Below are 144,179 nucleotides of genomic sequence, written 5' to 3'. Positions count from 1 at the left end.
GGCAAGACCGTCGAGCGTGCAGAAATATCGAGAGACGGTGGCTGTCTATAAACGCTAAAACCGAGCCCGACGCTGATAAACGCTCCGAAGGACCGCCGAGCTCGACGCAATATCGAGACGCAGCCGGCGTCTATAAACGCGGCGAAGGAAGACCGCCGAGACTAATATCGAGACAGGCACGCCGCCTATACGCGTTGAGCCCGAAGCTCGAGCCGTCCGAGGACGGCGCCGACGACCGGACGTTAAGCGTCGGACGAGACAGGCCTTATAAATGTCCAGCGGATAGCCATTCACATGATACGATCAACGATAGCTCGGTCGTTAAGACCAACATACGGATGGCTGCGCTATCCAATGTGTCTGGAAACCCTTTGGGGGTAAGGCCTGAGCAAAAGTTGGTCAGAGAAGTTAAGATATTAGCGTGTAAACGCCGAGCGGCTTCGTTAGAACGCCGAGCTCTCACCGCATGATAAAGAGACATTAAAACAATCGACTTGTCGGTAGAGCGTGGTGCCGAGCGGAAGAGTTTTAAAGAACACTTCATTCGTGATGAGAGAAAAATTTCTTGCCAAACAGAAGTGGAAGGAACAGAAAAGATTATCTATTATACCTCGGGTGGACCAAAAAGTTGGGCGAGCTACCGGAATACAAAAAGTTCATAGAAAAACGCTATCACGTCCAAAGTCAAAGAGAGTGTCGGGATGGCGTCCATCACTGCCGCGAGGTCCCTGGGAGGATGGCCGACTGCCGTGGCCCGGTCTTGTAATCCACCGCCGCCTTTGATCGCTTCTTGAAAGTGAGGGATATCTTGTCGGTAAACTTCTCCCGAAATCTTCCGAGCGGAGATACGCCTTCCTCACTTCGCAATCGCCGACTCCATCTTGATATTCTTTGAGCGTGCGAGGCGGCGTCATGGCGGCTTGAGATCCCGCAAGTCTCCATCAAATCTTGAGATCGGCCGAGCGCTCCTCCTTCTAGCCGCCAGAGCATCCAGTCCTTGATGCGTTGCTCCGGACCACTCCCTTCATCCGTCCATATCCTCGATGGCTGGAGCTTAGTGGTCGCCTCTTGATCTCCTTGTCTCGTTGCTTGATCATCGCCTGCCGAACGACCTGGGATCGGAAGCCCTTTCCGCCTGCCCTGATTTTTTGGCCTTCCGGCCCGTCTCGATTGGTGGTTGTCCCTTTTAAGTTTTCTCATTCGTCCTCCGCATTCGACATTGCTAATGGCAATCTGCTCCACCCAGTTCTACGAGCAAAGGGGAAAAGGTTAACAACTTAATTCAATTACACGAATAAAGAAGAAGAACATATCCCGGTGGCCTGTTGGAGGTTGCTGTCGCCGAGCTGCTCAGGAGCCATCGCTTTTATGCGGCGCCGAGCGTCCTCCCAAGCTTTTGCAAGAGGGCCCGTCAAGGTGATCTGCTGCTCGGGGACCACTGGCCGATCAGCAACAGCCATGTATGCCTCTGAGGGGAGGCGCAGAACGGTCTTAATTAAATTTGAGCCGCTCGGCTCGCTCTGAGAGGCATCGTCTTTACCGGTGGACGAGGAGGGAAGGTCGCCCAAACGCCTGATACGGCGCAGAGTTCTAGAAGGGTTGGATGGCGGCACCTCAGAGCTGGCCCTCGGAGAGCCATGTGGGGTCGGAGTACTCTCGAGGGAAACCGTCCCGGACAACATCGGAGCATCCGTGCCCCGCTCGGGCGGTGGCTCATCAAGTGGAGTGGAGGCAGACACAGCGGCGCTTCGAGTGACTAGCGGAACATCGCCGGCCGAACGGCCTCCACCGGCTTGGGTAGGAGGTTCAGTCACCCGCCTCCTCGAGGGAGGCGAGGCACGGCAACCTGTGGGCATTCGAGTCCCTCACTTGCTTCTGCGGTCGGATCGCTAGACCAAGGCCTCGCCTACGAGCTCTTTGTTCGTCACCGCCTCAACTGAGCGACTTTCAACTGAGCTTCTCACGCCTTCGCGCCACATGACTTCACGTACCAAAAAATAAATCAGTTAGAACAAAACAAACGGGAAGATAAGGGAACTTACTCATACTGCAGGGCAGATCGGCTGTGGTAGAGGACAAGCCAAATATGTGCATTACTCCCGAAAGGAGCAGCTTGTCAATATGATAACGCTGACCAACCAGCCGTTCGGCTGCATGAAGGTAGGTCGCGTCGCCTCTAAATTTGCCAAGCTCCGGCTGCGCTGGCATCGCCGTCTGCCACTTGGTACGAAAAGTTGGCCGCTCGGAAAAACATATATAGAAAAAGTGCTCCTTCCAATGTTTGTTGGAGCTCGGCATGCCATCGAAGAGGACGAAACCTATCCTAGATTGAAAAACAAAAGTTCCCCACTCGGCCTGCTTGGGATAGTAAAAGTAGTGGAAGATTTTTGGGTCTAAGGGGATGCCGTTCAGTTTGAACAAAACTATTACTCCGCTCAGCAGCCTGATAAAGTTGGGAACTACCTGGCCGAGCGGAATGCGGAAGTAATTGCAGACTTGCAGAAAAAATTCATGGGGTGGGAAGCGTAGTCCGGCCAGAAATTGGTCTCGGAAAAAAAGAACTGTGTCGATCGGTGGCTCATGAGGCCGATCGGCCGGTGTGGCTAATACTATTTGGTGGTCGGACGGAATGTCGTAAGTCCGAGTGAGACGCAACGCGTCCTCCTCGTCAAAACGGCTTTCCATAGTCGAGTACCATAGACCCGGCGCACCGTCGGTTGACTGCTAAGTACTAGTCATGATCGAAAGACAGGAATGCGGGACAAAAGGGGAAGGTTCAAGCAAAGAATGGAGGAAAACTGACTGAAGGAAACGATTAACAACAAGAAGGAAACGTTGGGAACGAGAAAGAGGGTCTTACGAGCAAGAAAGATGATCGACGGGGGCCTGGGGTTGCCGAAGAGTTGAGGGGCGAGGTCGCCGGAGAAAAAAACGGGCAGAGGAGCGCTGGAGGAGGAGGAAGCAACAATGCGGCGGAAACGGAGTCGTGCGCTTTATATCGCCGCCCAGGAGCAACCTCCACCGTCCGATCCAGGTCGTTGATAACGAGGTCATCATCCAGCCGTTCATTTCAAACGGCGGCTGTCCCATCGGAAGTGACGCCACTGCCATACGCTGACAAACGCACGATCGCCACGTGTCAGCAGGATATTGGTCGCATTTAATGAGCTCCCCTTACTGTGCGCAGCGCACGTGATGGGTAGTAGGGGAGAGCATCGGACATGGATTCCAAGAAAACACAAGGCATGGGCAAGATACCGCCGAACGGATGAGCATCCTTATGCCTGGCCGAGCGGCCCAATGCTCAGTCAGATCGGCAGTCCAGTCAGTCGGACTTCGCCTCCTTCGACTAGACTCGAGGGGAAGGCAAGTGATCCGGTGGTAAGAGCCCGGGACCTGGTAAGAGCCCGGGACCCCCTAACAAGGGGTCAACGCCACGTGGAGGTCAAAAGGCCAGGTGGTCCGTCGAAAAAGGGTGAGCCGACCGGACACATGAAAAAAGGAAAGGTCGAGCAGCCTGCCCGTAAACGTTTGATAGTGAAAGACGCCCTGACAGGGGTCGGGGTTCCGACGCTCAATGAAATAGTAAATAATGACCGAGCGGAAGGCCTAAGAGAAGGCAGGACATAATGGGCGCTCCGGCCGGCCGGCGCAGGGAATTAAAGCCGTCCGGACGGACATCCCGGCCGGGCGGTGGATGAAGGATAGGAACATCTTCTGACAGCCGTCAAGTCCTACGGCTAGGCCATACTCTAAGTCTGACAACAAGGTGTTCTGTTGTCCCATCGAAGACGTGATTGGACTGTAGCAGTATGGTGTCAGGTAAGCTCTCTGACAGGTACATACCGAGGTATGGGCTGCGGACACGTATGCGCCTCGGTGGACGTGCACTAGTTCTTTCACCGCTCTATATAAAGAGCCTCTTACTTCGCCGGAGGTACGCACTCTACAAGCTTTGGAGCCACCTTTTGCTGTCTGCTTACCTGACTTGAGCGTCGGAGGGTCGCCGCCGGAAACCCCTTCCCGGCCCGACTTCTGTGCAGGTTCGCCGGAGATTCGTGCGACCAGACGGAGGCCTACACCCTCGACTAGGAGTGCGCCACGTGCCCAGCGTCCTTTAGTTCGGCGATTCGGACAGGATCAGTTATTTTGATGTGATCAACCAAGTTAGTTAGGTTCTGTTTGTTTTTGATCCATGTGTCTAAGTGTGCAGGAGCTTAAGAGCACAGGAAGTCAAGTGGAAGACGCAGCTAGCGAGAAGGACGGTACGGGAAGAGAGCCGACGGTCTCGGTGCGTCCGAAGGACGAAAGAGCTACGAAAGAGTACACCGATGGGCGAGAAAAACATGCACGACGTTCGAGGGATATAAAGCCGGGATGGAAAACTGCTCGAGGAGAATGTCGAAAATTGGGTTCGGGTGAGCCCTATTTCGGTTGGCCGAAATCACCCAAGAAAACAGAGCTTCGGAAGCCAAAGCAAAGGAGAAAGCGAGCTGGAAATGCAGCTCAAGGCGCCTCCATCAAGATTGGAGGTGCCTCCACCTTTGAGGCACCTCAATCAAGCATTGGAGGCGCCTCAAACCTTTGAGACACCTTCAAGCTTGTTTGAGGCGCCTCAGCCCGGGTCAACTCGACCGTTTGTGCGCGGATAGAACTTTATCTGTTTGACTTGGCTCGAGGCACCTTGAACCTTGTTGGAGGCACCTTGGACCCTCGGGATAGACTTTCCAGGAGCTATATAAAGGCCCCTGGAGCTAGGAAATATTCATTCATTCAAGCAATCAACTCTGTAATCATTTCTAGCAACCTCTGAGCGTTCTAAGTGTGTAAAAAGGCTTCTCCGCCTACAGTGAAAGAGATACTCTAGTAGAGTTGTTCAACCATCTTGGATTAACAACCGTCTTGGTTGTAACCAAGTTAATTGCTGGTCTCCTTTTTATTTCTGCTAATTTTACTTTTTATTAGTGTTGTATTTTTGAGTTGAAACCCTTGAGGAGGGTATACTCTTATTTTGTAGGCAATTCACCCCCTCTTGCCGGGTCCGCTGCACCAACACTCTGTGCCCTAACTCGAACTCTAGCTGAACCCCCTCTGCTTCCGCTGTCGACGGTAGCCATCAATGCCATCTCCGTCCCCTCCCAATATATATTTAAATATAATTAAATATATATATATATATTTATTTATATAAATATCCAGGAGGGAAATCTTAAACTGGTTAAAATTTGATCTAATAGAATTTCTATATGAAAATACGAATAAAATAATTGGTAATAAATAAAGAAATAAATATAAAAGAGTTTCTATAAATTTTAGAATTTTTTTGATATTTTTATGGATTTTATATGAATCATTTTATATTTTATAGGGATAAACGGGTAGAATATAAAGTATGTTTATAATATTCAATTAAGTTAGGAGTTGTTTGAAGATATAAACCTAAGTTTATTAATCAAAACTTAAGTCCTTTATTCATCTCTGTTGCATGCCTCCCCTACCCACGCGCGGTGTTGTTCCGCGACAAGAAGGACCGACGCCACGCAGCCACCTGTTCTACTCTGTCGTCCTCACGAGCAGCCAGTGTCGGCCACCTTTTCTTTTCCCCCTCTTCCATCCGTGTGCTTCCCCTGCTCGAAACGCAGTCGATGCCACCAGGCACCAGTACCTCTCTCGCCATGAGCAAGGATCCGTCAGCCTCCAACCGATGATCGTCGTCTCCTCTCCTTGTGTTGTCATCTCGTTAGTGCAGCACCCTTTGTTGTGCCTTACCAGCGACGACACCGTCGACCACCCTCACTTCACTGTGCCTGTCACGCCTGCAGGTCGTAAGCTACTGCTACTACCGCTGCTGCGAACCCCGTCGCCGGCAAACTGAGGCCATTGCCGACCGACGGAACACTGTCGCCGCCTTTATTAGCCATGTCGTCTCAGCCCCGATGACTATTGCCCGAAGCATGACCGCCATAGAGAGTCTCTACCTCCACTCGTGCCACCCCCAACCGAGCTACCGTCGAAGAAGAAGAATTGGTAATGTTTTGAGTATAATAAAATCTAATTAAATTCTACTTTTAATGCTTGATTAATGGGTTTAATTAATCGTTTAGTTAATTAATAGGTAAGGTTAATGACTAATGGAATTAATGGAGGTCCTTGAAACATTGACTCATTAATTAGTTATTACATGATTAATATGATTAATCGATGGAGTGGATAGTTATTGATTAATTGAAGTAATGGAACAATTAATCATATGATGTAATTATAGATAAATTAGTTTTACTAAACATTGTATTAATTGAATTATTAATTAATTAATTAGTTGATTTGTTAATTAAGGGATGAATAAATTAAGAAGTTGATTAATTAATCAATAAGGTTTGATTATTGATTAATAAACTCTCTGATTCTCTTAATCCTATATTTGTAGGATTTGAGCTCGATGCGATTTCACGGACTTGAAGACGATTTAGACACGCTACATTGAGGTGGGTAGATCTTGCTTATCTTTTTAATAGCTTTGATTGCATGATTGATTTCTGCCATGTTTTAATTAGGTCGTAGTTACTCGCTTACCTTAAATCTTGCCCCTAAGCTTGATACGTTATTATTTGTTCTTATATTTTAAGCTATTATTGATAGCTTTGCAATCTTGTTTATTATCCATGATTATGTTTATATATATACATGATATTACCAGACCTTAGTGTAGGATGAGCATACCGTAGTATAAGATATTGAACATCTGGCTAAACTTTTATTTGTTATTTCATACTATGGTGTAGGATATTGAGTATCCTAATGAACCTTTATTGTTATTTAGGCCTACAACTTATGTTCGTGAATTTGTATTATTGTATGTTTATATACTTAGCCTCGTGCTTGCAGGGCATTGATATTATATGTAGTATAGTTGTATATATATATATATATAGATGGTGCTAACCTATAATTGATGAAAATCACTCCCTAGCAGAGGCGTAACATATTCCATTAGGCTTTTCCCTTCAGATCAACCTCTAGGATTACTTGATCTTGACCCCGTTATTTATTATATGTGATGATACCATGGAATTAGTTGAGATATTAGTACTAAATGACTAGTATTCTCTTGATGAGATTAGTTAACTAGTATTTTGGGGACCTGATTGTCTATTTTCTGCCTATATATTAGTAGGATTATATTATAGTATATGCTATCGAGTATCCTAGTAGATCCTTACTTGTTATATAGGCTCACACCTATACATTAGTAGAATTATACCATAGTGTAAGATTTCGAAGATCCTATTAGACCCTTGGTTGTTATACCTTATCGACCATTGTCTCCCATTCGTGGTTGAGAGAGTTGTCAACAACTGTTGGTATATCCTGTCGATCATTGTCTTCTATTCGTGGTTGAGAGAGTCGTCAACAACTGTTGGTATATCCTGTCGATCATTGTCTTCTATTCGTGGTTGAGAGAGTCATCAGCGACTGTTAGTATATCCTGTCTCTCATGCGTAGGTGACAAAGTCGTTAGTGACCATTGATATATACACTACAATAAAAACATTAAAAGACAACGGTTAAAAACTGTTGTCGTAGCCCTTTAAAATTGTTGTAATTGACAGTGTTGTTAAAAGTGGGGGGCTACGACAACGGTTTTAAAACGTTGTCTTTGAATGAAAAGACAACAGTTTTGCAACGATTTTAAACCGTTGTCTTTGAATGAAAAGACAATGGTTTAAAACCGTTGTTATTTAGAGCATTTTTAAAACAGTACTGCTAGCTACAACCATTTTTGGGGCTACGACAACGGTTTTTAACCGTTGTCTTTGAGGGTGATAGACAACAATAACGGTTTTAAACCGTTGTCTTTTAAATTATTATCTTTTAATACCAATATATCTTATTTCAATTTAAATATATAATAAAGAATCATAATCAAGAAAGAATATTCCCCACATCAATATCATTCAAAATGTTAGTTATACAAGAATTACAATCACAAAAGAAGAAACATATCTCATGTTCAAATAAAATTTATCCCAATTACAAATAAACAAATAAACTCTATTTACAAGTAATGAGCAATAACCAAAAGACTAGAAACTTGTGATGGTGGTTCATGCCATGTAGGATTGCACTTAATTATTGTCAACCCAAGTCCCATCACAATCTTCAACTTGTAGGATTTCATTGGACTCCTCTTTCTCACTTGCTGATTCTTTCATGCCAACCATTTCTAATATTGTTGATCATCAGTTCCATAATAAATCCAGTCTTCCTCATACTAGCTCCATCAAAAAGTCCAATCTTCACCATACCATGCTGTATAGTGACAAAACAGTGAGGATTTACCTGTAATTGAACTAGGGCAAACTTAAATGTAATGAAATCACACAGAGGCCAGTACAAAAATCTGGATTTAATAGTGGGAATTGAATCAAATCTCTGTTTAACCTAGAGAATATCTCATTGCCAGATTCTACTTTGCTTTGCTCAGAAGACCCCTGGAACGACGTTCTGCGAGTTTCATTTCCTTCTGCCTCATGTCGAACTACAGTGACCCAATCTAATGCTTTCTCTTATGCAACTTTGTGGGCTTCCCCTTGTCCGAAGCAGTAGGCTGCATTTCATGTTTAGATAGAAGCACATTAGACAGGATGTTATTGTAGTTTATTCAAAATATGCAAAAATGCTCAAAAGTGCTGATAATATTGTGCTTATCATTGAGTTGATCAAAGACGATTCAAAGTCTAGATTTTAGCTAAAACCTCTGTTTATTTAAGAACAATGCCGGTATGTACCTGCTAGCAAAACAACTCCATCTATGTAAGGTAGGTAGTTATAGATGCGTCAATAAAACCAAACTTGATTGGCTCACATTACACTCTAAACAGCAGGCAATTATTTTTTAATATAGGGTTTAGCAATTAATTGAACCATATCATCAAAGATTAGACAAAGTGTACCACCCCATAGCAATACTAGTGCATATGAATTTTGTCTCGATGGAAATGTCTGTTGCAATACATGACAACCTGATAGTCTCAGTATGACCTAGAGCCGCCAAGATCAGCTCCAATGAGGGCCTTTAATGGTCATTTTAGGTTAGAGTTGACCATTTGACACTTTTTTTTTCTATTCCTCTTTATGTCATCTTTATAAAAAAAAATGAAATCAACACTCAAACCTGCTAAATTACAATTAAACATCTTGAAGGTTACTTTCCTTTAGGATGAAAAGAAGAAAAAAAAATATTAATATGATGTGCTAGATTTCTAAAGAAGAAAGAGGGGTCATTTCTTACTTCCTAATAAGTTGAGACTTAGCTAATATCTATGATCATGATAGAGGTTTGAATACTTAAGTTTAGTTCCTCAAGTTTCATTTGAATCAATGAAACCTTTGGTATTTGGTTAAGTACTCACTATGGTCCTTCTCTAGACCGAACTTGGATCCGGAAGCTTGACCCATTATTTCATTGAACTACATGAGTTAAAAAAACAAAAAACACAACAGAAGCTAAAATGAGGCAACTAAACTTAGTTAAATCAAAACCTACAATACAAACTTCAGAGGTTAAATTGGAAAGAACTTTAACTAGAAATCACACTGAAATGTAGTCATGAGATAACTAAACAAAGATTAAATGAGATGAATGAAACTTCGAGTGTCACATTAAAAGCCCCATGCAAATACGAGGGGCCAATTGGGATCAGAATTTTTCCCAACAAATTACAACGAAATGTTGTAATACAATTGCCATGTGTTGTTGAATAACTTAGTGTATAAAATGTTAAACTAGCTATTGTTTATCTATTAGGGCACTAAATAATCCTAGTACCTGAGTTTCTTCAATTGCACTGGATGTGGAAATATAAATGTTCAGGTCAGTCAAATCTTACTTGATTTGTATAACCTTCTTTCTTGTCATGTATCCAGCCGCCGCTTTGTAGATAATGGTAAGAATTAGCCATGAGACTAAGAATAAGTACATGCCTCCTTGGATCACCATTGACACAGGATTAACCTGACGCTTTCTCGTAGATTCATCAGGCACGCTGTAGGAAAGCATGCAATGTGCATGTCCATTCTTCTGGGAGGGCCCGTGCATGACATTTTATGATATGGTTGAACTATAGATGCGAATAAACCCAGAGGTTACATGGATTGGATTGGTTGTGTGGGCAGCAGCAACCTTTCCAGACATAGGATGAAACTTAGCAAATGTTGCGGGTGCTGAGATTGCACCGAACATGTTTAATAGATACTTCTTTGTAGCATTTTCCTTGTTAGAATCTTTCATGGTGGCATCTGTAGCAAAATAGTGTAAGAAAACTAAGAACCTGAAATCGTCAAATCATCTAATATTCACAGATAGCGGTTTGAAGTTTATCTAACCCAACCAACCATTTGCAAAGTTTTGTAGGCATAATTAGTATACTCATTTTGCAAATCATTACCACTAATAAAGACTATGACCACCATTCCTGGTTTATCACCAACATCCTCACATTTGTCTTCGGATTGATCCATGAAGATTTTACTCCAAGACAATATTTAAAGTGGATGGTACCTTTGGGGCTACAAGACATTGATACAAAATTCTTTGAACCAACAAATTAATTTCAGATGAATCATCCTTCAAAATAGTTGACTTGCAAGTTAGCATCAGATTGAATAATGCCACCATCAATATTTGATACAGTTCTATCTTTATCATCCAGTATGCAGCAAATAATTTAGACCCAACCTTGTAAGGACTTTGACATATGCTTCCTTAATGTATATAATCATTGTCTTTGTTCCCTTGAAGGCCATCACACTTTAGCTGCTTGATAGCCACCTCCTTCTCATGCAAAAGATCTTTTTCCCTGTCAACAATGATCTGCTTTGACCGATGCAAAAGTAAAGAAAAAAAGTAGGAAGAAAGAGGGTGTTCGATTGAATTAGCAATCATGCGTTGCTATTGATTACTTACTTCTTCCGTCAAAGATTTCCACTTGTCTCCTCCAGCTTTAGTAACCTGTTCAGATCAAATTGATGCACTTATTATGGTGGTAAAAAATCGAAGAGAAAAAAAAATCAATTATGGAGTAGAAAGATATGTAGGGGAAAGGAAGAGGAAATCTAATCATTGCGACTGACTTGTTATTAGGGTTCTTTTCCTTGAACGTCGTCCAAAATTCTTCCCTGCCGAGATGATCGAGTGAGCAACGACGTACAAAGAAGGGTAAAGTAAATCGATGAGCCGATAAGAGAGGATCTCACATGAATTCGAAGAAGGCACTCTAAGGCCTCTTGTGCGTGTTGGGATCCTTGCTAGCTTTGGACTTCCTTGGCTTCTTTGCTGCACGTTCCAGTCCCTTCTTCACCAAAAGCCTTTAGAGAGAAGAAAACAAGCATCAAATCCCCCCCCCCCCCTCCCAAAATCACACTTTTTCAACACCGATCGATCTGCTAAGAACATTAAAAGGAGAAATGGAATCTCACTTCGTATTAGCCTTCTTGGGAGTGTCAGTCTTTGATTTCCCCCTCTTCATGGCGAGATCTGCAGCAAAGACAATCAGATCCGCCCAAAAAAGTAAAAAAACACACAAAAATCATAGAAATCATGAGAAATCGTAAACTTTACCTTAAGATTAGGGTTCTACGCCATAGGAGAGGAGTGATCGATGGGATGTAGAGGCAAAAGCAAAGAGGATAAGAAGAGGAGGTGAGGAGGAGCCTGGAAGAAGAGGCAAAAAATTGAAATCGACGGCTCGAGATCAGGTCGGGTAAACTAGGGTGAAACATCAAGGGTTTGCAGTGTGAAGAGAATGTATAAGGAGAGGGAAAGAAAATGTTCGAGAAGACTAAGGGGGAAAACACGGCGCCAAAAGTTTTTGGCAAATAGGGAAAACAAAACACGGTCGAAGAGAAAAATGGCGAGAGAATAAAGTTAAAGACAATGGTTTTAGATAACTGTTGTAAAATGCGTTGTTGATTTAAAATAAAATCGCTCATTGACAACAGTTTTCACAAAACTGTTGTCTTTTGTATTTTATGGGAGCTCAAAGACAACGGTTTTATAAAAAATCGTTGTCTTTTATTAAATTTACAATAGTTTTTTATAAAATCATTGTCGTTGTGGTGTTGTCTTTTAACATTTTTGTTGTAGTACCTATCCGCCCACGGGATCATCCGTGGTAGAGCGTTCTCCCACGGACAGTGACTAGTCATTTACCCTGACTGCCCATGGGACCATCCGTGGTAGAGTGTTCTCCTGCTGTGAGTGTTTGATATATATTTGCTATATATCGATAATGTATTTGTTCGTGCAGGTTTGGATGTATTGTATGTGCTCCTGATTTACTGGTTATACTTGGTTAAGCAAATTAGTGAAGTGCTATGTTATTGATTATACTTGTGCTTAGATGGTGATTATGTTGGGACACCTGTATTGGTTAGTAAGTATTTTACTTGAGATTGTTTCTTGTGATCTCCTATCAGTATATTATTCATGCACTATCTTCTTTTACCCACTGAGTGATTGTGCTCACTACCCTCTATTTTTTCCTTGACTTTCAGGTTAGCAGATAGAGGAGGTGTTATGTCGCTCAGAGGTCCTGGCTGCCAGCCCCACTAGAGTTGGATTTATGTTGAGCTGCTTAGTTTCATTGTTTCCCTTCCTTATATTTATTGTTCCTTTTGTTCTGGATTTTTGAGTGTTTCACATATACATGCATACATACACGTATTGTCATTTGTGACCTGGTATCGTTATATTACATCGATATTTTTATGTTGGCTTGAATTGGTTTAATATCATATTTCCTATATTATCACTAAAGGGTACCGTCCAATTTGGTAGATAAGTATACCCTCGGGGCATGACACGAAGTCGACGACAGCCATCTCCGTCTCCTCACGAAGTCGACAATAACCATCTCCGTCCCCTCCTGAAGTCAACGGTCGCTAGCAGCTTCATCTTCTTCCAGCTTGGTACTTTTCTTTCTCCCTCTCTACCATTCTTCCTCCCCCTCTCACCCCTTCTCCTGCCAATATATATATGTTTCTATAGTTTGATTTGGGCGAAAATAAAACATAAGAAAATGGAACCTGCAACCCCCAAATTTTGATATATATATTTGTGGTAGGGTTTATCATACTTCTATTTAGATAGTTTGTTGTGGGAAATTTAAATATACTGCTGTTGAATTGCTATTGCATTCCTTTTTTTATCCTTTGTTAATAAAAAACTATATAAAATAAATATTTGTAGAGCATTCCTTTAGTAGTTTGCTTGTCATCTGATATTTAGTTTTATAAAAGAAGCACATTGTGTGCTCGTTGGTCATTAATAATTTGGATGTGGATGGTACCTCCTTCATCGAATGACATTAGAGTTTTCTCCTTGTTGTAGGACATCTAAGTTTGTAGTGCTAATTTTTTCTACACTTAAAACATACAATTTGATTTTTTTTTTATCTCATTCTAAATACTGTTATCTAATTTGGGACTCTGATGGGATTCTCTTAATTAGCTTTAGTATAGGATATTGTTACACATTTTATGAATAGATGGTAAATCAAGTTTTTGACATACAATATTATACATTATTTATCTTTTTTTGTTTGAAAAATATGATGTGCCATAAAATTTAGGTATTTAATGTAAGTTGTAGCTACTTTGAGTGAAGTTTGTCAAATTATTCATAAAATTGTATGATTTCCCATTACTTATGTAAACTGCTATTGTTTAGCTTAATTTTGTCGAATTTTACTTTTTAGGTTGCTATTGAATGACATCATCAAGTAATAGTAATATCGACCATACCAAATTTGAAACTGTATGATGCAGGGACTGCGAACTAAGAGCATTGATGCTAGTCTCTAGATCAATCAAGAACCCAGGAAGACTATATTATGGATGTAAGCAGCATGTATGGTTAAAGTGGGTGAAGTCTGATACTGGACTAAATGAAGACACCAGTAATATACATTTTAGGATGTTGCCAAGAGTGTAGTCAAGGGTAGAAAGTGAACACATTGCTTATCCTGGACATAATATGAAAAATTAGAATGTACCGCCTATGATCTCGATATTAGTGATAGTGAACTTAATTCTTTTGGTTGTATACTTGTTTTGTTTGTTAGTTGGTTTGGTTAAGTAGTGCTAGTGTTGTAATGTCATAAAGAAATGTAATTATAGATGATGTCGACATTTGATTTTTTTATTTATTTATGGATGGATATTAGTCTTGTATCATTAGTATTTTTATCTCATATATACTTTGTCGTTAAATTTTATATTCAATTTTAGATAGATGTATTCATGTCTCATTGGTGCATCATATACAAACTTACAAACCTTTTAAATTATGAAAAGTTAATCATGTTTATGGATTATGAACTTTATGGCAATGTTTCATGTAACAAAATATCATAACCTTGCAAGTTTTTGGATCCAAACTACCTTTGTTTGCAATTAAATCAATAACTCCAAAGTATCCACCCTTTGCTTTTCGTGTCCACCTTTTCAATATATACTCACTTGGGATCTTCATGATATTTTTCATCATAAATATTTTCAAAATATGAGAACACAAAATCCTAGTAAAATCATATTTTCTATAGCTACACTCAATTTTTTGACTCGATGAATCAAATGTAACTATATGATGATAACTCTTTTTGTGAGAAGTAATTTTGTATTTTGTATGTGATTCAATATCCTCACAAAATTCTACACTAGAATCATGAGATTTGTACCACTCTTGTTTAAAACACTTGCATGCCTCAGGAGTATAAATACAACTTACACGCTTTAAAATTTTAATTGGATACACTAAACATGGAACACTTGTATTTGATCTAAAATCTGCTTTTAACTCCTCATATCTCATCAAGCAATCTTTGAAAGTGATTGAAAAAGTCTAAAAACTTGTGTTAATACGTAACATACCTTTTCACAATACTATTCATGCTCTCACTTATTTGGGTTGTAGTAATATCCACACAAAACATTTGTCGTTCATATACTAAAGCTCATTTTTCCTTTATGCAAAACAAAAGTCTCAACCAATCGTTGTCTTCAAGTGCATACTTGGTCAACATTATTTTCCAAGTTGAACTAAAATCTTTCTCTTCATCAAAATCATATATACATGAGAAAAAATCTTTAGTAAACTCTTTGAAATTAAAAAAAAAACTCCACTCAAATGTATTGCGACATTTTGATAAATGTGTCAAATACACAAATGATGATGTGTTTCAGACCATTTGGAAGCTAAAGCCTTTGCTATTGTTGTATCTTGATCTGTAAGAATAGTTGTTGATTTTTTCTCACACATAGCTTTCGTAAATGTATCAAACAACCACTCAAACAACAAAGAGGTTTCATTATATAATAAAATTGCACAAAAAATTATGGATTGCTTATGATGATTAACACCTACAAACAACGCAATTGGACGACCTTCATTGTTTTTCCTGTAGGTTGTATCAAAGCAAACAACATCTCCAAAATTATCATAATCAGTTCTCATTTAGCATCATACCAAAAAATATTAGTTATTAAATCATCTTCATCAACTTGAATAATATAAAAAAAAAATTAGGATCATCAAACTGTATTTTTTGCAAATAATCTAATACACCTCCTATATCACCAACTCTCATATATGTTGTTCTTTTGGATCGCAAGTAATTTTTGTAATCAGGAATAAAACCTAAATTCTCCCTCCCATATACTTGTTCTTTTGGGGGGATTCCCACATCACTTACCATCTCAATCTATATCGTTGTAAAAGAAAATATATTCCTATGACATCTATAGAAGTGAGTTTTGTTTGAACTTGAAAGATAATGATTATGCTCTTTGACAAATTGTTCCACCTTAAAGTTATCATTTTTTCGACAACTAACCTTCATTTTAGCCTCATAATCAAACCTTGTTTCAGAACGACTTGATTTCACATAAATATCTCATTTGTCCTTCCCCTTTTACCTTGCGCACTACAATAAAAAAATCCTATCAACTAATTTACCCGATTTATCATTGTGGCTTTTATTCTTTTTGCCAAATCCAACTTGTTTAGCATATTTCAAATAAAAATATTCATAGGCATCCTCTTCTATCTTAAATTCTATACCCATTTTTGGCATCAATTCTTTTGTGATAGATGAGTCAGAACTTATCAATAATATGGTAGAGTCGATACCCTCATCAATAACATCAAACTCATTTGTTCTACATGTTGGAACCCAAGATTGTTTTGGTGTGATCAACAAGTTAAGTTAGGTCCTATGTGTTTCTAACCTTGTGTCTAAGTGTGCAGAAGCTTAGGAGCACAGGTAGTCAAGTGGAAGACGTAGCTAGCGAGAAGGACAGCACGCGGTGCGTCCGAGGGACGAGGAGCTGCGGAAGAGTACACCGGCAGATGAGAAGGAAGCGTGCGGTGGTTCCGAGGGACGAAAACTGGATCGGAAGACTGCTCGAGGAGCAAAAGACACAGCTAGCGAGAAGGACGGCACGCGGTGCGTCCGAGGGACGAAGACTGCGGATGAGTATGCTGGCAGACGAGAAGGAAACACGCGGCGATTCTGAGGGACGAGAAGCCGGAGGGAAGTCCGCTCAAGAAAACCGGAAGTTGGGTTCGGGTGAACCCTTTTCCGAATGACAAAGATCACCCAAACAAGTGGATCCGGAGTAGAAGAACCGGACCGAGGCGGGACTGAACCGGAGAAGAGGTTCCGGATGAAAAAGTCAACTTCTGTTGACTTTGGGCTCCGGGGCGCCCGGAATGCTTCCGAGCGCCCGGACCTTGAATGTTGACCAGATCGAGATTTATCTCGATCTGAACATTGGGGGATAAAATTTATCCCCCCAGGACGCCCGGAACCCTTCCAGGCGCCCCGACCAAGGCTATAAATATAGTCTTGGTCCAGAAGCTTTTCAATCAGTTCAGAAATTATAACAACGCTTGTGTGCTTCCACTGTTTAGATTAGCTTCTTTCTTTCTGTGCCTACATTGCTGTAAAAGAGGCTTCTCCTCTTGAAGGAGATAGTAGTGCGATCATTTTTCTTGGATTAATAACCTCCCCGGTTGTAACCAAGTAAACATCTGGTGCCTCGTCTTTTTCTGTTTTTGATTTATTGCTTTTCTATTTTATCTGTAAGTGTTAGTTTAAAATTCGAGAAGGGTGTTTTTTGTTTTTATTTTTACAGGGCTATTCAACCCCCCTTTCTAGCCGGCTGCACCGGTCCTACAAGTGGTATCAAAGCCGAGGTGCTTCAGGAGGACTAACCACCGAACGAAGCAACAAGATGGTTGGACCAAGCATCCACCCACCGAAATACGAAGGGGACTTTGCCACCTGAAAAAAATTGATGCAGGTATTTTTTTACAATAGATTTTGAATTAGTTTTAACAATGGAATCTGGCTTTGTAGCTCTGGAAGGTAAGGAAAAATGTCAATGGACAAAAAAGGAGCAGGCTGAATACGTGGCGAATGGCAAAGTAGAATACCATCCGCTAAGCATTCTTCCACCTCAAGAAGTCAACAGGATCGGGCACTACGACTCGGCAAAGGAACTTTGGGAGAAGTTCCTCGAGTTACACAAAGGGACGTCCGAAGCCAAGCTCGCCAGAAGAGATCTACTTCGCAATCAGCTCACCAGCCTGCGACTTGGGGAAGACGAGACAGTCGCGCATCTACACTCGAGAATAAAAGAAATTATTACCAGACTTTCAAATCTCAGAGAAAAGGTAAGTAACCGAGATTCGCTCAGGTACGCACTGAATTCCTTTCCTAGAAATACCAAATGGGCATCATTAGTAGATACCTTTTACATTTCTAAAGATTTAGAAAAAATTTTGTTAGAAGAATTCTTTTCAACATTTGAAGTGCATGAGTCAAGATGTACAGGAATGAAGGAGCCCAAGAACAATGTCGCCCTCAAAACTTCGAGAGACGAACCAGAGTCGGAATCTTCTCTCGACGACGAGGAAATGGTAATGATGGTAAGAAGATTCAAGAAACTTTGTAAATTCAGATCTACTAACCATCCGCAGGGGAAGAAGAAAAGGACGATCCGCTACTACCACTGCGACGAAGAAGGGCACGTCAAGGACAACTGCCCCAAGCTGAAGAACAAGGACAAGGAGAAGGGTAAGAAGCCTATCCAAAAGTGAAATGCCCTAAAGATGACGTGAGACGATACGTCATCGGAGTCGGAAGTCGAGGCATTCTCTGGACTTGCTCTAATGGAAAGTCATCAAGACAACGACTGCGAGTCAAGCTCTTCTGAAATGAGCATCGAGGGCATTGATGAAGGGGGAGCCACGTCGGAAGCAAGCAGCAGTTCAGGGGGAGAAACAGACAACGAGCTCGACAAGGTAAGTCAGGTACGTTCTCTTCCTCCCGATAAACTTTTTAAGTTTGTTAAGTTATTAACTAAAGACCGCTGTAAATTAGAAAAGGAAATCAAAAATTTAAAAATAATTTTAGCTAAATCCTGTCCTTTAGAAGAATTAGATAAATCAAAATTGGGAAATGAAAAATTACAATTAGAAAATCAAAATTTGAAAATTCAAATAGACAACTTGAAAAAATATACATGTTCACCTAAAACCAATTTTAGAAGATTTAATAATTTAAATTAGTACTTTAAATATCACCAGGGACAAATTAGGAATATCTCTAGAAAATATGTCCCTAAGAAATTTTTAATCAATCTAGTAGGCTGGAACCTTTATTGGGTTCCTAAATCTTGCTTAGTTTAAATATTAATAAAAATTAGCACTTTCAGTGAGAAAATTAAATAATGAATTTCTCTATGAGGCTTTGACTAAGGAAGTGGTTGTTGCTCCAATAACCAAGAAGGCCTAGTGTCTCGCCATGACCTGGAAGCCAAAATATTGAAATAAATATTTAATTAACTTTCTGTCAAATCATTAAAATTAGAATTAATTAATGCTTTTAAAGTTTTTCAAACATTTTTTTCAAAAATATTTTTATGATTAAAAAAATACTTTTACGTAAAATTTTAACTTAGAAAATCTTACTTAGAAAAATCTTAAGTTAGAATTTTTTTATAATTTTTTCAAAGACTTAAATTTAAAAAAAATTACTTAGAAATATTTTTTTTAATTTTTTTTCTTCTTTGGAAAAATTCTTTACTATACTTAGAAAAATTTTCAGAAGATATTTTTTTTTTACCTAAGTTAAAAGCTGTTTGAAATTGAAAATTTCTGCTTAAGTTTTTTAGGATTTTTTTTTTCACTTAGAAAATTTTCTTAAAATTTTACTTAAAATTTTCAGAGACTATTTATTATTGCCATTTTTTTTAAAAAAGATCTCAAATTTTTTAAGTTTTAACCCTTAGATTTTTTCTTGAAATCCCATTTTTTTGTGATCAAAGGGGGAGAAGGAAAAGTATAAGTCTAGGGGGAGGTAGACCAAAATTTAACTTGTTTTATTTTTTGCACTTAAATTACAAATTTAGTTAAGTTTATTTTATGTCTATTTTTACCCTAGTTTAACTTGGGTTGCTTACAACAAAAAGGGAGAGATTGTTGGAACCCCAAGGTTGTTTTGATGTGATCAACAAGTTAAGTTAGGTCCTGTGTGTTTCTAACCTTGTGTCTAAGTGTGCAGGAGCTTAGGAGCACAGGTAATCGAGTGGAAGACGCAGCTAGCGAGAAGGACAGCACGCGGTGCGTCCGAGGGACGAGGAGCTGCGGAAGAGTACACCGGCAGACGAGAAGGAAGCGTGCGGTGGTTCCGAGGGACGAAAGCTGGAGCGGAAGACTGCTCGAGGAGCAAGAGACGCAGCTAGCGAGAAGGACGGCACGCGGTGCGTCCGAGCGACGAAGATTGCGGATGAGTGCGCCGGCAGACGAGAAAGAAACACGCGGCGATTCCGATGGACGAGAAGCCGGAGGGAAGCACGCTCGAGAAGACCGGAAGTTAGGTTCGGGTGTGCCCTTTTCCGAATGACAAAGATCACCCAAGCAAGCGGATCCGGAGTAGAAGAACCGGACCGAGGCGGGACTGAACCGGAGAAGAGGTTCCAGACAAAAAAGTCAACTTCTGTTGACTTTGGACTCCGGGGCGCCCGAAATCATTCGGGGCGCCTGGAGAAGTCCGGGGCGCCCGGAATGCTTCCGAGCGCCCAGACCTTGAATGTTGACCAGATCGAGATTTATCTCGATCTGAACGTTGGGGGATAAAATTTATCCCCCCAGGGCGCCCGGAACCCTTTCAGGCGCCCCGACCAAGGCTATAAATATAGCCTTGGTCCAGAAGCTTTTCAATCAGTTCAGAAATTGTAACAACGCTTGTGCGCTTCCACTGTTTAAATTAGCTTCTTTCTTTCTGTGCCTACATTATTGTAAAAGAGGCTTCTCCGCCTGAAGAAGATAGTAGTGCGATCATTTTCCTTGGATTAACAACCTTCCCGGTTGTAACCAAGTAAACATCTGGTGTCTCGTCTTTTTCTGTTTTTGATTTATTGCTTTTCTATTTTATCTACAAGTGTTAGTTTAAAGTTTGAGAAGGGTGTTTTTGTTTTTATTTTTATAGGGCTATTCAACCCCCCTTCTAGCCGGCCGCACCGGTCCTACACTACAGTCTTCGTTTGCATCAAAATTTAACCTACGATAACTCATAGATTCAACCAACGACGACTCCATGATAATTACCTTGATCTTGAAAAAAAACAATCAAGAAATGCAAATTTTAAAAATTGGGGAATGAGCTAGGGTATTGATATTATATCTTTTATTTTTTTTATTTTTGAAAAAAAAAACAACAAAACTATTACACCTCACATATATGATGTAATTATAACAATTATCACATGTTTCAGTATAGTTAGAAAAGAAGATATAATTTTTTATTAACAAAGGAATGAGTAGCAACCCAACAACAGTATATTCAAATTTCCCACAACAAACTATATAAACAAAAGTATGATAAACCATACAGGATTGTAGGTTCCATTTTCTTATGCTTTATTTTCACCCAAATCAAACTGTAGAAACATATAGATATTGGCTGGAGAAGGGGGGAGAGGGAGGAGGAAGAATGGTAGAGGGGGAGGAAGAAAAGTACCAAGTTGGACAAAGATGAAGCTACTGATGACCGTCGACTTCAGGAGGGGACGGAGATGACTGTCGTCAACTTCGGGAAGGGATGGAGATGGCGTTGACGGCGACCGTTGACAGCGGAAGCAAAGGGGTTCGGCTGGAGTTCAGGTTAGGGCACAAAGAAAGCTTTCGGGAGAAGAAGGATTCAGCGAGTGGGTTTTGGCATAGAAAGCACGTGTTTTGCACGCAAAACATTGTTCATGTCTTTGTCGTTTTCTGATTGGGACACGAGAACAAATATAATTTCAAGACAGAGGATCCGAATTGGATTATGACCTTAGCATTTGTTTGACCTTTCTTTTGCACCATCAACACTCTAATGTCCTTTCCTCCTCATTCATAAGAATCATGAAACTCTTTTTGACCGCGGACCATATTTCTATATCCATCATTAAATAACACTCCATTTTATTCCATCAATACGAAAAGTTTGAACCATCAAAAAGTGAATGTCGAGTTGTGCTATAACCCTCTTGCATATAGCCATCGAGCAAATTGCTTTATCAATTGTTAGACCTCTAAAGTGACTTGTCTTGATACTACTTATAGAATCAATTTTGATGTTAGAGAAGGGTGAATACCACAAAAATTTGGTATGATTAATTAGACGCAATATTGAAAATACACACACATATACAAACTGTACTCCACTAAACAAGAACATAACAGAAGAACATAACACAATCACAAAACACTAGTTTTTAATGTGATTCATAGCCCCAAGGCTGATGCCTGATAGTAACAGTCCTAAAGTTCTCACCAAATATTCATTAGTTTTCTCCTTTCAGACCTTACCTAAAGTTGGAGATCAAACCTCTTATAGCATAATTTCTAATAGTCTTTATAAGAATACATATATAAAGCACAAAGACCGATAATAATACAAATCACCACGATAATAATAAGCAATGCTTTACAGTGATTTAAATGGCAACACGATCTTGATCCCTTGTTTCGGATCTTACTTTTCCTAGCATCTAGCCTTCCTTATCGGATGTAACTTCATCGTCAAGATCCTTCTTGGATTTTACCAGCCTAACATCCAATATTCATTTCCTATAAAGACTTTTATTTACTTGTAAGTAATTGCATATTAAAAAGTTAAACAAACAACTGTATGGGAAGGTATTTCGTAAAAAATCGACTTTTGGTGGATTTGATAATTTTATGACGTTGTGAATCACCTTTTGCAAAAGGGCGAGGGTGGAAAGCAGTAGAGAGATGATGAACCATCGAGAAACACTTTCAATCTCGAATCGATTTACACGTGGCCGACTAAATCCCATAGGTCCTCTATCTCTCCCGTCATCCTCACTCACGGAGGCGAATCCCAGCCATCCGCTTCGTCTCTCTCCCTCACTCCGATGGCCGCCTCCGCTAGCCTCCGCCTTCTCAACCTTCTCCCCGGCCCCAAACCATCCTCTGAACGTAAGCAATCCCCCAAGCTATCTCTTCACGATCGAGGCCGACTTTCTACCACTGCCCCTGCCCCCTTGCTGCTCTCCTTCGTCCAGTCTGTTCCCCTCCCCACCACCATTGCTGCCGGCGCGTTCGCCTTCTCCTTGCCATTCTTCCTCGACCCTCAGGTACTGACCAAAACCCTACTCCCTCTCTCTCTCTCTCTCTCTCTCTCTCTCTCTCTCTCTCTCTCTTCTTCCCTTTGAGGTAGCTCACGCTCACGCTCATGCTCACGCTCACGCCTACCGCCTACCCTCAACTTTGACTGTGATCCTGCAAGGATGCTTTGGCCGTGGAAGGGCAGTTCGGGATCCTTGAAGGGAGAAGCTTCGCTGTGATCCACCCCATCGCCATGGGCGGCCTCTTCTTCTACACTCTCTGGGCGGGCTACCTGGGCTGGCAATGGCGCCGCGTCCGGACCATCCAGGACGAGATCAACGAGCTGAAGAAGCAGGTTGCGCCCGCTGCCGCTCCCACACCCGTCCCCGCTGGAGCCGACAGCGGAGCTCCACGGCCGCCGCCATTGGCAGCTCCTGCTCCCTCGCCTGTTGAATCAAAGATTCAACAACTTACTGAGGTTGGAGGATTTCGATTAATTCCTTGTTAGATTCAGATTTCAGATGGATGAATCCAGTTATGATTCACTGGGACATGGATTGATTGAATTAGGAAAGGAAAGCGTTGTTGAAGGGTTCGTATAGGGATCGGCACTTCAATGCGGGCTCCATACTGTTGGGTTTCGGGGTGTTGGAGGCCGTGGCAGGTTGCCTTAACACCTGGTTCCGGACTGGCAAGCTCTTCCCAGGACCTCATTTGTTTTCTGGTGCAGGTAATTCTCACCTGGTTACTTGTCGAATCTTAGTTAAATTGCACTCACCTACGCATTTTAATTTCCTACTGCAATTTCTCACTTCATTTTTTGCTTCCAAATTCTATGTCTCACTTTGGTAAATCATCTCCTTTAGTAATAATTTAACTGAACATTGTATTTATTGGTTAAGTTCTATGATTCATCTGCTTATGTTGAATAACTTGACAATGCCAGGACATTTTTTAGTTCCCTTGCTACTGTTGTTTTTAGGATAAAAGTAGAGAGAGAAAGAATCTTTGAGGAATGGAAATAAACTAGAGAAACGGTTATCATTCATAATCAAACCTCACATATTTGTAGGAGTTTAGAGATACAAAATACATGGCCACATTCAGAGCATAAATTCGTATCATTTTCTCTACTTCATGACCCTTAGTGATAGGAATGTCACATTGTTTTCTCTACTTCGTGACTCTTGAGTGGTAGAGCATTTTAGTAGGAATTGACTAGCTAGGTAGAGAAAAGGAAAAAATCAAATTTATGTTTACTCAACAACACCTCTTAAACTTATTTATTGGCCATCCTTCATTCAAGAGTTGTCTAGAGCTTAATTAGGAGATTGTATCTGAGTAGTTTGGTGAATATATCAACTATTTTATCTTGTGTTTATTGGATTGAGAATGTGATTAGGGGGTTGAATAGTCCGTCACTTTTTTTTTTCATTTGTTTGTCTGCAATTGAGTTAGTGCACAGTGGAAAACATAAATAAAAAACTCCAAAAATACAAACACAAGCGAGAAAACAATTTGTGTGGTTTAGCAACCCTTGTCTCTTTCTTCACGACATATGATCTATCAGTGGATAACTCTTGAAAAGCCTCTATATTTTCTTCTTCTCGGATACCATCCAGAGGTGATGAAATCTGTTACAAATCTAATCTTACAACAACAAAAGCATACAAATTAAAACAAATCACTTTGATTGCTCAAATGGGCTTAGGGATGTGACAACACTCAAGAACTAGGTACCAAAATTTCCAATTAAAGCTTTTTTATAGAGCTCTTGTTGGTTGATAGAATTTGCCAGACCAGCTGATTGGTAACTTACCCTAATAGATCCTTTGTTTGTTGACTGAACGAGCATATAGTTGATTGCCTTAACCCACAATGATTACTTGACTAATCCTCTATCTAGTCGACTGTTGTAGCATTTGTGTTTATTAAATCGAGTGATCTTTAGTTGATTAGTGTTCCCTTAATTGATTACCTAATCAACTTACCCTCGAACATACCCTTGAAAAGAAATATTCTATTTGTTTGTCGGCATTCTAAGCTTCGACTTAGTCATCAATTGATTGAATTCAGTCATCATTAAATTAAAACTTTGACTCCAGCCATTCTAAGGCTAAGTCATCATCGTGACAAGAGATTCATGTCTCTGGAACTTCCTCATTTACCTATTATAAGTCAACCTTAACTTTCTAGGACTTCCAATGCCTAGAGATTGCATATTTTGGACTTCGTCCTTTGCCTAGCTTTAGGTCAACCTTTATCCACTAGAAGTTCCACTTGCCCAACCTCAAGATCATCCTTGGACATAAGGACTTCCACTTACCAACGTCAAGTCAAGCTTGACCTGCCAAGATTTTTCATGTGCCTAGAGGCCACTCCTTTAGGACTTCCACTTGCTTGGGATTCTAACAATCAGGACTTCATCTGTTTGACATTCAATCAACCTTAACCTATCAGGACTCCACTGTCAAATATCCAATCACTCTTAACGAGTTCATAATTTGTCAAACATCCAATTCAGCTTGGCCTTGACTTCCATCACACACCAAACATTAGTTCAACCTTGATTTGCTTGAACTTTTATTACTTGCCAAACATTTAGTCCACCTTAACATTTTTCGATTTTTATCACTTGTCAAACATATGGTCAATTATTGTTATTATTTTTATACAAATAAAAAATATTTTACATAGAATTTAGGATCATTTTCGCAAAAAGATGGAAGGGATTGAGGAATTTAGATAGATATAATTAATAGTTGAATGAGTATTTAATGTTCTTTGTGAATCTGGGTACTAAAATTTAAAGGGAAATTGATGGAAACAAGTGACAAACTCCATTTAAAGTTTATAAACGCATAAATAAAGATTTTAAAGCTTAACTATTAATTTGGCATGTCTTGGAAGATAGATAAATCTACTTGGGAAATGATATAGAGTTCTTTAATTCCAAAGGGTTTGAAGTCAAAAGTCAAAAGACATCATTATCAATGATTCCAATATGCTTTAACTTCCCATGCTTGGAAATTTGTAGCATCTTTATGAGTTTTTTATGTTTCTTATGTGTCTTTGATGAGTCCTTTGTGTTTTCGATGAGAACATTAGAGAAAAAAATTAGAGTTACGTCTTTTGAGGAATAACTCAAAGAGACCTTTAAATGCTCCAAGAGGAATACTAGAGAAAAGACTTGATTAGCAACTATAAAACGAGAAAAAATTATTTAAATATAAATGATAATATAGTAGAGGAGAAAGCTCACTAGAGTAGGAGAATCCATATAGTTGAGTTCACTTGGTGGGATAGAGTTTGATTGTTGTTATTGTTGAAAGTCTTTATCTTCAAGCTTCATAATTTTACAAATTTGTTTTATTGCACTTATTTTATATACATTATAAAAGTTTTTGTGAAAAGTTTTTCCTTGAGAAGAAAAAGTTGTCGTGGGTGGGGAGGAATAAGAGATTTTGAACCATGTAAACATTGGAGTTCCTTTATTGCTTTATTTAATTATTGTATTTTATATTTTTGCTATGTTTATTATTTTTTTATCGAGATATTCACCCCTCTCTATTGCAATACTCAATCTTACAATTTTATAGTCCATAGTTGTTCCATGCTATCAATTTCTGATCTCTAATAATAGACCATGAGCCAACCATTTTGGTCATGCCAAGTCAAGCTTCATGAACTTTGTATGCACTCCACGAAGTTCCTGCATGACTTTATACACACTTAGATACATAGATAAAACTAACTTAAACCCTTTGTCTAATATATTAAAACATTCTGATTGAACACAATCACTTAGTGTTTGATTGCACTAACACTAGTGTTAACATTGCGGGCGGGAATTGAAATGCCTCGCTGTGCTTGTTGGATTCGCATGGCAATTTCTTCTCATTATTTTTTGATTTAGTGAGTTTCTCACAAGCAAAATAGCATATCACTTCAAATTTAGCAAATCAAAGTGTAGTCAAACAAGATCTTGTAGTCTATAAAATTACAATAAAAATATGATAAAAATAAAATGATTAAAAATGCATAATCTACATAAAATGTTAAAGCACGTTGACTTCAGCAAGTTATTGCTTAAGGCCCTTGTGGGAGTGCGTCGTTGGCTTACATGGGCACCCATAGTCACGTCTTGGCACTTGTGGTGGTTCTAAATGGCATGTAAGGTGTGTAAGGTGCCAGAGATAATGAAGTAGAATAGGCTATGGGTTTCAAGATGGTGCGCTTTGAACAACTGTGATCATGGGTGTGCATAGATCTTGCTCACCTTATTTGTGTTCTGATCGACAAATGCAGTGGTGATACAGTCATGCCATGCTGTGAGTTGGAATGGATGGCAAAGCACAAATTCAGGGTGTCGGTGGAATAGGTGGGGTTGCTCGGCTGAATACAGCTAGTATCAGTTTAAAGGAAAGCACATTGTTGGAGTCATCCGAGGTAGCAGCCAGTGTTCTCCAACCCACAATCAATCCATCACCATGCACGTCGGAGGGGGCTGGGTTGAGTGCCAGATTCAAGAGGGAGGCTGAAGAGCCAGATGAGGATAATTTGGGAACTGTCGTCCTGATAAAAAAATAAATAAATAAACAAAAAAAAATTGAAAGGAGAGCCTTATGATTTTGATTATGAAATATTCTGTACATGAGAATCTAATCACTTTTAGATCTTTTCTCACCCTTGCAGGCATCACAGTCCTGTGGGCATTAGCGGCGGCACTTGTGCCAGCGATGCAGAAAGGAAGTGAGACGGCTAAGAACTTGCATATCGCTTTGAACACAGTGAATGTTCTTTTGTTCATATGGCAAATCCCGACTGGTATAGAGATTGTCTACAAGGTGTTCGAGTTCACCAAATGGCCATGAATTGACAACAAATTAATTCTTAAGATTATTCGGGCTCCATCGGCCTGTTTTTATTCAACTGTAAAGATCAGCACTAAGGTTTATTGCAATACTCACATCTTTGTGATTTGCTCCGAATGTGTTCTGGTTATATACTCTTGAGGAAACTAGTACATAAATAAGTTTTCATGCCTTAATATGTATTTACTTCTCTCTTGTTAATGTAGGGATTGTGAAATTTGCTTTAGGATTTAAGAATATCTTCAAAACTTTAAGGGTGTGTTTGGTTCAAGTTATGGTATATAATCTTAATTATAGAGAATGAAACATAACCATTGGTTGTTTGGTTCAATTTAGATAATCTAGTAAAATCTTGTTTGTTTGGAGGTTTTAGTACATAACCTAATGTGATATTTTACTATATTATTTTTGATTTAATAATGATAATATTATATTATTAATAGTGATATATATATATTATGTATTTTAAGAAAATATTATTATGTGATGTAAATTGACTATCCAACTAATATATTTATATTTACAGATTAAAATAAAAATAAAATATTTACAGAAACGGAAGTCGCCGGAAGAGGAGGTACTCGGAGTCCGATGGCAGCACAAGCTCGTCATTTGAGGAGTTTGATTCTAGCCCGAGACCTAAGAAGAAAGCAAGAAAGAACAAGAAAAGGTCTAATAACTTTCATGAATCTGTTTCAGAAATAGTTACCTGAGGCACTCAAGTTCAAGGAATTAGTTGAATCTCAGAAGAAGCCAGCCTTAGACAATGAGCCTATTGGTTGGGCCTGCACCTCTCCCACACGCTGAGGATCATATAAGCTATGGTGGCGCACTGAGGCCTGGTGAAGATGATGCTATTGCCCAGTATGAGCAGCAAGGGAAGTGTATTCCAAGAAGACGAGAAGTCGGCTTGTCAGCTGAGGAGATTCAGAATTTCGAGGACTTTGGTTATGTCATGAGTGGTAGCAGGCACCAGAGGATAAATGTCATCCGCATCAGAAAAGAAAACAAGTTTACAGTGCTGGAGATAAGAGGGCACTTGCAAAGTTCAACTATGAAGAGAAAGCAAAAAAGAGCGTAAGGTGAATAGGTGATGGCTGATTTGCAGAGGCTGGTCGATCATCACATTGGGGTGGACATGGGACCTGCTCATGAGTCATGACACTTTTGGTGCAAAGGCTTCAGATGCAGCCGATGATTGACTTTAAGGCTACTCTATTTGCTCAGTCAAATCTGTCATGGGTATGTTCCATTCCAGTTCCAAGACCCTCTTTGGGTTTCTAATGTGTCATATCAGTTTGTATTTTATACATAACTTCTGTATTGACGTAATCATATTGTGCATGCATCCCTTTTGTTAATCAATACGTTATTGGCATGGTAGATTCTAATAAAAAAATTATATTTATGTGATTGAAATGTTCACAGAAGTTTGAATTCAATGGTTTTGCATCAACAGAATTAACCAGCAAGACAACCTCATCCGAACAGCAAAGATCTGTTTCCTGATTGAATAAAACTGCATACTAGATGATCTTGTCCGGACGTTAAATCGATGGACGTTGGGGACGTGGTGTTCTCCGAGTCGCTAACGTGGATCTCAGACCGGTCAGACGACGTTCCGGCGAACCTGCAAAGAAGTCGGGCCGGGGAGGGGTCCCCGGCGACGGCCCTCCGACGCTCAAGTCAGGCAAGCAGATGGTGGAAAAAATAGCTCCAAAGGCCCGTGTTCGCGTACCTCCGGCGAAGTATGGGGCTCATTATATAGGATGGTGAAAAGGTTCCTATTCGTCCACCGAGGCACATACATGTCCGTAGCCCATACTTCGGTATATGTCTGTCAGAACGCTTACCTGACGCCATACTGCTACAGTCCAATCACGTCTTCGATGGGACAGCAGAACATCTCGTTGTCAGACTTGGAGTATGGCCTAGCCATAGGACTTAACGGCTGTCAGAAGATGTTCCTGTTCTCCTTTACCCTCCGCCGGTCGGGACGTCTGTCCGTCCGGCTGAACGGGGAGTTCACGCGCCGTCCGGACGGATCTCATCTCATGCGCAGTCCGGGCGGCACTCTACTCACGTCCGGACTGCCGTTTGCAGCGATATGCTGGGGAGAACTTCGGTAGGGTGCTATGTAAGAACTGTTAGCAGTACATCACCTTCTCTTAGGCCTTCCGCTCGGCTCTTTGCTACTGTTCCATTGAGCGTCGGAACCCCGATCCCTGTCAGGGCGCCTTTTACTATCAGATGTCTACTGGCAGACCGATCGGCTTGCCCCTTTTCTCATGAGTCCGGTCGGCTCACCCTTCTTCGACGGACCACCTGGCCTTTTGACCTCCACGTGGCGTTGACCCCTCATAATGGGGGTCCCCTGTTCTAACCGCCGGATCACTTGCCTCCCCTTCAAGTCTAGTCGAAGGAGGCGAAGTCCAACTGACTGAACTGTCGTTCTGACTGAGCAATGATCACTGCATTAGGCCGCTCGGCCAGCATAGGGATACTCATCGGTTCGGCGGTATCTTGCCCGTGCCTTGTATTCCCTTCTAAGTACATTTGATAAATGAGCCGCTCGGCCACACGCTCTCTTTATTCTTGCCTCATCAGCACGCCCGATCTAAGGTCGGCCTTTACAACCGAGTAGGACCATGCAGAGAGCTACCCGTCCTGCGGCTTTATAGGCTCCGGTTGCCCGCCTTTTAACGTCGATTTTTACCGTCGGGGCTCGACGGTCTTCCGCTCGGCGGGTTTATAGACGCCAGCTCGTCTCTCGATATTTAACGTCGGAGCTCGACGGTCTTCCGCTCGGAAGTTTATAGACGTCGACTCGTCTCTCGATATTTAACGTCGGAGCTCGACGGTCTTCCGCTCGGGAGTTTATAGACGTCGGCTCGTCTCTCGATATTTAACGTCGGAGCTCGACGGTCTTCCGCTCGGATGTTTATAGACGCCGGCTCGTCTCTCGATATTTAACGTCGGAGCTCGACGGTCTTCCGCTCGGATGTTTATAGACGCCGGCTCGTCTCTCGATATTTAACGTCGGAGCTCGACGGTATTCCGCTCGGACGTTTATAGACGCCGGCTCGTCTCTCGATATTTAACGTCGGAGCTCGACGGTCTCTCGATATTTAACGTCGGAGCTCGACGGTCTTCCGCGCGGACGTTTATAGACGCCAGCTCGTCTCTCGATATTTAACGTCGGAGCTCGACGGTCTTCCGCTCGGACGTTTATAGACGCCGGCTCGTCTCTCGATATTTAACGTCGGAGCTCGACGGCCCTGAGGGCTAATTCAAACCCGGCCGATCGGCTCGGGTGTCTTTGACATCGAGCCCGTGGCAGCCACGGGCTCGTATATAATCCTCCCGGCCGATCGGCTCGGGGGTCTTCACCATCGAGCCCGTGGCAGCCACGGCCTCGTATATAATCCTCCCGACCGAACGGCTCGGGGGTCTTCACCATCGAGCCCCTGGCTCGTATATAATCCTCCCGGCCGAACGGCTCGGGGGTCTTCACCATCGAGCCCCTGGCTCGTATATAATCCTCCCGGCCGAACGGCTCGGGGGTCTTCACCATCGAGCCCGTGGCAGCCACGGGCTCGTATATAATCCTCCCGGGCGAACGGCTCGGGGGTCTTCACCATTGAGCCCGTGGCAGCCACGGGCTCGTATATAATCCTCCCGGCCGAACGGCTCGGGGGTCTTTACCATCGAGCCCCTGGCTTGTATATAATCCTCCCGGCCGAACGGCTCGGGGGTCTTCACCATTGAGCCCCTGGCTCGTATATTATACCTCCGACCGAATGGCTCAGGGCCTTCATCGACGAGCCTTTGGCTCGGATACTATACCGCCGGTCAAATGGCTCGGGGCCTTCGTTCGTCGAGCGCTTGGCTCGGTTATTATACCTCCGGCCGAATGGTCCGGGGCCTTCGTTCGTCGAGCGCTTGGCTCGGTTATTATACCTCCGGTCGAATGGCTCGGGGCCTTCATCCTCGAGCCTCTGGCTCGGCTACTTAACCTCCGGCCGAACGGCGCGGGGCCTTCGTTCGTCGAGCGCTTGGCTCGGATAATTAACCTCCGGCCGAATGGCTCGGGGCCTTCGTCCTCGAGCCTCTGGCTCGGCTACTTAACCTCCGGCCGAACGGCGCGGGGCCTTCGTCCTCGAGCGCTTGGCTCGGCTAATTAACCTCCGGCCGAACAACGCGGGGGCCTTCGTCCTCGAGCCTCTGGCTCGGCTACTTAACCTCCGGTCGAACGGCGCGGGGCCTTCGTCCGTCGAGCACTTGGCTCGGTTATTATACCTCCGGCCGAACGGCGCGGGGCCTTCGTTCGTCGAGCGCTTGGCTCGGTTATTATACCTCCGGCCAAACGACGCGGGGGCCTTCGTTCGAGGAACTGAAATTCTATGATCGAAATAATATACAGCTGGAAAACTAACCTGCCGACCAGCAGAGGATCTGATTCAGTTTCTCGACTCCCTAATACCCGTGGAGTGAGGATACGATGTACTCATCGAAACCCATCAAGGCCATGAGGATGGCAGAATTTTCCGGGTCGCCCGTCTTTGTGTTCCAAATAATGGGAACCCGAGCGGAGCTTCTCGATGACTTTGGAGGGGCCCGCTCAAGGAGTCTTCAACTTGCCTATCTCTTCCAACCGGCTTTGCCTTTTTCCATACTAGGTTGCCGACCTGTAATGCCCTTGGGCAAGTGGTGCTTCCCCTTGGCTGCCGACCGGACCTTTATCTCGGCCCCATGTTGAGATATTTTCCGATCGGAGATGTACTTCCGCTCGGCCTAATGATGCTGCCGTCGCCTGTTGCTCGAGGCGTTCGGCTTGCGCTTTTTGTTTCTGCTGCTCCACGGGCTTAGCTGCTCTTGCCTTGATTAGAGCGTCCAATCCCTCTTGAGAGAGTGCCACGGTGTGTGGTCGTCCAACTTCGTCCATCTCTTCCACTCGGATGCAGGCGCGTTCCCACAGACGGCGCCAAATTGATCCTGTCCGGACGCTGAATCGACGGACGCTAGGGACGTGGCGCTCTCCGAGTCGCTGACGTGGATCTCAGGCCGGTCGGATGACGCTCCGGCGAACCTGCAAAGAAGCCGGGCCGGGGAGGGGTCCCAGGCGACGGCCCTCCGACGCTCAAGTCAAGCAAGCAGATGGTGGAAAAAATAGCTCCAAAGGCCCGTGTCTGCGTACCTCCGGCGAAGTATGGGGCTCATTATATAGGATGGTGAAAAGGTTCCTGTGCGTCCACCGAGGCACATACATGTCCGTAGCCCATACTTCGGTATATGTCTGTCAGAACGCTTACCTGACGTCATACTGCTACAGTCCAATCACGTCTTCGATGGGACAGCAGAACATCTCGTTGTCAGACTTGGAGTATGGCCTAGCCATAGGACTTGACGGCTGTTAGAAGATGTTCCTGTTCTCCTTTACCCTCCGCCGGTCGGGACGTCTGTCCGTCCGGCTGAACGGGGAGTTCACGCACCGTCCGGACGGATCTCATCTCATGCGCAGTCCGGGCGGCACTCTCCTCACGTCCGGACTGCCGTTTGCAGCGATATGCTGGGGAGAACTTCGGTAGGGTGCTATGTAAGAACTGTTAGCAGTACATCACCTTCTCTTAGGCCTTCCGTTCGGCTCTTTGCTACTGTTCCATTGAGCGTCGGAACCCCGATCCCTGTCAGGGCGCCTTTTACTATCAGATGTTTACTGGCAGACCGATCGGCTTGCCCCTTTTCTCATGAGTCCGGTCGGCTCACCCTTCTTCGACGGACCACCTGGCCTTTTGACCTCCACGTGACGTTGACCCCTCATAATGGGGGTCCCCTGTTCTAACCGCCGGATCACTAGACAACGTTACCAAATCCCGTTCTCAACGCAGATGACACATAATAAGAAGAAAAAGTTGTTCAACTGCTGGAATTAAGAACACTGCAAAGATGTATTACAGAAAATCATTAAATTAAATTAACCAAAATTTTAAGAATACACCAAATTTGATTTGCCTGTCTTTCTAATTATGCATTTATCAGACTCTACACAAACTTGCAATATCACACACGTGTAGCAAGTGATTACATATGGTTTATAAATTAAATTGTTGAAGCACCAATATGAATGTTGCTCAAGCGAAACGAGTTGTAAAATCTTCAGGAAGGAATCGATTGCAGGAACTGTGAGGCAAGAATCGAGGGAAATACAAGCAAAATAATCTGACATTTAGTCCATCAGTTCCTTGTTTCTCGAGTAGTAATCTACTGCACTGAGAAAGACATGCTTTTCTAACTCCAACTCAACTGGTAGCTGATTCTCAAAACAATCTACCTTAATCTGCAAGGAAGTTGTAAATTCAACAACTTTCAAACCACAATTTATATGCACCCAATACCGATGAACATTAAATTAGGATGGATACCTTCCCATTTCCTCTTTGAAACTCTAATTTCAAATTCGAAAGATCTCTTGACAACAAATATGTCTGTAAACTTTCAACAAGCTTCTTATCACCTGAGGAATAAAATGCAGATGATCAAATCTCAAGATTTGACATGTTGTATAACAAAATCATAACTCCAGTGTAAAACCTAAATATAATGCATCAATAGCTCCGGTATCAAACATCAGAGCAGGCTTTGCTATGCTAACAACGAATGAGACACTAGGTAGTTGTTCCTCGCGTGATAGCAAGACCTGCAACAAATTATAGAACATAAGTAGAGAAAATTGTCAAGTTAACCTATATTGTAATATGGAGTCCATTGCTAAAACTGAGGGACTTTAACAACAAGGAGCATAAAAGCTATCAACTATTAGAAATATAATGGCACATACCTGAAACTCCTCCAGACAGAAAATCACCTACAAGTAATAGGATCATGAGGGCAAAGTACAACAACCAATCAGAAAGGGAAAATAACATGAGCAAAGGGGAAATATAGCAATAGGCACTGAAGCCCTTATAAGGAATGTGAAAGAACATGATAGATAGACTCAGTAGCAACTGGGATCCTGTTTGGTTGGACCATTTTCCATCAATTTCAACTTTTAAGGAATGTGAAAGTCAGCAATAACATAGAAGAAGGATTTGTCACATGGATGCACAAAGTTGGCAATAGCCAAGGTAGACCCAACACATTAAGCTGATTAAAGTTCAATCCAATAACATCCAAGTTCAATACAAAAAAAGATTCATCCAAGTTCAATCCAAACAAAAAGATACATTCAAGTTCAATCCAAAGTATATCAAAACATAAGTACCAAGAACCTAATTCAAATATTTAATTCATTTTGAATGGATCTCATTGAGCTGCTTTATCACATAATTTCTCCTAAATGCCTTTGGCAATGCTAAGAAATTGTCAATCTTGTGTTCATCCTTGAGAATATGCTCTTCGACATCCATAATTTCTTGCTCAGCGAATTCAAAAAGTTCTATTAGCTCATCATATATCTTCATTTTTCTATCACCACTCTCGGTTTGTTTCTTGAAGTATGTGGAAATTCCTTTCATCTCCTCATTAGCCTCAGTAACAGCAATAACATACTCGTGAATCTCTCCCACCAAGTCATCTAAAGCATCATCAGCCTTTCCTTTTCTCTTTCTAGTGGTTAGCTTCTTGTTTGATGGACAAATTGATGAATCAAGAGTCTCAGATTTCCTAATTGCTTGGTTGACATCATTAGATTCTTCACCTTTGTAACATTCAGCAAATATTTCTGCATTAGATTTATCTCTTCTACTGCATCAGCAGGGGTTTCTGCATTAGCTCTTGTGGCATGATCTTTCCCCCACACAAACATCAAGTCATCAATGTGGGGGAACTCTTTGTTCCTTAACCCAATAGCAGCTGGATGACTCTAAATTAAAAACATATCATTAGCCAAAAAAAAAAAAACCCAAAGTTATCAAAGAAATGGAAATACACAAAGTAGAAAAAGTTACCTTAACCCAATCATCAAAGACATCTTTTGTTGTAATAATACACTTCTCAACATCGTTCCACCCAAATCCACTACTATGATTCAACATCTCGGTGATAGCATGAAACTGTCTCTTTAATAGTTTGTATCTTGACTCAATATGAGGAGTAGCCTTCAAACTACTTGATGGCAATTTAGCAGCCATGAGTTTCTCCAAATGCACCAAGTACCCAGTTCGAAAACCATTCTCGCTCTTCCAAGCTGAATCTTTACTCAACTCAACAAGGCAATCAACCAATGCAGCATCCTCTTGTTTTATCCATAAGCGTTTGGTACTTTGAGTTTTTCTTTTGATCTTCGGTAGCATTGAACTTTCTACGTTTTCAACTACATTTGGCATCTTTTGGTTCTTTCCTTCCATTGAAAACTGAAATTAAACCATTCTGTCACGCCCCGGAGGAGTCTCTGTCAGAAGAAATTTCGGCAGCATCTCCCCTGTACGGCGGACAATCTGAAACTTTTCTACAAGCACTATACACCTCAGCCACATGCGGCTGGAATAATAACACAAATTAAAACAAACACCACGCAGTTTATAAAGATATTCAGCCTCTGGCTGTCACAACCACGCAGTTAATAATAGTAATCAATAACAATAGGACTCTGACTCGAAATCCACCCTATTCCACTACACTCGTAAAGCTCAAATCCAACGAACTCACCTCTTCTGCCGTCCAGGCAGGCACGTAGTAGAATGAAATCCAATATCATATCAAAAATCCATCAAAAGGTATCACTCCATACAATATCCATAGGAAAAATCTAAAGATAATACTAAAACAAAGTCTGATATAGAAAAAGGCCAAATAAAAACAAATAACGAACTAGTAGAGAACTGGCTCTACGTGCAGTCTCTCCTGACAGCATCAACCTGAAAATATCAACAATGGAGGCGAGGTGAGTCCAACACCACAACTAATATGCATAATAAAACAAATAACAGATAACACTAATCATGCATACCCAATACGAGAAGAATAAATGAATCAAACGAATCGAAATAATCCTTAACCGGATCAAAGTAAGGTAACAAGGTCGTCGAAGTCATAACTCAGCAATCACATCCACATAAACGCAGCGTAAGTAAATGCAAGAATCACAAACAATAAATGCAATAAATGCATCACTTCTCCTGCAGAGCGACCGAGTGGACGGAATGCTGTTGGAGTACTCCTCTCCTTCCCCAAATCATAAACGGGGAGCTCAATGCTCTCATCTCCGGTACACAATAACGGGGCGCTACCCATGAGCCGACCAACGGAGCCAAACAGAGTCCACCATCTGCCGGCTACCACACTAAATGCCAACGGAGCCAAATAAAGCTGCCGGCTACCACGCTAAGTCCTCGGACCAACGGAGCCAAACAGCCCTGATATACCACTAATCCATGGGTGGTGGTGGTGTGTGTAGTACAGGGCTCAACCATAGTGGAGCCGACAATCGCACAACATGCAAACATGATGCATGATACCAAGCATGGCAATCTCATGAATAGCATAGCAAGATCCATACACAAATAAAAGGTGTACCACAAGTCAATGTATCGGATGGAAGGTACACAAACAGATAGGGTATCATATAAACCCTAGGTCCTGAACATGATGTATCATATGGTTGGGTCACTACCGAAAGCATGTATGGTCAGGTCAATAATAACATGCAGTGCATAATAAATAAACAAACAACATGTAACAGATCATGTAGTGACCAACCGAATCAAATGGAAAACATAATTCTTGCTATATGTTAGACACTTTATCATGCATATCAAAAGACATAAGTCAAAGTACCCGCCTCCGATAAAATGGTCCAAATCTGACTCCGAGATACTCGTCTCGCGTCAAAGTCCTGTGCCATCAATGTAATATATTTTATTTAGTTACATTTCTCATAAACAGCTAAATAAAACTCTCTAACCCTAAATTAGGGAAAACCCCAAATCATATGACCATCATCTTGTCTAAACAAATTTGACGATCAATTAGGATTAGTTACCTAATCCTCAATCCACCCTTTGATTAAAAATCCAAAACCTACGTCCAATTACCCATGCATCTAAAACATGATGAATCACACATTCCATTTTAAATTTAATTCAAACATAACCCTAATTCAAATCTTCACATGATCAACCATCTAAAATAATCGAATTAAAATCATGATCAATAACATGTATCAAATGCCCTACTCCTTACCTTATTCCTCAGCCTTGATTGTTAATCCACAGCAGAGACAAATTTGCTGCCGAGAACAGATCCCACAATTTCATATGATCCCCTGTTGCTGCACTGTAGGTGGCTGAAAGAAAAACCAAGCAATTGAACTAGGGCACGGAAGGGAACACTCCAAAGCTTGAGTTGCTGCTTCTAACCGAAGACTTACTTAATCTTCTGAATTCCGGCGATCTAGGGCAGACAGCACGGAGGGGAAAGAGCTCGGCAATATGACTCGGGCTCGAGGGCAGAGGAAGGGTGGCCGACACTCTTCGTTCGACGGCGGCGGATGGCGAAGAAGTTAGGGCTTCGGCAGCAGTGGGAAGAAGACCGTCGGCACTTCTCCAAGCGGCGTCGACTGTGGCTAGGGCACCAGTACAGAAGAGGGGCCGGCGATGACTCGTCGGACTAGAGGAGGGGAGAGGAATCAGGAGGCGGCGTCGGCGGAGATGCGAGGGCACAAAGGGACGGCGGTCGGCGCTAGGGCTCAGGTGCCGGCACAGAGGAGTCGGGATCACGATGTGCAGCGGGGAGGAGCGGTTGTCTCTGCACTGCTTTGTGCGGGAAGAAGGAACTCGGCCGGCGGCAGCGTCGGGTAGAGAAGGTGCCGAGAGGAGAGGAGAACGAAGAAAGGGCATCGGCGCCGAGTGAGAAGAGAGGAAGAAGGGGAACCGCTCGGGGTCGGGGAAATAGGGCACGCACGGCTCGCGGGAAAAGAATAAGAGAAGAAGAAAAGAGAAAGGAAAAGAAAATAAATCTTTTCCTCATTAAAACAGGGTAGCCTAAACAGGCTTTCCCGGGCCCCGTTTTTATCCCCGTGAACTCGTCCATACGAGCTCCGAAAATTTCCCGAAAATTTTCCAAAAAATTCCGAAAAATTCCCTTAATATCCGCCTATTTTCCGATATTTTACATTCTCCCCCACTAATAAAAATTTGGTCCCCAAATTTTGTTATCTACCATTAGCAAATACTAACAACAGATATAGAGTATAAATGCTGAACGGTAAATAAATCACATACCTCAAGTAAAAAGATGGGGATATCGAGCTCGGGTCGTATCCTCAAGCTCTCAAGTAGCCTCCTCGTCTGAATGATGCTGTCATCCGACTTTAACCAGTCGGATAGTCTTGTTCACGCTCCCAGAATCCGTACCGAACCTCCTCATAAGTAATGTCGATGAACTAGAAATGGAATATCCGCGTGACCTGCACGTATCTGATGGTCGTGGAATACATCGAGATGTTTGGTATCCGATCCAAGATCTCGAAAGGGCCAATATACCACGGAGCTAGCTTACATCTGAGGCTAAATCTCTTCACCCTTTTCAAGGGTGAAACTCGCAGAAATACATGGTCGCCAATGGAAAACTCAAAGGTCTGCGTCTCCGATCTGCATAACTCTTCTGATGGTCCTCACTAACTCTGCATCCTGCTGAGCTCTATGAGGTCCCAACAACTGGGCCTCTCGGATCCTTGTCCTGATCGACGACTGAGCAATTATGGTAACAAGACTACCCTGCTCGGTCTGTCCCTGCTCCTCAAGGTCTAACTCGGAGAAACCCTGAATCAAGTCTGTGACCATAATTCGGTGACAACCTAAGTGATAGCTAATGGTATAATCATAATCCTTCAGGAACTCCATCCATCTCCTCTGTCGAACATTAAGTTCCTTCTGAATGAACGGATATTTGAGACTCTGATGGTCAGTGCGAATCTCAATGTAATATTATACAGGTATTACCGCCAAATCTTCATGGCAAAAATAATAACGACCAACTCCAGATCATGAGCTGGGTATTTCTTCTCATTCTCCTTCCATTATCGAGAAGCATATGAGAATACTCTACCGTGTTGCATCAGAACAACACCCATACCCTGTAGAAACGCGTCAATGTAGAGGACAAATCCGTCCTCTCCAGAAGATGAAAACTAAAAATCGAAGCCGACACTAATCTCTGCTTCAACTCCTAGAAGCTGATCTTGAAATCCTCAATCCATGTAAACTTCATGCATTTCATGGTCAGGCGTGTAGGTAGCATAGCAATCCGTGAGAAACCCTCAACGCATCTCAGGAAATATCGGCCAAACAAAGGAGGTTGCAAGCCTTTTCTATTGACTCCATCTACTCCCGACGGTAACAACCTCGATCTCATGTGGAACCACAGTATACTTCTATTGGTGACCGTGTGGCTCAAACATCTCACATAAGACAAACCCAAAACTCACTACTGAACTTCGCATATAGATGTTCCCATCGAAACATCTCTAGACTAGGCAAAGATAATGTGCGCGACTCACCGCGGATCCGAAATAGATCACAATATCGTCCACAAAGACAATGGAAACCTATCCAAACATCCTGGAAATACCAAAATCATCAAGTCCTTGAGAACATCTAAGGCACTGTAAGCCCATATGGCAAAAACAAAGACACATAATGTTCGTATCACAGACATTCCTATCCATAAGGTCTCAGACAATAAATCGAAAATCTGATCATCAACAACATAAATCACCAGAATAAATCGTCCAGTATGAGAGCAACGCTCCATCACAGGAAATACCACATATGTGGGAGCAACACTCCACCACAAATAATCTGAAATATGTATCTGCAATAAATATAGGAGCAATGCTCCATCACAAGCCAACAATAATATGTGGGAGCTCCGCTCCACCACAAACGATCCATAAATGTCCAAGGCACTTAACTATCCAACTAGAGGTTGCACTAGATCACTCAACCACATATCGGCAGCCAAAGGTATAACAATCCAGCAATCAAATCAAACTCATCGTCAAATATATCAACATCGTAGTGAGTCACCCACTGATAAGAAAATGGGTTGACAGGGTAATCCAACAAATGACATAATGCAAACACTCTACATCCTGCATTCAACATAAGTAGAATCATGCTACTACCAACAATACACCTGGCACACTTGCTCACACAACATATGAATGATCAACATAATCCTCCAATAATTATACACCAAACTCACACACACAGGTATAAATCAGTGTGATACCTCCAACAATACCTACCGAACCCGTGTGCATATATCAACATAGGTATAATCGACAATACACCTCAAACAACCTCACATGGCATATATACACCTATGTCAAGAGTATAATCAACGTAATACTTCCAACAAAGCCTAATCGACAAGTGCATCCACAAATCAAATATAATCAATAAGATACCTCAGATACCACACCAAACACATGTTGTACATATCACGACTCAGATTAAATCGACAAAATACCTCCATCAAAACACCACAGATGTACTTATACCACAACTCGGATTTAATCGACAAGATATCTTCAATAATACATTTAGATACATACATCGAACTACATAACCATGATCCACAAAGAACCTACAAACCATATCAGAACATGGATACATATACTACTCGCAAATGGGCAGTTTACCATAGGACTTCTACAACACATAACAATCATAATATACATGCAATATAGACATGCAAAATCAGCATACTAGCTCAATCAAAGAGACCAACCTTATGCTACCAACACTCATGGTTTACGGGTATATCTAAACAAAATTCATGCATATGTATCAAGCATGAATACATCAATCAAAAGCAACCCAAAATAAAGCAGCCTAATCATCCAGTAACAACCCTGCTCTAGGTTCAAAGGAACTAATATCGGACAAGAAAGATATACACACCATGGTATAACATTGCAAGTCAATGTCGTACACTCCAAGACTATATCTAATGGGGAAAATTTTATCATTTTAAATCCAAATGTACTCTCCCAGTATACACTAGTAACGATTGTATCCCATAAGTATTAAGCAATTAACTCTACACTTCCTTACATCAGCGGGGTCACATATCCCAATGCACTTTCTGAGTCATCCAACCGGGTATATACAGTCTATGGTCAACGTCTTCATGGAATAGGACACATTGATACTCTATAAACTATCCAAGCCGACAATGGTATATGACTAAATCAGTCCTTTCCACGTCAGTACAAAACATGTACTCAAATGTGCTCCAGACACATAACTAAGCACAAATAACCTAAAGGTTCGAACCTCTAAAAAAATAAAGTATGGAATTCCTCTACTGATCAACCAACAAAACTAAATCATTCATCTACTAACTAATCAAGAATATCTTAATCCTCCACAAGCAACTAAGGTATATCAAACCACGACTACCCAACTCGACAAATGTAAATCAGTCTTCTACTGACCGATCTAATAAGAGTAAATCAATATTTACTTATAAAAATTAACTAAGATAAAATGGTATACTACATTGTTAATAACTAAATCAGTTTATGGGTCAATTCAACACTAATTACATCAACTCAAACTAGAGAATGTCAACCCACATAATACCATATGTATAAATGTGTGCAACCCAAAATAAAAAGTCAGAATTCAAAATCATCAATCCATTCTCATTTTTTTTTTATCCTCCAAAAATATCAGCCCATATAATATCAGATGAATAATTCTCTACTTCCCATGAGAGCAAGTTAACCTTCAAAATATCAACTCATTATTTATCCACATAGTCCCATATCAGAGGAAGCAAATATCAATTTTATTATCCTGTTAACTAACCACAACTAACCAGATTTATTAAAATTCATAGGCACACTCAACCGTAAACTCTCTAGCACCCGATCTATATCTGATCACCAATTATAATCATCAAACCTGTGCATATCATAGATGACACTCACTATGTCACCATCAACGACAACCCAAATAATAGATCATCAAAAATAGTTATCCACTAATAGATCGTCAACACAAATATCTAGTAATAGATCATCAAACAACCACATAACATTTACTCTCATAAATCATTAGAAATCAACACATCACAATATCTGATCTCACAATATCCCTCAACCTCAAATCATTCTCAAAATGATCAAACATGATAACTCCCCAATGAACAATTTTCATCGTATCGGATACCCTAATATCCAAAAGATATGAGTATAAAAACTCTACTGGCTAAGTCAACAGGAATATGTAGGTATCATCCATTAGCCTGCTAACAATAGCAGAGGCTGATATGTGCCTCCATCTCCTAATAGTAGTAACAGAAGCTAAAACTACTGATGGTATGATATGAAAATCACCAGAAACTATAATCCTTGATCTCTATTAGGGTCGACCAAGATCAGTGGCTAACCCATCACATGTAATATGGCTACAACAACCAGACAGGTAATAAAGATAAAGTGCTAATAGATGTCTTAACTATCATAAAATAAACATCATACCTATTTGCCGTCTGGAGATGTTCCATCGCTGTCCAGTCCCCAACTTCTGACCTCAAAATTCCGAACGAGAAAATCGCCGGAAATCCATATAAATCCGAAACGAAAGTCCGAAACGTAACCATAACGGAAATCCGTACAAACCAAAATAGACATCCAAAAATCCAAAACACCAAAAGCAGGTATCCATAACCTGCTCTGATACCAATAAATTGGTATCAGATAAATCTCAAAAATACAAAATACAAAAATCCAACAAGTATCGCCAAACTTGGCGCTCTGATACCAAGTAAATAAATTGGTATCAGGTTATCCCAAACATCAAAAATACGAAAACAAAATATCGTATACCTGTGCTCTGATACCACTAAATTGTCACGCCCCGGAGGAGTCTCTGTCCAAAGAAATTTCTGCAGCATCTCCCTTGTACGGCGGACAATCTGAAACTTTTCTACAAGCACTATACACCTCAGCCACATGCGGCTGGAATAATAACACAAATTAAAACAAACACCACGTAGTTTATAAAGATATTCAGCCTCTAGCTGTCACAACCACGCAGTTAATAATAGTAATCAATAGCAATAGGACTCTGACTCGAAATCCACCCTATTCCACTACACTCGTAAAGCTCAAATCCAACGAACTCACCTCTTCTGCCGTCCAGGCAGGCACGTAGTAGAATGAAATCCAATATCATATCAAAAATCCATCAAAAGGTATCACTCCATACAATATCCATAGGAAAAATCTAAAGATAATACTAAAACAAAGTCTGATATAGAAAAAGGCCAAATAAAAACAAATAACGAACTAGTAGAGAACTTGCTCTACGTGCAGATGGGGGGCCAGCGACTGGAACAAACTGAAAATATCAACAATGGAGGCGGGTGAGTCCAACACTCAGTGATATGCATAATAAAACAAATAATAGACAACACTAATCATACAGTCTCGAATACGAGAAGGATAAATGCAATTGAAACGAATCGGAGATAACTGTATTAACCGGATCAGGTACAAGGACAAACCTGGATGCATGTCAATCATATGCATCCACATAAATGCAGCAAGTAAATGCAATCACAAACAATAAATGCAATAAATGCATATGGTAACCGTGCACTCGACATCACTGCTCCTGCAGAGCGACCGAGTGGACGGGATGCTGTCGTACTGTCCTCTGTCCCCAAATCATAAATGGGGAGCTCAATGCTCTCATCTCCCAAAGACCGGACTACCGGCTACCATGCTAAGTCTCCCGACCAACGGAGCCAAACAGAGTCCACCATCTCGGCCACTGCCGCTACACTAAATGCCAACGAGCCAAACAGAATCGGATCACGGCTACCACGCTGAGTCCTCAGACCAACGGAGCCAAATAGCAGAACCGCCACACACCTGCCTGATATACCACTAATCCATGGGTGGTGGTGGTGTGTGCAGTACATGTAACTGGCGATGGGCTCAACCATAGTGGAGCCGACAATCGCACAACATGCAAACATGATGCATGATACCAAGCATGGCAATCTCATGAATAGCATAGCAAGATCCATACACAAATAAAAGGTGTACCACAAGTCAATGTATCGGATGGAAGGTACACAAACAGATAGGGTATCATATAAACCCTAGGTCCTGAACATGATGTATCATATGGTTGGGTCACTACCGAAAGCATGTATGGTCAGGTCAATAATAACATGCAGTGCATAATAAATAAACAAACAACATGTAACAGATAATGTAGTGACCAACCGAATCAAATGGAAAACATAATTCTTGCTATATGTTAGACACTTTATCATGCATATCAAAAGACATAAGTCAAAGTACCCGCCTCCGATAAAATGGTCCAAATCTGACTCCGAGATACTCGTCTCGCGTCAAAGTCCTGTGCCATCAATGTAATATATTTTATTTAGTTACATTTCTCATAAACAGCTAAATAAAACTCTCTAACCCTAAATTAGGGAAAACCCCAAATCATATGACCATCATCTTGTCTAAACAAATTTGACGATCAATTAGGATTAGTTACCTAATCCTCAATCCACCCTTTGATTAAAAATCCAAAACCTACGTCCAATTACCCATGCATCTAAAACATGATGAATCACACATTCCATTTTAAATTTAATTCAAACATAACCCTAATTCAAATCTTCACATGATCAACCATCTAAAACAATCGAATTAAAATCATGATCAATAACATGTATCAAATGCCCTACTCCTTACCTTATTCCTCAGCCTTGATTGTTAATCCACAGCAGAGACAAATTTGCTGCCGAGAACATATCCCACAATTTCATATGATCCCCTGTTGCTGCACTGTAGGTGGCTGAAAGAAAAACCAAGCAATTGAACTAGGGCACGGAAGGGAACACTCCAAAGCTTGAGTTGCTGCTTCTAACCGAAGACTTACTTAATCTTCTGAATTCCGGCGATCTAGGGCAGACAACACGGAGGGAAAAGAGCTCGGCAATATGACTCGGGCTCGAGGGCAGAGGAAGGGTGGCCGGCACTCTCCGTTCGACGGCGGCGGATGGCGAAGAAGTTAGGGCTTCGGCAGCAGTGGGAAGAAGACCGTCGGCACTTCTCCAAGCGGCGTCGACTGTGGCTAGGGCACCAGTACAGAAGAGGGGCCGGCGATGACTCGTCGGACTAGAGGAGGGGAGAGGAATCAGGAGGCGGCGTCGGCGGAGATGCGAGGGCACAAAGGGACGGCGGTCGGCGCTAGGGCTCAGGTGCCGGCACAGAGGAGTCGGGATCACGATGTGCAGCAGGGAGGAGCGGTTGTCTCTGCACTGCTTTGTGCGGGAAGAAGGAACTCGGCCGGCGGCAGCGTCGGGTAGAGAAGGTGTCGAGAGGAGAGGAGAACGAAGAAAGGGGATCGGCGCCGAGTGAGAAGAGAGGAAGAAGGGGAACCGCTCGGGGTCAGGGAAATAGGGCACGCACGGCTCGCGGGAAAAGAATAAGAGAAGAAGAAAAGAGAAAGGAAAAGAAAATAAATCTTTTCCTCATTAAAACAGGGTAGCCTAAACAGGCTTTCCCGGGCCCCGTTTTTATCCCCGTGAACTCATCCATACGAGCTCCGAAAATTTCCCGAAAATTTTCCAAAAAATTCCCTTAATATCCGCCTATTTTCCGGTATTTTACACATTCAAATAACACATTGTTCTTGCACAAATCATAATCAAATTGTTCAAATGAATAATACACAAAATGCAAAAATAATCATATTGTTCAAATGATTCAAATGGATAATAAACCAAATACAACATAATTAAAAAGTTCAGTTCATGGAAATGAAACCTAAATTTCAAGAAAGAATATTAAATTTAATTAATTGATGACTGCCAGCTCGTGAACATATCATCTGCAAGCTTGTCTCTCCATTCAGTCCAAGCAGAGCTGGTCTCACAATGCCTAATCAGATCATCATCATCATCATCATCATCACCACCACCACCACCACCACTACTTTCATTTGAATCAAGGACATCAAGCTCAGTCTCTATCGGATCAATTGTCATTTCATACCTTATGAAATTATGGAGAATACAACAAGCAGAAATAATCCTACATTGAGTCTTAACAGAATAAAATGACTTGTCTCTCAATATAGCTAATCTAGCTTTCAAAATGCCAAAACACCTCTCAATGCAATTTCTTGCTTGAGAATGCTTCATGTTAAAGTATTCTTTGGTTGTCGCTAGTTGGTAACCTTGCCTCCATTCAGTCAAGTGGTACCTTTGACTTCTATATGGTGCCAAAAATCCTTCCCCATTTGTGTATCCAACATCACACAAATAATAACAACCTATATATATATCACGAGTGAACAAGTATTAATATATATATATATATATCAGATATATAAACCAAATATTTGTTAAATATATTACAAGTGACTATTATTTTACAATAATTACAACTTAATTACCTTGAGGAATCTTCAAGCCATTCCTCCTACTAATAGCATCCCTTAAGACTCTACCATTTGCCGCAGATCCTTCCTAATCCGGTAGGACATAGCTAAATTGCATGTTCGGTGTGCATATACCCAAGACATTGGTTGCAATTTCACCTTTTCTGGTTCGATACCTAGGTTTATCATTTGCTGGCACATTGACATTAATATAAGTCCCATCTAATGCTCCCAAACAACCCTACACTCAAAGAAGTATTATAAAATCAATTTATTTTATTATGTACATTAAATTGATTAATAAAAAAAATGTATAGAAATCATATACTTGTACCTTGAACCATTTCCACCTGTCATCCGTGCAATTTTCTGGGATTGGTTCTGACTTCTTAAGCAAAATGTTGTGTAACCGCAGAATAGAGTTCAAAACTAAATTAAATTGCCTACTAATTGTCTCGCTGGATCTAGATGTTTGTCGTTTTAGGACCCTATTCTTCACATTCTGTGCAATAATGTGAAGAAAAGATATTACAAGTTCATTAATTGACATATTTTTGTTTCCTTTCAATTTCCCACGTGTCGTTAGCAAATAACAAAGTTTGCTTAAAGACCTTCTATCCATCCTACAGTTATCAACACATTGTCAATCACTATGAAAAGTCATCTCATTTATGTTTATAGACATAATATTATATCTAGACAATGCATGATAAGCATATGATATGCTCCTCCTCAATCTAGCACTCCTCCTCTTAATAGCTAAGACTATTGCCAACGATAAGAGCATAAATAACTTGCTTTCCATCATCTTCATGCGCATAATTAGTATAGAAATCATTTTCATCTCCTGTCTGCTAACTGAGTCATATCAACCTATCATGTAAATAGGGCAATGAACCAAATAATAAATTAGCATGGTAGAAAATTTCAAATTGTAAACAACAAGTTACAACAAAAACTAAATAGTTGAAAGAGAATTTGTAGGTTCAACTTACAAGTTGCAAGAACCAAACAAAAACTAAACAAGAACTAAACAGCACAAAATAAGTACTAAACAACAACTAAATAGCAACAACTAAACAACAAGACCTAACCTACAAGATCTAAACAAGAGCTAAATAAAAACTAAACAGCAACTAAATATCAAGAACAAAACAAAAACTAAACAGAACCTAAAACAAAAGGGCAACCCATAGATGACAAACTATGGGATGACAAATTGACCAAATCAAAGTTGATCAGTTCTAGCAGTATATAAGATCAGTTCAAATTGACCAAATCATGATGCAACAATCGCTAACACTGTATAAGATCATACCTTTTCCAAGAAGCCGAGTGGGGATGTTCACGAATGGGACGGTTTGAAAGGGGGAAGCCGCTAGATCGTCGCGAGAGCGAGAACGCTACGTGTGCATGAGAGGGAGGATCGTCGCAGAGAAACGCCGCTAGAATGCCTGAGCTTCGTGTGCGCGAGAGGGAGGATCGTCGCGGAGAACCAGCGCTAGGTCGCCGCAAGAGGGAAAAGTTCGTGCGTGTTCGCAAGAGGAGGAGCGGCAAAAGGCTAGGGTTTTCGTGCTGTTCACGAGAGGAGGAGCGGCGAAAGGCTAGGGTTTCCGTGTGTGTTCGCGAGAGGAGGAGCGACGGGTTTCCGTGCGTGTTCGCGAGAGGAGAATCGGGAGGTTTTGATTATATTCGAGGGGTAGATTGAAATTTGATAAATCTATAAGGTTTTTTTTGCCTCAAAGGGTAAATAACAAAGGGTAATATTGTCTTAAATTTTTGGTTAACCAGGGGATCAAGGAAAACCCCAGTTTTATGGGGTTTTCTGATTCCGGGCTATATGCCCAAATTGCTGATGTGTCAGACATGTATCATAACTTAGGAATCATCAATTACCAAAACCAAACAAGGTTTTAGTTGATAACCTTGGATGAATAACCAAAATTATCAAAGATAATCCCGAACCAAACGCACCCTAAAGTTCTTGAGTATGCAAACCCTCAAGAACGGGGAAGGAGAGAGTAATTATAAAATATTATTATTTTTATATGAATTATTTGGCACTGACCATAGTAACTTAGAAATCAAGAGGTATTTGAAAGGAAGATGTATCTGTGGTTGAAAGTGTCTTCTGGAAAATTAAAAATAAAAATACATTTCGAACTGCATGTCCTTGATATGCCACAATAATATGCTGCGTTGCTCAAATTCCATGGTTATCTTAAACAGAAATTCACCTTTCTACTATCTCATCTTCTTCCTCAAATTCTTTATAGCATTTTGTCAATTTTAAAGGTCTATAAGTTCATATAGGCTATATGTCAATTTTTGCTACGTTTGTATTGTTGTTGTTAAGGCTTGAATGTATTATTAGCTCTTTTTAAAGGTAAAATGAAACCATTCATTTTGGTCTTATTCTTGGTGCAAATGGGGGTCCTAATTGCTTGTAGCATCTGTGTGAGAATTGGTTATTTTCTACTGCACATAGGCATCAGCATGCCCAACATTGTTTATTGGACCTACATTGCTCTATAATGTCTCATTATGGATATCTTGAGAATATGAGAATCCAAATTTACTTTTTTGTTGAAAATAAACCATTAAATACTTATTTAATTGGACATACACATAAATATCTAGATGGAGAAGTTGATATGAAGCATCAACTATTGACCAGAAAATGGGTTCAACTGAAAAAGGATAAGTAACAAAGATTAAGCACGAATAAACTATTGTTTAGGCGACTGAATGAGAGGGATTTGGTTGATCGAAAAGGACAATAAGAAGGCTTGACAAGGACATCTCAAAATTTTGAATTCATTCAAAATCACATCAACATATATCAAACAGCTTAGTATCATTGTTTGCTTTATCAGTCCTTTGAGCTGTTAGTTTCTTTATTTATTAATTTACTAATTTATAAGGATTTCTCCACCTCTAAGAGGTTTTTAGAAAGGAGAAAAATAATGATATATATTTGAGGGTGATTCACAAATGAATCGATAGATCATTGAGTAAGAACTTAGGAGTTCTAAATCACATTAAGTCATGTTATATTATTTATTTCCGCTACATTTTATCTTAACTTTAATTCCTTCTACTACATATTATTACTTGAAAACTAAGGAGATTAGCCTTTCTAAATGACAAATATACTTGAATATTTATAGATACAAGTTTAGAGAAACCTCTAGAATCGTGACCATGATCTCTAGGAAATTAAAGAAAGTTCAGCCATTTTAGTTATTAATTTCGACTCAATGAATGCTAATTCTAGCTGCCTCCATTAATGTCAATCGTTTAGCCCTTACTAACCATTAATTATAGAAATGATAATCATGAAGAGACCATATAATAATCATGGGTCATGTCCACTTGTGGTCAATAATCGAGTAAGCAATAATAATGGTGTTGAGTATTGAGAGAATGTGAGCTTTGGAAATTGAGTTAAGAGCAGAGAGCTAGGGGAACTAAGTTTCGATTAGAGGGCTTGGGGAATTAAGTTCAGAGTAGAGGGTTCAGAGAACTGAGTTTGGAGTAGAGAGCTCGAGTAACTGTGCTTGTGTAGAGAGCTCGGGAATTAGGCATGTACTTAACCTAGCCGATGATGTTTTCTTAGAGAATCCTAAAGCTGTCGTCATACCAACCTAGCTTGGAAGGTCACCTTTTAGTCTGAGATCTTTGAATACATGTGATATGCCAACTTAGAATAGGGACCAATTTCACATCCTGAGTATTAGGTTGCTCGAGGAAGGTGTAAATTTACCTAGTTAATTATGCAAATGATGATACACCCAACTCAGTTTGCTATTATGAACTCAAGATTCCTTTTATAGCTTGGATAAAAGAACGTATCATAACACTTTCTTCATCAATTTTTGGAATGTGTAAATTGACACACACCTCATAGTTCTTCTGCTTTTCGAACAGAACTTAGGTGAATCCGTGAATGGAACTCTTCGTGCAAATTTGTGTAAATAAACCTACAAGTAAATGGTAAGTATTCAAATCTGTCAAAACCTACATCTAACGTGTGTGAAGGTCCATTTAGCTGTAAATCTTGAATCAGTTTGCAACGGTTACAATATGAATATGGATGAATATAATAAACTTGAATTGTAGTAATTATGATTTTATAATTATTATAACATAAATATTAGATAAGCAGATCAAATTTAAATCTATATTTATGGTAGTTAATATGATAACTACTAGAATATGAATATTTTTAAATAGATTAAATATAAATTTAAATTTCGTTATGAAAAAATTAAAACCAATCTCTTAAAAAATAATACCGATTGAATAATACACTCGAGGATGATCATCTAATTTTATAGGAGATGGACGAAAACCTTTTGATTAAAAAAAATTAAAATGAGTTTGTTTTCTTCAATTCTGATATTCGGTTTTTCAAACGGATTAATCTTAGAGATAATTGATTCAGTCTTACAGAAATTTTTTATAAGACATAAGATAAATCAGAAAGTATTCGGGCTCATTCAAATAACTAATTTTCTTAAGTTTGTTATCCCACTTGAAAAAATTACTATAGTGCAATTCGAATATCAGATGTCTAACTAATTAGTAGAAAGTCTAACTACTTTGATTATTCTATGACAAAGACTGATGAGAATACTTATCCAAAACGGTCTTAAATAAATCATGGGACTTAGCTGAATATTTATCAATGAAGCAATGCCAAATTTCTTGACGGTGTCCCGAGACTTTGTCCGCCACAAAAGGCCGCCGAGTTGTAGGCACGGATGCGAATTGGTAGGGCAAGCGGGTTTCCACAAGTGGCGTCGAGCTGTGGCTGCGTAGCCACCACAGGCAACTCATCGCTTCCTCAGCATTCTCTCTCTCTTTCTTTCTTCTGTCTTTATCCGCTTTCCTGTGCCCTGCCATCCGGTTCCCTTCCATCACATCCCGTTCCTCCATCTCACATCCTCCTTCTCCGACTACCACAATGGAATTGAGCTGGGCGACGCTCTCTCGAGCCACCTCCGCAATCGCCCCTTCCCTCCTACCCTTCCCTCACCCGCTTTTCCCCCCAGTGAGCATTTCTGTGGGCTCCTATTTGCTTGCTTTCCTTCTCTTTGTCCTTTCTCTTATTATTATTAAAAATGCCTCTGTGACTGCAGCAGCGCAATTTCAAAAAATGCAGAGTCTTTTGTCTTTCTACCAGCCATTCTGAATCAAAGGTTGTTTCCCTCCTTTTTCCTGCCCTTCTCATCTTATTTTGGGTTATACTTTGTCTCTTTGGAACTATTTACCACACATACTTCACACGAGTACATAATTCACACAAATTGTAGTTTTATATTTTTCTTTTTTTTTTCTTGTTTACTTTATGTCTCTGGGCTCCTCTAGTTGAAGTAAGCTGTTTCTAATTAGCTTGATCCTCTTTGGGAATTGGAAGGACGTGCAATGTCAATCTACCAATTTCTAAACTTGGGCCTCCTGTAGATTTGGCTTCTAATCATAGATTACTCTTCTTTGACTTAATTAAATTTTGATTTGTTCTCATGTTTTTCATCTGTTTAATTTCACAGGACAACGGGATGAGAGTGTCAATTACGGGAGCTACTGGCTTTATTGGTCGAAGATTGGTCCAAAAGTTACTTTCAGGTTTTGACCTCTGGCTTAGTATACTTAAAGTGTTAACATTTATGAATATGATTTTTCTACATTTATGTTGATATGAATGATAAGGTCATTGAGTCTTACTATTCACTGAAAAAACCACTTCACTAGAGATGTCGCCCTTTATTAGCAGATGGGAAGCAGTCACATACCCAATAGTCACTGCTAATATTAGCAGGCCTCTGCTCTAAAAGAAAAACCTACATCAGATGTAATGTTCAAGAAAAACTTTGAATATATTATTAGCGTGACATTTTAAGGGAATTTCCTAAATTACACTTGACAGATTTAGTTGCATATCTCAAGGGAATACCTGTTCGTCACTGCTATACTGGACTTGTATGTTTTTGATCAAAATGGAACAATCATTTTAAATTATTTACAGGAAAAACTATAAAATTTCTGTCGGAAAAAGTTTCTTTTCCATGTTGAAGAGAGCCCGGTGCAGCAATAGACGAGTCATATTGCAAACTACTATTATTTGAATTTGCATTGCAGTATTGTAGTTCAGAAAATCATTACATGAGTCTGTGTCAATCAAATATAGTAAAATTGATGAGTCACTTTTTTTTCCCTGCTGGCTCAGTTTGATATTTTTTTCTTGAGATTTTCTTTTTCTTTTTTGTTGTATATGGACTATTTTCTTAATGTTGTATTACGATGAAGTATTTTGTACAAGTTCAGTCTTTTCTCAGTCCAAGAAAATAACATTTTAGAAATATTGTGAATTGCAGTTAAAGGAGTTAACCTTCTGAATAACCCTGTTATGAAAATGTGATTTATTTTGTCTTGCATTAGGTTATTAGATTCCTTAAGTTTGAAGTGAATCATACACAAGAGGCTAAGATGCTAAACCAATGCTCTACAAACCACAATGCTCCAAAACATTTATTTCTAGCAATGGATATGTAAACAAATATAGGTATTATATGAAGAAACTTAAGTATAATTTGCGATCTTTATGCAGACAATCACAAAGTTTGTGTTCTGACACGATCCAGGGCAAAGGCACAATTAGTTTTTCCGGGTAAGAAGGTAATGTATATTTCCTTTGTCCAAGTTGAAATCTGAAGTAGAAACCTGAACTGACCCTGAAGTTTTTAATTTCTGGTTGACAAATGCTTGAGATAGTTTGTTGCACATTCCAGTTTGAGCTTCATTTAAAGGGAACCATATACAGTTGTTTGTTCAATTATCTATTAGTTTTCTTTTACTTCTCTTTTATCTCTTGGACTTCCGGGATGAATCTGCAGGTACTAGCACTTGAATAGATTAGATCTTGACTACATATTGTTGCTTAATGTGGCTTCTTCCTGCTTTACATTATTTTTTAGCTTTTTGAACATTGTAAGTCCTAAATATTCTTGATTGTTGCATTCTAAATTCACAAAGCTAAAACTAGTATTTGGTTTGTATTTGTATCCTAGTAAATCTCACATTCACAACTACATTGAAGTAATAATTCTTTGGACAATTTTTTCATCCTAATATTGTGTGTTTTAGTGCCATGCATGGTATACAATACCGAGTCGTGCCGATTAACCGTTCTACCTGTCGATTGGCATGACATGGGTTAGACCTGACCACTGTTTGGTCGAAATCGAACCTGGATTGGAATCGAAACCGGGTCAACAGGCCCGTTGACCTAGTTCAATGGGTTGCTTACCCATTGACATAGTTCAACTAGCTCGATTCGTAACCGACTCGTCTCTAAATGAGCCGGTTAAGGGTCGGACTGCAAGTGAACTCGTGAACCGGCGGTTTGAACCGTCGATTCAATTGCTGATTCACTGGTATTTATTTAAAAAACTCTTAATTTTTAAATTTTATTTTAAATTTTTTCAATGAAAGCTTTCCATTTAATAATATTTATAATATTTTAGTGATATTAATGGTGTAGTTCAATATAAATTAACTCATTTGTTTTAAATTTTTCAATATGAGATTATTCTACCTTTCTATTGAAGTCAAATTTTCAACTAGTTTGATTTGAATTTTCTAATCTGGGACTATTCTATCTTTAACTCATTAAATTTATTAATCTCATTTAACTCTTTTAATAGGTTAGTCATTGGTCATATTCTATCTTTTCATCCATTCACCATCGAATGTATAGAGACTATTATTGTATGATATATCCAATAATAAATTTGCCAAGGGATATAATTTGTTCAAAAATAAAATTATATATAGAGTGAAGACTATCATTAAATATAAAAAATTAATCAAAAGATATATATATATATATATATATATATATATTTTTTTTTTTTTTTGAATCACATTAAAATATAGTAATGTTAATGTTAGATAAAAAAAAAGCCATTGGTATTAAAAAATGAAGATGGTTCAGGGTTTAGTATAATATTCTTCTTGATCTACTTTGGTTCCCAACTTTTTGGAAGCTCAACTACTACTTGGAAATCGGACGAAAGTTAAAAAAAAATGCAACTTTCAGAAGACGAAGTAGAAGATTTTGATATTGAAGGAACTAACAAACTACGTTGCTTTAATTCCTCTATACCCTAAGTTGATTGATAGACAACTTAACTAAGTTCATGCCTTTGTTTTTAATTTTTCCACATTTATAAATATATTTTTTAAAATAAAATATAAATAATAATTTTGAACTGTTGTGAATTGAAACGTAACCGGTGGTTTCACACTATGAACCGTAACCATTTCTGAAGGTTAAGATTTTGGATCAAGATTTTTTGATTTGTTGAAGGCGATAACCTTTACGAGGTTGTGGAGTTTTTTTTTTTTAAAACAATAACTTCAATTCCTATTTGATTCCTTTCCCTTTTGGTAATTTTTCGCTCCTTTATCGTTATTTTTTTCCTCCTACATCATTAATTATTTTCTCTCCTTCATTGATCCAGAGGGTAAACAGAGAGAAAAAAATTTGTTAATTTTTTCCTCCTTCATCCGTCTACGAAATAAATAAGAAAAATAAAAAACTTTTAAGGGATGGTTAATTTTTTTCCCTTCATTTGTGAAAAAAATAACCTTATAAAGATGGAGGAAATAGATTCTTAGGAAAATTAAATATAATATAATTTCTAATCTTATAAAATATATTACTATAAATTAAATTAATTTTATCCTAAGACTTTTACTCAATAAGCATGAAGTATTTCATGAGATAATATCAAAACTTGAACTCAATATTCAACATATCTAATGTTACTCAATAGTAAGTATCTATAACAATCAAATATTAATAATTTTTTTAATTAATAGTGTTGGAACAGGTGGACCGGCTAGATGGGATGAATAACCCTCAAATAAAAGTTAGAACCTTCTCTTGCTTCTAGCTTAGCAAGGACACACAATTAATTAAACAAAAAAAAAATAACATGAAATAAAAAAGAGGCTAGAGTTTTTACTGGGTTTGAATCTGGGTGTTTGTTAATCCAAGGCAGTTGAAAAACTCACTAAAAGATCTCTTTCGTGAATGCATAATAACCTCTTACAAACTTTAAAGCTCAGAACCAAGTATTAAAAATGATTATAAGTTGTGCATTGAACTCCTAGCTCCAGAGAGTTATTTATAACCCTCTGGGCAAAAGTTACGGTTGCTGACGTGGTATTGGAGGTGCCTCCAAAGATATTCAGGGCGCCTCCATGTAGATAAAACATTATCCTCCAAAAAACATTTTTCAATAATGTTAACAATTAAAGTAAATTAATTTCTGACATGCAAATCAAAGAAAAATTAATAGGCTAAACATGATTTTGGAATTCAATATAGATTTTTGCCTATTGGATTTATCAAGAATTTTCTAGGTATGTCATTTTTTTGATATTTTTACAATTTGATCCCTATGATTTTTAACATACTAATTAAGTCCATCATTATATCTAACATTTGAAATTCTTAAAACATTTGAATTTGAGCATGCAAAATTCTTTTTGATCATTTCTACTTGATTTTTTAATTTTCCATTTTGAACTTTCAGTTTATCAAAATTTTCTAGTAGGCATGCATAATCTTTCTTTGCATTTATATATTTGGTTCTAGTTTTACATAATGACCTGTTTAGCATTTTAATGGATTCATACAATTGGTCGGAAGGTAAGAGATGTACCTCACTTATCGTGTTGGACTCATAGGTGGATGCTCCGCCTTTGTCGTTGTTTTCTTCCGAGGTGGTTTCGTCATCTTCTCGGTGACTAGCCATTAGTGCTAGTCCGGCGTGTTGTTCTGTCTTGGACTCAGATAACGACAACTTGCTCCACGTCGCTTGTAGATTCTTTTGTTTTGACCTTCTTGACCCTTTCCCTTTTTCTTTTTTTTTTGTTTTTTAGTTTTGGACAGTTGTCTTTGATGTGCCCTTCATCGCAGTTGTAGCACCTTATTTTTCTACTGCTCCATAGATGCTTCTTGGCATGTGTCTTATCAAAATTGTTAGATTTAAAAAACGTTTTAAATTTTCTTACTATGTAAGCCTCCTGATCCTTGTTAAGGGATGACTCTGAATCCGGTTCGACCCTTTTTGCTTTTAAGACGATGTTGTTGTTTGACTTTTCTATGTCTTTATGACTTGCATGTTGAGATTCGTGAAGTACGAAAGTCGAAAATAAATTTTCTAACGTACTTACCTCGAGGTCCTTGGAGATATAGTAGAAGTCTACTATAGATGTCCATTTCGGAGTTCTCATAAATACATTTAAAGCATACCTTAATGAATTCTGATTCGGTTATTGAGTTCGATGATCAGTTCCTTGATCTTTGCATGCAGTTGAGCCACCTTTTCTCCTTCTTCCATCTGGAGGTTGATTAGTCGATTTCGGAGCAGGTCCCGTCTTGTCAGTTTAGCCTCCAAGGTCCCATCGTGCAGCTTTATGAACTTCTCCCAAAATTCTTTGGCTGAATTGTAGACGTCTATTCGGTTGACTTCTTGAGACAGTAATATGGTTAGCAGATGGAATTCTACTTTGCAGTCGGCTTGCTATTTTTTGTTCCATTGGAGCTCTTCTTTTCCTTCTCCGTTTTCATCCCTAGGTGCTTCAAAATCATACTTAATTATTAGAAGAATTTTAAAGTTAGTTTTGAAGAATACCTCCATACAACGCTTCCAAAGTGCGAACTTCCCCTTGAACTTTGATGGGTGAATGCTTGATACGACTATCGTCTTGTTGCTTTAGTCGGCGATTAGTCCTTCTAAGGCTTTCGGGCTTTGATACCAATTGTTGGATCGAGTGGACCGGTTAGAGGACGATGAATAGCTCTCAAATAAAAGTTAGAACCTTCTCTTGCTTCTGGCTTAGTAAGGACACACAATTAATTAAACAAACAAAATAAATAGTATGAAAGAAATATGAGGCTTGAGTTTTTACTTGGTTACAACCTCGGTGGTTGTTAATCCAAGGTAGTTGAAAAACTTATTAAAAGATCTCCTTTGTGAAGGTGGAGTAGTTTCTTACAAAATTTGAAAGCTTAGAAACAAGTATTGAAAATGATTACAAGTTGTGTATTGAACTCCTAGCTCTAGGGAGTTATTTATAGCCCTCTAGACAAAAGTTACAATTGCTGACGTGGCATTAGAGGTGTCTTCAAAGATACTTAGGGCGCTTCCATGTTGATAAAATATTATCCTCGTCACAACGGCCGCCCAATGGCTGTCTAACCGCTACTGTTCATTGGAGGTGCCTCATATCAGCTAGAGGCGTCTCAGCTACTATTTATCCGAGGCGCCTCCAGTCCATCGGAGGCGCCTCTAGTCCTTTTTGCGGCAGAAGCTTAGCTGAACATCTGAGGCACCTCAAAACATTTGAGGTGCATCTAGCATTGCTCATCTGAATGGTCAATATCAGCATTGACCATTCTTTTCCTCGAGCTTGTTTGGGTGAAGTTTCGGTTGTCCAGAGTTGAGCTTACCCGAACCCAACTCCGGCCTTCTCCTTTATTACTCCCCGGTTTCTCGTTCCTCGGACACTCCACACGTGTCATTCTCGCTCTACCGGTGTACTCTTCCGCATCTCCTTGTCCCTCGGATGCATCGAGCTCGTTGACTCGTTTTCCGTGTCATTCTTCTCGCTTGTTGCATCTTCTATGCGACTTCTTGTGTTCCTAAGTTCTAGACACAAAGCATCAAGACCTAACTTAACTCGGTTGACCATATCAAAACTATTCCGAAATACTTATAAATAGTACCGAAATTGTATTGGCATGACATGATACAATATCAAAATCGTATTATTCCGGCCATAAATCGAAACTTTGGCATGATTCAAAATTTTAAACTTTGGTGCCGTGCATTGCAAAGTTTATATGCCATCAATTCTTAGTAGTCTTTAATCTTACAAATAAATAGTGACAATTTAAGAGGAGCATACTTAAACTTTCTCTCAAACATTCTATTTAATGTAACTCATGGGTGTTGAGGACTTAATATAATTATGAGGATCTATTTATAAATAACACACAATACAAGGGCCTAAATATAATATTATAAATTATATATATGGGTAGAAAGGACTACATATGGTCACTAGCCCTAGTCTTTCCCTATTTTATTTTGTTAGAGGGAGATTCAACCTAAGGCATTGGCCCTCCGCTCCTGAGTCCTTGACTCTAACTCACCCTTATCAGGCAACATCTTTGTGTGTTGACACATTCTCATCTTCCTATGCTGCTTTCTGACTCCCATTCGCCAAAGGAGGAAGGAGAGCAGATCCTCTGGTCCGCAAATTGCGGACCAAGGGATGATCCACCACATGAGGACTTTTGATTTGGATGGATCCCACTTACTTAAAGATGGGGTCCATCTAAATCAAGGGTCCTCATATAGTGGACCATCCCCTGGTCCGCAATTTGCGGACCAGAGAATCCCTACTGAGGAGGAAGTGCCTCTGTTCGAGCAGGTGGTGCAGATCTATCGAGATTGGAGATGGGTCAAGCTATACAGGAGACCAATGAGAATGTTGTGCCAGAGGAGACTATAGCAACTCTGATAGAGGAGCAGATAGGGTCAACTAAGGGAGGTGATATGCACACAAATACCACAAATGAGGTTTGTAACACACGAAAGCAAGATAGTGGACCTTTGACAAGGGTGCAGACAAGGTCTCGGTCAACAATGAAACAGATATTTGAAACAATTGGCACACACTACAAATCATAGATTTCAGACACTAGAAAGCAGAAATCAGTGGAATCGGATGTGCCAAAGATCCAAAGCATCCAAAAGATGATAGGAAGTGTTGCAAGCAGCAAAATAAACAAACATGAATCTATATGCACTCATGTAGGCCAGAGTAAATTTGGAGTAGACACACAAGTTGGCATGATGGTAGCAAACTAGTCTCATAAGCAAGAAGGGTTATGGAGGATTAAGGAGAGGAAGATTGGCTGTGGACGACACAGATCGTCATCTACACAATGAAGATAGGAGCATGGAAGATCCAGGACTTCAATAAAGCCCTGAAGTAGAAGAGGGTGGAGCATCTCCTTCAGAAGCATGGGTAGGGTGTTTTAGGATTGTTGTAAACCAAGTTAACTGATGATGCGTACCAAGGGCTGCATAGACACAAATTTCAACACCTACAATTTGAACACAACACTTTGGGGATGTCAAAAAGTAGGATACTGATCATTTGGGACTAGCAAAAGGTTAATTTGGAGGTCTTGTGACACATTTGGGACTAGCAAAAGGTTAATTTGGAGGTCTTGGAGTGTCACGGGTAGTTTGTGCATTTCAAAGTAACTTGAAAAATATCACACTTATCTATTTTGGTTACTTTGGTGTATGGAAGGTTCAACATAGTTGGTAGAAGACCCTTAAGGAGGCACTATAGAGGATAGTGATGGCACAAGTGAGTTGTGGTTGATCCTTGGAGATTATAACAACTTGTTATGTCTTACATAGAATACAAACAGGATGGTTGAAATGGAGGAGAACGTTGGATGTTTTATATGATCGTAAAGTACCTCTAAAACTTAAAGGGAAGTTTTATAAAATGACGGTTAGACCTGCTATGTTAGATTTGAGCACATGAGCATAAAGTGAAAGTTGCAGAGTTGAGGATATTAAGGTGGATGTGTGGACATACGAAGATGGACAGAATAAGAAATAAGAGCATTAGAGAGAAAGTTAGAGTTGTATCCATTGAGGAAAAACTATGAGAGACATGTTTAAGATCATATGAACATGTACTTAGACGACCAATAAATGCTTTAGCTAGGCGATGTGAAACTATAACAAATACACACATCAAATGAGGAAGAGGAAGACCAAAAAAGACTTGGTTAGTAACAATAAAACAAGATAAAATTTATTTAAGTATAGATGATATAGTATGGGATAGAGTCTAATAGCTTAAAAGAATCCATATAGCCGACCCACCTAGTGGGATAAAGTTCGGTTGTTGTTGTTGTCTCCTGCTGATAAACAAGGGGGTTGGGTTGCCTATTACTGGTTATGATACTATTGATTTCCAGAGACTTGTCACATATGTTACAATGGAAGATCTATCCGCAGTTGGTTGTTAGTATACACATAGACAATTGGGAGCATATGCTGCAAATTAGATAGAGCTCTGATCAATAAGAACTAATTGGAACATAATATCAAATTTTTTGTTGATTTCCAGCCACCAAGCTGCTTATCAGATCATTCACCTTCATAGTCTCAGTTCTGATGGATCCGCAACATATCAAGAAGTCGATTAAGTTTTACAATATGTGGGCAAGCCATAACAACTTTTTACAGCTTGTGGAGGAAAGCTAGAACATGGCAAGGTCAGAGTTGGCACAATCTGGCGTAGCACAGTTCTGCCTGAAACAAAATCTAAATTGCTTCAAGGCCAGATTGAAAGAGCTAATGACATTGCATTCACATCACATAACTGAGAGAGCTAATCAGGCTAAACAGAAGTTGGAAGAAGCACAACTTGAGGGGCTAACATGGGTGCATGGGAGCTGATTACAAGCAACTATATCACCAAGCCACAAACTAGCTGAAGTTGAGTTCTCCTTTTATTCACAGCGTGCCAAGTCACAATACTTGAAGGGGACTGACAGGAATACCTGGTTAAGTAAAACAACAAAAGAAATGTTTTGAGGAGGTGGTGACAGAATTTGTAGGACACTTTCAGGCTTTGCTTGGCACAGCTTCTCCCAAAGCAGATTTTAAATGCCATTTATTTTGACAAGTCAACTAACCAAAAATATTAGAAAAAGAAGAAGAATTTGCAAATGATCTCTATTGACTTGAAAAAGTTTTGACAGAATCCATACACAATAATTGTGGTGGATTTTAGAGCAAAACAAAATACCTAGATATTCTACTGATGTGATAATGGACAACTATATAAATATAAGAGTTAAGATCTACCAAGAGTAATAGATGTCTTTACATTAGAGAATAATATGGATTTTATTCAATGTTCCATTAAAACACTGAGAGGGTTAATATGATATATTGGTTCTAGAAGTAAGCCAACTTTTCAATTAGCACATAGGAGGTTTGCAAAACCGTAGTCCTCACTTCATGAGTACTAAGTTTGATACAAATTTATACTTTGGGAAATGTTGGTTTATTGCTAAGTTCTTGTCTTTTTTTTAAACATTAATGTTAGATGAATTTATGAGTCCAATTCAAGATAAACCACCTCAGTATCTATCATCTACATGTGATATTAAGCCAATTAATGATAGTGTAAACATAGTAAATTTGAAGTTTAGATTGTAGAGAGAAGCTTCACATACTAAAGGTATGAAGTATAACTAAAAATGAATATACAAAATGTAAGTTCAACAATAAAAAAAAACAAAAGTTAAGATAAATAAACAAAAATCTTATAAGAGTTATCTCGAAACTATTATTAACAAGAAGGAGATATTGATAAAAATATGGGATAAATGATTAATGATTTAATTTTGTGGAGCTTTTGGAACATCCCTCCCAGAATTGGGCTTGATGCACCTTTCATGCAAGTGATGCAACAGCTAGAGTTCCAAGACAACACAAAGCATAACACACTTAAAGACAATTACAACTACCAACACCATGCAAATTCAACTTCTAACACACCTTGCAAAAATACAACTACCGACACACACCATGCAAAAATACAACTACCAACACACCATACTTAAGACTCTTTTGACTACATGGTTAATTGAAACATTAAAGTAAATAGTGGGTTGGTCAAAAACTAAGTTTTGGGCTTTGAGTACTTTGTGAATCATTAACCCAAAATTTGATTCCATTGGGCTCTTGTTGGCTGAATTCTCATTAGGTTTGGACGACCCAAGTGCATCAACATCCAAATTCACAATTACTTTTCTCCATATAAAACAGATACATAGTTCTGTAATATAATGTCTTTTTACTGCATGCAGTGAATAATTTTCCTGAAATTGTAATTGCTGAAGAAGCGGAGTGGAAACAATGCATCCACAGTTCAAATGCTGTTGTTAACTTAGCTGGACTACCCATAAGTACAAGATGGTCGCCTGAGGTTGGTTTATTTTTGTATCTTGTACTTTTAATTTCCTATTCCATTATACAAGATGAATATCTCATCTCTTTCACATATCCCATTTTTCAAAGACAACATCTATATAAAATAACAAGTCAAAGTTAGTACATAAATTTGTATGGGATTATTCTTCATCATTTTTTTGACATTGTATCGCATAATGCTTTATTCTGTGAATGTTGCAAAGAATGCCATTTGTCTACTGAAAGTGGTTTGTTTGGGGGAAACAAAGAAGGTTTACAACGTAGTGGATTTTTAACTGATGCATCAATGAATTTTTTTAACATAATGCACAAAGCCTATTGATTGATACTCAAGGAAGATCTTTCATGTTGAAGACTAGTTTGTAATATTGTAAATATAGGTCTTATTTGTAAAATTGCAATTATAATTGATATAGGTAGATGGGGCTACATAGGAAAACAAACCCAAAACTTTCATTATACATAGTAACGAAGATATGTTGTTACTTGATTCTCTACGTCTCCTATGGTCAGCAGAATCTATGTGCAGATCTCTATGCTGGAATTTCTCTGTTTTCAAGTTCCTATATAGGTAATTTAAACTGCTCCCCCTTGTCTTGATTCCTATTCTTCAAATATATGAGCATGCCATGGGAGCCTTTTCCTGTAAACTAGGAGACCAACTCTGACATCAATTCTTTATGGCTGTGGGCTGTATTGTTCAGAATGGGTATCAATATTTAGATCAGATTTTTTCATGTTGGTGCCGTTTCCTATGAGCTAGGAAGAGAACTGCCACTTTAATTCTTTGTGGATGTGGGCTTCGTTGTTGTCAAAATGAGTATCAATATTAGGATCAGATTGTTAAAAAAGATATATAAGTATCAACTGCATTACATAGTAAATTGGTAGACCTAATGAAATTGAAATCATTAGGAAAAAGAAAAAAAGTGAAAATTAATTAATTTGGTATAGAAGTTAAAAAATGACATAAGGATAAATTGTCTCATGAAATAACATAGTAACATAATGTAAATAATGAATAACAGATTTAATTAATTAGAGATAGACATATTATTAGTGACGTTATATTATTGGTATTTTCAGGTTAACAATTTTATGTTATTGTTGTTATTATATAACAAAATAATTGTTAAGAACTAATTTATAAATAATTGTATTAAGGGTGTATTTGTAATATCTTCATTATATATATATATATATATATATATATATATGTTATTAACCAATGAAGATATTACAAACACACACCCTTATATCAAAGTTACCTAGGGTTGAATGATGGATTAATCCCTTTACATTCAAAGCCACTAATGCCACTCTATGTGGAACTTTCTCCCAATTGACCATTGACCTTTATGGTACTCTCCTCTATGTGACACTGTCACCACACGTCTTCTCCTTTAATCTTCTTTATGTGATGTCATTCCACTCAACCTATCTTGCCAGCCACATCTCCATGTCTAGATGACAAGCATTTTCTTCCGGTAGTCTATGTTGTTTTGGTGGCCCCCTCACCTGATTGTCGTTTCACTACTTACAACATTGGGATATCATCTATAATGCGTTGTTTCTCCTCTTTAGTTTTATCAATAGCATCACTATGGTGATAGCGAGTCTTTGTCGGTAGCTCACTTTGCTAGAGACCAGCCTTGCTACTAGAATCACTTTTTCAATTGTCATTCCTCTTTGCTTGCTTCTCATCAGATTCATCAGTAGTAGCTCTAGGCTCAGGCTTATATACAGTTGCCAATTAATCCCTGGCCTAGAAAGTGAGTCGAGTTCAGTAGGGCTATTATCCAATCAGATCTCAACCCTAGTTTGAGTTATTGTCCAGTCTTGATTCAGCCAAAAAAGGGGTAATGTCACACTCTTCCAGATTTCCAACACCACCTATTGTATCCTCCCCTAACCTTTATTGGTCTATGATGACAACCCCAAAAAGAACAGGAAGAACTATCCGTCATGGGCTGCGAGTGTTTGTGTATGATTCATAAGCCTTATAGGACTAGCTCACAATTCGAGCTGTCAATATTCCTGAGTCTGCCAGGGCCTTATAGGATCAGATTGATGCTCTTCTACTTGCTCTTCTTTGGTATCCATTGATCTTAGAATTATAAGTACCTTTTGTTGTTTATTCCCATGTTACAAGTCTTAGACACAAGTTAGGGATTTCTACAAGGGCAACATCTCTCGGTCCAATGACATAAAATAGTCTCTTCCAATTACATTAATGGAGATATCCACTCACACCAATCCTTTCCAACCAACCTCCAATCCAGACACGACAATCACCTGACCTACCAGCCGCTGCACCTCTTACAGATTTAAAGGTGAATTCATGTCCTAGACCACTTGGCTTCAATCCCTATTTCTATGACCATGTAGTTGAGGGACTTTCCACATCTGCCCTGAATGTACACTTATCCCTAAATGTACACTTGCTCGGGTTTAACTTTAAGCCGTATTTTCTGTCCATCTTGAAGGTCTCCTACAAGTTGTGTCACGCCCCAGAGGAGTATCTGTCCGAAGAAATTTCGGCAGCATCTCCCCTGTACGGCGGACAATCTGAAACTTTCCTACAAGCACTATATACCTCAGCCACATGCGGCTGGAATAATAACAATAAAAGAAAACAAACACCACGCAGTTAATATCAAATTCAGCCTCTGGCTGACACAACCAAAACACAAAACTGCTAGCCGGCTAGGCTTACACAACCAATAACAAATACAAAACACCACATAACAACATTAACCCTCCAAAAATAAAACCAGAGTACAGAGCTAAACAAACTGATACATAAAACAAACAAAACATACGTGAAACCGATAAGTCCTCTGATGTGACGTGGGGACCAGCAGACAGGATACTCCAAGCGATACCAAAACCAACCTGGTACCCGAAAAGATAGTATCAACGGGGTGAGTTCAACAACTCATGAATACCAATGGACATGAGTAGTAAGATATATCTAACAACATGGAATACGACTTCTAATCATATATAGGAATACTCGAAAGGTAACCGAGTACTCACCAGGAACTCTATCCGCACAAAAGTCGTAAACCGAAAGTGTCATAATCACGTATGCAGTCAAGTATGTATCCAACCAAATGCAGAAACACAATCATAAAATATAAATGCATCAATGCGTATGATGCTAATGATGCGTCTGGTCACCCCTCGCTAGTCAATCATCTCACACAAAATGGTGAGACCAGGTGGGTAGACAATGCACTGTCGTCACTACTCACGATGAGGTGACCGAGTGGACGGGATCTTGTCGAGTACTCTGACCCCAAATCATAAATGGGGGCTCGATGCTCTCAACTCCTGCGATGAGGTATCTCTGCCGCTACCACGTGAGTCACACCAACGGAGCAGTGAACCGCCACACACGCCGATATACCACTAAACCATGAGTGGGGGTGTGCGATACATATAATGGCGATGGGCTCAACCCATAGTGGAGCCGATCATGACGCAATCATGATCGTGTCACTATACATAACAAAATCGATCAACATAACCATATCCATATATACAAGATGGAGTCTATGGTCACATACCAAAATCTTGAATATACCGGTCAGATAGAATATCAAAAACCTATGGTCCCGAACATAATAAGTATGGAATATCCCGATCAGCATAGAAAAATCCATATATACATAATATGGGTACCATAGTATCAGTAGGTCAATCCACGGATCTAGGGCATACAGGCCCTCTATGGTATAGCAACCTAGATCCTAAACATATCTCCTTCCATAACATATGTACCAACAATATGCACATATCAAGAATCAAGGTCTAGGTACACGAATCATATATAAAACCTAAGTATCAGATAATCTCGATACACATGACTGAAACCAAAAGTCCAGAACCTAGTCCTAACCTCAGTAAAACATGGTATGTCACTTATTCTAGAAACTAAGATACTTATGGTAATACAGTACTCATGGCAATAAATCACATGATATAAGCACGGATACGTCACAGGCGATAAACCTAACATGCTATGGATATCAAACAGTGACATACCAAAGACAAACATGTTCATTGCTTGTAGTTATAAAATACTATGCATATCCAAAGACAATATCATAAAAGATAAGTCAAGAGGTACCCGCCTTCATACGCATGTCGTATCAACCGTCCTCAATAAGTCCAAGAGATCGCATCCAACTCAAATCCTTCACATCAATTTAATCCAAGAACACATAAACTAAGTCTATAATCCATTAGATTAGACTACACATTTATCAATGCTAACCACTCACCAGAATTGATGGCTCCACCAATGACGTATAGCTGGTATAACTCTCTGCCAGCGTAGATGAAATCACTGTCCCTCCCAAATCTGAGGACTCTACAGTTGCCTCGCGACCGAAACATCCTCCTGTCGATAACAGTGGTCAACACTAAGAGAAATTACTGCCCAACCAAAACTATAATCAAATAACCAATCTAGTATAGAAATGGAACAAACACTTAAATAATGATACACTGATCATATCTTACCCCCAAAATGATCTATCCCTGCGTGATGAAAGAATCTGGAAGCAGAAGGAAGAGATGGATGAGTAGTAACTCCGGATCCTTTTACCCCCACTTCAGATAGTGTGATTCGAAGAAACGAAATGTAACCCATCTGGGTGATCAGTGAAGCTTGAGATACGATGGCTCTCACCACGACTGCCTTAGTGTAGCGGCGACAATGATAGGGCACGTTTCTACAATCAGAGGAAGATGAGTAACACAATAAGCAACAATCAACACTAATCGCCGATCCATGATACCCAGATCAGAGCCAAACCTACTTCCACAGTGTCGACATCTAGGCCAAACCCTAAGGTAGATGAAGGACACACTGAGCCGATGGTGTGCCTCTGGTGATCGGCAATGGCAACGATGGTGTAGCGTCGCGAAGAGGAGATCCACGAGGGCGTCGACGCGTTACGACACAAGCACAGAGGAAGAAAGGCGCTGCGTAGTGATCGGCGCTAGGGCACCGGGGGTGCGGCGTTGCTCCGTGCGTCGCCGGCGGCTAGGACGCTGGAACGGCGTCGCTGCGGTGGCGCTGTCGCTCGGCGAAAACGGCGGAGCAATACGACTAGGGCAGAGGAGGGGCGCTGGCGTCGGGCACGGGGGAAAAAAAAAAGAAACGGTGATAAAAATAGGTAAAAGAAAAACAAAATATAAAAAGAAAAGGAAATATCAACATTTCCTCACTTAAAAGGGGTAGCCTAAACAGGCTTTCCCGGATCCCGTTTTTATCCCCGTTAACTCGTCCGTACGAGCTCTGAAAAATTCCCGGAAAATTTTCAAAAATTCCGAAAAATTCCCTTATTAATATTCGCCTATTTTCGGTATTTTACATTCTCCCCCACTAATAAAAATTTGGTCCCCAAATTTCGTTATCTACCATCAGCAAATATTAACAACAGGCAACGAGTATAAATGCTGAACGGTAAATAAAATTACATATCTCTAATGAAAAATGGGGTATCAAGCTCGGATAGTATCCTCGAGCTCCCAAGTAACCTCCTCGTCCAAATGATACTGTTATCCGACTTTAACTCGTCCGTACGAGCTCTGAAAAATTCCCGGAAAATTTCCAAAAATTCCGAAAAATTCCCTTATTAATATTCGCCTATTTTCGGTATTTTACAAGTTGAGGTTGGCAGCTTGAACTGTCATCCACGTACACTCCAATGTTCTATCGATCTGGTGGCCAAAGATCGTGTCCATAAACCTTTGGTAAGTTGCTATTGTATTCCTTGAATTCTTCAGTCCGTAGGACATGACGACTTGACAGAAGGTCTCATCCAAGGTGATGAAACTTGTTCTAATCAGCTTTTACCAAGGGAATTTGTGGTGATATCCCTAATATACATCCATCATACAAATGAGCTTGTGGCTGTCGTTGAATCTCCGAGCGGCTAGCAGTTCTTAATGAAGGCCTTGTTGAGGTTGTGAAAGTCCACACATATGCTTCACTTACTTGAGGCCTTAGGCACTAGCATGGCATTGGAAAGCTGGTCGTGAACTAGACTTCCTTAATGTGCCCAACTCCTAACTTTTCTACTCCAATACAAATTACCTTATACTTCTTGGGGTTGCATAATATTGAGGTAGTGTTGCATGACTCGAGGGAAAATCCTGCCAAGTTGCAAGGTGACCAAGAAAACACATTCTCATTTCTAGTGAGGCAAGTTGTTAATTCTTCTTCTGGTCAAGGCTCAGGTCCACAATGATTTTGGTGATCTTTTTTAGACATCCTAGAATGAACTAACTAGATCATGCTTCTGGTTCTTTGTTGGGGCCAATTCTTATAGGATGTGTACCTCTTGATCTCTGCGCTCCTCTTAGACCTTTCAGGCTCACCAGTGTATGGGCCTCTTTAGGGTGCCCACATTATCTCAATGTAGCACTTCTTGGTGGTTTGTTGATCTCCTCAGACTCGCCGACTCTTAACTCTTCTTGAAATTTGATCTTCTGGTGGTAGGGTGAGGCCACCACTTTGAACACGGTGAGCACAAGATGCCCCTGAATGTAGGCTGAGGAGACATCCACAATAGTAAAGGAATCCATCCTGGTTCTCTTCTTAGGCTCCTCCTCGAGTTAAAGTGGCAAGCTGACTTAAGGTTTAAAATTTCAAGCCGTGCTAAAGTTTCGATTTATGATCGGAATGATATGGTTTTGGTTCCATATGGTGCCTTATTGATACGATTTTGATACTTTTTTAAATATACAACATATTAATTAAAAATATTTTAATAATATTAAATTGTTATAGATGTTTACTATCGGATTATATTTGAGATGTTGAATGTTGAGCTTAAGTTTTGATATTATCTCATGAGATGTTTGATGTTTATTGAATCTTTTGCAACAATTGTTGAATGTATAAATTTAAAATCTATATTTTTATTACTCTTGCACATAATTAAATAGTCTCAATTACAATTTTATTTTAGAGATATAAGTCTAAGAACTTGCATTTACAATGATAACGAACATCGATCTTCAATTTCAAATTTTATTTTAAAGGTATCAAGTCTAAGAACTGCATTTTTAATGTTAATAAAGATTGATCTTCAATTTCAAGTTTTATTGTAGAGGTATTAAGTTTGACACCTTGCATTTATAATGGTCATGAAGATTGATCTTCGATTTCGACATCTTTAGATATATTGTGATGATTTTAAGAATTGAGTATGTTATATTTATTTGAAAACTTCAAATTATTCATGAATTAATGTTAATTTTATATTTTGAGAATATGTAAAAATATTAGCTAAATTATCTATTGATAAATGGATGATGACTTATATATATATATATATATATATAGTCTACGACTTTAATTCTCGATTTATATTGACCTCACAAAATTAGAATATACAAAATCTTTTAAATACTAAATTAATCTTATTTTAAAATTATATATATATAGATGTGGTGATCAAGATCAAGTAGGTTTAAGTTTAATTTAATTTAATATATTTTGATTAGTTTAAAATTAAACTAAATTTATATGTAAAATAATTTAGTTCAATAGTAATAACATTTAAGAATTATATTATATTTCATTTTCTTTGCTATCTTTCCTAGCAATCGGTAAAGAGGTATTTTTCCTTTATCCTTAAAGAGTTTTTTTTTTTCTTTTTAGTATGTGTTTATCCATGTAAATAGTTGAAGAGGGAAAGAAATTAATGTAGGAAAAGGAACTCCACCTTTTAAAAGGATATTTTTTTTCATATGTTTAAGGAGGAAAAGGAAAAGAAATTAATTGAGAGGGAAAGGAATTATTGGCTTAAAAAAATAAAAAAGGAAAAGGAATTAACAATTTTAAAAAATAAAGGAAAAAATCAAAATGGGAAAAAAAAGAAAGTGACCTATGCCTTATCACTGCAAGACCTTGCGACAGTCAGTGAGACCTTGTGGGGCCTTCGCGAGGTTGCGACGACTTCACGCAAAGCCTCGCTGCCTTGTGGAGGCCTCGTGCAGCTTCACACGAGGCCTCATTGTCTCATGGAGACCTCATGGCTAGGTGAGGTTCGTGTGAGCTTCTGTGAGGCAACGAGACCTCTTGGCGGCCTTGCACAGGCTTGGGGTCTCGTGTGGGTGCGGGGCCTCTTGCTGTCATAGGGCTTCTCACCGCCGCAGGCCTTGCATGATTGTTGGACTCATAGTGGCCTTGCATGAGGTAGCGAAGCCTCCCCGAGACGCCTTGCAACTCCGCCTAGTGCTCGTGCCCATCGCCCGAGACGCCTTGCAACTCCGCCTAGTGCTCGTGCCCATCGCCCGAGACGCCTTGCAACTCCGCCTAGTGCTCGTGCCGGTCGATGGGCGGAATGATAAATTCTGCTCATGCCAAGCTTTTAGGTTCTAGAGACGGTAGTGAACTTGGAATAATTCAATCATGCCTACCATTTGAACATTTTCCATTACATCTAGAATTTCCATATATTATATTAAAATAATGAAGAGGTTTGAATACTTACTTAATTAAGATCTAATAAGCTGAGTGAAACTGCAAACGTCTAAGAAAAAGCATGTTCTGGATTGTGCAAGATTAAACTTCAAAAGACATCAAATGGTTTATTTATTGCATGAATAGTTATGCTCTACTTTTGCTAGTTCTCCATGCTTAGTTCCTCTTTCATTGTAGATATTTGCAAGTTCATTAGACAACTCAAAACTTATGTGCTCTTCAACATGTTTCATAAATTTCTCGTTGGACAATCTGTAGAAGATTTTGGGGAATTAGCCGAATTGAAATTACATTAAATTTAAATTCAACTTATTTGTCGAGATGAACTGAGTAGATAATTTCAAGCTACCAACGGGGTTTGGTTTCTGCCAAGTGATGAAGGCAGTCTGCACTGTGTTGATCAGGCGGGCGTAGCAGATCAGAAAGGTCGAGCGCTTGAGTACAGAGTCGTCGAGTGCAGAGCAGCTGAGTGTAGAGTGGCTAAGTGCAGGGCGGATTAGTACAGAGTCACCGAGTGCAGAGCGGCTGAGTGCAGAGTGACCGAGTGCAGAGTGGCCGAGTGCAGAGGTAGAGCGACCGAGCAACCTAGGGGAGAGCAGCCTAAAGGCAGAGTGACTGAGCAGCCTAGGGCAGAGCAGCCTAGAGGCAGAGTAGCCTAAAGGCAGAGCGGCCTAAAGGCAGAGCGGACTGAGTGGCAAAGTGGACCGAGATTTGCAATGAACGCAGTTTCCTTGAAATAGATTCGTCCCACTTCTAGTTGTGCTTCGAGGTTTTCTTGTGTCGTCTGTTTCCCAAGATACAATTATTAACCGTGATGCACACCAAGCACTAGTGGTCACAATGAACTGAGAGGTACCTGACTGTTATCACAGATACACCGCTGAGCAGGAGATGCACGACGGAAAAGAGAGAGGGGGGCGTAGGTGGAGAGCTTCAACTTTTCTTTTTGTGTGTTCTCTGCTCAAGACCATGGTATCTCTTTATGTAGGAGCACCATTCCTCATCTGCATTGAATGCCGAGTAATGATCATTCAATACCCAATAATTAATGATAATCGTTGGCCATCAATGGTCGACCATTACTATCCGGGAGGTTACAAAATCACCATTAACAATGGTTAATGCTTCTGTTACCTTCCTGAGCGGTAAATAAAAAGAATGCATGTGACAAAATGTTGGTTGTTTCACTTGGACAAATTTTACCCCGACCGGTACGACTTTCGGCGTAAGCAGGTCATGCTCGCACATGAGTCAACTTGGTTCAGTGCAATCCGGGCCCTGGATTTGCATACCCCAGCGCACCCACACACGAGAAAGAGCTTGCCTAGGTCCATTAGTGAGTTTTGGTCAAAATCTATTGATCAACCTAGAGATATCAGATTGCAACCATTTCAGGTTCTGTGGATTTCTGAGGCTGCAAGGAATTCAACGATATCGTCCATTGCATATTTTGTCTTTTCTGGAGGTGTTAAAATTTTATCAAAAAATAGCTAAACTATAAAACATAAATATCAAGCCTACGGAGAAGCCGAAATGTGCAATGGACGACACATTTGGACTCCTTATAGCCTCAGAAATTCACAGGACTTGAAATGGGTCCAATTGATCTTTAGGTCGATCAATGATTTTTGATTAAATTAAACCTACTGATGGACCTAGACAAATCTAATTGGACTCATTTAAGGTCTTGTGGATTTCTGAGGCTGCAAGGAGTCCAACAGTGTCGTCCGTTGCTATTTTGGCTTCTTTAGAGGTGTTAAAATTTTATCAGAAGAATCAGCTAAACCCTGATCGCCATGGGCCTGATATGAATGTGTTTATGATTTAGCTGATTTTTCTGATAAAATTTTAACACCTCCAAAAAAGTTAAAATATACAATAGATGACACCGTTGGACTCCTTACAGGAAATACATAAGACTTAAAATGGTTGCAATATGAGGCTTAGGTCGATTAGTGAGTTTTGACCAAAATCCATTAATAGACTTAAACAGATCCGATTGGACTCATTTCAAGTTCTATGGATTTATGAGACTGCAAGGAGTCCAACGGTGCCGTCCATTGTATATTTTATTTTCTCCGGAGGTGTTAAAATGTTTTTGAAAAAATCAGCTAAACCTAACCCCCGTGGGCCTGATATGAATCATATCAGGCCCATGTTGGGATTCATATCAGGCCTATGTTGGGCTTGATATGGAAAATTATGAAGCCTGCGTTGGGCCTGATATTTTTCCATACATATCAGGTTCACGTTGGGTCTGATATGAAAAAATATCAGGTCCAACGTGGGATTGATATGAATGGATTTATACTTTAGCTAATTTTTTCGATAAAATTTTAACACTTCCAGAGAAGTCAAAATATGTAATGGACGACACCGTTGAACTCCTTGCAATCTCAAAAATCTATAGGATCTGAAATGGTTGTAATATGAGGTCTCTAAGTCAATCAGTGAGTTTTGGTCAAAATCCACTGATGGACACAAGTCCGATTGGACCCATTTCAGGTCTCGTGAATTTATGAGGCTGCAAGGAGTCAACGATGTTGCCCATTGCATATTTCGATTTATCCGGAGGTGTTAAAATGTTATTGAAAAAATTAGCTAAACCCTAACCCCGTGGGCCCAATACTTAAAATATTAAGCACATTTTGGGCTTGATATGGAAAAATATCAGGCCCAACGTGCATGCATGTATGCATCCAAAAGAGAGAGAAAAGAGAATAGAGGTTGCATGCATATGAGAGAGGAAAGAGAAGAGAAATTATATTTGTTGTAATAAAGAGATTTTTAAATCATACCTATTTTAGGAGAAATACATTCGTTTATATAACCACACAACCCTAAGCATCAACTTATTTACAAAAGATAAAAAGACTTATCTACCCTTGTTTCTCACAACACTCCCCCTAAAGTTGAACATATATATCAAACATGTTTAACTTGCTAAGAGAAGAGTCGAACACAGCTTGGGGTATAGCTTTTGTAAACATATCAGCAAGTTGGTCCTCAGACTTAACATAAGGCAGACATAGCTCTCCAGAATCAAGTCTCTCCCGAATAAAGTGACGATCAATCTCAATGTGTTTAGTCCGGTCATGCTGTACTGGATTATTTGCAATATTGATTGCTGCCTTGTTGTCGCAATACAGCTTGAGAGGTAATTCAACCTTTAATCCTATGTCTGTCAACAGAAAACTCAACCACAACATCTCTGCAAGACCATGTGCCATGGCTCAATATTCTGCTTCAGCACTGGACCGCGCACAAACATTTTGTTTCTAACTCCTCCAAGTTACCAAGTTTCCTCCAAAAAAAGTGCAATAGCCAGAAGTAGACCTTCTATCATCTCGAGAACCAGCCCAGTCTGCATCAGAATAGCATTCCACCTTCAGATCACCACCTCCTTTAAACAGCAAGCCTTTTACAGGACATGATTTCAAGTACCTTAAAATCCTGTCAACGGCCTTCATGTGGATAGTCTTAGGAGCATGCATGTACTGACTTACTACACTAACAGCATAGGTGATGTCAGGCCTAGTCATAGATAAATAGAGTAATTTTCCAACCAGCCTTTGATACGTTCCCTTTTCCAGACTTGTAAGATCTTCCCCACTAGAACTAGTAAGATCATGATTTACTTCTATAGGAGTAGACGCTGGCCGAGAACCCAGCTTCCCTGTCTCCTTGAGTAAATCCAACACATATTTTCTCTGACACATAGATCCCTTTTTTTGATCGAGCGACTTCAATGCCCAGGAAGTACTTCAATGATCCAAGATCTTTAATTTCAAATTCTGATGTTAACTTGGACTTAAGAGTCTGGATTTCTACCTCATCATCACCTGTAACTATCATATCATCAACATAAACCAAAAGAATGGTAGTGCTGTCCCCTTTCCTTTTTATAAAGAGTGTATGATCAGCATTCCCTTGTTTAAAGCCAAACAATATCATGACTTTGCAAAACCTATCAAACCATGCTCTGGGAGATTGTTTAAGCCCATACAAAACTTTTCTTAGCTTGCAAACCTTTCCTTTTGTTTCAATTCCAGGAGGTGGCAACATGTATACTTCTTCACAAAGGTCACCATTCAAGAAGACATTTTTAACATCTAACTGAAATAGAGGCCAATCATATTGAGCAGCAAGAGAAAGAATTACCCTGACAGAGTTCAGCTTTGCAACTGGTGCGAAAGTTTCCAAGTAATCTACCCCATATGTTTGGGTGAATCCCTTGGCAACAAGTCTGGCTTTATATCTAATCACTTCACCCTCTGAGTTATACTTGATAGCATAGACCCATTTAGAACCAACCAAGTTCTTCCCCTTTGGGGGATCAACTAATTCCCAAGTACCATTTCTGTTAAGAGCCTCCATTTCTTCGTTCATTGCTTCCTGCCACCTTGAATCCCTTACAACCTCATAATAGGAAGAAGGTATAGCATGATTTGATAACTGTGAAACAAATGCATGATATGAAGGAGACAAACGAGAATATGAAACGTAGTTGGAGATAGGATGTTGAGTACATGACCTGACACCTTTTCTAACAGCAACCGGAAGGTTCAACTCATTCATATTTAGAGGTGCGGTTGACTCAACTGATAAGGATAACTGCTTCACAGGATCAGGAGCCAGAGCATCCGATTCAACTAGCCGATCAATAGTAGGTTCTTGCTTGTGTCTTTGTTGTTTGTAAGTAATAATATCTGGTGAAGACTGTGCTCCCAGTGACGGAGCATCTTTTCCCAGTGATGGGGCATCTTTTCTATTTTCTATGACATCCAGTGGAATAGGAGAAGAAATCACTTGAGGAACCACTTGAGGTACAAAGGAAGAGGTAATATTTTCCCCCCGAGGATGAGACTGAGGAGAATAATAGGACTCAGACTCAAAAAAAGTAACATCCTTCAAGATATATCTCGTCCTAGTAATAGGATCAAAGCACTTGTAACCTTTCTGGCAAGTAGAATACCCTATAAAAACTCCTCATATAGAACGAGGATCAAGTTTAGAGGACTTGGGACCAAGAACATGAATAAAACAAAGAGAACAAAAACCCGAGGTGTAAGGGAGAACAACTCTACACCAGGATGAAGAATAGTGAGAGGACACCGGTTCCCGAGACGTTTAGATGGCAATCGATTGATGAGATAAGCGGCTGCAAGAACAGCATCAGCCCAGAAATATTTGGGTAAGTGACGTTGAAATAAAAGTGCACGGGCTGTTTCAAGAATATGACGATTCTTTCTCTCGGCCACTCCATTTTGTTGCAGTGTGTAGGGACAGGATGACTCATGAAGAATTCCCGAATCCTCAAGAAAAGTATTTAGAGACTGGGCAAAGTACTCACGGGCATTGCTAGAACGAAGAATCTTCACCTTTGAGTTAAATTGGGTTTCAACCATTCTACAAAAATTTTGAATAAGACGAGGAACTTCGTCCCTGGTTTTCATCAAATAAAGCCATGTACAGTGGGTGTAGTCATCAATAAAGGAGAGAAAATATCGATAGCCATCCAAAGAAGTCATAGGAGAGGGCCCCCACACATCCGAATGAACAAGATCAAATGGAGTTAAACTCTTCTTTAAAGACTCAGAAAAATGTGTTCTACAATGTTTGGATAACTGACAGATTTCACATTGAAATGACTGAAGAGAAACAGAAAAGAAAAGACTAGGAAATAAAATTTTCAAAGACTGAAAAGACAAATGTCCCAACCGAGAATGCCACAAAAGAATTTCTTGATGCTTAGTTTCTAAACACTTGGCTGCAGATTTCAGAGTAGATGTTGTTTCAAGCTGTTAATAATAAAGACCCCCTACTTCACGGCCAATCCCAATCGTCTGCTTGGTCTCGAGATCCTGGAAGACACAATGATCAGGGAAAAAGGTTACGGAGCAGTGTAGTTGTTTAGTAATGCTACTAACAGAAAGTAAATTAATAGAGACGGAAGGAACGTGAAGTGCAGAGGATAGGAAAAAATGATCTGTAAGTTTTATGGAACCTTTGCCAGCAACAGTGACTTTGGTTCCATCTGCAATGATCACTTTCTCCTGCCCAGAGGATAAAGAGTAAGAAATAAAGGAGTAGCAGCATTTGTCATGTGATCCGTAGCTCCTGAATCAATGACCCAGGGGCTGTAAAAGCTGGGACCAGTAGCACTTAATCCCAGACCACGAATACCTGTGTGCGCTTGAAAGGGAGTAGAGTCTGCTGAAGTAGAGGCCGAAGATGAAGCCTGAAGCCGAGAGAGAAGATGCTGGAGATTAACAATATCAGTAGAAGACAGTCCAGTGGTAGAAGGCACAGAGGAACCAATAGTCTCTTTATTTTCTATCTTTTGGACAGCAATATTACTATTATTAGGAGCCTTCTTAGCATTGTGCTTAAATTTTTCAGGTTTTTTTTCTGGATATTTTTCCCAACGGAAATCTGAATTATGATTAGTCCTCTTGCAGTGCCGACAAAATCTGTCCCCTTGTCTTTTAGTTCCCCCAGGTCGGAACTTGTTTGCAGAACCAATAAAGACAGAGGTCTCCCCAATCGGAGGGCTTACAGCGGAAATCCCCTTGTTGTTCATGGTCCTTTTTCTACCTTCTTCACTTAGAATTTTGTAGTAAACCTGTTCTAGAGAGGGAGTAGGATCAAATTTAATAATTCTGTCTTTTTCCAGAAGCTTTAAATATCTCTGATGATCATCCGTGGAACTCCAATTTTCCAACCGGTAGTAGTCAAACTCATCCCACAGCCCCTTCAGAGTAGCAAAATAATTGGTGATGGACATAGAACCTTGTTCAAGTTTGAAAATTTGACTGCTGATCTGATAAGTACGCAGCATATCATGTCGACGTCCATACATCTGCTCTAGTGTCTTCCACATGTCGTATGCTGTTTTGTTATGAAGAATGACTTGTTTGATGCAAGAATTAACAGAGTTAAGCATCCAAGTCATTAATTGAATATTGTCACGTCGCCAAGTGCGAAAGCTAGGATCCTTCTCATCTGGTTTTACTTTAGTGCCATGAAGAATATCAAGTTTATCATGGCGTTCGACATAAAGTTCAACAGCAATTGCCCAAGATGCATAATTTGTCTCAGACAATTTTTCTGATACTATTTGAAGACCGGACCCTCCAGTGCCTGTCATTGTGAAAACCGGTTGTACCTGTCCTGAAGAAGACATAGGGTTCAAAGAAATCCCAGAGGTTTCGCTAGCGTTGTCCGCCATTAAGATCACAAAAAAAAAAAAATGTTTTTCTGGAAGGGCGGCGGCAGCAGACTAGGCTGAAGAGAAGAGAAAAAAAAAAAATCAAGAGAAGGAAGGAGGCAGAGAACTCTGGAAACAGGAGGCAGCTTCTTGTGCTTTCTGTCCGACACTGCTGGAGGCTACTGCTGGTGGCTCTGGCCGGTGGCAGGGGCGTCCGCGGCGTTTGGTGGACGGGAGGCGTCCGCGGCGTGCGCGAGCAGAGAGGGCGTGCCCGAGCAGAGAGGGCGTCCGCGGCGTGCGCGAGCAGAGAGGGCGTCGTTCCCCTTCTCGCCTTCTCCAGTTCCACCGGCAGGCGATCAGCGAAGCAAAGGTAGGACCACTGGCAGGCGATCGGCGAAGCAAGAGGCGCCTCTTGTGGTTGGCAGCAGGAAACCAGAGGCCAAACGCGGGCAGCGATGAAGAAGGGAAGAGGAAAGCTTGGTCGGCGCTAGGGCAGAGAGGAAGAAGATGCGTCGGTGGCTAGGGTTAGGGTTAGGGATCAGAACCATGCTCTGATACCATGTTGTAATAAAGAGATTTTTAAATCATACCTATTTCAGGAGAAATACATTCGTTTATATAACCACACAACCCTAAGCATCAACTTATTTACAAAAGATAAAAAGACTTATCTACCCTTGTTTCTCACAACAATATTCATTGGAGAGAGGAAAGAGAAGAGAGCAAGGATTGAGGATTAAAATGGGAAAAGTAATAAATTGAGTGTGTCCTTTGGTAAATATCAAAGTATAATCCGTCTTTTGTTCAATTCACAAACTTGAATGCGCCCTTTGGTAAATTGCCGTAATCTTTATACTAAGGTTTTTACCATCACTATGAGAGGATTAACCTAACTAATTCATTCTTTTTATAAGAATATAATTGATGAAATTATTGAATATGGTTGGAGTTGTAAGTGTAAGGAGGAATCAAATCTATGGGAAGTGTATGAATCTCTTCTTTTATATATTTTATGCATATTACTTTATTTATTATTTATTCTTTTTAATATTTTATTTTAGAACCTTCTAATTTAATATTTACTAGATAACATATATTAAGAATTTTTTGTTTAAAAACAGTTCTTTTTGATTTGGCTATATATACATTTTATAGAAAATTTCTTTTTTATGATGAATTGATTGGTTATTTTCTTTTTTATATGAATAAAATTCTTTATTCTTTTTTCTAATTGTTCAGTTTGGATTGATTAATTTTCTCTTTCTTTTTTTTTCACTATTAATAATACTAATTGAGATTATTTGCTCCGAGATAAATTACATGCATATTTGGCATTTTTCCATTCCTTCATTCCAATCTTCTTTATTTTCTTATACCTTGATTTAGAGTTAAATATTCCTGATGTTGTAGAATTTTACTTTTTCTTGGGCTTAATAAATAGTACTACGAGATTGAAGTAGAGATTTAAAACACGTTTCTGTTGTTTAGGTAATTGAGGTTGTACTTCAATTGAAGAAACCTTCCTTGGAGAAGGAACATATATCGGAATATGTGTTTGAATTATTACTGGGACTATTGGAGGAAACCTTATAAAGTAGAAAGACAAAGAAAATGTGGTAGCACAATCTACTTTTGAAACATAATATGGTCAGTAACACATACAACTTGTAAGATGATTGTTGATTAAATATTTATTTAAGACCTAGATTAACATAAAGAACCAGTTGTTAGCATTATGACAATCAAATAATTATCTACTTTACAAATAAACTATTATTCTATTAATGCAAGGTAGACTGTCACTTCGAGTGCAATGTGATTACTTCTAAGAAGATTAACACCCTACACTCTTCTTTCGAAGATCAAATTGCATATATCTTTACCCAGCTTTTCTCAATAGCTTGATTTGTATTTCTATGTGACGAGTGCAATGTGATTACTTCTAAGAAGATTAACACCCTACACTCTTCTTTCGAAGATCAAATTGCATATATCTTTACCCAGCTTTTCTCAATAGCTTGATTTGTATTTCTATGTGACAAGTTCGACGGACATGATAAACATTTATGCTCCACCATTAGTTAGAATGTTTGAAAGAATCAATGCAAATAACACTCTGATATTTATTAGTATTATATTTACCTAGTCTAGTTTCCTAATTTTGAGATTAGTTATTTATTTTGGAGTATATAAATACATATATTTCCATCCCATTTGCATAAAATATACCAAGTTTTCTTTTAAGGATCAAACCTGCGATAGTTTTGAGTGGGCATTCTATCAATTAGGAAAACATTCTCAGTCCTTATTTCCTAGGTTAGACTTCTATGATATTCAGACTCCTGGTCATGTCTCTTCTGAACTAATGATTCTACTAGTTCATATTAGACTATTATGTCCAAAGAGAAATTTTGATTTATTGAAAAAGAAAAAAATTAGAATATAGTGGCCAGATCAAGAGCAAGGAAAAATATGTTGGACAATTTTTTCCACGTGAACTTGTCTAGCTCAATGACTTAGTGACTAATAGGCATTGTAAAAATCTGACATACACATTGCCTGTACTACAATATTCATGAGAGGAAAAAAAACATATAGGTCAATAGCCACTTTGTTCGATAACATGTGGAACCTAAGGAGATCATTTCATGATTTGAAGGTTCCAGGAGACTTATTGAGTTGTCTTAGAATTGAATGTATCTATAATAACTTGAGGTTTTATGAAATCCTTGAGTCATCTTACGGTGAAGGATTGTGGAAAAGTTTGAAATATTGAAGATATAGAACACATTTGACATAGGTAGGTGGGGCGACCTTCCCTACCTAGGGAGAAGGGACAAGAAAACCTTTTCCAGTGACACTTTAGATTCTAGTTAAACATCGCTTAACATTAGCAGTTTAATTTTGTTCTGCAGTTCAAATGCTTCATTTCAAATGTTAATTCTATGACGTTCTTTTTATGCATACAGATAAAGAAGGAGATCAAACATAGCCGCATAAATACGACCTCAAAGGTTTTTGATCCTTTAATTGCTGATGGAAATTCTGCAACCACATACCTTCAATGGTTATTTAAGTGATGGATGCTCAACTACATCTCCCTCCCTTTTAATTGACTGATGATCCTATTATTGAATTTGTATGCTAAAGGTTGTAGATTTAATAAATAATGGAAGCACGGACCTGAGGCCTTCAGTTTTGGTCAGTGCAACAGCAATTGGTTATTATGGTATGCAGTTAGTAAATTTGTGTTTTCAATATTTCCTCTTTTTGCAATAACCGCCAATTACCAATATTTGTAGAATTGCATCCAACGGAATATTTTCTAAGCATTCTGTAGCTATAAGGTAAATTATTTTTATATGTAATATTTGATTTGTGCCAAAATATAAGATGATTCCAGAGGCAAAGAAAGTGGCAATCTTGATGACTTTTTATAACTTCATACTCAAATATGGTTACCTAGTACATCATTAGATAGTCTTTTTTTATTCACAACTCTTTCAAATTATAAAAAATCCTATGGTTTATTGTAGAGGTTTGAGATTAGGATTTCATAGTCAATAACTGAAATTAACACCACTAGATAATATCCGTAAAGATAGAAAGATTCTCTTTCTACAATATCTCTTTAGTTTTATCTATCATTAAAGGGGGAGAGATGGAAAATTTAAAAGAGAGGGTAGTGTAAGAGCGAGCGCACAACAATAGAAAAGGGAAGTGACAGCAAAGTCAGATGAACCTATTTCAGTTTTGGTTGTGCCAACCAAGCAAATTCTCTAAGTAGTTTACTATGATATGTTTATAAATTTTTAGAGATTAATTATTATTGGTCTTAAAATTTATGTGATTAATCTGAGTGCGGTCCTTCTATATCATTAGGCTTGATCCCTTATTATATTTAAATGAAATTTTATCCTATTTTAGTGTTGCAATCAAGTCTTTTTTGATCTCCTTTTTCCTCGATTAATTTGCGTTTGTTGCAACCCCACATCGCCTACTTGGGGTATTTATTGGTGGCATATTATCAAACAGATTAAATAGGAGGGTATATATTTCAAAGTAGAGAAAAGAACAAGACAAAAAGTTAGTTTTGAAAGAAAAGTAGATTTTGAAGCCAATGTTTTGAAGAAACAGTGCATCTTCCTCTCTTGTGTTTGTAAGGAATTAGGGCGCTAAACACGCTAAAACGTAGCGGAAAACATCTAATTCTTCCAGAAGATCCATACGAAGGGAAAGAAAATAACAACATATACTAAGTTTTGCATCATAAGAAGGTTATACCTTTGATGCGTGCACACGATCTCCCGACAGCTCGGATCTCAGCACGATCAAGCGTCCGTGCCTCTTTCGGTATCCACATGAACAAGTGTCTCCGTTTGTCTCACAAACTCACAAAGTGGAGAAAGAAAACTACCTAAGGTTGTGCTAGCAACCAAGAAGGTGAGTTTCGGCCAATGCAAGAGAAAGAGAGGAAGAAGAAGAAAAATTCACAATCAAAATGGGAGAAAAATGTTTTTTTGTACTTCATCCAATGAATAATGAGCATTAATTCAATTAATGAGCTTTAATGAGCATTAACACTCCATTAAGGACTAGCTTTGAACTCTTCATTTTGAATTCAATTTTGAAATTGAATGAATAATTAATTTCAAAATTCTTCTAATTCAAGTGAATGAATTAATCTCCATTAATCCTCTTTAGTGAATGAATTCACTGGATTCTAACTCAAGTCTAATTCGGATTTTATTGAATCCATATGGTTGGATTCACTTGAGTCTAACTCAATTAATCTCATATAATTTCGAATTCAATGAATCACTATTTCATTAATTCGAATTGACTCCTTGAGTCTAGTTTGAATTGGATTCAATTCAATAATTAGATCCAATTGAGTCTAACTCAATAAGTCCAATTCGGATTAGACTTAATCCAATGATTCATCATATGAACCAATCTACAAATTTACTTGTTCTGTGTGTGTGACCCAATAGGTTCTCGTAACGTTGGCAATGTATCCAAATCAACATTTAGATAGATACATAAGCAATGAGTGACATCTAGCAAGGCATCATTGCTACCCAAGTGACGAGAAAGTCGAGATCCGACCTAACCTGTCCGTGGCTATTATCTTATATGACTTGGTCCCTCTATCCTTGATATCTAGATTGATCAATGAGGCATAGACCGTGTCATCCTCTTATCAACCTTTGTGTTTCTTGATCTCTAAATAGACACACTCAATCAAATAAGCTCAATATCTCATATTGACTCATTTGAGCATGACCATGCTTTCTTGTGTCCCACTAATCAAGGGGTTATATCGCTTTCGTCATATGGAAGGGATAATTCCCATCTACATCACTCACATCCCTCCGCATAATTCATTGCATACTCAATGATCGACTTTATTGCCCACCTTGTTACAGGTGACGTTTGCCAATACCAAAGTATACAACTCCTTATGTAGGGAACCGTAGTGACTTCATGTCTAAGGATTATTTATACTAATAGTACATAAGAACGTTTATGACACTCATATAACGATTCATGAAACATTCTCATGGCAGGTCATTCAGTACATATTCTCTAATATATACCCATGTGTCAACTTGATATCTCATATTCATGACTTGTGAGATAAAGTCATCCGTTGACCTACATACTAGTCTCAACGTATTAATATTGTCCTTATATATTAATGCTTGACTAGGAATAGTTAAGAATAGTGTTCTATGTATATCTACAATATCTCACTATCAATTCAACCAATTGATATGGTTCCCTGCGAACATCTGGTCACCCTGACCTACTCTAGGCCTCCCCTCGAACATTCAGTCATCCTGACTTACTCCGGGTCTCCTCGCAAGCATCCGATCAAGGTGATCAGATGCTTGCGGGGAGGCTTGGAGTAGGTCAGGGTGACCGGATGCTCACAGGGAGGCTCAGAACAGGTCAGGGTGACTAAATGCTCACGGGGGGCCAGACCATGACTGTAATGGTGGTCCTTCGTTTAAGAGGAGGATTGTTGAGGTTCATTTAAAGTCCCTTATTGGGAAGATTTGGTAAAACTCATGGGTTTGGTAAAGATCATTGGTTTAAAAGGATATAGGACATCTCCATTGGCATGAGACTTTTTGGGAAGAGCTCAAGAGCAAAGCCATGAGGGCCTAGGCCCAAAGTGGACAATATCATGCCATTATGGAGATATGTGGGCATCCTTTGGGCACAACAGTGTTTACCTCTCGTTGAAATATTGTCAGACTTCTTATCTAGCTATCAATTTTCAATTTTCATTAGACTCGTGTGTATGATTTAGATGAGATTAGATATTGCCCATCTCTTCCAAAATATCTCCTTTTAGAGTTGTGTTAAGCTAGCCGATCTAACCTACTTGGATAAGGCTTGCTTCTTGTTGTTGTTGTTGCATAGAGTTGTGTTAAGCTTTCGCTTTGTTGTTTAACATCTCCCTATTTTCCCTTTTTGGATGTGAGAACTCTAATCTCACTTGTTTTTGTAACACTTTTATAACCTTTGTTGATTGCTACTTCAAAATATATTCGTCTCTCTTTCAATGTTTTTTCTCTCAAATAGATGTCAAAATATTACTCCAATTCCTCTCTTGTATCTTGCCCTTATATATTGGATAATATCAGCTTTGTTCAATCTCTTTCTAATATTTTCTTATAATCACAAGATGATTTGTCATTTTAATACAGTACAAATTTGTTTTTCTCAATTCTACACACATGTAATGTCATATCTCACAGTTATTGTTGAGCTTGTAATATTTAAAAATTGCCCTTCATACATTTTCATAAAGGCAGGTCTTGCACTTTGGAGTGCTTCTATAAGCATTCAGATTGTAACGGTGCAGGGTTTCAGACTGTAGTTTGTGCATTCATATCTTGCTATCCAAATGTTTGTATCATTTTCTTGTTATTGTTGTTTTGTAATAGGGTGACAAGAATTTCCTAGTATACCTATAATTTAGTGCAAAAAACTCATGGTGGGGTCCTTGATTTATGAATAATTTCTTCATGGGATTAAGGATTGCACAAAAGTTCAAAACTAAACCGTAATATTAGTAGTAAGCTAATATTCAGAAATTTATGCCCATTGAGCTGTAGTTACTTGGTTTCTTATTCTCATACTACATTCCTACATTAAAAGGACACCAATTAGTAGACTTGCATCAATGGCTTACAAAAGCTCAAAATGTTGTATTTATTCTGTTCTTAAAAAGAAAATCATAAATGTACAAATTCTTCTATCAAACTTTATTGTGTGCTTCTTATTCATTGTATTTTGTTTATCGTTCCTTTGTACGCTTTCAGGTACAAGCGAAACTACAGTTTTTGATGAGAAAAGTCCTTCCGGCAATGATTACCTATCAGAGGTGACAAATATAATATTATGTTGCAACCTTTTCTTTCATGTTATGGTCATGCTTTGAATTTTTTTTATTGAGAAATGTCTCCCTTTACCTTGAAGCTTTACTCTTCTAAATTGCAGTAACTTAATTCAAGATATAATCTTCGGCTGTATTATCCCTTTGATTGTTTTGTATTCACCAAAGTGAATGCAACTCAACATGCACATTAATCTGGTTTTCCTATATCCAGTTGCTGGACAGCACATCATAATCAAATTATTATTTCTTAACCTTTTGTTTGTATCCAAGTTCACCTGAAGTGCTAATCTTGAGATTTCATATGCTTTGCTCATTTTCAGGTTTGTAGAGACTGGGAAGCAAAAGCACTTGAAGTAGATAATGGTGTTAGATTGGTACTCATTCGTATTGGTGTGGTTCTTGGGAAAGATGGTGGTGCCCTGGGTCTGTTTTATTGATAAAAAAAGAACCCTTTATCTTTTTTTCACTACCTTTTACTTATATCTGTCATACAAATTGTGACATTTCTATAGGATTTACTCTCCAATACAAAGTTTTACCGTCTAACTTTTGTTTCTATCAGAATAGTTTTTTCATTGTAACCCAAATCCCAATGTTGAAGTTATTTATATGAATTTTAAGTAAATTTTCACAGTAGAGGTTTATATTAGATAAAGAAAAACGTTTTGAGTTTAATAAGCATAGGCCTCTCGTCATCATTATAGCTTTGGTCCTAATTATTGGGATTGGCTGCATGAATTTCTTCCGTCATATGGATTTTATCCATTATGTGAGTGAGTAATCAGGGAATTTGTTATTTTTTTTTAAAAAAAATGTCTTTTTTTCTGCTAAAAAGACTCCCTGACCCTCATTTATATGATATTTTTTTATCTTAATAAATTCTTGTGAGGTTTCTTATATTTGTGAGAATTCTAATTTTTCTCATTTAGATAGTTACCTTGTGCCACATCACTACCCTTTGATAGGTACTTCAGAATTCAGTTTCCATTTTACAATTCCAGTTCAAACCTATCAATTACAAGCCATAATCTACAACATACAATTTCAATTTATACCTAACAAACTTTTACTTGTCTGGACAACTTCAACTCACACTGTATAATTTAAGTTCATACCTTAGAAAATAGTTGGCGCCTTGAAATTTCAACATGCTCCTCAACTTCAACTCTGCCCTAAAATTCCATTTACATCTTGCAATTCTAGTTTCCACTTTGTAGTTTCAATTCATTTTGCAACTTAAACACAGGTCCTTGCAATTTTAACTGATCCATGAACTTTAATCCAAAGTCCTAGATTTCTAGTTCATATTCATAGTGTCTAATTTCAATTCTTTCCTTGCAACTTCAACTTACCCTTGCAATTTTAACTTGTACTCTGAAATTTCTTTCCAAATCTATCAACTTTGGTTTATTCCTTGCATTTTCAACTCATTCAGAAAGAGTATTTTAGAGCGTTCTATTCTAGTTCATGTGCTACAATTTCAAGTCATTCCTGCAACTTCAATTGATACCCTCACAGTTCTGCTATCGTTACAATTTTAATCCAGCAATTTTATTTCATCTTCTTCGATTTAAAATCATACCATTCAATTCTAGTTCATAGCTTTCAATTCTTGTTTAACTTATGCTTAAAAAACCATATACATACACTAAGTAGAAGTGCAAACAAATATCTTTTCATTTTTGGGCTGGCTTAATTCATTTCCTTGGATATGGTATTTCATTTCCATGAGTACTAGACAGAGAAAAGCAAAGTAAACATGTTAACTAATCATATCATTTCTTGGTAGTTACAAGTTATTTCATACCTGATGAAGCAAATTCTGTTCTCTTTCTTTAATTGTGTTATATGGGCGATTCTTTTTATGTTTTCTTGCTTTAAACAGGGAAGGACATTTACTAGCAATTGTGAAAAATATTTTGCAGCCCAGCAGCTTTCATATTTTGACCTCTATTTACAAATCTAAATATTGGCAATTTTAACTTGTTTTGGCTTTTGCTAATTTAAATGTTAGAATCCCATAGGTTATTGTTTACAAATTTGATGAGATTCAAACATAATTTATTTGAATTTCATGCAGCTAAAATGATCCCCCTCTTCATGATGTTTGCTGGGGGACCCTTAGGCAGTGGAAGACAATGGTAAACATCTTGCTTATGCCCATTCTTGGTATTGCACCTATACCTCTTCTTATGGAACAATCTTATATTTCATTAAGGACTTCTTTCAGTTTAAAAAGAATTGCCAACACCATGAATGCCAATCTTGCATTTTTTTTTTTCTTTTACTGGGACAAAGATCAGCAATACCAACCTGTGCCTAACATCTTATGCATTGCTGGTGTTGTAAAGCACAATGCATTGTTCATTTGGATGCAGTTAGTCTTTCTGCAGTGCCAATGTCTTTTACCAGGTTGAGCTACCAAGCATAATATAAGGCTGCAGCATGTGCTGGCATTAACGCACGAGATGCAAATCTAAGGAATCATATTTGGCAAATGATACCATCTATTTTATTGGCTTTATTTGAAAGTTTATCCCCGCTAAATGTAGACGCAAACAAATAAATCAATTAAGATTATTTTCTATATATCCTAGGGTTTGTGGTTTAAAATCTTGCACAAAAGTTATTTGAGTCTCTTCAATCTTCTTTTCCAGTATCGTACATCATTCCATTTTCTTTTGCTTTAGATAGAAATATTGTTATAAAGAGAAATAATATATTTGGTCCATTTTGTATTTTTTAAATTGCAACTGTTAGTGAACCCAAAGATGGAAAATGTTTTTCTGTGCAAATAATTGGCTTTAGAAGTTCTGTTGGAGAAGTAAAGTCTCATGATTTGTAGGTTTTCTTGGATTCATCTGGATGATTTGGTGAACCTCATATATGAAGCTCTGAGAAATCCATCCTATAAAGGTAAATCATCTTGATCATCAAATCAAGCATGCTTTTGCTTGGACAAGCAGAGCATTTATCTTCTTTGTTTTACAGTAAAAGTTAATTAGTTTATATTATGAATTTAGATGTTTACCTTAATTTGTTTGACTCACAGCATCACAAGTAACCTTTTTTCATGTTACATTCATTTAAGGATACTCAGTGGTATCTTCATACTACTGACTATCCTTTGATGTATAGAAACTCTTTTGTATGTATAACTTGGATCTGTTAGTTCCAAAGATCATAACAAACAACGAACTGTTAAAATGGATTCCAATTAGATCCTTCCAAATTTAATTGAACAAATTAATATTTAATTTATTTTAATTCATTTATTTTTAATCAAAGGAATTAACCTTGAATAGTTTCAATTATTTTGGGCTTCAATCTACATTCATCAACATGCCATGTTGAGGATAACTCTTTTGTGTGTGAATTCCTAAGCTCCTAAAAATATTGACACTGTACGTAATTAATTAAATTCTTTAATGCCACTTGAAGAATTTTCTCATCAGGTTAGACATACAAATTAGATTAATCTCTGGAAAGAAATCATCACTACCTAATATTATAAAAGGCTTGTTGACCTATGTTTAAATGAACATTGTGTTTGAATAGTTAGTTGAGTGTATAAATTGACATGAGATCGATGGATCAACTGGAAAGATTTTGACTTGTAAGGATGCCGAAAATATTTATAAATTTTGATAGAATATATTATGATATATGATATGTGCCTAGGTTAATCGATTTGCCCCCTATTTGCCTCCTCTGGTTGGTGCAGTTAGTACCTGCATGAGTGTTTATTCCAATAGGTCTTGGGGTCAATTCCCAGCGGATGCAAAAATGTCTGACCTCCCTCATGCAAAGGGCTGCTGTGCTAGGGCAAAATATCTCTTGTGATTTATCCCCTTCTAGAGTGTGTAGGGCTGCCTTGGAGGGGCTGTTAAGTTGACGGCTTCACCAATTAATTGATTAATAGATCTAAATAAGTTGTGCCTTTAGGTTCTATGCTCGTAACACACATTCTTTACGAAGAATGAGCTCTTTTTGTCTTGCCTTGATCAAATACTATGCGAGCTTTGTGTATGTCATATACGTACATCAGGCTTTGCATAGTTTCTTATTTTTTTCATTTGTGCATTATTTATATGTTGGATGAGATTAAGTTGCTTTTTCCCTCTTTGTATGCTCATTCCACATTACTTTAAATAGTTATTGTCAATTTTTTTATTTAGAGGTAAATATCTCATTAGTCGGTATGAGACTTGTTAGGTTGTATTCACAATATTTAAAGAATATTCTTGCTAATAGTGATATTTTCTGTTAGGAAAGTGTCACACTAAAGCAATATGAGCCATAGAGACAAGAGTAGAAGGGATTTCTGAAGTCTGAACCACATTAAAGGATCTTGTAGCATTGTGTTTTTTTTTTTTTCAATCTCTGATTTTATCATTGCAATTATTTTTTTTCTTATTGTACTTCAATTAAGATTTGTCGCCACACTCACAATATTTATTTTGCATTTTATTTTAAATTTTTTCTTTGCAATTTAGTTAATAACTTTATTGTTGCAAATATTTTTTATTGTAAATTATTTGTACTCCAACACTATTTAACGCTTGGTTTGAGTTACTATTTTTACACGAATTCAGTAAATCGTCTATTCACCCCTCAATTGGCCTTTCAAATTCTTCGTTTGGCATTAGAGCTTAAGGTTCTCATGATTTCTCAAGGAGATCCACATTATTATCCTCGTGATTAGTCAACAATAGAAGATGGTCTTCAGTGGATTGCTTTTCTGCATCCTAATTAGATATAAAACAATGTTTATATTGTTATTTAATAATTTCTATTTAAGATTAACATAGTTGGAACAGGATAAGGATTGTCATAAGATTGATTACCATGGAAATTGCAGGCGTTATCAACGGAACAGCCCCGCATCCTGTCAAATTGTCAGAAATGTGTGAGCAACTTGGTCAAGTTGTTGGTCGCCCATCCTGGCTACCAGTACCGGAGTTTGCCCTCAAAGCTGTCCTAGGTGAAGGTGCCTCTGTTGTAAGTATTCTACAATTTGTTTACATTTCTTACTACTCGTTATGGTATCAAGATTATGGCGCCTATCAATTCCAGGTTCTTGAAGGACAAAGAGTTCTCCCACTCAAAGCTCAGAAATTAGGGTTCTCGTACAAGTATCCATATGTTAAAGATGCACTTCGAGCCATCATGAGAGAGTCTTAACTAAACTATATCACTATTCCTTCTAAGAATATCGTGTACTTTTTTTTCCTTTTTGAAATTTAAGTTCCATTTAACATTAATCATCCAAGAAAAGAAAAGCATGATTTTGTGTAAGTTAAATAGTTGTGCTCTTGGTGTTGGTTAACAATCTTACCTGTGGTTTGGGAATTATATCCTTCCAGTAATAGATATGTTGTGTTTTTCAAAAGAAAATAATGCAATAGATGTTATAGCAAAACTTAGTAACACAAACGAGAGGAAGGAAAAGAAAGTCTGTTCTGTTCAATTTTGGGCGGATAAAGAAATGTCAAAAAAATGATCCGCGAAGAATTTTTGGATTTGTGTGTCTGCGCGCGCACACCTTAAAATAAACAGAGTGGCATAAGAGAAGAGATGGAAAGTAAATAGATAAAAAAAAAATATGAAAGAATGAATGGTTTGTAAGTACGACTCCCTCAACTCATCGAACACACTCAACTTGTTTGGTTACTTGATCCATTCAACTATCGCTATGGTCTGTTGATGGATCACCACTCAGTTTTCAGCTATCTTTCTTCTTCTCGACGATGCTGGAGGTGTAGAAATTGTAGATCAAAAGAAGGCTAGAGGGGAGCAAATAACATTAAATGAAACATAGATGCGATAAGAAAAATTTTCCTGCGAAAGAAAATTAAAAGCAAGAATGCACAAAAAGGGAGTTTGCAACCCTGACTTCTATTTCATGGTTTATGATCTTTTGACAGGTTACTCTATCAATTCCAAGACAATTTATTATTGGAGATATTAGAAAAAATTACAAAATTAAAATTATATCAAATTAATTTTAACTTATCTGTTAAGATGATCTGACTGGATAATCTTAGGTTGTCAATGAGGTGGTTTTGATAAACATCGGGTGGTTCGAGTTGTGGAGTTGATGCGGTGTGTAACAGAATTTGGAGTCGATCGTCAAGTCGGAAAGAGAATTCCCTGAGTAAGATACTGAGATCTGCGTTCAACGTAGTTTCCTTAAAACAGATTCATCTCATCTCCGGCTATGCTTCGAGGTTCTTTTGGATCGTCTGTTTTCCAGAATACAACGATAAAATCACGCATGCAACCAAACACTGGTTGTTTGTGGCAAACTAAGAATGCACCCGAGTGTAAGGGTGTCAATTCGGGTGGGTCGGGTCGGGTCGGGTTGAATTTTTTTTAACCCAACCCGAACTCGACCCGAACCCGAGTTCAACCCCAAACCCCTAAACCCGAACCCGAACTCGACCAACCTGACCAACCCGAACTCGACCCGGATAATCCGAAAATCTGATTCAAATTTTTTTTTTTGACTATTTTTCCTATAATTCTTCACTTTTATCTCAATATTCCATCATTATCATACAAACATGATATTAATACACATAAAAATATCTTAATTTTTAAAATAAAATTCAATCAACTCAAAAAAAATCCACTAAACCTAATATTTAGGTCAATCCGGGTCAACCCGAACCCGACCCGACCCAACTAGAAAATTTTTAACCCTCCAACCTGAACATGACCCGAACCCGAAAATGTCCAACCCAAACATGATATTTTTTTTCGGGTCGACTCGGGTTGGGTCGTCGAACCGGGTTCATTTTTGACACTTCTACCCGAGTGCTATCACGAGTAGTTCAGCCGAACAGATGCACAGCTGAGAGAGTTTTTGTGAGAAAACACAGGTGGATAGAGGTTCGCTTCCTGCTCTTCCTCTCGCTCTCTCTTTCACTTATCTTCCGCTACTTTCTATCCTTTGCTCAAGATCCAGCCTCATATAAGAATCCTCATCATTAATGAGTTTAATGTCGCCATAAATGTCGAAGCGTTATAGAATTATCATTAATTTCATATTAATGCTTCCGTTACTTTCTTGAGCAGGTAGCAAAAAGAAATTTGGCAGCAAAACGTTGGTTTATTCACTTAGGCAAATCTTGCCTCGACCAGTCCGACTTCGATGTGCACAGGTTGTACTTGCACACGAGTCAACCTTGGTTCAGTACAATCCATGCTCTGGATTTGTACCCATCCCTGTACACCCATGTGTGAGAGTCTCTCTCTATACATATATTTACAACATCAATATATGTGTCATAATTTAAACCAATAATAAAATTAAGAAACTTCTAATATAAAACTAATAATCTATGCATAAAAGAATCTCTTCATCTCTATTTTATTCCATTCATGTTTCTAACCATTTTCTCCTTAGAAATTTTTTAGATGCGGAAAAATATCTTACAATGTCTTGATTACAAAAGTCGAGAAAAATTGCAATGAGTGGAGAAAAGTGCTTGAGAGTAGAGAATTTGACTGAGTAGTTTTGCTGTGAGTTTAATTCTTTTCATTGCCAACATATCCCATATTTATAGGCTTCTGCAAAGCTTCGAAGAATCATCGAGCATTAGTAGACTCCTTATATCCATCAGTCAAAAGTACCTTCTAGAAACAACTATTATAGCCAACTAATCATTTTATTACAATTGATTAACCATCCATCAGCCTACTCTTTGTAGCCATCACTCAAGTGCTTTAATAGTAGCTTCTAGTAATGACTACTATAGCGAACTAACCATTCTATTATAATTGATTTACAGTCTATCAGTCTACTCATTGTAGCCATTAGTAGGCTATCTTTAATAGAGACGATGATATAGTACCCTTTTGTTCCCTTGGTCGAGTCGACTCCTTACTTTGCTTGTTTGATTAGTCAAATGCTCATTCAATTGACATATAGTATTAGTTGATTGATCAGATTATGACTGATTGATCAATAGACCAGCACATTGGTAAATTGAAGGTCTAAGTTGTCTATTGAGCCAACATGATTATCATTTGATGGTTAACACAATTCAATTGATTGAAGTATTGTCTAAGTCACTTCTAAGGATTTTGTTTGAGCCTATTCTTGCCCTCAGTTCCCCAATTGTATTCATGCACTTATGCTCATTGTTACACAAATGAAATTTGTCGTGTCAGCAGAACATACCCTTTTCTAGGATCTTTGTTTAGAGTCTTACTTGTCTTCTCAATTCTCTAGGATCTTTGTTAAGAATCTTCCTTGTCTTGTCAAGTCTTGATCTATTAAGTACTCCTTTTATTAGACATCAATCATCCTTAATTTATCAGAATTTTCTCTCATCACATGACACTCTTGCATACACTTGTTACAAATTTACAAAATACCCTTTACCTAATATCAAAATTAATTACAACCCGCCCTTAGGCCAACATAAGGAAAGGCATGCTTGAGCACACCAAGTTTGACCTCAAGAACTCATGTGGTAATATCTCATATTTCAACCACCGCACCATCCCGAGGGGACAACATAAGTTATGAATATTATAGCAGAAAAAAAGGTGGAATCCATTACCCAACGGCTCCACACGGTCGGTCCTACGACCATTTATGAAAAGGTAAATCGGGAAGCTGTAATTGACTAGTGCGAGAAGGATTTTTTCCTCGGCTTTGTCAAGATTCGAACCCTTACCCTATTGTAGCAACTTTACCCCGTATTAACCAACTTAATCTTGCCCCGGGGGAAATATAAATTATGAATATTGTTGTAGCAAAAGGTGGAATCCGTCACCCCAGCGCCTCACATGATCGGCCCCACGACTATTTGTGAAGAGGTATCGAGAAGCTGTAGTTGACTAGTGTGGGGAAGACTTTTTTCTCGACTTTGTCTAGATTTGAACCTTTATTCTATTGTAGTAACTCTATCCATACTAGCCAACTTAATTTTGCCCCGAGGGCAATATAAATTATGAATATGAACAAGACAGGGTAGGATAGACAATAATGAATATGATGGGCAATGCAATGTAATATAGCTCACACTTAAGTTATGGTATTTGATCTCCCTATTAATGTGCCTTTGTTTTTTTCCCAATCTTAACTATGGTGCCTGCCGGCTCATTCTCCTTAACCATTGTCGCCTAACTTAACTATTTATTCTCCCCCTTGCTATATATACATTATAAATTAATCCAATATGAGGGTAATTTGGGATGTATATGGTGGTTAGGTTTATATTCTTGTGTTTTTGAACAATAGTAGATTAATTGTTTTTTTTTTAAAAAAAAATAATTCATGTATCCAACTTTTTGAATAGACTAATTATTTATTTTCAATCAATGGACTAATTGCTTATTTTAAAATGAAATTAAAATATAGTACAAAACTAATATTTCATGTAAAATATCTCATTTAAGTCTAGAGTCTAAAGTACATACAACTAAATAAATATCAAAAATAAAAAAAATATTTTTTTCTATTTTACTTTCATTGCTATATTCATTTAAAACTAAACTATACTATAAAAAAAATCACCATAATTAAATGAGAAGTAGAATAATAAATATATAAAAAAAATTCGATTGCATCATTAAATATTTTAAGAATTTCACAAATACTATTGCATATGTTTCATTTGTGTGAAAATAAATATACATTAGTATTATTAGTATTTTGTGTAAAAAATAAATGTAATAATTTTCTATATTGAAATGAAGGTCATATAATTGAGATATTTGATATATTAAATTTCAATATGTTAGTACATCATATGGAAATTTTTTAAATATCATTTTATTAATTTTACAAAATCTATCATATTATTTCATTAGAGTAGAATGCAATCATACGAAAGAAAAAACAATTTTAATGGACTTAATTTTTTTTTTTTAATTTTAATTCATCTTAAACATAGAAATTTAAAATATGATATAAAAAAAATAAACCTCCAATGACATACCGACATACAACTTAAATAAAAATTTAATTTATTAAATATTATTGAAATAGTATTATCAAATGATATTAAAAATATTTTAGAAATTAATCTATATTCTTACAAAATTAAGCATACGTAAAAGTTAATCCATATTTTAGTAATTAATTCACATATATATTTTTTTTAATTGAATTTGAAGGTGCAATGAGCAAAAGGATATTTTGGAAAAAAAATATACATTAGTAAAATACAAAAGTACATAAATTTACAAGATACTTATTGATATTTGCTAGTATTGAGTTTTAGGATATGCCCTCGGGCTATGATGTAACGATAAAAATATTCAGTTGTGTTCTAGGCACGTACCGTTTAATTTTTAGCTATAATATATTTATAAAAAAAAATTCTCGAAATAAGACTTATAACTAAAGATGCTAAGCTTTTGAACCATCCATCATAAGTATTTCTTGATTTATCTTGATAATTGGTAGAAAATTTTCATAAGATTAAATTGGTCACCCTTGGCTTGATTGAACATCTTATGTAGTGAAAAATTAAAAATTTTAATGTTTCAGATTTGGTGTTTCCATATCATTCATCATTTATCTAAGGATGGATGAGGAAAGAAAAGATAAATCGCATAAAAACAACAATATACTTTTATTCATTTAGTGAAAATGGTTGGTTGTTGTGAAAGTGGTGTAAAATTAAAGGGAAAATAAATTCTTAGTTCTTCCACAGATCAATTTTAATTTATTTTCTCGGTTGCTTAAAATCTTGCAAAATGGAATTTTCCTTCCAATGCCAAATCCAACCTGAGATGATTGCGACTTTGCGACTAACGACTGCAACTCACCCCAACAAAGCCTACAGTCCAATAAGCAATTAGTTGGGTCTGTAAGGGTGTGGATATCTGGGGAAAAAAAAGGCGGCATTCAAATAGTTACAAGCCACACCTCCATGTGAAAGGAACTACAAGAAGCTGCATAAAACAAGTAAAAGCCAGTTTAAGACTTTGCAAAAAGAAGGTTCCTATACACACCAGAATCTACTTCTGACGAGGTAAGCAAGATTATTTGGTAATTTTCTTCTTCAATACAATTGAAGATAAACAAGGAAACATTCTTCTTAATTAGGGACGGGCAGCCCTGTAAATAAATAATATTAACTTGACCACATCTGAAGAAGTTCGAGTAATATACAACCGGAAAAATCATTCTTAATGTGCAAGAAACACACTTCGGTTCCAGTAAAATAATTACCATACGATATATAATTTGGGGAACCAGCAGGAGGTTTGACGTCCTGTCTGAGGTTGCATGCACGATTCTATGTAGCTTTCAACTTCACCAGTTCATTTGGGTCATTACCTTCGTTGTACAACATACCTCGTGGAGACAGTAGTCTTTGTAATGCAAGTGTAAAGCGGGCCTATAGAAAATTCAAATGGCAGTTAGTTTAAATAGATGAATACACTGGAACTCTTTGTAGTACCAGTATTTACCCATTGAAATGCAACAAGGGCCCACCAGCAGCCTGGCAAACCAAAGCCTGTACTGCTTACAAGCTGATGAAAAAACCACATAAGACAGGTAGCACACAAGAACACAGGGAGGCACATTTCATACATAGTCCATAAGATAGCAAATTTAAATAGCTTTCAGAACATGACAATACTGTCAAATGCTAGGATAGCATGGAAGAAGGAAACATGATGATGACCCACACGGAAGTTCACAAAATGACTCGAGATATTAACCTAGTTGTTGAATAACTTTCTTCTTACAATTTCATTTCTTACCAAAGTTAAATGGCTAAGATCTAACATCTCGCACTGAAATCCTACATGAATTTATATTTTTCATCATAGACTAGTTTAAATTTACAATTTATGCTATGTATAATATCCACAGTGCTTTTGTGTATCAACATAAAACCTTGAACAGAGACTGAAATGAAGTTGTCTAATTTGGTCGTGCAAAACTATAGCATGTTCAAGTTCATTGCTTAATGTAGACTTCATGCTCATTAGAAGAACATAATCCAACACTGAATAAGTCTCTTTGTAGAACGACTACAGGCAAAGTTAAGTGGTAAAGAGAATAAGTGTCTTTAAAAAAAATGGTGAACAAGCACAAATATGCAACCATTTGAAGCATGGACAAGATATTCTAATATGAGATCAGAAGTATATAGATATAGGAAAGAACTGGAATACCAGAGGGTCGTTGGTGAAAACAATAATCTAAGGAGGCATCAATATTTGAAAATCTCATACCAACAAGATAAGTCCAGCTGAACAAAAACAACCACTCATTGACAGACTCAAAAACCTGAGATCTCTACCAGCCTGCACCAAACATGAAAGACTGAAAGCATCAATATAAGCATGAGTAAACTTGAATATCAAGGTTTTGATGATTAGTTGTATATGCAAATTATAAAAATATGCATAGGTTTCAGGTGGAAGAAAGCTATCAGCAATATGTTCAAATATAAAGAAATGATTTTAACACAAATCTCTATCAGAATGTGATTAACAAATTTCAACAAAAGGAAATTCATATCATAATTCTAAGCAAATGCAACATTAACTTAATGATGTTGCAATGTCATCAACATCTATATATTTATCTGGTTGCCTGCACTTATGCAAATCAATGATTAATATCAAAACTTTATCAAAATAATTTAAGAGTGTGTTCTTTACAAGGATATTTGCAAATGAATAATCTCTTGGAAAATAATTGTTGATAATATACACTAGGTAACTATATCTTATAGTCGTAGGCACTTTACACCCATGAACCAAAGAAGAAAATTTATCATGGACCTATTTTGAGTAAGCTCTTAATTCCTACTAGAACCCATCACACACAATGTCTTCCTTTTTAATAGTATCCATACCTGTAGAATAAGGGCTCATATAAAAAAAAGTGGATAGATGTTGCTTTCTTGCTGATAATACATATATTAGAAAATGAAACAAAGATTTTTTTTGGAATGAGCCTAGAGGAAGAATAAAAAATGAAGTTACACAGAGAGAAGGAAAATAAATTTGCATCTAAGCCATATTAAAGCATATATTGTCACAAATACTCATATTCTCTATGTGACGGATGATTTCCACAAATACTTGCATAGTCATCAATATCCAATTATTCCTATTTTCAATCCTCAACATGAATAAACAAAGAGATTGCATAGGTAAGAAGAATGCTACTATTTCCTTTATTTCTTCAGACACCATGTAACAACAACAAATATATTTCAATTTAAGCAGGCATGCAGGAAGAATCCTGGTTACAAGCATACGTTTGTTTCCTTTAAAAGGATTAAGTACAGAGTGCTGTAAATTAAAGATAACATAAAACAAAGTATAATAATATATTTTAGGATAGGAAATAGCAATGGAATTTAATGTCACATACCAGCAATGTTCCTTCAAGACTATGTATTGAAGGTGTCACCACTAATGCGAGGAAGTAAGGAAGCAGGATCTTATGCATCTGTTTATCCAATATTTAATCTAGTGTTAAATCCAAAGTTTATACTAGAGGCCCTATCTAATAAAGAAGTAGCTAGCATGTATAGATGTGTTGTCTGATACATGAGAATGCAGTCTTCTAGTATAGCTGGAAAAACAATAGTCACTGATCTATTGATACTTATAAACATGGACACAAAATTTATTTTTAGTATAAACCATTGATTGAGAACATTAACATGGATCTACTATGGTATATTCAGAGAAAGAAAAAGCAAGGTCATCCACATTTTAGACAAACAAGTTTAGATTGTTTTATGTGTTTCTGCTGCAATTAAGTGGAGATTTTGAAAACAACATTTGCTGAAGATACAAATTATGGTACTGTAGTGGCAAAGTAATAACAGATTACAAAAGTGTGCTAACTACGACTGCAGCTTTGACTTTTGATTAGAAATGAGGCTAGAAGATTTAAGTTAGGTGGAGTTCAATCGAAATGTGGCTAGGTGGTCTTGAGTCTACTGAACTGAATTCAATTCGCTTGTAGCTGAGAAAAAAAATGCATTGTGTTCAAGTGTTTGGTTGAAGGGCTTGGATAGGGGATGAGGTGTAGTGGAAGTTTGGATCAAAAAATCTCTAAGGATTTACGAGTTATAAGTGGAAAAAAGACAAGGAAATGACCTAAGTGAGAACTCTTCTCACTTTATAGGCCCAAGGAATGAACCCTCCCAATGTCGCTTCGCCATGTGCCACTTAATCACTAGAGAATCATTTTTCTTGTTGCAGCACATCCTCTCTACTTGGTCATGTGTCTGCTCCAAATTAGTCAACTCCAGTCTTTGAGTTATGCCATGTTCAAACTAGTTGAGAATTGCTCCATACATGTCATCTATCAAACCAATTATTAGGTTAGTTGAGGTAATTAATACTCAAAAACAATAACAACCAAGCCTAATTCGACTAAATTGGATCAGCTCCTACTTCATTAGACTTTATCTTCTACTATATCATTATCTATATTTATATAAATTTTATCCTGTTTTATCATTGCTAACCAAGTCTTCTTTGATTTACATTTTCCTCATTTAATGTGTATTTGTTATAATTTCATATAACTTAACTGGAGCATTTATCAGTCAGCTAAGTACATATTCATACCATCTTAAATACATCTTTTGGAGTTTTCTCTCAATAGGTTGAACTTAACTTTCTCTTTAATGTTCTCATTTCTTATTTTGTTCATCCTCATACGATTGCACATTCATCTATACGACTCTCATCTTCTACTTGTGTACTCAAGCCATAGCCCAACATTCAATTCCATATAATGTAGCAGGTGCACATTCAATTTTTAAAAAACTTTATGATCATAAAGAACACTAAACACTTTCCTCCATTTCAACTATTGCACTTCTATTATATGTAAGATATCTCTCAACCCCTCCATTCTTTTGCAAAACAATTCTAAATACTTAAAGCTCTTAGTAACTCATCATGTATTAACTTAACAATTGCCTTACCACATTTAATATTATTGAACTTAAATTTTATATGTTCTATCTTTACTTTACCAAGCCTAAAACCATTCACTCTCAATATTTCCTATAAGATTCGAGCTTAACATTTACTCGTTTGCGCATCTCGTCTGCAAAACAATGTCATTTGCAAGCAACATGCACCATGGTAATATGTCTTAGATGTGTCTAGCGAGTTCATTCATCATTAGTGTAAAAAAATAGAGACAATTTTGATATAACCCTAACTTTATAGGAAACACTTTGGTTAATTTGTGTGAGTCTTCACTGTTATCATTATAACCTCGTACATATCCTTAATTATTTTAATATAGACTACGCTAATATCTTTCTTTTCTAGAATTCTCTATGTAATTTTCTTCATAGAATTTTTCTAGGTACTAATACCATGTGTAAATTTTATTTCTCTTTTCGATATTTTTTAATAGTTGTTTGAGAAGATGTATAGTTTCTATTGTCAACCTTCAAGACAAGAATCCAAATTTTTTTTCTATCACCGTGGTCTCCTTATTTTTTTTAATCACTTTTTTCAAAGTTTTTATGCTAACTCATTAGCTTAATGACCCTATAATTTGCATAATTCTATAACTCTCTTTTATTTGTATACAAGAGGACTTTACCCTCCACTGACCGCCCACTAATTAGATATTCTTTTCGTTTTCAATATTAGATTGAATAACTTCGAAGTCATTCAGTACTATGCTTCCCTAGGCAGCTTCATACATCGAAATATCATCTGAGCTAACTAATTTTCTATTTTGCATACCATTTAAAGTATACTTTTGGAGTTCAAATCAAGGTTTAAAATTTCGACCCGTGCCGAAGTTTCGGTACTTGATTGGAACAATACAGTTTCGGTATCATATTGTGTCGATACAATTTCTATATATATATATATATTATGTAACTTGATAGCATAATAGCATACATTTATCAAAACTTCTAAAATAAAGGATAGGTAATTTAAAGTATTTTCTTTAATATTTATTGTTCTAAATCTCTTATTCTAAGATAAAAAAAAATATATTATCTATAATAATTATATAAATTAATAGAAAAATTCTAATTTATATATAATAAATATATAAGATTTTAATTTATTTAATTATTTATTTATATATTCTAAATAATCTATATTAAATATGGGCTTATATTGCATTCTAAAATCAAATTTATTTAAAAAATTTATATATTTTTTAATTTTTTAACAATTAAAATTTTAGAATTATTTATAAAATTTTAAAATTATTTATCAATTTTTAAAATTATTTTAAATATTTTTATAAAATTTTAATCTATTTTTAATTTATATAAATAATTTAAAGTTTGATTTTAAAATTATTTTAAATTATATAACTATATATTATATAAATTATCAATTTTTTACTTTAATTTTTTTATATTTTAATAAAAAACAAAAAAAATAATATTATATATTATAATTATATTAATTAATTAACTATTTATTTAATTAATTAATCATTTATATAATATATATAATAATTAATTAGAAAATATATATATAATAACGATTTTAAATTTTAATTATAAGTTTTTTAAAAACCCTACTTTTTCTTCTCACGCATCGCGATGCGTGATTCTGTCGCCACCTCCCCTTCACATGTGAGCTGTCGTTGCCTCGTCGCCGTCACCTTCGTCTCACCGCCGCTGACACTTCACCGCCTCTACTAATCTCTCATTGGTGGACTCGCCGAGGCCGATGTTCTAGGTAAGTAATTCGCAAATTATCCCCAAAGATTCATTCTTCCTTCTTCTTCCTCCTTCCTTCCTCCTTCCTTCTGTCGCGCGACGACGAGTACGCACGATTCTTTCTGTCGCGCGATGACAAGCGCACGCAATTCCTTTTGTCGAGTGATGCATGCCGAAATCATCGGTATTCTGATGTAGGTTTCGATGCGTAGGCGGAACGGTAAGTTTTGCCCGTTCCGCCCGACATAGAACGAAACCCTAAACTCTGGTTCGAATTCTATAATAAAAATTTAAATTTTTATACTCCTTTACCTACTTAAATTACCTAATTAAGTTGATCACCTAAACATTTATAAAAAATATAATAAAAATACCTCTTCTAACACTCTTTTTTTTTCCTCATTATTCACTAGTATCTTATTGCATTAATCTTTAATGTCATTTTATTTAGGTAAGATCTCTTGTCTTACTTTAACTATTCTATAGATGTTAATTTCCCCTTCTTTTATATCCAACTATCCATATAAGCGTTAGAAAGTTTTATACTTAACTTCACTCAACCTTTCATTGCTTCTTACACATACTTTTTAAAATTTTCTTCGTTCTTACAAGTGTAATATAAGCTATTCGTTTTTTGTTCTTTCTTTTCTTGCTTTTTCATTTCATCACTAAGATTCTTTACTTAGTGATGCACGTCCTTAAGACTCACCGAGTATGCTCTTGGCCATCATTTTCAAATTTAATATTATCTTATCCCACATTGTATTCGAGTCGTCATGTATTTCTCCGAATACTTGTGCTTCCATCCTCTCCTTAGATATACGTTACTTCCCGTCCTTTGACTTCCATTAGTTGATTTTAGGAACTATGCATGTTTTTCTTCTATTGATATCACTCTTGAGGCGCATATCTAACAATATTAATCTATGTTGGATAGTGAAGTTTTCACCAAGGAGCCTTGGCGCAACGATAAAGTTGTTGCCACGTGACTAAAAGGTCATGGGTTTGAATCCTGGAAACAGTCTTTTGCAAAAAGCAGAATAAGGCTGCGTACAATGGATCCTTCCCCGGGACCTCGCATGGCGAGAGCTTCGTGCATCGGGCTTCCCTTTTATCTGATCTTTCTTCTTAACTATAAAAAAAGTCAATTTATGACTTATTGCTCCTACTTCTGCATAACCGAGTGTTCTTCTCTGTTCTTCTCCGCCCATGATGAACCAATCATGGCCGGTCCTAAGCTCGGATAAAGGAGGAGGGTTGAATTAGGTTGTCAGTCAACGTTAAAAGGCAAATATTCAATGAATAGATCCATTAAACTATTGTGCTAATGCTAGGTTGTTCTCCGGAAGGAACGCGCCACAACAATGATTGCTACATCTCCAGAACTTGGGTGCAGTGCTAAATATGCAAGAGTTCGCGTTGCAGGGTCCGACTGTAATGTATCCACAAGGACTGCTACATCTCCATGAGAACTTGGGTGTAGTTTTAAATAGGCAAGAGTTCTCACACCATAGGTTGGATAAGAACAAATATGATAGGAAAACTAATATTTAAAATTTGGAACATAGAACATAGGAACTCTCACTGGTAAATCAATGGAAGTAGAAGATACGATGATTAGGAGAAGAATTAGTATTTTCTGTATACAAGAGATCAAATGGGTAGGCGAGAAGGCAAAACTAATAAAGAACTCAAGTTTTAAGTAATGATACACAGAAAAGAGTAAAGCAAGAAATAGAGTGGGTATTGTTGTAGATAGTTCGTTAAAGGATGAAGTTGTAGGAGTAATTAGAAAAGGGGATAGATTTATAGCTCTTAAGATAATAATGGTGAAAGAAACTATGAACATAATTAGCATATATGCACTGTAAGTAGGATTAGATGAAGCTACCAAATCAAAGTTTTGGGACGACTTAGATGAAATATTACAAAACATTCTGCCAAATGAAATGATTTTAATAGAAGGTGATCTAAATGAGTATGTCAGAGTGAAAAATAAGGAATATGAGAGGATACATGGGAGTTATGAGTTTGAAATAAGAAATGAGGAAGGAGAAACTATATTAGATTTTGCGATAACATATGACCTTATATTAGCTAATGCGTTTTTTAAGAAAAGAGAAGAATACTTAGTCACGTTCAAAAGTAGGAATAATAAATCACAAATTGACTTTCTTATGGTTAGGAAGCAAGATAGAAAGTTTTGTAAAGATTACTAAGAGTGTACTCGGTGAGTAAAAAGGACATGGACCACTAAGTAAAGAATCTTGGTGGTGGAATGAGAAAGTAAGAGAAAGTAAAGGAAAAACAAATAGCTTATAAGGAATTATATATTTGTAAGAATGAGGAAAACTTAAAAAACATACAATAGCCAAGAAAGAAACTAAGAGAGTAGTGAATGAAGCAAAGCATGAAATTTTTGAACGATTATATCAAAAATTGGATACAAAAGAAGGGTGAAAAGACATTATAGAATAGCTAAAGTGAGAGAAAGAAAGACAAGAGATTTTATCTAAAAAAAAATGTATTAAAGATGAATGTAATAGAGTACTAATAAACGATGGATAAATAAAAGAGCGGTGGAATATGTATTTTCATCAGATTTTTAATGGAGGTTTAGGTGACCAACTTAACTTAGGTAATTTAAGTAGGTCAACATAAAAATTTAAATTTTTATCATAGAATTCAAATTTCAAAAGTAGAACAAGATTTAAATTAGATGCATAATGGAAAAATCATTGAACCAGATGATATTCCGATAGAGGTATGAAAGTGCTTAGAGAAATAAAGTATTGAATGACTTACAAAATTATTTAACATGATATTGAAAACGAAAAAAAATGTCTGATCAATGGAAGATAAGTACTTTAGTTCCCTTATATAAGAACAAGGGAGACATATAAAATTGTGTAAATTATAAGGGTATTAAACTAATGAGTCATACCATGAAACTTTAAGAAAAAATAATATGAAAAAATTAAGGAAGGAGACCACGGTGACCGAAAATCAATTTGGGTTTATGCTTGAAAGGTCGACAATAGAAGCTATACATCTTCTTAGACAATTAATTAAAAAATATCAAGAGTAAAAATAAGATCTACACATGGTATTCATTGACTTAGAAAAAGCTTATGATAGAGTCCCAAGAGAAATTATATGGAGAATTCTATAAAAGAGAGGTGTTAACGTAACATATATTGAACTAATTAAGGATATGTACGAGGATGTAACAGCTAGAGTAAAGACATGAGGCGGAGTAACTGAAACATTTCCAATAAAGATAGGGTTATATCAAGGATCAACTCTAAGTCCCTATTTTTTAACACAAATTATGGACGAACTCACTCACATATTCAAGACAGTACCGTAGTACATGTTGTTTGCAAATGATATTGTTTTGGTAAATGAAACACGTGAAGGAGTAAATGGTAAACTAAAATCATGGCAGGAAATACTAGAAGGGAAAGGTTTTAAGCTTAGTAAAATAAAGACAAAATATATGAAATTTAAGTTTAGCAATATTAGATATAATGAGACAATTGCTAAGATAGGAGATGACGAGTTGTCCGAAACCGAGAGCTTTAGATATTTAGGATCAAAAGGGTAACCCAGTGCACGAAGCTCCCGCCATGTGGGGTCACGGGGAAGGATCCATTGTACAATGAAGGGATCATTTTTACAAATGAAGGGATGTCTTACATAAAATACAAGCAGGATAGTTGAAATGAAAGAGAGCGTTGGGTGTTTTATGTGACCATAAAATACCTCTAAAACTTAAAGGAAAATTTTACAAAACCGCAATTAGACCTGCTATGTTATATGGAGCTGAATATTGGGCTGAGTATATGAGCAAAAGATGAAAGTTGTAGAGATGAGGATGTTAAGGTGGATTTATGGACATACGAGAATGGACAGAAAAAGAAATGAGAACATTAGAGAGAAAGTCAGAGTTGTATCTATTGAGGAAAAACTTCAAGAGACACGTTTAAAATGGTACGGGCATGTACTTAGACGACCAATAAATGCTCCAATTAGGCGATGTGAAACTATGACAAATATGCATATCAAATGAGGAAGACCAAAAAAGACTTGGTTAACAACAATAAAATAAGATAAAATTTATTTAAATATAGATGATGATATAATTGGAGATAGAGCTTAATGGAGTAAAAAGATCCATATAGCCGACCCCACCTAATGGGATAAGACTTCATTGTTATTTCTTATTTCAAAATCATGTCATGCACCCTATCATATTCCTAATTCTTTACTCTTACGAGTTCATTTAGATCTCTTCCTATCAAAATAATCTTGTTTGAATTTTTTATACTACCTAATTTAGGACTTTCCAAAACCTATATTGGGTATCTTCATTCAATCCTACTTGAAATGCATATATGCTAATTACATTTTAGTTTCTTTCTCAACCACAATCTTGAGACTTATAACCTCATTCCCTTCCTAACTACTATTATTTTATTTTTTTAACGAACTATCTATAATCTAGTATATTTTTTGTTTTACTCCTTCCTATGTACTATAACTTAAAACCTAAGCTTTTTATGATCTTTGCCTTCTCTCCTATCAATTTTGTCTATTGTAAACGCAAAATATTAATCCTTCTCCTAATCATCGTATGTGCTACTTCCATTACTTTACAGGCGAGCATTCATATGTTTCATGTTTAAAATCTAAAATAATTGGTATTCCTATAATGTCTGTTCTTATCCAACTTATAGTGTAAGAACTTTTGTATATTTAATATTACATCAAAGTTCTCGTGGAAATGTATTTCACACTAAACCTTAAACCTATCCGTAGAACATTCACTTGTGTTTGACATTGGCTAGCAACCTAAATGAACTCAATTTTAGTTTGATTAGGTGTTAGTTTGGCCATTTTAAGGTTCAATTAGAAGAAATTTATTTTGGGTCTTCTTTAGGCTTGAACTATACCCAATTTGAGCTTGATTTGACTAAATCAATGTTGAACTAGTTCAGTTTGATTCGGTTGAGTGGGTTTAAGTAGATTACTTGAACCTAGTTTTGTGAGCAAAGTTTGGGATATTACAACAAGTTTAGGGATTTTTGAATTATTTGTGTTAGTAGAATTTGGTGCTCATTGTTATTCATTTTCTTGTCGAGTTCTAAGTGATTATGGACCATCTTTAGCAGCAAGAAGCAGCTCTTTTTCCATCTACATATCTGATAAATGGTGCTTTAGATGTTTGAATGATGAATCCTAGGTATGTTCTTCCCTCTCCTTTGAATTAGGTGAAACCATAAGAGGAGGTTCTCCAAGGGATTAAGTGGTTTTTGGTTCCTAAGTTGTTTTCAAAATTGTGGTGGTGGATTGGGAAAGTGAGCCATCGTGCTACACTTATTCATTTTCCTTGCAAGGAATCGAGTTTTGGGATACTTATGTAGAAGTTTGGTTGGGAGGAATAACAATGTATCGATGGTGGTTTCGAGAGTGTTACTAAACAAAAAAGGAGAGACGAGTAGTGAGCATTAGGAGTGGAAGGTTAAGGTGGTGATTGGACGTGGTGGTAGTATGGTTGAGGGGATTTCCTAGTGTGGTGGTTACAACTTGGATGTTAAGTCGTGATGTTGGATTAGATGATGAGTCATTTATATAATGGATATGGTCTTTGACTTAATAAATGAGATAGACTTAGTATATTATATATGTATTGGTAGTCATCTCTGTTAGGATCACTATGCATCTAGAGGGGATGGGATGGGATGAATAGGCAAAACCTAAAGTTTAACTAGGCTCAAATAACTTGTTAGCAAGTCACTCCAGGAAACCACATTGAAATCATTTCTCATATTTAGAGGTGGAAAATTTTAATGGAATAATTCTTAGAAGGTGAGGATGGAAAAAACGTGAGCGAAGTTCCACTTCGTCGAGGTTGCTTATGGCACTTCAAAACAGTAGCCATACAAGAAAGAGCATGCAATAATAGTCATAGATGCCATAGTGTTCAAAGTGTCTTTGCTCCCTCTTTATGAAGAATCTACGGACTCTATTGACTCAATCCTCCTTAAGCGGTCAACTGAAATGCTAATCTTAGAAGTTAGAACCATATCTATTATGAATATTTCATATGTAGTCGAATACACCCACATCCAGTCGATTTAAATCCCATCAAGAAGTCTAGTGTCTCTAGTCAACTCAACTCAACTAGATATATATTTTGATCTTCTAACGACTATGTCTTTAGTCAACTCCCTCAATCATCAATTGACTTAACCACAAACAAAGTTAGACAACTATTTCATTTAAATACATAAACAGTTGATTAGTTGATTAGACATTTGACTCAGACAACTTTAGTTGACTATTCTGCCAATTAGTCAATTTACGTTCCTTTTGTTTATAAGAAACAAACCAACAATGGATTACAGAGTTGACTCAAAACCAAACGAGTCGACTAACCTGCTTGATGTTGAGCTATTTCATTGACTTTGATCCAAAGTTCTTTATCGAGTACATGCTTAAGAAGAAATCTTCTACAAAATGCCCCAAATGACATTTTTCTCATCTCACATGTCTTGATGATGATGATGCTCCATCCCGTGAGTCCTCCCCGACAAATCTCGATCCCCTTGGAGTTCTTCCTTTGAATCCTGCTAATCTAGGATGCTTGATCCATCCATCTAGCACCTCTTCAAACATGTAGATTACCTTTGACATTTGTTGAACCTAATAGGAGTTCCTCCAAGATTTCATCTGCCAAAATTCACTGACTTCTACTTGCTAGAAGCTCATCTCTAGGGCTTCCTTCACCAAGAACCACTTGGACTTTCACTTGCCTAGAGCTCACCTCTAGGACTTCACTGACCAAGCACCACTTGGACTTCCACCAGCCAAGAGCTCTCCTCTGGGACTTCATTTGACAAGAACCTCTTGAACTTCCACTTGCCAAGAGCTCATCTCTAGGATTTAACTTCCAAACCCTTGTTTAATTTCATCTTGTCAAGCCTCAACTTTGACTTTTCCACTACTGCACCTATAGTTCCTATCAAGTTTGAGCATATACACTTGACACATTAAATCTAATTTAAACTTTTTGTCAATTGATTCGCTAACCACATTAAAACTCATCCTTTTAGAATGTTTGTGATCAATAACCGAAGTGGTAGAGGGGTGAATACCACTTTATCCTACAAGCTAGTGAACTAAAACATATATACATAGTGAAAAGTAATAACAAGCAAAACAAACTAAGTGCACATGTTTCAACATGTGTGATTGATAACCGGAGTAGTTGAGGATGGTGAGTACCACTTGTCCCGTAAGTTAGTGCACTAAAATAAATATACAAAATGAAAAGTAATAATTAGCAAAACAAACCAAGAGACACTGGCATTTAATGTAGTTCGCTAGCATCCCAAGGCTCCTAGTCCATGGTCTATCGATCCTTCGATGAACCAATCCTGAATGTCTCTCCTCAGCAGCACCGAAGGCAAAGAAACTTCTTACAACCCTTCCAATAATTACACAAGAAGCTACGATATGAGAATAAAATGATTACAAGGAGGCTTAAAAATTGGACAAAATATTGGCATTGAATAGATCTTGAACAAATATCCAATTTGCGACCTTTGATCCCTTCCTATATTCATATTCTAGCTTCAACAGTTGGAATCATTTATCTGTTTTAGTGCTCATCAGTCGACTAGTTGCACCATTTGTTGATGGATTTATTGTAGCCGATAGTAGAATCCTCTTGTTGCAGATTTCATCTGTAGCTCTATTTGAATCAAACTCTATAGCATCATTCAGTCAATTGTTCTCATAAAATCACATTTGGTTGTTTTAGCCATTAGTCGATCCAAATCACAAACCTCAAATAGACAACTTTTAGGGTTTGATGTTCAAACTAGTCGAGTATAATTCAACACTAGTTGATTGACACATTTGACTACGACCATTCTAAGGTTGAATCCCATTAAGTTGATACCATAGTTGAGTTCTATCTTTGCCTCATGCACTCAACTACTAAATCCCACAAAGTCTTACCATGCCTTGAAATCTTTTCTTGTCAAACTGCTCATCCCTCTGATCCATCGAGTCCTCATCTCACTCCGTACACCATCCTTCATGTCTTCACTTACATAGTTCATCTCCTCGGCTAAGCAGCACTCTGATGCTACTTGTCCTGTGCCCTGTGGTGCCTTGGATGCCAATGCTAACTTTCTCAGAACTCTACAATCCTCGAGCCATCAATCCATCAAGCACCTTGGGTATACCAAGTTTCCATGTGTTTCGTTCAAATCTTGCACAACCTCACATATATATCAAATACAGTAATGAGCCTAAATTAAGCTCTTTGCCAAAACCATCACAAGCAGTCTGATCTTAAAGGGTTGATTGCACTAACATCCATGATTTAAATATGATTATCTCAACAAATTCCCCATCTCCCCCTTAAGACAAGTCTCTTAGGGATTGATTGCACCACAAATATCATTGTATAGTGTGCACATGGCGTCACTCTTTATCTTGATATAGTAGAGTGGAAGGAGTAGCACACATGATTGAGTCCAAACTACACTTAGTTAAATGCAATACTTCAGAAAATATCAATTGGATTATATTATTTTCAGTACTCATACAATTTGATTCTCATTTAGAATATTAGTTTATTAATATTATCCTTTGCAATATACATTTGGAATTATTTTGTTATATTACTTTATACATTTCATTAGTTTTGTTTGCCTCGACCCCCTTTTTGTGCAACTCTAGGACCCAAGGAGACTAGTTCAATGGTTGGTTAGAGTTAGATCTTCTAGGATTCACTTCATGATTTTTAAGATGTTTTAGAATTTCATTCATGATTTCTTTTGCTTTACTTTTCTTGTGTTGTAAAATTCTTTGCTTAATCTAGTTCGACTTTGTGGTACGTTTTGCTTATGTTTCTCAGTATGTGACAATGATCTTATGGATGTCTTTTATGTAGTTAAAGTCTGCTTAATGCATTTTCATACCATGATTGCACAATTGCGGTGCTCTTTAATTTGAGATTTGCAAGCTATGTTTTGGTTGTACAGATGACAAAATTATCGCACAACAATGGTGAGTTCTATACCATGCCAATTACCATGGAGGCTCACTTGGGGTTGACATGGGTAATTCTCCCAAATTTCAATCCAAGGCAAAGTTTTGATTTTCAACTAGAATGAAACAACAACAATGTCACGCCAATGTGCCAACAGATGGTACCAGTGGAACCAATGAGGAGAAGACAAAGGAGGAGACCTACCTTGATTTGTGTCACTTCCCACCGGAACAAAGAAGTGGTCAATCAATGCCACCCCTAGTAAGAACGAAGAGCTTAGTTTGTTTATGAGTCAATTAGGTTATGGCTTAATGCGTTTATGATTTAGTGGGTTAACAAGTCAAATGTAATGGGGTTTAAGTTTTATTATTTTAGGGTTGGATGTGGTCTTTGCTATCTTCATCTCTGTGTCCTGCAGTGGACAAGAAACCAACAGCAAGTCAAGCAGGGGAATAGGTTTCCTATTAAGTTGTGTTGCCTATGCTGCTTTCTTGTGTCTCATATTTTTCTGAAAATGATAAATCTCGGCCATGCCACCTAAATAAGGAAAATAATAAAAGAAAAAAGACACTTTATAACAGTTATCCTCAGAAAGTGACCAACCTCACCAATGACCATTTCATCAGTTGTAAAAAAGTGAGGCAAAAGCCATGGGATAGAAGTTCCAACAGCTCCCAACGTCAATCCAATTATTACTCCAATCATAGTGAGTGATTTGAGTAACATCCGTGCCTAGTTTGACAAAGAAGCCTCAGTCAAAAACCCACAAAAACAAGCACTACACTGGAGAACATAACAGACCAAAGTAGTTCCATCAATTGAAGTTTATGAAATTACATGTTTGAATTATCAAGGACAATGAATACAGAAAACACTTCCAATAGAACTTCCAAATCTACTAATACTAGGGAAAACTAAAACTTTTAAAGCAACATATTTTAGTTGGCTTGATAAAACAAAGAATGTAATTACAAACCCATCAGCAACATTTTTAGAGATAAGGAAACCTTAACAATCTCCATTTAGCACTAACTGTTTTCAAAGAAAAAAAATCTCTTTAAGCTGGTCTAACATTTTTTTCTTTAGCAAAAGAACATCAGTAACAAAAATGTACTCAACCAAAATCAAGTCAGAACTTATCAGCTCCATGTAAAATCATCAGGTTAAAGAGTGCTTGAAGAAATCTCACAAGCTCAAGATCAAAACCAAAATCTTATCAGCTCGAGAATTTAAATAAAAAAAAATCGAACAAGCTGTTGAAATCAGAAAAAAAAACATATTATATTAACTATCCAGTATAATGAAAGGAAACTATATAGTTCTTAATTTGTTGAAAAAAATGGTGAATTATGTACTTGATTGACATATTTTCAATGCCTATATGCAAGAATTTCAGAAAACAGAAACCAACCTCAATTTATTGCTTGAATGTAAAATGAATTCTCTACACAAAAGTGACAAAACACATTAATGAATTTGATGACAATGATGCTGCAGAATAATAAAGAAAATCTTTTATGGATTTTAAAAAATGGTATCAAAAGTTAACTACAGGTCATCATAAATGTTGCATGAAAAAAATAATGGAAACAGCAAGATTATTGACCTTCTGTAAACTGCGATTCACTCCATGGATCAACTCTGGCATGAACGACTGTGCAGTTTGTGAGAGAGGTTCACCCCAAACAGTGAACATGCAAAAGACATTAACCATAACCTAGATTACAAAGTATAATTAGACAATTTTATTTATGGAATATTCAAATATACAACAGACAATGCAAAATATGTTGAAAATTTTCTTCGTCCCAAAGAGTCTAGAGACCTGATGAGCTGCTAGTGTGATTGTCCCCATTGATGTAGCAGAATAGGTGATTAGAGAATAGAAAGCAACCTGAAAATATTCAATTATGATTCCTCACAATCTTTATGCATGGGCTGTGTGTAATAAACATGAATAGACCTTTGAAGTCATTGTTATGAAAACTGGAGCAGCAATAGCTAGTATTTGGAGCAATTCTCCAAGTGAAGGAATGCATACTAAAAAAGCACTATAACCAGACTTGTTAAGGGTTTCCAGCATCATAAAAGCAGCAATAACCTGGAAGTTAGCACAACAGATCATTAGAATAGCAGAATTAATCATATGCAAACAACTCAAAAAAGGAAAAAGTTCAAAGAAGTTTTTTGGGGAAAAAAATTATTTTCCAATTGTGGGTGAATTAACTCTACTAATCAAACCTATATAACTAAACAATTGCTTGGTTCATTCAATTGGTTTCAGATCTTCCAGTTACTTATATCTCCCTAGCACTTCTGCATCCTCTTGTTGGTGTCTAGTATCACAGAATGTAATGTGGGAAACAAATCGGCTGGTCAGGGTACTCTAAGCTGAAGGAAGTTAGCTTGTGTTGCTTTAAAACTGGAGATTGCCCACAACAAAAGTATTTCATCAAATGAGATCCTTTGAACAAAGTATTGTTCTTGTTCTTTTTGACTATGAGTAACTCAACTAAGTTCTCATACTGCAACTGTTAAAATTATTCTACAGTGGAAGGATACTATCTAGTATCAATTAAAATGCTGACAGAAGGGAAACTGGTAAATATTTTATTTTCTCAATTCATTATGTTGAATTCAGTTAGTACTTGTTACTACCCTTGTTATATCAAGTTTTATTGCATTAATATTTTCACGCCTTAATTTTTTTTTTAAAAAATTAAACGACAAGATGTGTTGAACAAAACAAAAAAAGGTTTTAGGTGTCAAACTAAAGTCAAATTGGGTTTGGATGGAATCCATCAATAGACATGGTGATTAGTGATTAGTATTACATGGAAAGCAAAAGCAGGATCGATTTGAAATAACTTAGGCTAGTTTAGGATTGAATCAAATCAAGGTTTTAAAATTTGCTAGGCGCTAGTCAGGCGGTAGACCAAAACCTAGTGCCTAGGCCGCCTAGGCGAGGACTAGACACCGCTAGGCGGATTCCTCGGTATCAACATAAATTACACAATAAATCGCATACTATAACTCCAACACAATAACATCAAATTTAAAATGAGTTTAAAATTATACAACCAATAAAATATCACATATTTATTCTACTTCATAATTTTCAACAACTTGTTCTTCATCGGACACAAATACAATATCATTATTGTGATCCTCCTCTTCTTCTTTGGATGCAAAATCATCCTCATGAAGTTCTCACTTTAGAGCTTCTTCGAGGTTGTAGATTTTTTCATCTGCTCCACTTGCTTCATCAACCATTTGTCATGTGAGCCAGGAATCTAGTTCAACTTCATCATCTTCCCACCATCCACAATTCAACCTTGTGCATTTGAAGCATTTTTTGCAAGAAGGACATCGACATTCCTTTCTTTTTCTTTTTTTCGTTTGTTCAACAATCTAGCATTAAATTGGACAAATACTAGATTGTTCAACCTGTTGACATCCAACCTATTTCCTTTCTTTGTATGAATCTAAAAAAAGAGAAAGTAAATATTATAGTTAGTAACATGAATATAAATTTTAAAAATTAAAACTTTACTTTAATTAAAGATTTAAAGTTTAAAGCTTACTCATTCAATATACTCAAATTTCTTTCACACCCAAATAAACTTGTAGTTAATGATAGTACCCTCAATGTCACTCTTAGGAAATTGGGTGTGAGCACCATATGTACTCCACCATGCACATGGATCAAATGTATCATTTTTTTCATAGACTTTTGCTGCCAATATTTTTCCAAATAACCCAGACTTGTCTCTGTATTTTGCAAATTCCTTGTTAATAATTGTTTGTTGTAAATCGAACTCATTGGCATGCAAAATTTTCATGCATTCAAAAATCGCTGCTGTGACCTCCTTACAAAGAGAAATAGAACTATCTTTATAGTAAAAATAGGGATTCAACATAAAGGCAGTGGTATGCAATGATGTATCAAGTCTATCCTTTATTTTTGACCAATAATCACTATGATAGATTGATAATTTGATTCCACATTGTTTAGGGTCACCTTGATATTTTTTTTAGCTTGAAAAAGCTTCCCATATAGAAACCCTATGGATGACTTTCCATCTCCATCTACCAATCGAAGAACTCTTACCAAAGGAGTAAATATTTTCAAACAAAGTGTTACACCATTCTAAAAACTCTTGCTTATTACAGTAGAGTGAGTGCTAATTTCCCTCTGTTTGTTTTTCACCATTTACATTTTTCCCATGTATCACTTGTAAATATAGCCCTTAAACTAATTTTTTTTTTCAATCAAACTTTATAATGTGAGGAAATTTTATGCAAACCTGGTAACTCTTGGCTGGACTATGTCTCTCTTCTTCATGAAACTTCTCATCAATGATAAACTATTATAGTGAGCATAAATGAAAATGGTAAAAGACTTGGATTGCTCAATAATCTTTTTATATCGTGGAAGTTTGCTAATACTTTCAAACATGAGATTAACAGTGTGAGTTGCACATGAACTCCAAAATATCCTAAGTCATTTTTCTCTTATTAATTTAGCTACAGCCATATTGTTGGTAGCATTGTCTGTTACAATTTGAACAATATTTTGAGCTTCTACTTGTTCAACACACTTGTCAACATATTTAAAAATAAATTCAGCTGTATGTGGCTCGTTTGAAGATTCCTTAAACTCTAAAAATGTAGTACCCTCCTTAAGGCAAGAAGTCGAGAGGGTTAAAGTTTAGAATTTTATGAATATGTCTATATTTTTTTTAGAAAGTGAATCGGATGTGTCAAGAGGTAGTGAGGAACCCGTCGAAAACGGGGGCGGTGAACTCACAAGAGGAAATGGATCTGTCGAAAATGGGGGAGTGAACTCATAAGAAGAAAGGAAATCCGTCGAAAACGGGGATGGTATACGTACTATATGATGGCATGAGGGATTTGACGATAACAAGGTCAAAGAACTCTGCCAGCCTAGGACTTTGGTTAATAGATTGATCAATCAATTAGAGGATGACACTGTGAAGTCGGCATTAGGCATAAAGGTTTAGATTAAAGTGGGTGCCATTGAATTAAAGTTAAATGTTTTTGCAGTAAATAAAATCATAAATGCATGTGAATGTATGTTTATCTGCTTGTTATACTGGTTTGGATGTGCTGAGTCACTAGGCTCACTAGATATGAATGGTTGCAGGTGAGGAAGATGTTGAGGCAGGAGGCTCTAACACTTGAGTGATCCAAACCATGGCAGTACACTCCCGAAGACCTTTAATTTCCGCATAAGACTAAAGTGAATAGATTTTGAGGGGAGGGCTTTAATTAAGTTTATTGAGGTTTTAAATTTCTGGAATTTTAAATGTTGATTCCATATGCTTTGAGTGGGGTATTTAATTGAGACTTGAGTTATGTTTAAGAGTTTCATCGGTAAAGTTCAAATATAATTCATTTAGTTAAATTTAGTGTTAGGGTTGTTTCATTCACTCTTTGAAAAGTGCCTCATTTATATTTTTTTGGCGAAGTACTTTACTCCCACCGGAACCTATATTTTCTGGAGCAATTATCGATACATATCTATCCATGGGGCCAAGCAGAAGAGGTTTTTGAATTCCATCTATCCCTTCAATTTCAGGACCTTCTTCGTCTAGAGAAATGTCACCTCTGCCCTACAACTTTGTTCTTCCATTATTTTATTCTTTTTTCTGTTCCTCCCTTCTAAAATAGTCACTTTGCACTTATTTTTATCTTCTTGAGATGTTTTTCGACAACTAAATACATTTCCAGATATATTTCCTATGTACTCCTTGATCCTATACACTCCCAGATATCATTTTTTCACACACCTTACATTTAATTTTGTCAAGATTCTTATGATCAATCAACATCTCAAACTCCCATCTGATGTCATTTGACCTTCTCCTAAGAATCTTAGATTTATGTTGAGTAACGGATGTCGTCGAAGATGGATTGCTTGCCATTGTAATTTAATAACCTAAAAAGTGATTTAAGAATAAATTTAGAAACTTTAGAATTATTAACAAGTCTAAGAAAAAAATTATATATAAAAGCAATATCCTTTCGAGTTGATGGAATTATTATATTTAACATGATTAAGACTTAAGACCACTAAAATCAATAAATAAAAAAATATAAATAAGTAAAAAAAACATTAATATAAATCAGTAAAAAGACATTATCAAAATATAAATGTGATTTATATGAATTAATAAAATTTATTAGAATTTTTTAAAAATTTTAAATATAAAATGATGAATATAAATATGATTTATATGAATTAATAAGATTTAATAGAATTTTTAAATTTTAAATAAAAATATCAGAATATAGATTAATTAACAATATTTATTAGAATTTTTAAATTTTAAATATAATATTAGAATATAAATAAATTAATAAAATTTATAAAAGTATTTTAATTTTAAATATATTTTTATATAGTTTATTGGATAATTTAATTAGAATTTATAAAAGTCTATTTGAATTAACCAATTAAATGAGGAATTATTTGAATTAAATAAATAATAAATTAATTTTTAAAAAAACATCACGATCCCAGTGGCATTGGATGCGTCCCGTGATGCGGGAAGCATCACAAGAGGCAAAAAAATTATTTGCATAAAATAAATTACTGAAAAATTTACCGATCGTTGAGCAGATGCTTCCAGAGGAGGCAAGAGGTAGTCGAATCGGCGTGAGAGATTGATGAATCGCTGAAGGATAGGATTTAGGACTTTAAACAAAAGAAAAAAAAATTGATTATCAAATTTATATTTGAGATAGCCTGGTTTAAACGCGTTAAGATGAGTTAGTGAAATATTTGAAGTTTGGCATTATATAGTCTCTCTCCATGCAATCACCCGATTGCTCTCCTCTCCCTCTTTCCACATTGTCGTCATTCACAATGCCTTTCTTGCACTCATGAGCAGCTAGCCATACCCACTGCTAGCTACCTATCCTCTGTTGATAGCTTTCCCCCTCTCTCTTTCTTTCACTCTTTCTCTTCATTTTCCCCTCTCCCTCTCATTCAACTTATGTGCAACCATGCAATCACTATTGCTCATCCCTCAAACAACCACCACCACATAGAGCCACAATTGTTGTCATCATCCACCTCCTCCCCTTTTCCCACTATTTCTCTTTTCTTCTCTTTCCCGCTATTTCCATTGCACGACACCCCACCATCGAGGATTGCCTGTGCACCCTTGCATTATCGCTGCATTTTCACTTTGGACTTCTTCCCCTCTTCCCTTGCTTTCTCCCTCCTTTCTTGTTGCCTATACACCATAATATCATTGTCAGCCCATGTGCCCTTGGAAGCTATCACCTGTTGTTTGTTACGTTACATCCAGGGCACCACTGCCCTGCAAACTAGCCTCACTTTAGAAGTAAGAATTCAATGAGTAATCTCCTTGATACTGGGAAACAATCACATTGTTTTGCACTAATACTTATTTGTTATATAGGTCTTATTGACTTGAGTGTTTTGTATCTTGGTCAGTGGAATGGCACTCCTATTGCATCAGCCTTAGTTGGTACAGAAGTCTGTTTTGCTTATTTTTGTGGGTTATTTTTCATTTTTTAGTTTTGAAATTTCTTGACATAAGATATTTTCAAATAAGTCGAGGTGTATCTATAAGCAATAAGTTTTAGGAGTCATTTTTAATCGTTGTTTCAGAAATTCAGTTATGATTTATTGTAAAACTTTATTTTGTTATGTCATGTAATGCCTCAAGGTAAACATACCTATAATGGCTAAGCACGTGGTATGCATCTATCAGTTAGTGGATTGTTTAAGGCTTAGAGTGCATACCAGTCCTATCTTGGCAACACAATTTGGATTCTTGGTTTGATCTCAGTGCAAGGCCTGTTGGCCATACAAATGTGCTGCCTACAGTGGGCTCTAATCCACTGGGGGTGCCAGTAGTTGACCCGACTACCCCTACAGGAAACATACTAGTGGATAAACCTGGATTTCTTTGTTTTCTAAATTGGCAAAGGATTACTTAACATTCTCCTATGGAGGTAGTAACCCTTAAGAGGCATATAAATGATTGGACGACACAAGTGTACCTTTGAATATATATCATGTTCAAATACCAAGAAGGTGGAGTTAGTAACCTACCATTTTAGAGCATACATGACAAAGAATTTAAAACACAATCTTTGGAGAAGCATTGGAGAGGGAATATTTTCGTACAATGTTCTGTGTTGCTCAGCATCATAAATTTATAAATCTCAAACAGCTTATTGAAGCATTATGGAATACAATGCAGACTTTAGCAAACTTGTTCAGTTTTGTCCATATATGGCAGCTTGGGATCATAATTGTACATTTAATTTTATGGTTTTTGACTGAGTAATTTTCATTGAAATGACTAAGCAACAGGTCCCCTAAGCTAGGGAGACTAGTCAACGACCTCACAATCAAGATAAGAGAGTTAAGACACCTACCATTTTAGAGGGTAAGTTGTTACATGATAGAGGATGTAAAACACAATCTTAAGAGAGCCATTAGAGAGGGAATATTTTTCCTACAACATTTTGCATTTCTCAATGTCAGAAGTTTATAAGCATGATGGAATACAATGCGGAGTTTAGCGGATTTGCCTAGTTTTGTCCACATATGGTTCCTCGATATTATAATTGTACATTTCATTTTACCCAAGGACTTGCAACTTATATTCGATTTGAATGTTTAGGTTCTCTATTAATACATATCCGGAAGTTTTTAACGAGTAATTTTCATTGAAATGACTAAGCAGCAGATCTCCTAAGAGAGGGAGGTTAGCCGACAAATCTCACAGTTAAGATAGTAGAGTTGAGGTAATCGATCTAGTGGTTAGGATGCCAAGACTCAAACCCAAATTGTAGGGAGTACAGCTAGGTGGTACTCACACCCATAAAAGATGGATAAAACATAATAGCGCTGTTCAACTGCCCAAGGCTAGTAGCCACCCGTAATTTACCTCTTCCGTGTTGGCCTAGGATGGGCTAGCGGAGGCGCTGGGGCAAGCGAATCAACTTTTGCCACCATGGATAAAACATAATAGGATCCTCACACCCACCTTAATATAATTGGAGGAGGCTGTGAGGATCCTATGATGCATATTGGATTAGCGCACAAGGCCAATGTTTAAGTGTCTATTGGACCAAAACACATTTCTATTGCAAGTTATAAGGGCATTTGAGTAGAGATTGTACCTTGAGTTCTAACAAGTTCTAGCAAGGTCGACCTATATCACAACCTCCTAACTCTTGGCAATAGAAAGGTCCAAAAAGGTCCAGTCATTTAAGCAATAAAACACCGACCTCCATACTCTTTAAAGTAATCATAGTTGTATCATTTGCATTCCTGAAACCTTAATATCCCCCACCTCCGTAGTCATTCCAGCAATTGCAATTGTATCATTTGCAGTCCTAGTTGCCATAGCAGGATTATTTGGGGCAATACCAACCACTTCCATCACAGCAATACCGACCACCTCTATTACAATAGAACCCATCACCTCTATTATAATAACACCCGCCGCCGCTGCCGCCTTATTTACTTGACAATTTTGCTACAATGGGGCAAGGAGTCAATTCTTGGCGGGCACGCCCGCATGAAAAAAAAATCTCTCCCAACCTCTAACCACTTGGTTGTCGGCTATAAACTGATATGATGATTTACCTCCCTTCACACAACCTGGGGGTAGGCTGTGAGGGACGTCTGGGGTGAGCGTAATCACCTTTTTTTTTGCTACAATAATGTCACTTCTATTTGCTACCTCTCCAAACCTATAAGTCCCAAAAGAACTTGCATTAGCCTTCCAAGGACCAAAGTTGTATTCAACCTAGAGAGGCTAGTAGCATAATTAGGAGTTGGGACATGTGTATGACACGACTCATAAAGAGGCACAATGAACAAAAGCTCAGTTCTTCAACGTGTCAATTTAGTTGATAGCATTTCTCTTGATATACTGATAGATATTGGTAGTTCAAATTCCTCTATTTTTCCTATGTGGATACATAAGATTAGTAATGTACTACAGGCAGAGAGTTGATGTCAAATTGGGAGATTAGCATTATTCATTAGACTTTTGTAGTTATGTTATTGCAACGGATATATAGGTGCTAAAGATGTCTAAATTTGATATTATTTTAAGCATGGATTAGTTTTTAAAGAATGATGTCACTCTTGACTATCAAGCAAAAGTGTATTCTTTTAGACCCTAATATCATCCATCATTAAAGTTTGTTGAGATTATAGACTAGGTTATCTATTATCTTAGCACTTCATGCTTGACGGTTATTATCTCAGATTCTAACAAATATCCCTTGTATTTGGTAAGTTTTGATGTCCATAGCTCAGTGCAACTCTCCAAGAAATTAATTTCAGAAAAAATCCCGTGCTTATAGCCAAGACGATTAGTTTGTCATTGAGCTACTTGCTAGCACGACTCCAGTACTGAAGCTCTATATCAAAGAATATTGAAAGAGATGGAAGAACTGAAGATTGAAGAAGAGTTTGTAGAATTGATAGATAATGGTTTTATCTGCCCTAGTGCTTCTCCATGGGGTGCTCCAATTCTTTTCTTCAAGAAAAAAAAAGGTCGTCTATAGATAATTAAATGCTGTGACCATTAGGTGCACCTATGTGTACTTAAAAATTGATTTGAAATATATCTATCACCAATTGAAGGATAGAGATGTGGATATTAAATATTCTGCTTTCCAAACTCAGTAGGGACATTATGAGTAATTGAAAATGCCTTTTGGGCTTACCCATGCTACTACTCTCTTGATGGTTTTGATGAATTTGGTATTTCTGAAATATTTAAACTATTTTGTAATTGTATTTTACAATGATATCCTAATATACTCCTTGTCATATGAAGAACATGGGCAATTTCTCATAACGGTTCTAGAGAATTTAAGGTAGCCTCTCGTAGAAGGTATTTCAGTTGACCCAAATAAGATTGAAGTAGTTAATAGATGGGGAGTAGCCAAAGCCAGTGCAAAAGATTTACAACTTCCTTGGCTTATCTAGCTCTATCAGAGACTTTGTCAAAGTCTGTCCATACTTCCTCTGATACTTTGCCTTCTAGTACTGTCCTTGGTGATCTATTAATAAGATAACATGTCATGTTCACCGCTTCCGCCCAGAAATTCTTTACAAGCCCTGCATTCAGCCTGAGACATCTTGCCTTCTCAATGATTGTCCTGTTCAACCTTTCCGCTACCCCGTTCTGCTGAGCTGTCCTGCGAACCGAGAAATGCCTCATTATCCCATGCTACTCACAAAATTCTTGAAACTTTGAATCTGTGTACTCAGTCTCATTGTCTGACTTAAGGCATTTGATCTTTCTTCCGGTCTGGTTCTCCACTTTAGTTTTCCATAATTTAAACTTTGCAAAAGTTTCCGACTTGTGACGCATAAAGTATACCTAGACCTTTCGTGAGAAATCATCAGTAAAACTCACAAAATACAAGTGCCCTCCACGTGATGTTACACTGGCTGGTCCCAAAGATCCGTATGTACATAGTTCAGAATCTCCTTCGTCTTGTTTGTTGCCGTCTTGAATTGCACTTTGCTCTATTTTCCAAGAATACAGAATTTGCAGAATTCAAGCTTGTATGTCTTGACACCCTTCAACAGATCTCTCTTGTAAAGTTCTAGCATCCCACGTTCACCCATATGCTCTAGTCGCATGTGCCACAAGACTGTACTGCCTGATTCAGACTCCACCTACAACTATAGTCCCTATCAACTTGTAGATATTTCCTGCTACCTTTTGTCCTTTCTACGGCCGTCCGTCCGGTCGGACCACACTCTCCCCGGATGGGCGGCTGCTCCGGTGACTTCCACTTGGCGTTGACTTTGCAGGGGGGGGCCCGCTCTTACTACCGGATCAAAAGCCAACTTTTGACTTCTATCACACACTTTATATCGCTTCCAGCTATTAGCATATCATCAACATATAATGATAAAATGACAAGCTTTCCTTTTTCCTTTCTTAGGTAAACACAATAATCCTCATTGATCATTTCGAAACCATAAGACAATATTACTTCATTAAATCTTATGTTCCATTGTCTTGACGCTTGCTTTAGCCCATATATAGACTTCCGAAGTTTACATACTCTTTTCTCTTAGCCTTCAGCAACATAACCTTCTGGTTATACCATATAAATTTCTTCATCAAGATTACCATTAAGGAAAGCCATTTTTACATCCATCTGATGTAATTCCATGTCATATTGTGCTACGATAGCTAGGATGACGCGTATTGACACAAACTTTACAACTGGGGAGAATGTCTCTTCAAAGTCAATACCCTCCATTTGAGTATATCCTTTTGCAACTAATCGAGCTTTGTATCGATTAATCGATCCATCTGCTTTCCTCTTTACTTTGAGAATCCACTTATTCCCAATAGCCCTTCGGCCCGGAGGAAGATCGACTAAATCCCGAACTTGATTCTTTCTCATTGACTCCATTTCTTCATCCATTGCAATTTTCCATTCTTTTCTAACTGAGCTTCTCAAAGCTTCCTCAACTGTTCGAGGTTCCTCATCATCAACTGGAGAATCATCAATGCCTCATTCTCAATATCAAACCTTCTCCGAGGAATAATCTGACGACTACTTCTTCAAAGGTTAGACCGTTGAGAAACTGACTCATTTAGTGGCAAATTACTCCCACTCGGTTGACTAGATTCAGGCATCTCCTGATTTGTTGATAAAGGAACATTATCCTCCTCCTCTATCTCATATAGAGGAATTGTCTTATCAACTTCACCTCGTGTTGAGAACTCAGTTTTTAGAAAAGTAGTATCTCTTGACGCTATCTCAGAGATGGTTCCATCTTGTCGCTCACCAATAAAAACATAACCTTTAGAAGTCTCAGAATTGTTAGCTAGAGCCCTAGAGCCAATCATTTGATGATTGTATTTTGGACTTGTTGTATCATATTCTATATAAATAAAGGCATTTGTTTGGTTATTATACTTACTTGTATTGGTGTCAAATAAACTAAGTATAATAAGGTCCTTGAGTAGATCTAAGTTGTAAACTCGTACTCGTAATTTTTGTTTTATATTCTTCGCACGGATCCGTTGGCTAGGGTGATTCGGGGTTTCCGCGACGCGAAAAAGCGATTTTCGCGGCCCGAAAAATACAACAGTGGTATCAGAGCCACGTGCGAAGACTTGTACGAGTTTAATTAGTATTTTTATGAAAAATATGCATACTGTAACATTCTGTGAATTTCCTAAATTTTATGATTTTATGGGTATTTTTCTCGTAGAAGCGAAGTACAAGTGTTTTTACACTTGTAGGCTTCGACTACCGAGAAGAATTTTCCGAAACGGCAATGTTTCGACCCAAATCGTTTTGGGACAGCGGACTTAGGCGCTATAGGAACGCTTAGGAGCAACTCGCGATGGTTAGATTGTGGGTAAGGGTACTGCCCCTAACCCCGCAAGGGGATTTGCTCCGCGATTGCGCCCGAAATCGCTAATCGGGACCGCCGGGAAAAATTTACTCATAAAATCTGTAAAATTATGAAAAAATTACAGAAATTTATGAGAAATATATAATTTTGAATTATATATTAATTTTGTGATAGTCATGGCCCAAATGACCCAAATTAGATTTGGAAATTGTGTTGTAATTCATAATACGGCCTGCGTGCCGTTATGTGATGTGCGTGCTGTATTTTATCTTATTTTTATTTATTTTATTTTTCGCGACCTGCGCGTCGTGCCTCCTGTTTATTCTGGTTGTAAATTAGATTTAGACTCGACTGTAACTCGAGTTTCAAAATTGTAATGTAAATTTCGAAGCGGTGGAAGGTCCACACGAGACGGAGTTACGAGGAGGGCGCGAGCAACACAAGGTGGTCAAAGGAAGAAGCTTGAGAAGCTGTTGACCTTAGGTTGACCATCCGATCTTCTCATTGACTTGAGAAGATCGCAGTAGGGCCATGACACAATCACAAAATAGTTTAATTAATTACTTATATGTATGTGATGCATGCTAGTTAATTAAGTAATTAATTAGTGCCTTGTGATTAGATTTGATCTAAATCGTGCACATGATGCACCCTTCGATTAGATTAGATCTATCGAGTATATGATACGCATCATCGTTTAGATTAGATCTAAATCACGCCAACTCATAATGCCTACCATGCCGTGATACCTACCACTACCTTGATAGCATGTAGTTGTTGAATCTGCCAAAGCAGAGTAACACATACTATTTTGGTAGGGTACGGAGGGACAATCTTGGTCCCGCCTATCAATGCATGGGTGAGTACAACTCAATTGGATTGAGTATTCCTAGTTAACTCGGTTGGATCGAGTATAACTATAGGCATTCTTCCAACGGTTGGAAAGATAGGTCAAAATCACATTTATATTAACTCTCGGGCGTATTAGCCAAAGCTAACTCGAGTTTTAATATAAAACGGATATCGATCCTATAAACAAGAGTCGACAGATGTAATCGTAATCGTTACTCACCGATCATACTAAGTTTTGACGACAGCCAAAGCTAACTCAAGGGTTAGTATGACGTGGATCTTGTCTCACATGAATTATAGAATTCAATGGAGCATCATTTAGTTAAAGGCCCAATTAAACGATTAAGAATACTTATTTCGCATTTATTTCTGAGAATTGCCACGACATCGAACACGAACATCTTCTCTCTGCGCTCGTCCCAAGAAGGACAAGCTCAACGGAGCAAATTTCCGACCGCACAGAATCGAGAATAGTTCTCACCGTGAACGAACTCGACGCTCGAGCAGCCCATTCGAGGCTCCTCCCGCCAACGCCACGCCGAGCGCATCGAGACGCCAAGCATCAAGACGACGATTAGACGTGTCTCGTTTACGCCGCGACTCACGAACTCGAGCTTCAAGCAACACGAGTCGATGGACGCCACGTATACGGTCGAACATCTTCTACCTATATCAAGGACAAGCAAGCAATCGAAGAGGAACCCAAAGAATACCAAGATCTTAAGAAGAAATAAGATTTTACTTCAGGTATATATGTAAGTCAACCTCTATTTCTTCATCGGGTATTAGATACCGGACGCGTCGCACATTTATACTAATGCATGTCACCGAGGAATAACAGGCATCGACGAAGGTGAGATGATCTACGAGTAGCAAATGGAGCACGGGTCACGCTATCGTCAGTAGAACTTACCATCTATCTCTTCCTCCGGCTCAGAATTGCGATTGATCATTACATGCTACCGCCGACTAAGAACATAATTTCGCTTGTTCGACAAGAAAGGATTTTCGCTTAAAATAAAGAACAAATGTTGTTCCGCCTATTTAAACGATATGCTCTATCAGAAGGCACCTCGATAAACGGACTCTATATTCTGGATCTCGAGAGCCCTATCTATAACATAAATACCAAGAGGTTCAAGTCAAACGACACGAACCAAACCTACCTCGCACTGCCGCCAGGTCATATAAACGACAAGCGCTATCCCACCTCCATAAGGATGGTTCACGGACTCATTCGATTTAATCATACGAGATACGCGAGTCACGCCACGAGGCAAGACGACCAAGACTCCTTTGTAAGCACAATGAGAGAGCGATCGATTGTTAGACTCACATATGATGTACGTCTTTCAACGCCGCCGCTAGAGGCGGGTTATGTACTTCATCACATTTATCGACGACTTCAGAGATACGGTTATGTGTACTGATGACACATAAGTCCTAATCTTCAAAAGTTCAAAAATTCAAGAACGATGTAACCACTGCAAGAGTATTAAGATACTCGATCCGATCGAAAGTGGAGAATATCTCAGCCATGAGTTCCGTGACTATCTGAGCGTGGGATTCTATCTCAACTCACTCCTCCCGGAACACCAGTGGAACGGTGTATCCGAAAGGAGGAATCAGACTGACAGATATGGTACGATCTATGATGAGTCACACAGATCTTCCTATGGCTACGCCCTAGACACGGCAGCTTTTATACTCAACCGAGTTCCATCCAAGGCCGTGATAAAGACACCATATAGATACGGACCCGGAGAGAGTGTCTTTCATGAGGATTTGGGTCGCGAGGCTTACGTTAGACGCCAAGTCTCGCATAAATGGACCCAACCGACAAGTGCTACTTTATCGATATCCCAAGGAAACTAAGGAATATTATTTACATTCCCAACAAGACAAGGTAGTCGCAAGAAGATCGGGTCTTCTGTAAAGGACTTGCTTTAAAGACTATTGAGAGCTGCTCGATCTCAAGAAGTTCAAGACGCGAACAATAAGATCAAGCCCTCACGGAAGTTGAACCGAACCACAAAGTGTCATGATGACGTTGTTCCACAAGAAGTCGAGGAACAACCAGCCCATGTATATACTTCGCAGATCCGATAGGTACGTCACCGAGAGATACCCATTTTCTCTCGACCACGACGACGCAGGCTCACAGAGACGAGCCACCACCCATCGTAGTTTGACACGAGACCGATTCGAGAAACGGCCAGAGGCCGAGATCCGAACGAATCCACGACACCAACCAAGTACGGACTTCGTCGATCCACCAAGGTAAAACCCATCGGTAAGTGGGTCTCAAGAGAAAGACCCATACGGATAGACTTATCTATAAAAGTCGTCAGCCAAAGGTTTCAAGCAAATCACGGTATCGACTACGATGAAACCTTTCTCCAAAGAATGATGTTTAAGTCCATTCGATCACGCCGCTATCGCAGCTTACCACGATTACAGATCCGCACGGACGCCAAAACCGCTCGAATTGAAACTCACCGAGGACGCATACGATACGCACCGAGGGTTTCAGATCCACAAAGATACTAGCAGTAGTACGCGTCGACAGTCCATTTATGACTAAAGCAAGCTTTGAACAGAATCTTCGATCTCGACGTAATCAAACATTGTTTCATCAAGAACCAAGACGAACCTCAGGCTCACAAGAAGGTCAGGGACATAGTTGTCTTCCTCATATCAGATGGACGACATACTACTCATCGGGAATGCCATCCCTACGCTCACCGCCAAGACTGGCTAGGAGTCGCTTTCAACGAAGAACTTAAAGCAGGCATCCCGATTCTAGGACATGATCTATGTAGATGATCTAAGAGATCGCTTCGCCCAAGTCGAGTACATACATCGACAAGGTATCTTCTGTTGCCACGCAGTAACTCCAAGAAGGGATTGCCGACGTCATACGGTGCGAGTCTTCAAGACCAAGGTCCCTCTTCAGAGGAAAGAGATCGCACGGATCGATCCCTACGCCTCACCCATGATCGATCACGACGCCATACCACGATCGACCGACGTCTCGGACGCTTCGAGTACCATTTGAAGATACTACGATCCGTGAAAGTCATCGATACGGGTCAAGAATATTCTTAAGTACTTAAGGACTAAAGAATATTTCGATAAACGGAAGAACGACGAGCTAGCCAGAAGCGATTACGCGACGCTTAGCTTCCGACCACCAGACGACTATGATCGCAATGGGGTCGTGGTTTCAGACAACGGTGGTGCCAAGAGTTCAAGCAGACAAGAATGATTCTCACGACAGAGGTTTAGTATATCACGCATCGAGGCAAGAAAAGAGGCTGATCTCAAGTTCATCACGTAACTCGGGGTGGTTCCTAGCATCACGACCCTATCGAGCTCTATCGCGACAACAACGGAGCTACAAGATGTGCGAAGGAACCCCGCCACACCAATGACCAAACACATACTACTTGCCGCTCCATCTCATTCGAGAGATCATCGAGAGGAGATGTGAAAATTGCAGTACCCACAGGGCTAACATCGCAGATCACTGACCAAGGCTTCGCACGAGGAAGCAATGACGGTCACACTCAGTCATTCGGGGCCAGAGCTCATCGATCGGGCACTCAAGGCTAGTGCGTAGATCATACCAGAGTCCCAAAGTCAATCATTCACGATCATTTTCGGACTTATCAGATCATATTCTATATAAATAAAGGCATTTGTTTTATTATACTTGTATTGACGCCAAATAAACTAAGTATAATAACGCCCTAGAAGGTTCTTACCTATATCAATCGATCGTCAATCGATAGTGAGATGACATAGGGAACACTACTCTTAATCATTCCTACGAGTATTAACATTCAAGGACAATGTTAACGTAATAAGACTAGATGAGGTCAACTCACGACTGATCTCAAGTCACGGATACGGAGATATCAAGTCGACATACGGGTACGCATCAGAACGATAATCGAACGACCCGCCACAGAAAGTATCACGGATCGCTATACGAGTGTCATATACTTTCTCACGTGGCTATTAGTACGACTACTAGTCCTGACCAAGTCACCATGCATCCCTACATAAGGAGTTACGACTTTAGTTTCACAAACGCCACCCAGAATCAAAGTGGACTATAAAGGCGACATCGGGTATATAACAAATTACGAGGGACGAGTGATGGATGGATCTATCCCTCCTATACGACGGAGAGACATCAGATTCTCGACAGAGCGAGACCACGTATCGGTTACGCCCAAACGAGTCAATATAGATATCGAGCTCATTCGATTTAGTGAGTCTACTGAGTTCAAGATTGATCGATCGAGGACGACACTGCCTACGCCTCACGATCAATCTAGATGTCTGTGATAGGACACTGTCATATATCGTGAGGAGTCACACCAAGAGTCACAAGGTGATGTCGATCTCAACATTTCAGAACTCGGCAAGAATGACGTATCGCTAGACACCGCCATTACTTACGCCTAAACGAGTTTAGGGCATCGCCAACGTTATAAGAACCTATCGGGTCACACACAAAGAACAAGTGGATGGAGATTAGGTTCATATGATTAACCAAGATGATTAGATTCATTCGATGAATCAAATCGATTAAGAGTAATCCAAATCGTTAATCGAATGACTCAAGTCGATTCATTTATTCAACGAGTCTAATTTAAATTACGACTATTAAATCAACTTAATTTAACGAATTAGATTCATTATATTAAGTTTGAATCAAACGGTTAGATTAGATCAACCACGGAAGAGATTCGTCAAGTTGACTTGACCTGAGAGGAAGAGGAAGAGTCAAGTTCGACTGACTAATCATTACATCATTAGTGAGACGGCAAGACGCTGGACCAACGACGACGCCCACATTATCATGGTGTGTCATCTCATGGAGGTTACAAGCCTCCTTTCCCATTAATATGGCCGGCCACATTAAATGAGTGGGAGTTACTCATGTGGCCGGCCACACAAGAAATTGAATGGAATGAATTTTCATTCAAGTCTCTCATTCATTTCATCCTCTTCCTCTAGTCATTCTCCTCTCCCTCTCCTCTTTCTTGGCCGTGAGTTTCAAGGAAGAAATAAGGTGAGTGGTTTTGAGTTTCATGAAAGGAAAAATAGAGTGATTGTCACATAGAAGAAGAAGAAGAGTGTTCTTGTATTTCATCTTCTCTATTTTTCTTTCCTATCCCATCCGAGAGCCCTAGCAAGTGCTAGCACACTTGTGGTGCTCTCTTCTCCATCCTTGTGTGTTAGAGAACACACCTTGTTCGTGTGGATATCACTAGAGAGTTGTCTACGTTGACAACTTCGAGATCCGGCGTACCTTGGACTTGCGGGATTGCGAGGGGCACGCATCGAAGGTATAAAATCTTTATTCATGTAGATCTAAGAGTAGATCTAAGTTGTAAACTCGTACTCGTAATTTTTGTTCTATATTCTTCGCACGGATCCGTTGGCTAGGGTGATTCGGGTTTCCGCGATGCGAAAAAACGGTTTTCGCGGCCCGAAAAACCCAACAAGAATATCTTATAAAGATACACTTTTTTCCTCTGGGTCTCAATTTTCCATATTCGTGAGTCTTATCATGAACGTAGGCAGCTAACCCCCAAGGTCTCAGATTATTTAAATCCAGCTTTGCCTGTCCAACGTTCATGTGGGGTAGATGGAACTGATTTTGAAGGCACTTTGTCAAGTATATAGGTCACAACTAATAATGCATCTCCCCAATAGGAGATTGGCAAATTAGCCTGCGCCATCATAGACCTAACCATTTCAAGAAGAGTCTTATTTCTTCTTTCAGCAACCCCATTTTACTGTGCAGTTCCAGGGATAGTTAGCTGTCTAATAATCCCTTTCTCATTACACATTATCTTGAACTGATCAGACAAATATTCTCCTCCACGGTCAGTGCGCAAGGTTTTAACCTTACGTTTCAATTGATTCTCAACTTCGTTCAAGAAACGAATAAAGCAATCCAATGCTTCAGATTTGTGAGAAATCAAATACACATGACCAAAACGTGTGAAGTCATCGATAAATGTAATGAAATAAGAACTCTCATTTCTAGCCTTCATATTCATCGGACCACAAATATCCGAATGAATTAATTGCAATGGTGATTCATCCCTAATAGCCTTACCAAATGGCTTCCTAGTCGTCTTTCCAGCAAGACAATGCTCACATATAGACAAGTTAATCTTAGCATGAGTGCCTAAGAGGCCCTCCTTAGCTAATCTATTCATTCGTTCTTGTCCAATATGTCCCAATCTAGCATGCCAAATTTCATCATTAATATCAGCATTACTAGTAAGAGCAATGTTTGAAAAACAACCATTATTATTTGGTTCTACATCAAGAATCATAAAACCATTTGTTACATAACCATATCCAATTAACACAGAGTTAATTCAAAGTTCCACACAACGGCTATAAAAATTTACATTGTAACCTAAATCAATAAGACAAATAACAGAAACCAGATTTCGTCGAATCTCAGGAGCGTACATGACATCATGTAGAAACAAGGTGCCTCCACCACGTAGGTTGAACTTGCAAGTGTCAATTCCTTTGACTTCAATTCTTGCATTGTTTCCTACATATATCCATTTGTTGTCAGCTGGTACCCGACGGTACTCCACATATGTAGCTCGATCACGAGCTACGTAGTTCGTTACTCCTGAATCTACAATCCACAAAGGATACGAATCAGCTAACAACATTGTACTTGTAACATATTGCTCGTGGAAAGAAGACAAAAATGGACCTTTTTAAGTACAATCCCGAACAAAATGACCCTTCTTGCCACAGTTGAAGCAAGTCAACCTACTCTTAGATTTTTGTCCATATTTCTTTCCTTTCTTCTTGATTTGGTTTTTCGCAGCAACAACATTATCCTCCTTTCCTTTCCCCTTTCCTTTCTTAAACCACTTGTTCTTATTCTTGGAACCATAACCTTCAGCTACAAAAGCTTGACCCGAAATCCTTGCGGATTCAATCCTCTCCGCCTTAAGTTCCACGTGGCGTGAGACATCAGTGAAAGTCTTGATACCACATTCATATATTTCATCGCTTCCAATAATAGTGGGTATTACATGTTGTTCATCGGTCAACGTATAACCAACAGTCTTAAGCTCTCGAATCATGTTACCCATCTCCCTAAGATGTTAGACCATGGTAACATTCGAGCGCTTTTTACAACTATCAAACTTGATAGTTAGCTGACGGAGTTTACTCGGACTGACTCCACTGTACTTCTCTCTAAGGGCTACCCAGACAGCATGAGCCGATAGTAATGACTCATATTCAAACACCAGGTCATCCACCATTGAACTAATCAATATTCCCTTAGTAATGGAGTCCTTCCTTTTCCATGCGTTATAGGCATCAAGGTCACGTCTGTGTTGTGCTGAAGAACCATCAACCGGTTCCTCCATAATTTGGTTTACAGCCTCTAGAACTTCTTGTTCCTCAAGAACATATTGTATCTTGAGGTGCCAAATGTTGTAGTTATCCCCATATAATTTCTCACCCTTATTGAGTTCAGCTATGATGTTTTTAGTTGCCATGATCTACATAAATAAACAAATTATTTATTATTTCAGTGTAATTCATATATGTGCAATTAATCATTGACTCAGTGTAAATTAGAATTAGTTTACAAAATCAAGTGATAACATTGTTTCCACTCATCATTTGTATGTTCTAATTTAATCAACATTGATCAATTTTATTGCACACATCCCATCTAATGAACGAATCATTTTTCATATGAACTAATCATATGGACATATGAACTAATCATATTATGAAATGAACTAATCATTTACAAGTTAGTTAACATATAACATAACTTTTATTATATAATTTTGTTCGTACAAAACAACAGAAATTATTACATGACTCAAAACTAGATAAGCTAACATTGTTCGTACATAACGACAGTAAACAGAACACTAATAGACTAAATAAGCTAGCACTACTCTCACTAGGATAAATGCTAAAGCAGTGGGCAATTGCATCCCGTTCATCCCGGATTCTATGATGGGTGGATCAACCTCAGATGTATCCATCATATCCATTTCTAGATCTTCTATACACTCTTGAGGATCCTCCTCTGATTCTTCTGGATCCATCTCTAGATCCTCCTCGGGATCCTCTTCTGGATCCTCTTCAAATTCTTCGAGGTTCATTTCCGGATCATCTTCAGATTCTTCGGGATTTGAATCCTCCTCTAAATCTTCATAATCCATTTCTAGATCCTCCTCAGATTCTTCGAGGTCCATATTTTCGGGATCTGGATTCTCTTCAGATTCATCAGGACCCCATTCCAAATGAAGCAACTGTCTGCACATCTCTGAATATGAGATGTGCCCATCAGAATCATCCCAAAGTTAAAAAGCTATCTGTCATAGATGTTTCGATAATGAATAAACCAGATACCATCTTCTTTCTATTTCCTGGACTGGATACCCTTCTTGCTCAAGATTCCAGAACAACCAATCAGCCGACCAATAAGCCTACCGACTCCGTGATCCGGGTCATATTCCAACTTCTTGATCTCCTCCCACAGCTCATGTTGTCGTACATAGCGACCAGTCATCGTGTATATCATTCTTTGTATCTGGAATTGAAAATCATGATGTCGGTACAAAACCGACTGACCAGTAACAAAAATCGATCAAATTCAATTCCCACATATAGAACAAAATATACAGAATACACAAGCAATTAAGAAAAACAAATTTTCTTATTTTGGGGAGTCTCATGTGACTGACACATTGGATTGGTCCATCAGGAATCCGAATCTTAAGCTTAATCTATTGTCTTCATTAGAACTAATCTAATTGGACCTATGTTCTGTTATTGTTTAAGCCCATTTGAGTCAATCACAGACTTATTAATCAAACTCAGATTCGTTTGATTCGTCCAATTGCCCATTGGATTAAGTCTGACTCATTAGAACAAATCTAATGTTTTTGATCAAATCTGACACAACGGAACTAATCCGGTCATATTTGATTAGCCCAACTTTTGTAATCAAGATCATCCTAATTAATTCAATAATAAACCGAGCTGGTTAAATCAACAAATAATTTGAACCAGCTTTAGGTATCATTGAATCAATTTGGTCTGCTTAAATCAATTAATAATTTAAATCAGACCTGAGTTTGATCGGCCGAGTTGGTCTGATTCCATTTTTAGTAAATTGAACCATAAATTAATTAAATATTTATTTATTAATTAATAATACATTTCCTTATGTATTTATTTAATTAATAAATATATTTAATTAAAGTTTGAACACATGCACTGTTTAGATGCGTGAGAAAAAAAAATTAAAACATGCATCACTGTTTTTTTTTATACACGTTTTTTTTTATTTTCCGCATTCAAAAATAAAAAACGCAACTCATTGTGTTCATGCGTTTTTTTTCTTTAATCGATTCGTGAATCGATTCAAACACAATTTACTGTGCTTCGTAAAAACGACTATTCACTTCATTTTTTTTTCTTCTCAATCGATTCAGCAATTTCTTCTTCTCACTGTGCTTCGTCAAAAGCACTGTTCATCTCGCGATTTTGAATTGATTGGAATACAATTTCAATCGATTCAATCCAATTGAATCGATTGGTTAATCGATTCAATTGATGAACAGTATCGTCTTCTTCGTGACAGAAGAAGAAAAACGCGAGTTTTTTCGCATCGATTTCCATGCTTTCAAAACTATGCATGCTCTGATACCATTGTTGGTAGTTTTGAGAGCATGAAACAACAATTAAATAAAGCGGTAACTACTCACATTGATCTCCCGAAGAAATCGTCGAAGAACCGTCGGAGACATCGCTACTACTGTCGCCGAGAAGATCACCTCACGGAATTTTCTCGAACTCTTCCACGAACCAAATCCCAGCCGATCTCCTCGCAAAGCTCTCTGATCACCTCCACAGCGCTCGCTCGCTCTTCACCCCGATGCGCTCCACACCCTGATCACGATTGCTCTTGGACGCTATCTTATATAGCTAGCAAAACATCGATTACCAACCGATGCTTTGATGGCTAGCTTTCAATCGAGGAAGATGAAGGATCGGCACCCCTTCATCTTCCCGACGGTGCAACTGATGCAACGTCTAACATTTAGAGTGTAAGGAATTAGGATGCTAAACACGCGAAAGCGCAGCGGAAAACATCTAGTTCCTTCAGAAGATCCATGCGAAAGGAAACCATATACTAAGATTTACATGAGAAGGAGTTATACCGTTGTTGCGTGACCTTCGCAATCCCGACAGCAATGTTTCTTTATATGCGGATCTTAGCACGATTAAGTGGTCGCGCCTCTATGGTATCCACACGAACAAGCCTCGTTTATCTCGCAAACTCACAAAGTGGAGAATGAAACAACCAAAGGTTGTGCTAGCAACCCTTCTTGGAAGTTTCGGCCAAGTGAAGAGAGGAAGAGGAAGAAGAGCAAGAACACCAAAAACTCTTTATCAAAATGAATCCAAAAACCCTTTTTTATAGATTCATGAAATTGCCTCATGCCTTAATGTCAATTGTCTTAATTGTGTTCACTCTTCATCCAATGCATCCAATGCATGAGCAATTCAAATTATTCACTCTTCATCCAATGCATCCAATGCATGAGTAATTCAAGTTATACACTCCTTTTTCTTCATGAATTTAAATTCATGAAATCACTTAATGAGTCCAACTCATTAATCATCAATCCAATTCAAATTCAAATTAGATTTAATTCAATAGTTGGATTCAATTGAGCCTAACTCAATGAGTCTAATTTGAATTAGATTTAATCCAATGATCCATCATATGATATACAATATCATGGCGGGTCATTCAGTATATATTCTCTAATATATACTCATGTGTCAATCTGATATCTCATATTCATAACTTGTGAGATTAAGTCATCCGTTGACCTATATGCTAGTCTCAACGCATTAATATTGGCTTTGCATATTAATGTTTGACTAGGAATAGTTAAGAGTAGTGTTCTATGTATATCTACAATATCTATCAATTCATCCAATTGATATGTTGTAGATTAGAACCTCCTACTCTAAGACATTATTATATTTATTCATTTGGCACTGAATTGAAGTAAATAGAATAACCAACTTTGCCTTTATTAATAATGAAATATGATACAAAAGGAGCTCTTTACAATCATCTCATAATTGGTACTAGGGCTAATATAAATATAGAGTGCCCATATAATGTGTGTTGAAAGAACTAAGAAGTAGTAGACACAAGTGATCATCAAGAATTGTCTAATCTTCGTCATTGCTGGAAGATTTGGACCTTTGAATGGGGTGTACAATTTAATTTTGGCAACTAAAAGGATGAAATATTAAAACAAAAATTATCATCTCTAAAATTTATCCCCAACAATTTGATGATTTTATCTAGATGGAACTGACTTGCTAATCTACAAACATACAACTCCCAAATTAGAAAGTCTTAATAAGGATCAAGAAGCATGATTTCAAGTGTTGACTGGTATGGTTGACAGGGTCAAAATGTATTGCTCTGGTCATTGATTGATACTGACTCAATGTCAGCAGATGGGTAAATGTCATTGTGTCATGCATGTCTATACAATTTCAAAATTTCCAAGGTAGGTACTATCCAAAAGCAGCTCATTCTTCAATTTTGCCTTCCCATCTTGATGAGGAGATGAAACATTAAAAAGAAAGGCGAGGAGAAAGAGATGCACCAACTAGGGTTGTAAACAAGCTAAGCCAAACCAAACCTTATGTTGCTCAAGCTTCTTTGGTAAGGTAACTGAGCCCAAAACTAACCAAGTTGCTAAAACTATTGTACAAACTTAGATTAGTTTATTTTTTTTAACCTTAAGCTTAATTCTAGCTTGATTTGAATTTGGTTCATTTTAATATTATTGAACTCTTAATTTGAACTTGTTTGATTATTTAAAAACTTTTACATTTTCAATTTTTTTTACTTGAGCTTGATATTATAAGTTTGCTTATTCATTTTGTGTGTTTCTTTGTTTATTTACAAATTTGATAAAAGTTTTATAAATGAGCATTCTGTTTAATTATTTCAAACTTTTACATTTTCAAGTTTGTTTAGTTGAGCTTGATATTATAAGTTTGTTTATCATTTTGAGAGTTTCTTTGTTTATTTACAAATTTGATAAAAGTTTTATTAATGAGCATGCTTTAAGCTTTGTTCGAGGGACTTATTCCTTAACATTGTTCACAATCTCTGTTTATAAACATTAACAAGTTGAACACGTGTTCAACTTTTGCTCATTTAGTTTAATGAGTTGTTCAAACTTGTTTATTTAATTAACCTTGTAGATATTAAATGAGCATAAACAAGTTTTTTCTAAATTGAACACCAAGTGTGTTCCCAAACATTTGGTTCATTTACAATTCTACCACCAACAAATAGTAGTAGATAAGTACCAACACTGCACATACCAAAAATACCTCACCTTTCTAAAACCACTCTAACCAAAGAGAAACTCTAGCATTAAATGATTCCTTAAACCTTATCAAGGAGTACATAATTTATTGTATCAAAAAAGGTCCTCCTTGATAGCAAAGTCCTGTCTGCAATTATTCCCTCGATAGAATCCTTAATAAATTTTTTTGAAAATTGGCAAATTGATCATACTAGCATTTAGTAAAATTAACTAAATCCTAAAATCTTAATGCTCATTATTTAAAGAATTATGGAAAGTCAATTAACAGCATCAATAACCTGTTTCTAAGTTCCAGATAATGTAAAATCACAGAAATCTAAAAGGGAACTCATACAATTCAACCTATAGCATGTAGATTATTTAGCCTCTTTTATGAATCTAAGTACCTAATCTCTCAAATTTTAGTAGTTGGTCGTTAAGACAAATTTTTTACATTAACATCATTGATACTTTCACTTTGGATTATGATTTTCATTAAAACAAATTAATAAGGTGATGAACCCCGCTAAATGCTCCTTTATTGCTATAACCAATACCATGGTTGTCAAATTTTTTATCTTGAATTTTAGGAAAATATGACCCTACAAGTCAAATTGGCATCAATAATTCATATCTCAAGTAGGACTTTAATTGGGCTAGGATCTCTACATTCTCTTATTATTTCTTGGTATGAATTTGATTAAATCAAGATTTAAAATTTCAAACCGTGATAGAGTTTCGGTCCCGAACTTAAACAATAGGATTTTAGTGTTGCATTGTTTCATGCCAATACAATTTTGATGCTTTTTTATTTTTTAAATATAAATTGATATTAATTTTAAAAATTATTTTTATTAATATTTAATTGCTATATATATCAATATTAATTTTATATTTCAGGTGTTGAGTTCATTTTAATATTTTTCATAAGATGTTTAATGCCTATTAAATTTTTGCAACAAATACGTAAAGGTATAAATTCAAAAATTATATTTTCATTATTATTGCACATAATAAAATAGTCTTAAATGACTTGAAGTTTTATTAACATTGACTCCAAGAAGTTGCATGTCATCAAGATTGGTCGGCTTCAAATTGTCGCATATGATGATTATGCATGTTGTTTATGTTAGGTTATAAAGATGTACAATAAAATCAAATGGTCACAATTTCAAATTATTTTTAAATTTAATGTAATTTATATATTTTGAGAATATTTCAAAATGTTTATCGTTTAAGAATGTAGAAAATTAAATTTTGTATAGTAAAGAGATGGCATTATGATGGTTTTGACTTATTCATATAATGTGTTCATTATTTTAGGCAAGGTTTAAAATTTCGACCCGTGCCGAGATTTCGGTCTCAGACCGGAACGATACGGTTTCAGTATCATATCGTGTACCGATACAGTTTCGATATTTTTTATTAATATATAGTAATTATTAGATAGATATGTTTATTGTATATAATTTTAAAATAAATTGTATATTGATTTTATATAAGTTGCTTGAACAACTTAATATGGTTAAAAAAAATAATTAAATATAATTTTCTTTAAAGATGTATTAATTACTCGAATTAAAATTGATACATGATAATTATATAAATTAATTATTTATTCATTTAATTAATTATTAATTTAAATCTTATATATTTAAAATGGTAAAAAAAAATAAAATATAAATTAAATAGCAAAAATAATAATAATAAATTATTAGAATATAAATATGATTTATTAGAATTTTTTATTTTTAAAAAAAAAATTAAAATAGTATAAAGATTTTTTTTAAATATCAATTAATTTTTTTAATTTTTTTTAATTTTAAATATATTTTATAAGGATAATTTAATTAGGGTTTATAAAAATCTATTCAAAATATCACACTTAGGAATTGTTTAATTAATTAAAAAAATTTCGTTTGTAACAGTGCCCGATCTCGCGATCGCGTTGCGCGGAGCGCGACGCCTCCGTCGGCGGTGGAGGCATCGCGCGAAGCTTCCGGCTCGGCGGAGGCACCGCGCGATGCTTCCGGCGTCGGCGGAGGCGTCGCGTGATGCTTCCGCCGTCGCGGGAAGAGACCTGCGACGCTTCCGGTGGCAACAAAATTTGTTCTTCTACTGTGCCGGTTTCGGTTCGTCACCGGAACGGTAAATTTCGACTGTTTCGGACGGCACGGCTCGGCACTTCAAACCTCGATTTTAGGCATATAAAAATTCTTGATGAATGTGTTTACATTATATGTTCTTTTATTTTTAAAAGTAATTTCTTTGGTATACTTGATTTTATATAAAATTTCAACTTAAAATTGTTATATAAATGCAAATAAGCATATTTTTCTTTAAAAAAAATTGATATATCATTTACTTGAATTAAAATTTATACAAGTAATTAGGATTAGTTTAGTAAGTGCATTACATGTCACTTTGTAAATACTAAAAGGAGTGTGATGATTCAGATGGAATCATTGGTTCTTGCAACATCCTTATAAGATCAACTTCATCCCAACACTCAAATCAAATAATTATCCCAAGACACGGTATTGATATTGACTTTTCCATGTGTCTATCAACATATCTCGATTCACCACTAGGACTTGGACTTAGACTAGCACAACTGGAATCAGAAATGATATAGGTACTACTAAAAGGATAAACATGTCATTGAGCTTTGATATGATGGATTAGCATAAGATGCATCAGAGCTATAATAAGATGGTTGTAATGAATTTTAATCACAATCAATTAATTTCAGCTAAACTCTCCCACATGTCTTGATAATCATGACCTTCCTTTTGTCTTCTACAAGGCTACACTTATATCGACATTGATACTAAATATTTCTATTTTCTAGCACCATGATCATTATCTTGGGTTCATGTGTGTAACCTTGCTCAAATGTCCAAGGTTTTGGTGCTAGAGTGGAGAGAACAAAAGTTTCACAACCACCAAAGCACTACGGCTATCATCACCTCCATCAATAATTCAGCATCGCTATCATCATTTTAAACTTCTAATCGGACTGCAACATTAAAAGGGGATGGTGATTATCACTCTCATCATCTTCTTGATCATCAATTGCATAGAGTAGAATTTTCACTAATTCTCAGTTAGTCTTTTCCCTTAAAAGTAGGAGCTTTCCTTTTCCCTTTTTGTTTAGTACAAATTGTAAACTCCGCCCATGTATGACCGGTCATGGCCGGTCCTAAGCCCGGATAAAGGAGGAGGGTTGCGTTAGGTTGCCAGCCAGTGTCAAATTATGGCAAATATTCAATGAATGAATCCATTAAACTATTGTGTTAATGCTAGGTTGTTCCCCGGAAGGAACGCGTTGCAGGGTCCGACTGTAACGTCTCAGCAAGGACCGCTACATCTCCAGAACTCGGGTGTAGTGATAAATATGCAAGAGTTCGTGACACAGTGGTCCAACCAGAACGCCTCAAGAAGGATCGCTACATCCCACGAGAACTCGAGTGTAGTGTTAACAAAAAGAGTTCTCACACCACGAGTTAGATAAGAACAAATACGATAGAAAACTAATAATCTAAGATTCGGAACACGGAATATGTGAACCTCACCGTAAATCAACGAGATAAGAGATATAATGATTAGAGAAAATTAGTATTTCAGCAGAAAGAGACAAGGGCAATAGCCAGACGATTTATGATAGTAGTTTAATTTCGGTTACACTTCAGCTACTTCTTAATGGTTTATTTGAATAGAGGAAATTTAGGGGTGTTAAAGATAGAATTATAGCCCTTAAGATAATAGTGGCGAAAGAAACTATGAACATAATTAGCGTATATGCACCATAAGTGGGATTAGATGAAGCTACCAAATCAAGGTTTTGGGAGGACTTAGATGAAATATTACAAAATATTCCACCAAATGAAATGATTTTAATATGAGGTGATCTAAATGGGCATGTTGGAGTGAAAAATGAGGAATATGAGAGAGTACATGGAAGTTATGGGTTTGGAACGAGGAATGAGGAAGGAAAAATTATATTAGATTTTGCAATAGCATATGACCTTATATTAGCTAATACGTTTTTTAAGAAAAGAGAAGAACACTTAGTCACATTCAAAAGTGGGAAAAATAAATTGCAAATTGACTTTCTTATGGTTAGGAAGAAGGATAGAAAGATTTGTAAAGATTGCAAAGTCATCCCTGGATAAAGCTTAACTACCCAACATAGGGTAGTAATGTTGAATATACGCCTCAAACATAGTATCAATAAAAAGAAAATATATACAATTTCTAGAATTAAGTGGTGGAAGTTAAAAGATGAGAAACAAAATATATTTAAGATAGAAGGGGTACAAGCATTAGGTGAAATATATGACGACTCTAATATAACATGAGATAAGATAACATTAAAGTTAAAAATAATAGTCAAAAGTTTACTTGGTGAGTCAAAGAGACATACACCACTAAGTAAAGAATTTTGATGGTAAAATGAGAAAGTATAGAAGAAAATAAAAGAAAAACGAACCACCTATAAGATATTATACACTTGTAAGAATAAGAAAAACTTTAAAAAGTATACAATAGCCAAGAAAGAGACCAAGAAAGTAGTGAATGAAGCCAAGAATGAAATTCTGAATACTTATATCGAAAATTAGATGCAAAAGAAGGAGAAATGGGCATTTACAGAATAGTTAAAACGAGAGAGAGGGAGATGAGATCTTATACAAATAAAATATATTAAAAATGAATATAATATGGTATTATCAAATGATGAGGAAATAAAAGAGCGATGGAAGAGGTATTTTCATCAACTTTTTAATGAAGGTTTAGGTGATCAACTTAACTTAGGTAATTTAATTAGGTAAATGAGCATAGAAATTTTAATTTTATTGGAATTCAAACTTCAAATAAAACAAACTTTAAACGAGATGCAAAATGGAAAAGCCATTGGACCATATGATATTCCGATAGAGGTATGAAAGTACTTAAGAAACAAGGTATTGAATGGCTTACAAAATTATTTAACATGATGTAAATGAAAAAAACGTCTAATCAATGGAGGATAAGTATTCTAGTTTCCTTATATAAGAATAGAGGAATACAAAATCATATAAACTATATGGGTATTAAACTAACAAGTTATATCATGAAACTTTAGAAAAATAATAGAAAAAAGATAAAGGAAGGAGACAACAATGATGGAAAATCAATTTGGATTTACGCTGGAAGCGTCGATAATAGAAGTTATACATCTCCTTAGACAATTAATTGAAAAGTATCGAGAAAACAAGCAAGTATTCATCGACTTAAAAAAGCTTAGAATAGAGTCCCAAGAGAAATTATATGGAGAATTTTAGAAAGAGAGGTGTTAGAATAGCATATATCGAACTAATTAAGGATACGTATGAAGACGTAATAACCAGAGTAAAGACTTCAAGTGGAGTAACTAAAGTATTTCCAATAAAGATAGGGTTACATCAAGGACGAGCCCTAAGCTCCTATCTTTTTACACTAA

The 144,179-nt window shown here is 37.6% G+C and overlaps 5 protein-coding genes and 1 long non-coding RNA gene across 9 annotated transcripts; 2 read left to right on the top strand and 4 right to left on the bottom strand.

Moving 5' to 3' along the window:
- Positions 1-22,381: 22,381 nt before the first annotated feature.
- LOC122001478 lies at positions 22,382-27,728 on the top strand. The gene is made up of 4 exons (XM_042556238.1): positions 22,382-22,707; positions 22,860-23,156; positions 23,249-23,408; positions 27,374-27,728. Exons 1-4 carry the CDS (start codon positions 22,486-22,488, stop codon positions 27,550-27,552), a joined length of 858 nt encoding a protein of 285 aa, XP_042412172.1. The 5' UTR covers positions 22,382-22,485; the 3' UTR covers positions 27,553-27,728.
- Positions 27,729-33,503: 5,775 nt separating this feature from the next.
- On the bottom strand, positions 33,504-43,898 carry LOC122001477 (isoleucine--tRNA ligase, cytoplasmic-like). The gene is made up of 5 exons (XM_042556237.1): positions 43,877-43,898; positions 34,391-34,417; positions 34,144-34,249; positions 33,975-34,066; positions 33,504-33,889 (listed from the first exon to the last, which is right to left on the bottom strand). The coding sequence occupies exons 3-5, from the start codon at positions 34,178-34,180 to the stop codon at positions 33,779-33,781; spliced, it is 240 nt and encodes a 79-aa protein (XP_042412171.1). The 5' UTR covers positions 34,181-34,249; positions 34,391-34,417; positions 43,877-43,898; the 3' UTR covers positions 33,504-33,778.
- LOC122001476 lies at positions 37,327-38,471 on the bottom strand. Its single transcript, XM_042556235.1, has 3 exons — positions 37,922-38,471; positions 37,735-37,837; positions 37,327-37,387 (listed from the first exon to the last, which is right to left on the bottom strand). The coding sequence occupies exons 1-2, from the start codon at positions 38,388-38,390 to the stop codon at positions 37,743-37,745; spliced, it is 564 nt and encodes a 187-aa protein (XP_042412169.1). The 5' UTR covers positions 38,391-38,471; the 3' UTR covers positions 37,327-37,387; positions 37,735-37,742.
- A 1,001-nt stretch (positions 43,899-44,899) lies between the features above and the next one.
- On the bottom strand, positions 44,900-45,508 carry LOC122000160. The gene is made up of 3 exons (XR_006116989.1): positions 45,474-45,508; positions 45,287-45,389; positions 44,900-44,939 (listed from the first exon to the last, which is right to left on the bottom strand). It is a non-coding gene; the product is annotated as an uncharacterized LOC122000160 (long non-coding RNA).
- Positions 45,509-51,671: 6,163 nt separating this feature from the next.
- On the top strand, positions 51,672-91,588 carry LOC122001475 (epimerase family protein SDR39U1 homolog, chloroplastic-like). 2 transcript variants are annotated; one of them, XM_042556233.1, is made up of 13 exons: positions 51,672-52,047; positions 52,124-52,183; positions 52,535-52,610; positions 53,593-53,652; positions 62,977-63,095; positions 81,789-81,833; positions 81,970-82,048; positions 86,157-86,218; positions 86,554-86,656; positions 88,314-88,374; positions 89,079-89,149; positions 91,095-91,234; positions 91,310-91,588. In XM_042556233.1, the coding sequence occupies exons 1-13, from the start codon at positions 51,949-51,951 to the stop codon at positions 91,415-91,417; spliced, it is 1,083 nt and encodes a 360-aa protein (XP_042412167.1). In that variant the 5' UTR covers positions 51,672-51,948; the 3' UTR covers positions 91,418-91,588. The 2 variants fall into 2 exon arrangements, with proteins under 2 accessions (XP_042412167.1, XP_042412168.1); XM_042556234.1 differs by having other exon boundaries at positions 51,674-52,035.
- Positions 91,589-97,231: 5,643 nt separating this feature from the next.
- LOC122001472 (protein DETOXIFICATION 46, chloroplastic-like) lies at positions 97,232-114,069 on the bottom strand. 3 transcript variants are annotated; one of them, XR_006117382.1, is made up of 9 exons: positions 113,934-114,069; positions 113,796-113,864; positions 113,577-113,687; positions 112,574-112,702; positions 99,600-99,677; positions 98,447-98,518; positions 97,673-97,735; positions 97,431-97,599; positions 97,232-97,316 (listed from the first exon to the last, which is right to left on the bottom strand). XR_006117382.1 is itself a non-coding variant. In XM_042556228.1 (8 exons), exons 1-8 carry the CDS (start codon positions 114,054-114,056, stop codon positions 97,498-97,500), a joined length of 747 nt encoding a protein of 248 aa, XP_042412162.1. In that variant the 5' UTR covers positions 114,057-114,069; the 3' UTR covers positions 97,232-97,497. The 3 variants fall into 3 exon arrangements, 2 of the variants coding, with proteins under 2 accessions (XP_042412162.1, XP_042412163.1); XM_042556228.1 differs by having other exon boundaries at positions 97,232-97,599; XM_042556229.1 differs by lacking the exon at positions 112,574-112,702 and having other exon boundaries at positions 97,232-97,599.
- Positions 114,070-144,179: the final 30,110 nt, after the last annotated feature.

The sequence above is a fragment of the Zingiber officinale genome, chromosome 7A (assembly GCF_018446385.1).
Source record: "Zingiber officinale cultivar Zhangliang chromosome 7A, Zo_v1.1, whole genome shotgun sequence".
Taxonomy (NCBI): Eukaryota; Viridiplantae; Streptophyta; class Magnoliopsida; order Zingiberales; family Zingiberaceae; genus Zingiber; species Zingiber officinale.
The sequence above is the reverse complement of the archived record's forward strand: the minus strand, read 5'-3'. Positions and strand labels throughout refer to the sequence as shown.

Coding starts and splice junctions, on each gene's coding strand:
- LOC122001475 (XM_042556233.1), top strand. CDS start 51,949: ATGGAATTGAGCTGGGCGACGCTCTCTCGAGCCACCTCCGCAATCGCC. Junction 52,184..52,534: donor CCAGCCATTCTGAATCAAAG/GTTGTTTCCCTC, acceptor TTAATTTCACAG/GACAACGGGATGAGAGTGTC. Junction 91,235..91,309: donor TAGGTGAAGGTGCCTCTGTT/GTAAGTATTCTA, acceptor TATCAATTCCAG/GTTCTTGAAGGACAAAGAGT.
- LOC122001476 (XM_042556235.1), bottom strand. CDS start 38,390: ATGCCCTTTCTTCGTTCTCCTCTCCTCTCGGCACCTTCTCTACCCGAC. Junction 37,838..37,921: donor GCCGGAATTCAGAAGATTAA/GTAAGTCTTCGG, acceptor TTTTTCTTTCAG/CCACCTACAGTGCAGCAACA.
- LOC122001478 (XM_042556238.1), top strand. CDS start 22,486: ATGGCCGCCTCCGCTAGCCTCCGCCTTCTCAACCTTCTCCCCGGCCCC. Junction 22,708..22,859: donor CATTCTTCCTCGACCCTCAG/GTACTGACCAAA, acceptor TGATCCTGCAAG/GATGCTTTGGCCGTGGAAGG. Junction 23,157..23,248: donor AGATTCAACAACTTACTGAG/GTTGGAGGATTT, acceptor TGATTGAATTAG/GAAAGGAAAGCGTTGTTGAA.
- LOC122001472 (XM_042556228.1), bottom strand. CDS start 114,056: ATGATGCTGGAAACCCTTAACAAGTCTGGTTATAGTGCTTTTTTAGTA. Junction 113,688..113,795: donor TCACACTAGCAGCTCATCAG/GTCTCTAGACTC, acceptor TTTGTAATCTAG/GTTATGGTTAATGTCTTTTG. Junction 98,519..99,599: donor GTCTTGAAGGAACATTGCTG/GTATGTGACATT, acceptor TGTTTGGTGCAG/GCTGGTAGAGATCTCAGGTT.
- LOC122001477 (XM_042556237.1), bottom strand. CDS start 34,180: ATGTTTGATACCGGAGCTATTGATGCATTATATTTAG. Junction 34,067..34,143: donor TATTGATGCATTATATTTAG/GTTTTACACTGG, acceptor TTTATTCCTCAG/GTGATAAGAAGCTTGTTGAA. Junction 33,890..33,974: donor TTCAAAGAGGAAATGGGAAG/GTATCCATCCTA, acceptor ACTTCCTTGCAG/ATTAAGGTAGATTGTTTTGA.